At 40.0% G+C, this 102413-nt stretch overlaps 3 protein-coding genes and 1 long non-coding RNA gene across 4 annotated transcripts; 3 read left to right on the top strand and 1 right to left on the bottom strand.

Moving 5' to 3' along the window:
• Window positions 1–14954: 14954 nt before the first annotated feature.
• ACTR10 (actin related protein 10) lies at window positions 14955–28262 on the top strand. The gene is made up of 13 exons (XM_084287098.1): window positions 14955–15102; window positions 17179–17251; window positions 17733–17815; window positions 18774–18882; window positions 20531–20638; window positions 20998–21065; window positions 21372–21451; window positions 21851–21886; window positions 23432–23511; window positions 23600–23673; window positions 24069–24150; window positions 25647–25848; window positions 27013–28262. Exons 1-13 carry the CDS (start codon window positions 15026–15028, stop codon window positions 27192–27194), a joined length of 1254 nt encoding a protein of 417 aa, XP_084143224.1. The 5' UTR covers window positions 14955–15025; the 3' UTR covers window positions 27195–28262.
• Window positions 28263–29667: 1405 nt separating this feature from the next.
• On the top strand, window positions 29668–41158 carry PSMA3 (proteasome 20S subunit alpha 3). The gene is made up of 11 exons (XM_084288183.1): window positions 29668–29779; window positions 30494–30576; window positions 31357–31480; window positions 32493–32594; window positions 32721–32794; window positions 33366–33438; window positions 34384–34449; window positions 37962–38008; window positions 40151–40218; window positions 40359–40423; window positions 40961–41158. Exons 1-11 carry the CDS (start codon window positions 29759–29761, stop codon window positions 41003–41005), a joined length of 768 nt encoding a protein of 255 aa, XP_084144309.1. The 5' UTR covers window positions 29668–29758; the 3' UTR covers window positions 41006–41158.
• Window positions 41159–43805: 2647 nt separating this feature from the next.
• LOC311209830 lies at window positions 43806–52504 on the bottom strand. The gene is made up of 5 exons (XR_014618459.1): window positions 52306–52504; window positions 51821–51875; window positions 51291–51372; window positions 48893–48992; window positions 43806–47705 (listed from the first exon to the last, which is right to left on the bottom strand). It is a non-coding gene; the product is annotated as an uncharacterized lncRNA (long non-coding RNA).
• A 646-nt stretch (window positions 52505–53150) lies between these two features.
• ARID4A (AT-rich interaction domain 4A) lies at window positions 53151–101098 on the top strand. The gene is made up of 24 exons (XM_084286904.1): window positions 53151–53259; window positions 53677–53745; window positions 54897–55007; window positions 57428–57493; window positions 58447–58537; window positions 69113–69192; window positions 69287–69381; window positions 69984–70116; window positions 72057–72136; window positions 74106–74182; window positions 75855–76018; window positions 84173–84245; window positions 86388–86482; window positions 86631–86728; window positions 88221–88449; window positions 89903–90153; window positions 92326–92523; window positions 93798–93882; window positions 94051–94246; window positions 95457–96587; window positions 96773–96877; window positions 97734–97949; window positions 98873–99019; window positions 99393–101098. The coding sequence occupies exons 2-24, from the start codon at window positions 53740–53742 to the stop codon at window positions 99494–99496; spliced, it is 3831 nt and encodes a 1276-aa protein (XP_084143030.1). The 5' UTR covers window positions 53151–53259; window positions 53677–53739; the 3' UTR covers window positions 99497–101098.
• The last annotated feature ends 1315 nt before the right edge of the window (window positions 101099–102413 follow it).

Raw genomic sequence — 102413 nt, 5'->3', positions numbered from 1 at the left:
TCTTCCCTTCAAGCTGCAGGGGGGATAAGGGATACTAGTGAGGAAAAGCTGTGGCTGTCAGAACCACCCTCGGTCCTCATGGAACTAGGCAAAGGTTACCTCTGCTCATGGACACCAGGATGAGTCATCTTCCCCAGCTTGCTATACTCCTCCACACCCAAAATCAGGGTAAATATTACCCAAAATGTAGGTAAATATTATTTACATTTGTACACACAGTGCCGTAGCAAGCTGCCTGGCACTGCTTTGTTACACAAGGGTGCATCATCCCTCCATACCCTGTCACACAACCTGGTGACGCTGTGCAAGAGGCAGCCTCTGCCACAGGGTGAAGGACTTCAGAAATACCACGTTTGTGCTAATGGATCTGACACAAAGACCCTGAGTCCTGCTATTCATGTACATTTGTCTCATCTTCTGGAAGGAGTTATTGTATATATCTAATCAGCTAGACACAGCAAGGATACTAGAAAGCTTATAAGACACTAGAAAGCTTATAATAATAGGTCACTCAGCTCTTCGTGCATTCCCATCAGGAAGCATACCTCTTACTCCACACAGATTCCTCCAGCTGAAGGCCCCCACAAGGGCTATGCAACTTACAATCCATACACCTGGCTGTAGCACATGCAATAACCTCAGCATTACCAGCCAGGACAGCTCATTGGAGTCAACTACTGCATGCTCCATTATCTGATTGAGCCTCCTGGGCAGAGACATTTTTCCCCCCCCCACTCTCCTCACAGCCCTGTTCATCAGGGATTGGAGCTGCTGGAGTAATTTGCTGTCAGAGGCCACACACATGCACCAGGTGCTCAGGCTCCAAGCAGAAGTCACCAAGAAGCTGTCCCACCAGCAACAGCACAGATGCCTCCTGCTTTTTCAGCAGCTCTTTTCCCCAGAGGATGGGTGGCCACCCGTCTATCTCCTCCACCCTGAGGGGAATATAGTTGAAAACTGATAGTATTCAGCAATTCTTCCATGTTAGTCCTTTACGTGCTTTCATAATTCAAAAGAACTCAGAATATATTCCGCAAATGAGTAGTGCTCAGTAACATGCATCAGCCTCACTGTATGAATTTAAGTGATATTCACCTCACACCCCTTTAGCAAGTGACAGCTGAGATCAGACACTGAAATATCAAGGGGTGTTTTTTTTTACCCACTACATGGATAGCGCTCAGTACAAGCCTGACAGCACAGTTCCTGGGGAACTTCAGACAGCTTCATGCAGCTTCTCCCAGGCTGAAAAGCACGGCATTTGTAGAGGGGAGAGATAGCAGTGGAAAGTTATTTGCTCAGGAAATCCACAACATCTAGATCTAAGCTAACCTAGACCTCTGCACTCAATAAGATCCAGAGACCGTGGCACAGAGCTTGCTGCAGGATAATGGCACAAGTTCATGCTTCAAAGAAGATTAGTCAGAGCTTAAGATCTACTTAACTTTAGGAAGAGGTTGGATTACAGTGTATGAACAGTAGTGACCTAGCTATCTACTTAAACAGAGTTTAACACCTTGCTGTAGTACTCCCACTTGATACAAGTGATCCAGGATTTAGCAGCTGAACAGAGGTGTTCAGCAGCCTGTTACCCAAGCTGTTGGACTACACATCTCTCCTCCTGTCTGGCTGTACGATCAGCCTGCTCTAACCAAGAGAAAGCAAGCTGGAGCATGCTGCTTTGACCCAGCACCTCTGCTATCGTGGGCTTAAGGTATTTCATTTCTAGCTTGAAGCTGGGGATAACCCAGTATTTCATGCTGCAGGAGCTCTTCATCCCCAGATTTCACCTGGCATTCTCCAAGCTAAAGCCCTGGAGGACAGCTATCAAGCAGTGGTCAGGCTCTGGGGAAAACTAATCTTCACTCCACGTAGGAAGCACACCCAGGGGGCAGGAGACACCAACCAGCTACTTCCCTGCACAAAGCATATCCCAGGAGATGCCATCCCCCTGTCTGCAGAGGCAGCACAGCTGCAGAGAGCCAAGCAGCTTCACCTTTAGCACAGAATTTTTTTTTTTTAACTCCTGGTGAGCTGGAAAGAAGCACAAAGGGCTGCTAGGCTAAAAAAAGCGCTGGAACTGGAGGGCATCTTTCAGAGATGCTCAGACAAAGAACTGCCTGCTATTGTTGGCTAGTCACCAAGCTGGGGGACAATAAATACAAATGCTTCACATGGTGACAAGCCTCACAGACCCAGCTAGATCTTCCTGAAGCAGGCTGCTTCCTTTCTCCATACAATTAGCCTTAGCAGTAGCTATTAAACCATCAACTCCCCTCCATCAAGTTTAGAGACCCATTTGTAGAGTCAGCCCTCAGGAAGCCTGACACAAGTGAGCTCAGGAGGAACCCCAACCTGTTATTATCACTCCAAAAGCAGGCTTGAAGGGGACAAGCAGAGATTCATCTAGTTCAATAGCTGCTCCTGACATAGAGCAGCAATCCATGAATGCACACTGCAATGGATTAAACTTCCCTCTCCACCCAGCTGCATGCAGCCATTCCCTTGGACAGTTTTCCACTGTTTTGTCCAGTTTACTTGATGTAACACCCAAGAAAACCATTTGCTGTTATTTTCTGCTGTCAGGAAAATATAGCCAGAACTTGCCAAATTGTTGAACCAGCAAGAGAAGAGGATCAGCCTTTTAAGTCACTTGAATTAATAACCCTGTTCTAGCAATCCCTCTCCCACACAGAGAGAACACTTGTACTCCAAAGCTGAAGAGGCTGCATACATCACATAGCAGAGCACAGAAGATTAACAGGTCAGCTCCAGACACATCACTGCCCAGCCTGTGCAGAACACAGCCTTTTGCACCTCCAGTACATGCTTGGATATGCCAGCTATGACCAGTTGAACAGTCGTAAACATGCTCTGCCCTGCAATTCTTCCACCAATTGGTATGGGAAATTGGACAGAAACACTGCAAATCTTTTAATGCAAAGATTTAGCCAAAGTGTCCAAGTCAAGTAACCACCAGCAATCGAGTGGTATGTTACTGGAGTGCTAATGTATGCTATCCAAGCCTTACTGCTTGTGCTGAATGCAAAAGCCAGCAGATAAATGATCCAACACCGCAGAGCTCCAACTCCTACTTTTGAGCACAAGCTGAGAAAAATGCCTTCATTTCCTCTTACATTGTCCTCATCCAGTTGAATCAAGTGAATTGCAGACCGGTGCTCTTAGAGCACATACTTCAGATAAACAGACCTCAGCCACCTCCAGCAGCTCACCACAAAACCCCAGCAATAACCACCCCATGCCAGCCGCTAACACAGCCCAAGCTGGGTGAGCAAAAACCACACAGGCACAACTGTGTATCACTCAGAAGGGCACACATCTTCCTCTAGCTTTGAGGACACATTGCTATAAGCAAAGAATTGAGATTATTCAGTACAGCCAGCTTGCTGCCAGCCCTAGCGAGGCACCTTAATACATAATACATTACCTCCACTCAGAGCATTTGTGTTCCAGCGGCAGCTCTTTGAGAAGTGAGAGACATGGTTCAGGCATTATTCCCCCCGGCCATTAAGCAATGGCTTTGTTCAGAAGGGCACAGACCACCTATGTCAGTCCCTGCTTGGATTTGAGAGCAAAAGCTGTGCACTTCTTCAGTGCTTCTGACCCGCGCCAGGTCCCCAGCACCGCACAAGTCAGAGGTGTGCGGAATTGCTGAGCGATTAAAAGGACCTGAAGGAGGGCTGTTTTAAGGGGAAGCCCAAAGGGTGGAACAGTTTTCAAACAGCAAAGGCACAGAGATGTCATTCTCCGGATTCACCGGGCACAGGGAGGTAGCACTGGGGTTCCAACAAGCAAGAAACACTCGGAGATTTCAGTGCCCAGCGAGCCCACACAATAGACCGCAACTCTCTGCAGGTGAGGATTTTAAACACCAAGTAAACCTCATCAGGCCATTTTTAGGGCTGATCTGGCTTTTCGGTGAGGGAACAGGGTTCAGGGTGGCTCAAGCCCCGATGCCACCCAGCACGGCCGCTCGCTGCGGCCCCGTCCCATTGTCCCCGCCCGCAGCCGCAGGGCAGCGCAGAGCCCCCCCGCCCCAGCTGCCCCCCACCGGGGCTCCTTGGAGACCCCCCGAGCAGCCCCATGAGCACAGCAGGGGGGTACACACCCCCCCACAACGACGACTGAACCACCCCCGAGCCCCAATTCGGGTTTTCCATAGAGGGGTGCTGCTGCCCTCCCCCCTACAAAACGGGTGCAAGACAACGCCAATCAATTAAAATAATTAAAATGAATGAACACAGTGAACCTCCCACCCCCTCCCCTAGAACAAAGGGGGTTTTGTTTATTTTTTTTAGCCACCCTCCATCACCCTCCCACCCCAAAAATCACAGCCCCCTCCCCTCCACAATGTCCCGGGGCTCACCGGAGCAGCTCCGCCCGGCCCCCCGGCTCCTGGCCGCGCTCCCCCGCAGCATCCCGGGGCCGCACGGGGCCGGGGCGGGGCGGCCGCGACACCGCCCCCGCTTGGGGAGGAGGAGGAGGATGGAAGGAGGGATGGATGGAGGCAGGGAGGGAGGGATGGATGGATGCAGGCAGGCCCGACCCTGCCAGCACCGAGCCGCGCAGCCGTCGTGCTGAAGCCCGGGGGGGTCCCCAGCCCCTTCCCCAAAGGGCAGCTGCACCCCGCCCGGAGTGAGGGCTGGAGGAAATAAAGGGAAAAAATAGGAAATTTTTCGCTCAGAGAATGGGGAGGTACTGGGAGAGGCTGCCCAGAGAGGTTGGGGATGCTCCAGCCCTAGGTAGCATCCCTTCCCCCTGGTTGGAACTAGGTATTTTTGATTTTTAAGGTCCCTTCCAGCTTAAGGCATTCTATGACTGCTTTGGGAAATCAAAATTTTAGGGTCAAAATTAAAAATTATTTAGGGCTTGCAACACAAGACCATGTCTTAGGGCTGCCTGCACCCCTTAAGGCTGCTTGAGGGAGGTCACCCACTGCCCACCTGCTATTCACTCCTTGCTGAAGGGAGTTCACATCCAGCCCAGTGCTCAACACCATACACAAACCAAGCACTGGCTTGATTTCTAACTCCTCTACAAGAGCCAGGGTCCAAACCCAACCAGGCAGGCACCCTCCCTTTGCAGGAGGCTTGCAAGAAAACCTAAAAGCAAGGCCTGCAGTGCTGTTAGCAGTTTTCCACCCATTAGAGATGCTCCTCCACTATCTTCAGCTTCAGAGGTCACCTTCCCCTAACACTCTCTCTGCAGAGTGTTTTTTTTTTTTTTTTTTTAAAGAAAACGATACCTCACCTATACACATATTAGAAAGGGCTTGTTTCATTTTTTGTTGTTGTTTTGAACACCTATTTGGCTAGGGAGGAAAAACAAAACAAAACAATTTTACTCCTGCTTTCTTCTTCCCAGATGTTTTTTCCACAGGGATCCCTGCAGCCGAACCATCATCAGAAATAGAAAACCTTTACACCACCAGCTCCCAAGGTACACACCCTCTCTTCATCAAATAGCAGAGAATTACTGCAACTAACAATTTCATACCTTGTCTCCAAAAAAATGAAGAAAGCAGCTTCTCCCCTTCCCCTCAGCTAAGCATCAGGGGCACCACAAGGACCCAGCTGCACTCCCAGGATTTTATATGCTCCTGGGCAATGAGTCATTGGAAGCGGTGCTGCAGCAGGTGCAAACCCTTCTCGTTGGGCAGGGACAGGTGAGGAGAGAGGAAAAATAATCTTCCATAGGAGGAAAGGGCTGGGGCAGAGAGGCTGGGGGGGGGGGGATAGCTAGGAGGGAATAAAGAAATAATTCAGGAGATGACAAGGAAAGTCAAAATCTTGACTTTGCTATGAACATGAAGCAAATGAGCAAATTCTTCTGTGCTTCCACTCATAATAATCTATAAAATGAGGCTTCATTTTTCAGGTGGGAGTGAGATTTCACCTGCGTGCACCTGCCAAACACTTGGCTCTCCAAATAAATAACTGATGAAGGAAAACTGAGCTATTCCTCATCAATAAATGCTCTGTTTTTGTTTGTTTGTCAGTTGTTTTTTCCTCTTTGTTGTGCTCCTGGAAATACCATTTATATCAGTGGTTTCTTCTCTTTGCTACACTCCCCCAGTGCTTTACCTATCTAATTTTACACAGTGTTTTCTACTGGAATTCAACCAAACTGGAAGCAACCCAATTCATTTTGCTAAGCGTTCTGCATCCAGTATTTAAACTTTAAGAGACAGATTTGTTGTAGGTCAGGGCAATTTCTTTCAGAGTAATATTGCTAACCTCTGCATAAGTTGAAAATAAAGTGTAAAAATGCCTGGATCAGCAGTAAAGGCAGCCGTTGCAAAAAGGCATCAAAAGGAACTCCAGAGCTCAGTTTGGTGGAGTAAACGGTCACACAAAGTGATTGGAACAGTCACTTCTGGCTTTCCAGCTATGAATCGTAAAATCTGGAAAGCTATTCATGAATTAATATTTCTAGTGCTGCAAAATCTTTCATTAAAAAAAAAAAAAAAAAAAAAAAAAGGATAAGTTTTGCATTCTTGTGGCCATTTTAAACACCATTCAACACCAGATTAGGGACCCAAAACTTTCTGCAGGTTTATCTTCATTCTCCTCATCTCGTTTTGGCTGAGGGCTCTGCTTCAGCATAGGGGATGGCTCAGACACAGAGGGGGCACCAGCTCTGGAGTTACCCGTGTAGCAAGACCTTACAGCAAGCTGAAATCAATGAGGGCTTCTTTTAAAACGCAGCAGTGCACGTTGTGGTGGTTCAGGGATTGATCACAGGCAGCTCAGTCACCCGTGTACGGGGAGGGGGAGATGCCCCTCACAGACAGCAGAGCTGCTGGCTAGGAGGCCACCAGGCTGTAGCCAGAGACTTGGCTTCAGTAGGTACAAAATTCACCCTCGGTGTGAACCTGTAAGTGTAAATGAGGGGTTTATATTCAACCAGTTCCACTTTTCTTCTAACCTTTAAAGTTATGGGGGCAATTTTAAAATTGTAAAGCATGTGTAGCTGATGCTCTGCTGTTCTCTAAAGTTCTTACCAGACTGGAGAGGTTTTTGCTTTCCCCTTGTCATTTCTCTGGGTAACCAACTCTGCACCCAGACCGTCACTGTGTACTGCCAAGGTTAAATATCTCACTGATAAACACTGTAACCAAAATAGCTGTTTTTCCCCCATCTGAAATTGCAAATTCCCCATACACTGCAAGTTTCTCTACCCCGCATAACCTGCCAAAATCATGTGTTTCTGCATGATCAACAAAAATTCTGCAGACTGAAACGTGATGGAAGGATGCACGATGGAACAGGCAGAATTCAGCTCAGAAATCAACGAAGAGCACTGCTTTGTTATTCATTTCTATGGTTTATTAATTGAAAATGCTGTTTTTTAACTCAGCTCAGTATGCTGCAGAGCATATATGCAACCAAGCAAAACCCACCCAACTTCACAGCAAGTTAAGAAATTTCCATTCCTTCCCCTTCTTACCAGTGCTCTGGTTAGAGACACTTCAGTTCCAGCCTCTATTTATTGGTCTCACCCTTGAACGATTTCCCACAGGCTCAGGTGAAATTCAGAGGGATGTAAGCTGTTTTGTTCTTCCATGCGGGTAGCACAGCTATAAAAATAGCACAGGACTCCTGTCCCATCCCTGGCTCTGAATTGTTAGATGACTTTCAAAACTCACCTTTGTTGCTCTCTGCCTTCATTTCTCCTTCTGTAAAATGGAAATGGCAATACGTAGTTTTTGTCAGAGTCCCCTGTAAGATCTGCATGGTATTATAATAGCAACCCCTGCTGTAGGAAGCAATAACACAATGCAGCAGATTTCTTCAGAAGATGACATCCCTGTTGCAGCCTTATTGCTCAGCCCCAGAAGTACAAATAACATGTCCTAGTTAACAGACTGGGTCACCTCAAAATTTACATGAAGGCACATTTTGTATGCGTATGTACAACATGAACCGAAACATCATTTGTCCTGACAGCAGCTTACCGCATCTTACAACGCAGCTCCTGACATCTGTGGTGAGACTCTGTCAGGTATCCTAAGTATGTCAGGACATGCCACAGAAGGTAAAGGCAATTTTAAAATAGTTAACACTAATTTCTCTGCTGAACAATGTTCCCAAATTGAATATTGGGGACATTCAGCACACAAAGCAGCGCACACCTCCGTCTGTATTTCTACTTCACCATCCACCTTTATATCAGCTGGCAGCACCTGTTTAAGGGGACCTACTCTGCCCATTAAACAGGAGTCACTGGAACAGCGCAACAGTGAGTCTAAATCAGGCTGGTGTGAAAGTGAGAACAGTATCCACATCTTACAGGCAGGGAGCTATGTGTAAAACAAGCCCACTTTGAAAAACATGAGGAAGTTTATGTCCAATTGATGGTTCTATTTGAAATGTGACCATCTTACAGATGAACAGATTTTATTTTATTTTATTTTATTTTATTTTATTTTATTTTATTTTATTTTATTTTATTTTATTTTATTTTATTTTATTTTATTTTATTTTATTTTATTTTACCTCAAACTGCAAACCCAGTAAATGTGATCTGCAATTAGAACTGAATTAACAGGATCCCCTTGGATCTCTTTCTTCCATGTTCATCACCACTGGCACTAACAAAAGCTGTGCAAGGCCAAGCGATGCCAGAGCAGCCCCACTGCTGACTGTATTTTTTAGCAATCCATCCTACAGGAAGGCTCAGGATCCAGCTTCTGCTTTCCCAGCTCTTGCGATTCTGCAGTGCTCAGAGAGCAGGAAAGCCATAAAAAAACTTATTTTTGTCACTAAAGTCAGCAGATGTGACTTGGAGCACACACAGCGATCAGATCTGCTGAGTAGGAGAGTGCCATTTTTACCCAGTCACTTTTAAGGGCAGAACCACGATTTTGCTGACTTGTCCAAGGTCGCTGGAATCAGTCTCAGTTGCTCTGGGAATACAGCCCAGGAGGACCAGTGCTCGTGGCCATAACTGAATGTTGTACAACCCTCACTCTTCTCCATACCCTTTAACAAAATCAATGCAGTTAGTGCACTGCCTGTTACAATTTTCCCAGAAATAAAGTGCTGAAGAAGCCGTCCCCATGCATATTGGAGCCTCAGCTAAAACGTGAACCATCTGTCAATTCCCTGTAGCACTTGGATATTTTTTTCCCCCGTCCTACATACTCCACTATGAAATTAGGCTGATAATAAAAAAAGCAATTGACACGCCACCCCAAAGCAAGCTAACCCTAAGCAGTGTTCTGACATTAAACTCCCTGCTTCTTGATAATCTTAAACGGAGTCACTTTGAAAACTTCAGCTTTGTTTTGCTTCCCAGAACTTGAGGTTAAACCGAGCACCTGGATCCCCAGGATCCTGCAGCCCACGTTTCAGCCCTGCCACCCCATCCCTTGGGGTACAGCCCTTACTAAAATAACTCAGAAGGGCTGGAGTGGGCAACCCCAAGGAGGAACAGGGGCTTTGCCATGGGCAGGCTGATGGTGTCAGGGTGCCTGGGTGGGAGGCTGGCTGCTTTTTATTGAGAAACAACAGTTTCAATCCAGACACCATCAGTGTTTTCATTATTCCTCCACTGGGGGGATTTTTAGAGCAATGCAGACAACTTTTTGGGTGGTTATGAGCAAAATATATATTTATATTTTTATTGGAAATTAATATTCAAAACAATTAAAATGAAATCCTACAGCAGGAACCAGTTCCAGCTGTTCACAAAGCACCAAGCGGTAGAAAGACTGTGGGATTTCTTCCTCTTTTCCTCTTTGGAAAACAGATATGTGGATTTCCATGAGTTGTGCTGGGAGAAGGTGAGGAACTGTGAGCTCCAGGAACTAGACTATATCTCTGAGCAATTGCTTTTATACTGTGCTTAAAGCTGACCCTAAGTATGCAACTATGTGATTCTTTGAGAAAAAAATGGGTACGTGACTCAGTTAGCTGGTATATAAGGATTAAGAAGGCTTAAAGGCAAGCACACAGACAAAGCCATCCAACGTGGGGACACAAAGGACTGTTTATTTTGTGCCCAAGAAAAAATTATGCTTTGCCAATGAAACATGCATAGGGGTTTACTGAAATCTGAGTCTCTGCAGGGGTCCAGATAGGCATTTCTGCACTAAAGGCAGCAGAATATTAGTTGGGCAAGGTGCCTCCGTGCTCTACCCATTTGGGCCTGCAGTGTTTATGCTGGAGGACACGTTCCTTTATGCCTGCAATGTTTGCAAGGGCACTGTGGGGATTAATTCATCCAAGAGCTGCCGTGTTTCAGGACTCATACAGAAAAGTCATTTTCTTTATGAAAACTGCTCCCGTTTAATCCTCCAGGGCAGTTCTTGAGCTGCCACCTCGAGGCACCAGCTTCGCTTTCACCACCGCTCCCCGCAGACGAGCGCCCAGTGCTGCTTGTGACAATAACTTGTCTGCAAGATATTCAAAAAGATTATTTCTGCCAATGGCTTGAATACTAACAGTCTTAAAAAACTGAAAAGCACTCCACTAGCCAAAAGAAGTGTCTTATATACTTGATATGAACTGGAGAATTTTCACTGATTTCAATAGGCTACAATTCATTCCTTGTATTTTTATATATTTATGCAAGCTCTTCCCTGCATGCCAGAGAATACCACTACTTAACAAGAGTTATAGGAGCCGGCTGCATTCAGGGAACATCATCTTACTGCGTTAAGGAGATCCTGTGTTTTCCTCCCCTCAACCTCCTGCTTAGCAGCAGGCTTAATTGTCCTACCATCTCCTTAGATTGTGAATAATTATCTTCATTTATATTGTTATCTTGAATGTATTTATAGCCTGATTCTTATGGGCTAGCATCACCATCTGTTTCTTCAACAGTTACATATTCGGGATAGCGAGCGTGCTTTCCACATTATTATGCAAGCAGCTTCCTTGATTAAACCAGCACGATGTGGATAGATTTTGTTATGAAACACTGGCACACTTCTAGGCTCTCTGGCTTCTATTATCAATAACTGCTAGGCTCTGGGAAGACCATCCATTAAATTAAGCCACTTCTAAGCTGCAGCTTGCATTTCAGAGCTCGTGTTAACTGTGATTGATTAATGTAATTTAAGGAAAGATTTCCAATGGGCTATAAAGGCAGTGATGTGATTAGCAGCAAGCTCTGATCTTTCCTAACCCAGCGATAATGTGTTTAGGAGAAAGCAATGGGCTATATATTTCAAGTAGAGCCTGTGACCTCTAAAACATATCTAAGTAATATTTTTTTTTTACATAAAACATTGAATATAGAACATAGACATGTTGTAGGCATAATTATGACACAGTAATACACCATAAACAGGTGAGATATGGGGCTAAAAATGGTCATGAAAACATCATGCTCAGATTGGACATCAGTCCAATTAAATTAACCACATATTATTTAATTTTTTTAGTCCCAGTTTTAGACTTCAAGTATTTCAAGAGCCTCAACATTAAGTATTTTAGGTTACATCTTTAGAAGATCCCTGTCACAGAGATATTCAGGAGCATTATACGGAATTTAAAAGAATGAAAATTCACACATCAACTTGAGCGCATTCTCAACAGGCCCAGCAACCTCGCGGGCTTCCTCCCACTGTCCTCAGAAGAACCCGGGGCAGCAGGCAGCACTCAGTACATGAGCTTGGGAATTCCAGGATCATTTTCCTGACAGGAAACCCGAAGAGAGAAAAGCATCTGGCATAAAATGCCCAGTTCAGTCAGGGATAATTCTAACTGAACGTGGCTTCTTGGTACACTGGGGTATTGCTCAGACACGGTAGAGCTAAGGCTCTGTTGTGAGAACGACATTTAAACATATTTGCAGGCAAGGCTGTTTGCATATGCTTTAAAGGTCAGCTGCATTTCCATATTTTGGAAGGGCATATAATGTAACTATAAAATATAATAAGAAGAATGTTAATAACATAAAAACACACAAAATCAGAAGGCAATTTGAATCGGGTCTTGGAGCATTTAATTGCTACAGGGTTTTGTTTGTTTATTTTTTAATGTGTTGGCATCCTCTTCTGCTGCCTTGGCAGTGCTTCCTCCTACTCCAAGAGCCCACTGGTTGTGTGCTGGTCCCTTTGCTGTTCCTGCATCCCACATCACCACTGCAAGCTTGTTCCTTTTCCTCAGTTTTCCTTGCCAAGAAGAAGCAGCCGACAGGATATCAAAATGGTCGTATGAAGAGTGCAGGGGCTTATACTGAATTATGGGACAGAGTTTGAACAAAAGATATACAGACTTTATGAGGAATATACAGGCTTTGCGAGGAGTTTCCCCTGGGTTTGTCACTGTAGAGTTCCCCTTCTTTACACCTTTCTTGCACTCCCTCTGCAGTGCCTGTATTCCTTGTGTTTCCTCGAAATATACAGAACCCTTCCAGGACGCTCCAAGTACTTCAGCTCCTTAAGTTTCCAGTCCTTCTCCACACACATGGACCTTCTCTTCTCAGCTCCATATTTCCGACTCCACTTTGTGACCCAGTTACATTTAGGGCAGCCAGAAGGGGGGCAGGTGCCAGGGCTGTGACAGGAGCAGAAGAGCTCAGGGATTTGCAGAGCTGCTAGTCAAACAACGGGCCAGTGCTGAGGTTTGCTCAGGCGATAGAGCAGATGGTGGCAGCATCTTTTGCTGACACATCTTTTGGTGTCTCACATCATTCCCGTTTATCGTCCAACTCTACCACACAGCTCCACCTTCACAGATCTTAAATAGAAAGGGTGGATGTGGGACAAACAGCACTCCGGCAAAGTACATGAAAAGCATCTAGAAACTAACAGCAGCTCACAGCTCACATAGCTTGTGTTTGGGGCTACAGAGCACACCAGTACGAGCCCTTGAGTTCACTGTGACAACAGCCTACGCTGAAATCTCACTTCATTGAGTGCCCTTGCTGCATATACACACTTCAGGCTCTTTTGCTTGCCTATCTGGCATGAGCAAAACCACAACCCACCAGTTCATAGTTTTTCACTATTTAAAAAAAAATATTTATTTCATTTTCCTGAAAAATGAAATGGGTCCCACACATTCATTTGGTACAAATACCCTATGACAGATCTTTTGGGGTTGTGATCATGCCGACGCTCCTGGGCATGTATAAAAATGCCTGAAGAGCGGCTGATTTTACAAATCTGGTTATTGTGGGGAAAGGAGCTAATGGGTAGGGGAAAGGAGGTTGTTGATGGTAGTGGGATAAACGTTACCTTAGGAATCTCTTTCTCAAGTGATCCCAGATTTGCATCACACTAGCCAACATCTGTTATAAATTCCCTTTTCCCAGAAAAGGAATCAAGTCACAGGAAGTCATATATCACAACCAATATTCATTAGAACACCTTTTATTAATTAAGCTCTATTTATAGTGCCAAGCTGTTATGACTATTAGTAGTTAACTAATGACAAACTTCACTCACTTGCACACTTGCTCTCATTGGTTTCCAGCTGGATCAACAGTTGCAAGGCCCAGCTGTTTATCCAGAAAATGACAGCTTGTCAAAGGACACCTTCTTTCTTTGGGTATACAGATAATCCTGCTGTCTCTCTCAGCACAGAGCAGCCTTTGTGGATGCTGGTGGATTTACACAAGCTGCTGCTGATGTCGGTGTGTGCTGGGAGCTTTGGGCAGATGCAGCAAACTCTTGGTGTCCTGTATTACTTCTTGCAGACTCACATATTGCTTTTCAGCGTGTATCTTTCCTCTCTTTGGTCTGTTTCTGGGTAACAGCTCCTCCATCCACACCGGTAGGTACCTACAGAACCCATTCACACAAACTCACACTAAGAGGCTTTCATGACACGGCTGTTACCAACCAGAAATGCCAAGACCATCAAAGCAAGGCTGCGTATTTCAGAGACGTCAAGTAACTTGTAAACAGAAAGTGGTGACCAAGCTTACCTACTGCAGAGCTGGCATCTACCTACAACACAAAGATTTAGGATTATTTAGAACAACTTAACATTTCCTAACCTTGATGGAGTTAAAGCCTCGGTACTGGGTCAAAGTATTTTATTAAATACAGTCATATACAAACTTGCACACATACAAAATACACATTTTTATTTTCTCCAAAACTGAGTAAGATCTTGGTTTCAGTGGCTTGTTATTTTGTGAGGACTTGAGGCGACACAGTGTTTTCACAAACTCTGCAAAATGCTGATGTGACTCTACGATTGAGTCTGAACAGTAATTCACCCCTTCAAAAAAAAAAAAAAAGGCTGATGAAGGCAAACCCCAACTGCACTGGCACAATAAACTTTCATGAAAAAGTAACTAAAATAGAAGTAAATCAAATTACACTTTTAGCACTTGGGTCCTTGGGTCTTATCAGTCATCTCCCACCAGGGCTCACCACCTGTGGCCACCAGGCAGAGGCAACCCAGTCCTGGATGCATGGGGTAGCATGGGCAGGTTTGGTATTTCTACCTTTGGTATATTTGCAAGTTTTTATCTTCACTTCCTAATTGCCATTCTCTTGGAGTAAAGAGGTGTAGTTTATGTTTTTGCTTGTTTGGTTGTGGTTTGTTTTTTTGTTTGTTTGTTTGTTTTCCATGACAGTTCTGTTATTTCTGTTGGAGAGCAAGGCTTATTGTATCCTAAAGGGTTACACCTAGCACTTCGGTACATTTACATGCCATCCTAATAGCCTCCTAAGTGATAGCTTCCTATAATTTCCTTCATTTATCCCTGCCCATGGCAGGAGGGATGCATCTAGGTATCCTTAAGATCCCTTCCACCCCAAACAACTCCGTGATCCTCAGCTTTCTCCTGCCCTCCTCCTGCCCCTCCGCTCCCCGTGAGGGAGCCGCCATAAGGCGCCCCCCTCCGCCTCCTCTACCCGGGGCTGACACCCCCATGGCCGGCCGGGCAGGGCTGCGGGGCGGAGCGGCGGGGAGAAGGACGGCCCCGGTGTGGAGAGGGAGGGAGAAAGGAAGGAAGGAGGCAGGGAGGAGACAGGGAGGCAGGAAGGAAGGCGGCTCCGCCATTGCGAGGCTGTGGGAGGCGAGGGGAAGCCGCCATGCCGCTCTACGAGGGGCTGGGCAGCGGCGGGGAGAAGACCGCCGTGGTGATAGACCTGGGCGAGGCTTTCACCAAGTGAGTGTCCCCCCTCCCCGCTTCTGTCGCGACTCGCCGGGGAGGCCATGTCGCGATAGCAGGGCGGTCCTGGCGCCGGGCGGTTGCTTCCGGTGCCTGCTGTCGGGAGAAATAATTAGTAAATAATGAGCTTGGTGGTTGTTTTTTTTTCTCCCACCCCCTTCCTATGGCGGTTTGCTTTGTGTAAAGCCGACCACAGCATTGCTTTCCGATCTCGTGTTTTGGGTTAAAAAAATTAAAAAAGCGACGTCGCACACGGGTGTTGCAGAGCCACCCCCCGTGTCCCGGGCCAGAAGAGGCTGCAAGTGGCCCTGAGGTTTCAGGAGTCTTGCACAAAAGGAAGAAAAAACAACACACAAACAAACAAAAAACATTACATTGCAACAAAACCATCTCTTAATAGACCCTTGTCTTTGTTCTTTTGGGGCATTTACCTGCTCAAAATCCTGGTGCTGTCTCACCCCCCCCGATGAGGTACACTTGTAGGAGCAGGGTTTCATCCCCAGACGTGTTTTTGTATTACGTTGTACTTGCTTTTTTTTTTTGAAATGGTTGTATAATTACATGCTTGAGGCCTGGCTTTGTTACCTGGAGGTCACTGGTTGTGGAAAGGATTTAATAAAACCCAGCCCAGGTGGAGACAAGTAACTCCCTGAGTGGCCTCCTGTGGCTTTGTCGTGTCACTGATCACGGCTTTTCCCAAATTTGGGGTGCTTTTGTACTTTTATCCCATATTCTCGTACAAAAGTATTTCCCTTGAATAGCATGTTCTTAGGGGCTGTTTCCATCCTTTGTTCTTACAGAAGTGGTGGTAATTTCATTACCTGTGAGTTACCTGTCGTTTTTAAGTATGACTGAAATTAACAGAAAGTTCAGAAGTTACTAGGGTGACAGGTAAATGCAACCCTATGCACACACTGGGACTTTTGTATTAAAAGTACTTGAATTCCAGCGGTTTCTAGCTTTCTACTAGTGTTTTCTACTATTGTTTCTTCTGACGTTTGTACTTAATCAAATCTTGATTTTCTTTTGTTTTTTATATGGTTTCTACAATCCATGCTGCCTATGTATTTTAAGGTGTAATCCATTTATGAAAACCAAATAGGTTTCCAAGAATTTCATTTGGGAGTTGTTACTATTTGTATTGTTGTGTTGTATCTAAATTGGATGCTGAGTTCTTGTGTTTTGTCAGGAGTCCTGTAGTGGTGACCAGCCATCAGGAGGTGGTAGTGCCTAAAATTGCCCAGGGTACTTGTAAAGGGTACTTGTAAAGGGAGGGTACTTGTAAAGGGAGCACATTACAAAGTATAAAACAAGCTGGAAAAAAGAGTCCATGGGCCAGTGCTGGTCAGCAGTGAAATGGGCTGCAGGACCCTTATGATTGCGGTCATCAAGTCTGTCTTCTGTTTCTGCCAAATGTGCATCCAGCAGGGCGAGGGAGGGGATTGTGGATTAGCTATTTGGAAGAAATTCTTTACTTTGAGGGCAGTGGGGCCCTGGTGCAGGCTGCCCGGAGGAGCTGTGGCTGCCCCATCCCTGGCAGTGCCCAAGGCCAGGCTGGATGGGGCTGGGGGCAGCCTGGGCTGGCAGGAGGGGTCCCTGCCCATGGCAGGGGACTGTAAGGTCCTTTACAACCCAAACCATCCTGCGATTCAATTAACATCACAAAAAGTGAGGATTTAAAGAGGACATGATGACTTGGTGCTGCCAGTGTTTACTGAGAGCTTCAGTGAAAACTGGGCTGATATGGAGGACACAGGAAGGTACTCTGGAAATTTAATAGGTGGCAAGGAAGGTTGTAGGGGATTGTTGTCAACAAAAAGTTATATTCAGTGGAAATTAGGAGGCACATCAAAGTTGAGCTTTACAGTCCTTACAGGTATTTCACTTAATGCAGCTGAGAGGGAGTCAATAAAGAGGTATACAATTATTCTCGTTCAAAATAACTAGATAGAAAAGTCATATGTAAAACCTCCTTGCAGTTACAAAACTTCTCCTAATTAATTACTCTTTGGTGCATAGGCTTGTCTGCTAATAGTGACTTCCAATGATAAAGTTTTCCATGTTTTCTTTTAGGTGCGGTTTTGCAGGAGAAACAGGACCAAGATGCATTATTCCTAGTGAAATAAAGAAACCTGATGTCCCTAAGGTAAACTATTTTAGTTTTGCAATGTTTAGTATGCTATAATTTTCAGGGGGAATTTTCAGATATGTCTTCTGTTCATCATCAAATATTTTTCATTATAACAGCTGCTATTAAATATTGTAACTAGATACAAGTAAGTGTGATACCAATATGTGTAAGTTGGTACTCATTGCTCATGTGTCTTATTTTGGGCATTTATTGAGACATTTCTTTGCCTGTGCTCTTTTTTAGTAGAGAATGGCAGCTTTGGAAAACTAATGTTGAGATAAGTTACCAGTAAGAAAAATTAGTTTGAATAAACTCCAGAGTTTAGTTATAGGGTGAATTGTGAGGTGCATTAAGTACATATAGCAAAACAGGCAAGAGTGAGTATTTCTTTATATGTATCAGTTTATATATATTCAGATGTATGATTGATCATATCAAAAGAAATATATCTATGTCTAATATTTATGCTGACGATGGATATTTCTTTTCTTCGCAGCCTATCAAAGTTGTCCAGTATAATATTAATACAGAAGAGCTATATTCATATCTGAAGGAATTTATTCATATGTTGTATTTCAGGTAAGGGAAACGTGGATGTTAATTATTCATGCCTTCTGCAGCTTTTTTCTGAGTGCATCTAGAGGTATTCAGGTGTCACTGGAGACTTCTGTCTAGTTGAGTAGGAAAATAAAAGATTTCGCAGGTTGCTGCCTGGCTGTGTTCTTGCCAGAGAAATTTAGTGGTGCTGAGATTTGGGTTATATTACAAAGAGTTAGGGGTCTGCAGCATCAGCTTCTCTCTAGAAATAAAATATGTTTAGTAATTTGCCTTTTAACTTTGGCACTCATAAAGGAGTAGATGGGGAAGTCATTACCTGAGGAGTTGTACTGATTTTGGTAGGGCCGAAGCTCATCCTACATCAATGCAGAACTCATTGCTGCATGACCATGGTTTTAAGGAGAAATCTTAACATATAGGACACTCGTGCCTGATTAATACATGTTTTTGTTGTTTTTTTAGTATCAGTGAATAATGAAATTGGAGCTGGTAATTTTCTCTTTATTTCCAGTCTGTACTTTTATGCAGCTCATGCAGCAAATGAGTACTTAATGTCTGTGCCTCAGATCTCCAGTGTTGGGTACTTTTTTGTGTCCCTTATCATTGATTTGTAGTTGAAATCAGGACATTTGTATCCTCTCTTTTATGGCTATACTGTATGACACTGGACAAGCCATTAATGACTACTGTGCATGCCTATTTTTGCATTTCTTTATGTTGCTTTAGAAATGCATAACCTTTGCAGCTACAGGCTGCTGGCAGAGAGCTCTATTACATGCTTTCTATAACTTGATTTCCTAACTTTCTATTGGGAATTTTTTTTTTATACTTCAAATTTGGGAACAAGACTTTGAGATTTGCCATGGAAAATGCTATCTAAATGCAAATTATGATTTTCAGCAGAATGGAATATTAAGGTAGGGCTTGTAGTATGCGCATAAACTTGCCAGTTTTGTTTTATACATCTTGCTTTTTTCAGACATCTGCTGGTGAATCCCAGAGACCGTCGTGTTGTGATCATAGAATCTGTCCTCTGCCCTTCACACTTCAGAGACACACTCACAAGAGTCCTTTTCAAGCATTTTGAGGTATGTGTTTCACTAAACTACTGTATGTGCTAAGCATAGCACTTGGCAGTAGAAATCTTACAGATGATCACGACAGTATGTGGACAAAGACATAGAAATAACGCCAGAAGAATGAGAGAGATATAAAGAAGATGAAAAAAATCTGATGATCATCTGGGGAGGTGAAGCTTGGAGATCAAACTAAAGCACCTTAAAAAGGCTGCAAAAACCAGCAGCTATTAAGAATATGAAAGGTTTCTCTGGCTTGTATGAAAATACAGCTCACATCATGCTGTTCCAGACAGATCCAATAATTTCTATTGAGCCCTGCCGGAAGCCAGAATTTATATTTAAACACTTCTTAGTGCTCTGTCATCAAATCCCATGACTTTTATCAGAGTCAATATCTTTGTCTAGCACATGATCTTTGGCTGTACTCATTTAGAAATGAGAGCTTACCTGAAATTCATTATCTCCTCAGCTTAATGAGTCTTTTTGATAGAGTCAAGAAAAATCCGAACCTAACCCTTGTTTAGTTCTAAAGTAAAATGTATTGGAAGGTGGTTCCATAACTTTTCCAATTCAGATAGAACAAAAGTTGAAATTCTTCTATAAAAAGCAGTAAAAGTAGTTTGTCTGCAGTGCTCCTCCACGACGATTCCACAACACAATTTAATAGCTGAAGTTGAAATTCTGCATCATTCTTTCCCATGATGGATACAATTTTCTGACTTGAATTCACTGAAATACTTGTATGTGTTTTTGTCCCAGTCCTTCTGTCTCAAATCCCTTTCTGGGGAAAAAAAAATGTCCCCAATAAAGCAAATGCACGCAGACTTGGTTGTCTAAAGTGACTCATGACTTGGAGAATTATATTTTGATGGAGAGGCTTTGTAGCATGTTAAGAAGCCAGTTAATACTGAAGTGAGGTTAATTCTCTCTGGCTAATACTTCCATCTGGTGCAACGCATAAGAGTGGCATTTTAATACACGGTCAATATTATAACTTGTCTCTGGGCCAAGCACCAGTAACGTTGCCCTTTAATGCAGGCTTTATTGAAATTGCTTCTTTAATTCACGCTTCAAGGCATGATATTCAGTAAAGGAACAGTCACAGTCTAGGAAATTTGTTTTGTAGAATTCTAGGGGAAGAAAGTAATTCTTATGTAATCATGACTTGAGTTTCCATGTTGCTTTGGGAAATACATTTTAAATCACTTCTTCTGGGAGATTGTGTGCACAGAATGTTGTAGGGCACGCTTTCATGGTTTTTCTGTCGCCTTTAATCACATCTTCAAATGTTTATGCAGCATTTCAAGTAGTCATGTTTGTTTCTCTAGTTTCTTTTCAAATGACAATAGGAAATCTGAACTATGACTTAAGATTAATTCCATAATTAACACTTTCCTTATGAGTCCATTCCAAGATAAAATATTACTGAAGTGCCTTGTATGTACCATGAACTAGATGAATATAGATCTTACTACCCTGTTGTATTTTATTAATTACTACATGACTTTAAAAACTAAACTAAAAATTTATATCTCAAGATACAATTACTTGATTTTGATTTTAATATAACATTTAGGGAAAGCATCATTGCTTTAGGTGTTTCATGTTGTTTGTATTTTTCCCTCTCCTGTCAATTGCCCTCTTGGTTTCCATGTAGGTACCTTCTGTATTGTTTGCTCCAAGTCATCTGATGTCTCTCCTGACACTTGGGATCAATTCTGCCATGGTGCTGGACTGCGGATATAAAGAAAGCTTGGTGCTGCCTGTATCCTTTAATAATACAGAACGAAAATTTTCAGCAGTAAAGCTATTATGACAAGCTGCTATTTTATAGGCTTTCAAGTGTTATAAAAAATTATACAAACAGATTGGCCAATGCAGCTTTTAGTTATAAGATATCATGACTTGGGGAATCTTTTCACAGCTGACGTGTTAAGTCTGTGTTCCACTGAAGTTTGGGAAAGCTGGTATGGGATTCTTAGGTGGTTTATGACTCTATTTTTATATATTAGTATTTAGTTTTGGAGAAAGGTAGCTAATGTAAGAAAATGTTGGGGAGAAGCAGCAGTTCCAGCAGACTGAAAACTTGTGCCAAAAAAGGAGAATTTCCTGATCTTCGTGTAGATATATGAGGGAATCCCGATTCTGAGCTGCTGGGGTTCTCTGCCGTTGGGAGGAAAGGCTATCCACAAGTAAGTTCACCGTTACACGTCCCAGGCTACTTTTGATTGATATGTGGAAGTTACCCTTTGATCAATGACCAAAGATTCCTACTGAACATTACTTAAATCATAGCTGTTGCTCTGCCAGTATTCCATGTTTAAGTTACCACTTTGTGGCTTTTGTTGATGTAGTAAAAGTTGTGGAAACCTGATCTACTTCAGCCTGTATTTAAAAGAATCTAGCTGAAGGGAGTAAATAGTGTCCCTTAAGCATAATACAGAGAATTGTCCCGAGTTAATAGCTGCCTTTACCTAACTTAATTTGCAATGTTCTAGGGAGCTGGAATATCAGTTGTTGGAACAGTGCACAGTTGATACAGGATTAGCCAAAGGACAAAGCCTTCCGTCTGTGATGGGTAAGGTCTGTTTGCTGCAGTGTAAGTGCTGTGAGCTTGCACTGGGGAAAGGGGATTAATACTGACAGTGAATTAAAAGATATGCATATAGTATTCATTGTATCTTACATGATCTTTTCTTATGATTTCTTTCCATATTAAATGAGTATATTACTTCTCTAGTAAGCTACTCATAACACTAAGTTTAAATGAAAGCCCAGATAAAAGGTCTGTAGTGTTTTTTCAGTCTCTTTTGAGAGTAGGCTAACTTTTTCTGTTCGTTATATTCTTCTACTTAGACATCTTTAAAGGCTGCTGTCCAAGTGGAACTGTCATAAACGTAACTCAAAGTTAGTTTGTTAAATTCTCTTTCTACTTGAAAAATTTTTGTTCTAACTGATTTTGTTGTTCTTGCTGCAGGCTCAGTTCCAGAAGACATAGTAGAAGATATAAAAGGTAAAACTTTCTATTTTGTGAAGCTCTAGTTTATTAAATTGTGCAGTAGAGGAGAGAATGGTAATAACAAGCACGCAGAACTTTGTATTCAGGTACTTATTTTGGCTTCTCTGTTTATTGTATTTCTTACCTACCAAAAGGACTTGCCTTGTTCTCCCTCTTTGAAAGCGAACAGAAAATCATGTTGAAATCCTCTTTCAGGTTTAGCCTTTGTGTTGTCCAGAGAGCTCATATTTTGGTAGAGTAGTGCAGTAGGAGTGTTAACACAATTATATATCCTATGATCAGCAGTTCAGGTTAACTTGGTGTTGCTTTTTTTTTTTTTTTTTTTAACTACCAACACTTTGTGTATGAATGTGTACAGCCTGCACTGCACATGGTACAAAGTTAGCAGATCTAATTTCAAAAATTCCCATCGTAGAAATGTTTTGCTTGTAAATGCAACATTTAAGTAATTTTAATATCATGAAATATGAGTATTTTAAACTGATTTTGTGTAGAAATTAACAAAGGGTCTATTTGCCTCAAGATTAACTTTGCAAAAAAAATAAATCAAGTGTGTATAAAAGACATCTTGATATGTTAATAAGTAGGCAGGAGGAGTTGAGGACTACATTTACATCAAAAGAAAATAAGATATCTCTTTAGGCAGAACTTAAATGGGCTCCTATGTAATGTTTCATGTGATATAAAAATAGTTATAATTGCAGAAGGTGATAACTAATATCTATCTTCTGGACCAAATTAGGAAGAAATCCATCAGTGAAATGTAAAATAACTGAAATACAGCTGGTGCTTTGTCAAATGGAAGCTCCTTTTCTAATTCCTGGACTTGGAACACAGTTTCCTGATTGGTTCTGGTTTTGATGGAATCTCTTGGAATCAGATAATAATGTGTTAGGGTTGAAATTAGGATTGCTTGTGTATTAAGGGTTGTTTCTTTGTGTCAACCATTTATGAAGAAGATTCTTATTATATGCATATTATTATTATTATATGCATTGTATTCTTTTAATATAGCACAAATTAATAGTAGTAGGCATACAAATAAAATCGTGGTCTGTCAGTGCTGCTTAGAGAAAAAAAAAACTTCTGGATTTCGTAGGAAGCTGAACAGTTGCATTAGGAAAAATACATGATCAATGATTGTTTAAAACAAAAAAAACTATGTCATATTTGAAGCCATAGTGCAAGACCAGGAATGGTGTGTTTGACAGTGGAATTCAATCTCTGCCACCTTGTGGTAACCGAAAACATGATTAATAGCATCTTTTGTCTTCAAATCTTATGTAGCTTGTTTGAGAAAGAAATCTTGCCTGTTCTTACATAGTTCTGGTGTCAGTTTCATTCAAATTTATGATCTAGATACATCTGAATTCAGATGGAAGTGTAGAGGTTTGTGTTGTGCTTTTTGTTTGTTTGCTTTTTTTTTTTTTTTTTTCTGCCAGCAGGGCCTAAAATGTGTTCTCTAAGCAGAATTGTCTGTTTTATTGATGAAAGCTTCCAACAAAGTCTCTCTTCTGCCCCTTGTTTTCTTTTACAAAGTTCGCACTTGTTTTGTGAGTGATCTCCAGCGTGGGCTGAAGATCCAAGCAGCCAAGTTCAACATTGATGGCAGTGCTGAGGTGGGTGGAGAATGAAACTTACCCTGGTCTTTTGAAGTGGACGTAGCCATTTTGGCCTTTAAAACAATGCTCGTGTTTTTATTTCTAGCGTCCTCCGCCACCTCCAGATGTGGACTATCCTTTAGACGGAGAAAAGATTCTCCATGTAGTTGGCCCCATCAGGTGAGAAATACGGTAGTGAAGCGTTTGTCTTTAGGAGGACATTGTTTTAACTCTGAGAGCACTTAAATCTTTATAAAACTGAATTGTAATGAAGCACTTGCATTTGGGAAGCACTTTCTGCTTCCCAAAGAGCTCACAACTGAAGATGAGCCAGCAGATGAGAGGGGTGGGGGAAAACAGAAATGGAGCATGAATGCATGATGGCGAGACAGGTTTAAGTGGAGTGAATGAGACTGTTGCCTCCCCTTTGGCACTGCCTGGTGCATGCGCTGCATGACAGAAGAAGCTGTGATGTTGTGCTGTCGGCAGGAAGTCTGTAGTTATTTCCAGCCCTGCTGTTAGCTCACGGGGTAGCATTGCTTCTCATTAACACTCATTTCCTGTCCTTTCAACAGAGATTCAGTTGTGGAAATACTGTTTGAACAGGATAATGAAGAGACATCTGTTGCCACTTTGATCTTAGATTCGCTCATTCAGGTATCTTTATCTTCTGAACAATTGCTTGAGCATCTCCAGAGTTAGGGAAGCTGCTCTTAGAAATGTTTCTTTTTAGTGTGATGCCCCCCTGACTGCAGGTTAGTTGGTTTCAAAATCTCAGCACAGCGTGACTCCTCAGGTTCTGCCACATGATGAATTACTGTGGGGCAGCAAGGCACCGTGTGTCATCTGCTCTGTGATTGTTTTCGTACTCCTGGGTGTACAGCAATTTATTTAGAACAGCTTTCAGTTGAGAAAAGCAGCAATGCAGTGCTTGTTCCTCAGCAAAAGGGAGAACCTAGCTTGCGTTTATTTTGGTGGTGAAGCTCCGTACATACCTATATGCATACAGACAAAGGAGTAGCTAATGCCTTGTTGGTACAAGAATTACACTGCTTGAACCAAAGTAACAGGTATTCTATTTCTTCGTTTTTCAAGGTGTTTTGCTCACAGTTAGACTTCCTGCAGACTGCTTATTTACCTGGATAGAATAAAGTGAATTTGGGCATCTCTGTCACAGGCAGTATTTTAGAAATATTATGGAAAGTTTTCTCAGCATATACAAACACTTCATTTCTAACTAGATTTAAGAAAAAAATGATTAGAAAACCAAAATAAATGGAAATTTTCATTATGATGCGTTGTAAATTTCATTTCCTTCCTGTAGTTACTAATGTCATTTAAATTAGTTCGCTGAGACTTATTTTACTGGAGAGTGACAGACTTTGATGGCATGACAACTATTTCAGTTACAGCTCCTGATGTTTAACAAGATCCGTTCCTGGATCTGTTCCCTCCCCTCTCTACCTCCAGGCCTTTACCTTGCATCGTTCTTTGGCTTTCAAAGACAAATGTTAAATTTTAAAAATGTCAAAGAGTGTCCAGTTTCTACTGCTGGACAAGAGGAGCACAGAGCTCTGGCAATGGATTTTTTTCAAAGGGACTGTACAAATCTGCTTGTTGAAGGGCAGAACTGACAAAGCTTGGTTTTCTCGTGCCTTTGTGTCTTCGTGTTGGATTAACTGATACAAAGGCAAGCTCTAGCTTTTCTACCACGGAGGCTTCTGTAGCATCTTTTTCCTGTATGAAGCTAAAAAGAGTCAAGCTCACGTTTAACGCTTTTCTCTCCAAGAGCACTGGTTGAGGTTTTGTGTGTCTCTTCTGGCACATCTTCTCCCAGAACTCAGGGGAATCAGTCACCGATACCTCTGTCCTCTCTTGTCCTGGCCCGTCTCAGCTACAGGGCTTTACAGTGACTCACGGCACGCTCATGCAAGCCTCAGCTGGGCAGGTCCTTGAGCCTGTTTTTTTTTTGGAAAGTCTGGGTAGAAAATGAAGTAGATTGTTTTTCAGAGAAGTAACAGAAAACAGTGATTGAAATGCATAGGAAAACTAGCTGAATTTCTAAGACACCTTTGAATGCTTATACATGCAATTTCAATGAGTGTTGTGGGTTTTTTTAATGTGTTTTTTGTTTTAATTCTCTTTTGCTTTAGTGTCCAATAGACACCAGGAAGCAGCTGGCAGAGAACTTGGTTGTTATCGGCGGCACTGCCATGTTGCCAGGATTCCTGCACAGACTCATGGCTGAAATCAGGTACCTGGTAGAGAAACCAAAATACAAAGAAGCGCTCGCCACTAAAACCTTCAGAATTCACACTCCGCCTGCCAAACCCAACTGCGTGGCGTGGCTGGGAGGTAAGAACGAAACTGACTGTTAAGCACAGGTACAAAATGGATAAACAAACCTCCAGGGTGGGATTTGTCATGAATAAAGGGCAGTAAAATTTAGGTGAACTATTGAAAGTGAGCTGCACCTGAGCTCTGTGGAATTGTTCTGCCCTCCTGGAAGAAATCGTGCAGACTGCAGCTCCCTCGGGGACACTTGGAGGGCAGAATGGCACTGAGGTTTGCGGGAGCTTTAAGCAGGTGACGGTGCAATTTGAACCAGCGCTGAGTTGAGTTGACTCGAGTGCAGTGCATGGCTACTGCCATGGGGTGGCACCAGTGAAGAAATTAGGGAGAGCAGAGAGAGACCTGCAGCCTGCAGGAAGATCTCGTTTGAAAAACGAGGAGCTGCCAGCTGTAGCAGGGCTCTTAACCTGCCTCTGAAGCTCCAGGGTGCCAATAACAAGTGCTTCAACTGTGCAGTGGAGTTTGGATGCAATACAGACAGGACAGGGAAAAAAGCATGGTCAAGAAGGGCTTTGCATTGCTAGCAACTCTTTCCAGGAGGATTTTCAGACTGGAAGGAATTCTCGCTTCTCTAAACTTCTGGTTAGTAAGCTGAGACCATCCGTTATGTATGAGGAACTCATTTTGGTTTTATTTCCGTATACTTTTGGTACGTGTTTATCATATTTTAGTTTTAAAACTTTTTGAGTCTCATTTTAGGATTAGCAAACAGGAATGATTTATATGCACCAAGTTCTCTGACACTTTCACTGGCAGTGCTAATCAGCCGCTGTGCTCTAAATCTTCTCACAGCTTGGGGGAATTTCTTGTGCTGCATCCTTTTTTGGGAGAGGAAATCTCCTTAAACGCATGAGGGTTTGTTTGAAGGGCTTAACATCAAAACTTGTAGAAGGCTTATCATAAGAAGGGGGTCAACTGGGCCAGTTTGTTCTCAGCAGAAACTATTTTTTTTTTTGTTGTTTTCACTTAGTTTCAAAGGACTTTATTGGAAGCAATTTGAGACTAGCTGGGCTACTAAAAAGGAAAGTGACTAGAGCCTTTCATTCCTTTCTTTTTTTCAGCTTTGTCCAAAATAAACAAATAAGATTTGTGATGAGAAGTAGGAAAAGAAATTCAGTACAACAAATAAATGCTTTTTTTTTTTTTTTTTTTTTTTTCTCAATGTAGGGGCCATTTTTGGAGCACTTCAGGACATCCTTGGGAGCCGCTCTGTGTCCAAAGAGTATTACAGCCAGACGGGCCGCATACCTGACTGGTGCTGCCTCAATAATCCTCCACTGGAAATGATGTTTGATGTTGGAAAAGCTCCCCCACCGCTGATGAAGAGGGCTTTCTCCACTGAGAAATAAGCACCTAAGTGCTGCGCAAGGATTCTCCTCATCTATTTCAAGTACACACACGCACACACACATTGGGAACTCTTTTTTTTTTGTATTAAGTAATTTATGTAACACTTCAGTATGACCAATGTGGATGGTTTTGGGTAGTAGCATGCTACGTACTAACGCTGTATTTAATACCATGTCCAGTTGTTGTTCAGAAAATTAACTTTGGCAACTACGACGCTATCCTGTCCTCTTCTGAAAAGATGTGTAGTGATGAGGTGTAGCTTACTGAGTTCTGTTTGTACAGTAAATGACATGGTTGAGATTCGTTTTAAGATATTTTGATTTAAAGTATGCTCAGAAGAATAACGGACAGGCTCCTTTGGGAAACACCTGTCAAAGCTTTTCTGCCACATTCTGTATGAAGTATTCCACCCTTGAATCACCTGTGAGGACTGTTAGGAAATGGTTTGGGGCTGCTTAGTAAAGGTGCTGGAACAATATTTCCCCTGCACAGAGAGTCCTGCTTGCAGAGTTTTAGCAGAGAACTCTTCTGCCTGTAATTCTCAGCTAACAGCTCCCCCAGTGCCTCTCCTCCAAGGAAGGATTGAACCGTGTAAGAATTATGAACGGGCGTATGAGGAAATCTTGAACCTGTTACTGAAATGCCCAGTTCAGGAGTCACTCCTTTGCCCTCCTTCCCCCCATCAGAAATATTAAAACCTCATTGTACTGCAACAATAAGTATTAAATGAAAATACACTACAGAGAGTTAATTGCTCCAGGAAATGATGTACATTTTGACATGAACACCGTATTTGGGAAAGATGCTTGTTGTAGCTGATTTCCCCATGATGTTTGCTAACTACCTGCTGGGGTTCTCATAGCACATCTCTAATATTTAAGCATATGTTAAAAGAAACATTCTGGTGGTGAACCTGAACAAGAGGCAGCATTTAAATAAGCTTCTGCATGACTTTGCCGTTCTGTTTCAGATGTTTTATTTTAGCATGTGGGGTTATTTGACACACGGTAGTTAAGATAAAAAGAAACATCTCCTGTTTTTGAAATTAAAGAAAAAAAAAAAAGGAATCACTGCTTAAAGTGTTACAATCTGTCACGGGGGAGATTTTACTGGTTGGTAACAGTCCGATAAGCATTAGAACAAAGGATTTCTTTCCAGTGGTGTTGGCGGCTGTATCTTTAAATCTCCTTCTTCCTACTTCAGATGAGCTGCTTGGCTGTCGTACAGGAAACAGGAAAATAAACAGACGTCGCCGTGAGCAGTTCTCAGTGCTTGTTTTACATTCCTGGGACGAAGCTGTTTTTTAGCGGTGATTTCTCAGCCCTCAGAGCACGATGGGGCCTGGCCGGTGCCTCTTTGAACTGACATGAGAGCCTCCAGTCCAAGCACTGGGTTCCCAGGTGAAGCAGGTTGTGATCACCATGCACACGAGTTTTTTCCGTGGCAACTTGTGGACAGTAAGAGTCTGCTGTGACAGAAATGGGTTCTTCAAAATGCACTGTGGGGTTTTACCTCTCAGGCCACAGCCTGGACTCAGACCAACGGGTTAAACACTATCGATAGCTGCCTGCATTCCCATACTGTGAGGTATTTGCAGTCTTTTATTTCTCAGAGTTCTTTTCTTGCTTGCTTCTGTAAACCTCCAGTGGTTTAATGGTTTAATATCCTTGGGGCTGCTTGTTGCTGAGCAGATTCTTGAAATACCAGCGTTTCCCCTCATTTTGTTACGAGTTCAGAACCTTTGCTCTAACTGCTCTTGTTCCAGCTTACCCACTCCTTTCTCTCTCTCCTGCATCAACACCAAGCACCTGCTGGGTTGAGGCACTGCTGTGCGGTGTGCGGCTCTGCCCTAACCCTGCTCCCAAGGCTGATGCCTGCAGGGCTGGCTGGGAGACTCCAGGATTTTCAGCTTCTGGCACAGAAACTCAGGGGTGAGAGCTTTGTGAGGGAAGAACTATGGAGTATGTGAATTTGCTCCACCTGCACCTAGCTTTCGGCAAGTATTTGGGATGCCAGCAGTTTTGCTGAGTTCATAAAGCTTGTCTGACTGCAGCGGTTATGCTTAAAAAATCCAGAGGTTCTCAGAGCTTTACTTGATGCCATTCTTGAGGCTTTCCTTTAGCCAAGCCGGGCGCTGTTGGCAGGGCACTGCCGGGTGCTGCACCTGCAGGAGCAACTGGTTGCTGGAGCAGGGGCCTGAGCAGCTTCCCATCGTCTCCCTTTTGCTGTAACGCAGCACTCACTGCGATAATTAACATAATTACACACACCCTGACCTTGATGAAGGGGAGGCAAAAAGCCGCCGCCCAACGTGGGGCTCGAACCCACGACCCTGGGATTAAGAGTCCCATGCTCTACCGACTGAGCTAGCCGGGCGCTGGGGGAGCACCTCCCACCGCCTGCCCTTCACCGCCGCACAGGCGCATGCGCGCTGCCTCGGAATGACGTCGCCGCGCCGCCCCTCCCGCCCAGCCTTCCTCCAGGCCGTAGTTTTGGCCAATGGGAGCGCGGCTTGTTGGGCGGTGGGGAGCGTGAGGGGGCTCGGTCGGGCTGCGGTGCCGCCATGAGCTCCATCGGCACCGGGGTGAGGGGAGGGGGGGACGGGGACCGGGACCGGGAGGGGGCGGCGGGAGGAGGCTGCGCGGCCCCGGGGAGGCTGCGAGGGGAGCGGGGAGCGAGGGGATGGGGCTGTGCTGAGTCACGGCTGGGCCCGCGGCTCCCACAGTGGCTGTGGGGCCGGGCCCGGGTTTGGGGCCCGCGGGGACGGGGAGAGCAAGGCCTGGGGGGTGGGGGGGGGGAAGAGGGGGCTCAGGGCAGAGCTCGGTGCTCTCTGCAGGTACCTGGAAGGGGTGGGGAGCTGGGGGTTGGCCTCTGCTCACAGGTAACCGGTGATGGGACCAGGGAATGGCCTCGAGTTGTGCCAGGGGAGGTTGAGGTGGGAAATGAGGAGACATTTCTGCTCAGAGAGCAGGCAGGCGTTGGGACGGGTTGCCCAGGGAGGTGGGGGAGTCACCGTCCCTGGGGGTGTTCAAGGGAAGGTTGGGCCTGGTGCTTGGGGACAGGGTTTAGGAGGTGACATTGGTGGTAGGGGGATGGACCAGATGATCCTGAATGTCCCTTTCAACCCTATTGATTCTGTGATTCCTGCACTGCACTGTATGGAGCAGCCTCCTGATAATACTTAATCCCCACAAATGTCCCACAAGTGTCAGTCTTACGTTTTTAAATAGACCTGCTCTGAAAATAACGGGATGCTGTAGTAACACCCTTTTGCTGAGTACCGCATTTTCTTCCTCAGTATGACCTGTCAGCTTCGACGTTTTCTCCCGATGGCAGAGTGTTTCAGGTTGAATATGCGATGAAAGCTGTGGAGAACAGTAGGTAAGATACCAGTGCCTGCATTGCTGCTTGTTGGATGGCCGTTATTAAAGCGATGTAATTGGATTAGGCAAGCGTGATGGCATTGCAGATGGAACTAATTTTAATGTCATTTTAAGCAACAATGTCCCTAGCTTCATTTTACAAGGCATCAAATTAGGCATAAAAGTAGAATAACAGCTTCTGCTTGCTTTGCAGTTTGGTAGGAGTGGGTATCTTGTGGAGAATGCAAAGGAAGACAGTAAAATTGCTCATCTGTGTTAAGGCAATAAAATCCTATGCTTTGGGGCAAAATCTGGATGCAAACTGAGTCACTGAAAGCCTGACGTGCTCAAAGCCTCATTAATTTTTGATGCCGCCTTTGCATTCATCAAGAACTTGAGGACATACAAGTTCTCTGAAAGCTACTTCAGCTTCTCTGGGAGCGTCTGTCTTCCTTCAAGTACATGCAAGGGAAAGCTGTGAGGCAAAAACTCCAACTGCGAGGTAGCAACAAGAAGCTGATGGATTAGCGAGGCATGGGCTGGATCACCCGAGTGCCAAATAAGGATCAGTGAAACGTTTGAGTGGGGACTTGTCAGCCAGCTCTACCTTCCTTTGAGGAAATATTGATGTGCTTAGTCTGCTGTTTTCCCCCTCCTCCGCCTTGTTGTCTTCAGTCGTGGGGTTGTAACAGATCTGCTTCTGTGGAAATTATGTTGTAGTTGTAGTATTTTGTGAATTCTTCACTAGTTACACTACGGTTTGGTTCTGTGTGAGACTTCCATTTCTCTTGTCTTTCAGTACAGCAATTGGGATAAGATGCAAGGATGGCGTCGTTTTTGGAGTAGAGAAACTGGTTCTGTCCAAGCTGTACGAGGAGGGTTCCAATAAACGTCTCTTCAATGTTGACCGACACGTTGGAATGGTGAGTTACAATTTAATTTCTCATAATCGGAAAGGGACTTCCTGCTCAAAAGGAGAAATACACACCTGAGAATCACTAATGAAGATATTAAGTTATGCTAAGATTTGTGTCTACATAAAAATGCTATAGAGTTTTTGACTATTTTCCTGTAATTTATTCTTGATTGCACACACACAAAGTTCTAAATGTAAAATAGAAAACTTGTACATGTTTTGAGGCTGTTAAAAATTCCTTGGAAGTTTTTTTCAGCAGTCCAGTTGCTCAAACTCGAATATGAACATAAATCTGTTTCTTTTATGTAGTAAAGAAAAGAGGTGTGTTAAGAGGGAAAATGCTGCAATAGCACTTGAGTGCAAGATTCTTTTCCTTCTTAATGTCTGAGAGTCAGCTGAATTTTGTCAAGGCTGACACCAATTACTGGCTAATCCGTACCAGTGATGTGAGGATGACACCAGGTAGTGGCAGCTGGGTGACAAAAATACACGAAGCTGTATTTACTGGTGATGTAGCTGTATTTACTGGTGATGTCACCGGTATCGGGGAGAGAACTGGATTTTTTTCTAATCTAGGCTGTCATACAAAACAGGGACAAAGAAAGGACATTGCTATGGATGTCTTGTGAAGTGTTATATGAAGTATTACACCAAACTATATGTCATGTATAATACATGACATGTTGGCAGTTAATACTCACATTATGAATACTTCGTATGAAATATGAATATCAATGTCAATACTTCATATGAAATATGAAATATTGCTTGGATTAATATAGTCCTGGCAAATCAGAAGACACGACTTAAAATGAAGATAATTTTAGTTATTAATTTTTCCTAGAGAAAAATTCTATACTGTGTTAATATCTAATCATCTTGATGTGTCTTGATTGAACTCACCTGTAATAACTAATACGTAGAATTCAGTAAAGATCTTAGTTAAGTCACGTGATTAGACTTCTCAAAAGTTTTCTGTAAGAAATGTTTGGACTAGCTGTTGGGCATTCTCATTTCAGGCAGTAGCAGGACTTCTGGCCGATGCTCGCTCTTTGGCAGACATAGCCAGAGAAGAGGCTTCCAACTTTAGATCTAACTACGGCTATGATATCCCACTGAAGGTAAGAAATGGGCACAGCTTCTGTAGGGTTCTTTGTTTTCTTAGTCTTGACTCTGAGAATTAAATTCTACTACTTGAGGCTTACTTACTCCTTCAAATAAAGACGTTAATTTTTGTTTCCACTTAGCATCTTGCAGACAGAGTGGCCATGTACGTGCACGCATACACTCTGTACAGCGCCGTCAGACCTTTCGGTTGCAGGTAAGTCTTTTGAAAATGCTTGTTTGTAAGGATCTTGTTTCACGCCTGCTGGAACTAGTTAGACCAGCTGAAGTCTTTTTCAAACTTGGTGTTAGTAACCTAGGAGTCATTTTGTAAACAGATCCCTCCTTTTTTGTATGTGTGGAAAAATTTATGGGATAAAATTCATGTTCGTATGAGGGAACACCAAGCTTCTAGGTGGATCACTTGCCCGTCCCTCAGTTTTAAAGCTGAGGCAGTTTAAAGAGTTAAATCTGGGGCAGTCCTGAAAGCAGAACTTTCCTCTGTGATCATCCTGCTTACCCTCAGAGATAAAGAAGAGGTTAGAGCTGCCATGCAGCTACAGCACAAAAGGACTAATAGGCTGAGATCTAGTTACAGATCGAGTAAAATGTTCCTTGCAAGTTGCACATGCTTTGGTGTCGTGATCACACTAAGCCGTTCACTTAATAGAATGGAGCAGAACAGAAGGAGTTAGGCACCAAGAAGAATGTAGGAAACCTGGTTTAGTCTTCATAGTTGTGTGCGTTGGTAGAAGAAATGTCTCTAATTTCCCTTTTTTCTCAATCAGTTTCATGTTGGGGTCCTATGATAATGATGATGGTGCACAGCTGTACATGATTGATCCATCCGGAGTTTCATACGTGAGTGTGTCAGAAATATTTCCATCTTAGTGTAAGTTCCCCCTTTAAAAGCTCCTAATTTGGAAACCAGTAAGTGCCATTCCAGAAGTGCTCTTAATTGTTGCTCTCTTCCCCTGGGAAGATCTCCAGTGGATCGCTGCCTAAGATGAACAGAGCTGTTGTTTTTTTTTTCTTTTGCATGCCTTTGTTAAACAGACATTGTCTATTTATTGGAAGTAGCGCAGTCTCCATGAAACTCATTTTTTAAAGCTTGTCTCTCAGAAATTTGGTAGCTCATTCTACCTGGTTATATCCAATGAAAATCCCCACACGTTACCCCCAAAAAAATGAGTATTGTAGTGATGCCCCGTTCACAAAATACTTTGTGTATGAGAGAGGTTTAGATAAACAAGGGCTGCTGCTCTGATGCTGGCTGCTAACAGCAAGTCAAATCAAAATGGGTACTTCTCTTTGTCTCTTCAGCTTTGTGTTACACACAGGATGGTACTTTTTTTTTTTTTTTTTTAATTTCAATATGTCTAATAGTGTAACTCGTGAGAGGAACAAAAGTGCTCAATTTTACGTGCTTACACTTCAATGTATTTTCATGGTAGGTGGGGTTTTTGTGTTTGATTTTTCCCCCCACACACACACACCGTGGAACTTCTCTAATTTGCTTTTCTTTTTAATTACAGTAGATGATCTGTTGCAACAAATTGAACAGACATGTTTCTGCCCAGAGCAACTACTGAGCACTTTTCTGTCCATGGTGGCAGTATTTAATCTAGTAATTGGATTCTGTTCTCCAGTTTAGGAATCTTACTTGAAACAGAATACCAAGGCTTACTGTGTATTTGCCTTATTATTATGGGAGTGGGGTTGGGGGGTACATATGTAATGGTAATAACTGTAGAGGACATAGTATTTAACTAAACTTTTTTTTTTTTTTTTTTTTTTTTTCTATAGGGTTATTGGGGGTGTGCCATTGGTAAAGCCAGGCAGGCTGCAAAAACAGAAATTGAAAAACTTCAGGTACGATGTTCTAGTTCTATTCTGTCATTTCAAGGCAAATATTCCTACCTTATTACTTTTTTGGATGCCTAACATATGCAGGATACAAGAGAAGCAGAAGAAATATCTTGTAGATTGTTTTGGCCTCAATTATAATATTTCTGAAGTCTTGCCCCTGGGCAACGGGTAGTCCATAGGGAGTCCACATTTTTTAAATAGGAAGCATGACCATACACTGCCATGCATGCCAGCAAACACTCATTGAATTCATATAAAAACACAATAAAGTTTTCTAGTTGTGAATGAAAGCCTTAGGGCAGCATTGTACAGGGTGGTGTATCTATTTTTTTCCAAAGGTTTTAGATGATCCTTTTCTTTAAAAAGTTGAAAAAACTGGTCTTGTTAAGGACAGTGAGTGAAACTGCAGAATACTGAGCAACCCCTGGAATATTATGACTTGAAAATGTTAATGGAGAAAAAGAAAATCCTTGCCAGCTAAGACAGTGTTTCCCAGCTAGCTGATCTTGAGGTACTGTCTCTTATCCCTTTCTGTTTTTTCTCCTTTTCTTCCTTTTTCTTCTCCTTTCCTCTAGCTGCTTGTTGTTGCTGACTGTAATACACTCCCCAAAACATCTGTTATATCTGATGAAGAGGACTTTAGTGCTGTGAATGCTAGAGGGAATAAACTATGTGGCATGCTGTCACGGACAACAAAAAGAGCAATTTCTGTTCAGCATTTCTTGCTTGTGCAATACTGTAATTAATTTTGTGAAGTGCTACAAGAAAGTTCTGTGGATGCACACTGAGAAGCTGTTTCATAGCCTTCTGAATGAGCGTGTAGACAGTTAGCTATGTGAAACTGGTCCATGGAGAGAAGCTGACCGAAATGTATCAGTGTGCCTTAAGATGACTTAAAGTTAGGTTGGAACCCTGGAAGACTTCTGTCCTCCTCTTGGGTTGTAGTATTTGAATCGCTTGGAAGCAGAGACAGCATGGGGCAGTTCTGCTCTTGGCCTGTTTGTTGTAATTCTTATTAATTCTTGAGTGTTATTTATAGTTTTGATCTACAAAAGTACATCACAGCTGTTCATTGAAAAATTTAAGTTCATCTGGTTGTTACACTCTTAAGAATAGTCCATTTCTGGTGGTGCAGCATTATATCTGAAAAATTACAGGAAATTACAGGAAAATTGAAAATATTCTTAGACACAATTCATTCAGTCTTGGATGTGGACAGGTGCTTGAACACCAAATTAAAGGTTGGAGTCCTATAGGATGATCTGATCTTGATACTGGAATCATGGCATCTGAGAAATCATTCTTTCAATTTCCACATGTGCAAACTGACATAAAGATAATATGCTGAGTAATAGATAATTTACCAAAAAAATTTCTCTGCAGTGCTGGGATTTTCAAAACCTTTATTGCTTGATATTCGTGCAGCTAATTAGTGTTTCCTATGAAGTGTAGCACAAGGAAGAGTGGTGTGCCACACAGCACAACTGCGTTGATTTATTCAATGGCTTGTTTGCAGAATGCCTTCAGTAAGGCGTGTGATCCTGTCAGAGCAGTGTGAACCAAGCGCAGTCTTGCATGCTGATGCTTTTTGTTAACTGTAAACTGGGCAGGTTCCCAGGGCAGAGTTAATTTTGCTAAGATGAATTTCTGATCGAGTGACAAAACTGAAGTGGGAAGACAGATGCGCACGAGCTTTTGTGGGGTGATTTGCCTATTGACTAAGACTCTCACCCATGGAAGAAGTGACTAGGGGTGGGAAGTTAGAGGCATGCATGTAGGCATAACCTTAAAACCTGCCTTACAGGTACTGTGGAGCAAAGGCTGTATCTGGGAGGGGACGTAGCATGCGAAACCCTCGTGTGCAGCTTACACTGCAAGTGAAAAACACTGCAGGGATCACACCTATTGCGTGTTACGCAAACACTTCCTAATCTTCAGCTGCAGGAAAACTTGTGATCACATGGAGAGGATTTGAATCTTTTCATCTCTTCTACAGTGCTTCTCACATATCTCCGGATACTATTTAAAATCATTTAGTATATAGACATAATTGTAATTAACCCCTGTGATAAACCATTATGGTGTTTCCTATTATTGTCTGTAGAGTTAATGTTATCTAGGATGGGAAAAGGATCATGGCAAAAGATTAACTGAACCTCCAAGTTTTGACTTGTAAATGTGCATGATGGTAACAGACCTTTGGGTTTTCCTGGTTCACTGCCAAGTTCATACGCATAAACACACGTGGTCATTTAAATGTTCGTGTAACGCAAATTGTACTTGTAAATAGCAGAGTGTCAGCGACTGCGTTACAGATTGAGTGTCACAAGCGTAAGGGCTGGCACAATGGATGTCTGTTTAGGAAACTTCTTGGAATGCAAATATGATGGCACGTCCGTCTGACCAGGCATGTTCCTTTTTCCCTGCCCGTTGCTTACTCAGGCGTGTGCTTTACCCCTAGAAAGTGCAGTGAGCCTCAATGTGAACAAAGGACTGTTGTCGTCTTAGGTCCTTCACCCATGTCTCAAAACTAACTTCTGTACAGGAGCTTTGAAAACTTTTTGAAAGTCTGACAGAGATGGTAAACTACATAAGTAGTGCATTTTACTCTGAGCTCAGTGTAAATAATGGGAAAAGACAGAAATAACTTTGAACTTGAAAATCACTTTATGCTAGGGAAAGTGTCAGTAAAATGTGTAACGAATTGGTCTGTATCCTGTGTCTGAGGGCCCATTGGTTTCAATTAAAAACACCAGGGGCGTTTTTGTGAGTGATTGATCAACAGCTGATGTTTATTTGGTTGGTGCAAATGAAACATTGAGAAAGGAAATAACTTTGAAACAAACTTGCATTAATGAAATACAGTGGTCCAAAAGAGTTGACTGGTAAGAGATTTGATCTGCAGAATATGAATTTGTCACAGAAATTGGGATGAGACTATTCTGATTAACTATGAAGCTGTCAGAAGACTGAGAGGTAGCAGTGAAAAAATACAAAATGAGTTGCTGATAGCTTGCTCAGCCATGCAGTTGGTTGTTAACACCCTACCAGTATTCCCCTCCTTGGGCATCACTTACAAGTCAGACTTGCTTGCAACAGTATGTTGGTAAGAGCTAAAGTATTAGTATGCTACCTAGAAAGAGTGTGGATGTTGTATGTGAAAATACAGTGCCTCCTCCATACTGTATGTGTGGGGATTTTACAGTAGTTTATCAGAAAGCATCTAAGAATGAGACAAGCTTTGATGTTACAGGTAGCTGTTCAGTTTCTAAGCTCCCCGATGGTAAGTACTTTAAAGTGAGGAGTCTTTCACACTCACATTTTATTTAAGGAACATTCAAGTATAAAATTATTCACTGGAAGAATGGCTTGCATGTAATAGGTTGAACAAAAGTGAAAGATGCACTTGTAGAGAATAACAGCAAGCTCATTAGGTATGTGCGCACTCATTTTCTGGCCTTGTGGAAATGAAAAACTGGACGTTCTCTTAAGCTGTGTATTTTTTTTGCCCACAGATGAAGGAAATGACCTGCCGTGATGTTGTTAAAGAGGTTGCGAAAATGTAAGTCTCCAACCTGTTTTTCCAAGTTGACAAAAATTGGTACTGCTGAACTTGCTACGGTTTCACACTGAGACTGTTCCTTTTAAATGTAGTACCAGGTTTCACTTCTCTTAGATGCGTGCTCACGTTGACTCTAGTATATTACTATTTTTCCTCTTGTGAAGTGGGACATGCTACCCAAATACTGCAAAATGACAAAGGATGCAAAAAATATGCTTATCTCCTCTGCTACTCGTTATAGGTGCAGTTTTGTAGCAGCAGTGGGTTAAAGCTTAAACTGTCTGAACATAGTCACTGGTTTTAAAATATATAAACTAAGTGACAGCTGGGAGAAACTCAGTGTCCTGGTCCTGAAGAGGTGCATACTGTGTTGTGCAGATTGTTCAATCACCTGGGGCTTCAGACATGAAGTAGCAGGCCAAAAATGAAGCTGAGGTCTCTGACGTAGCCTTCTTATTTTCCTAAAAGATTCAAGCGCTTGAAAAAGAAACACGGTAAACTCCTTGTTTAAAGAGGTTTACGGGGTATAGCTGTTCTCATTTCACTGATTAGGTTCATACCACATGAAGATGTGGGAAATACTGAACTTGCTAACCTACTGGGCAGTTTGTTTACTGATGCAATTTAAGATGATGCATCAGTGACCTCATCACCCGAACTTGCTAATGCCATTCCACGAACTCAGAGTATAGCATGCTGAGTGGCATGGTGCAAATCACATACTAGTAAGGGGAGAAAAGAGACCAGGAAGACTTGTGCTAGGTAGTGCACGAATTGGCCAGTAGTAATCTTGAAAATACTTTGTGAATTATCATTTTCAAACAAATACAACAGCTACCTACAACGCTTAATGTTTTCCAGAGACATGTCTGTGCTTGTCACATCTGATACTGATCTCAGGCGTTTTATGGCTATTACTTAGAAGGTTATAAGGAAGGAACAAATGTTTCCATCGTTTGTGTTGCAGCCTGTGAGTTTATTGCAGTTTATGTCAGAGGCCATCGTGGTAGCAGCGAAAGGAAAGAATGTGTGGACTCTTCTTGAAACCTAACAAGGACTGATTCTAAAACTGTACAAAAGAGGCACAGATTTTCAAGTGCTCAGAAGCCTTCTGTTCTTTAATTCAGCCTCAGCTCAAAACTTAACAGCAATTCTAGGTACAGTTCAGTTTTCTTCTAGCTTAAAGCTAGTCCCTAGTAGCATTTAGCAAGATACCAAAAATTTTAATCATTTTTTTAAATCCCGAAGTACTTGCCAGAGTCCAAAGTAATGATTTCTTCAAGAGCTCATGGTAGTACACTTTATTGCATAAAGCTTGTAAGCAGTGTAACACCTAAGAAAGGGTGTAGGTGAATCATGTAGGTTATCATTAAGTGCAGTCTGACAGCGACACAGGGGTGTCAAGAAGGTAAGCGTATAGTATTTCCTTGGACACCCACGTTAACTTTGTTCTCCTATATATTTGTTTCACAATACTTTTATCAAACTTTACTTAGAAGTAGTTATTGTGTCACTGGAGGCATCCTTACTTCTTCCCTTGTCTCCCAGCTTTCTGTGATGATGGAAATAGCTGGTATCATTCAGCTTTTGGCTTCATGCTCTCTGAAACAAGCTAAGGAGCACTGCTTTCTCAATAAACAAAGCCTGAAGTTAGCATTTGCTGTAAGCATGGCAGTCAGGATGGAGAGCTCAATGTACAGGTTGCTAATTAGATACAAGATATGATGATGTTCAGATTTAGTCTTAAGTGTAAACTAAAGTAAGATTTACAGGAGAAATATATGATGCTGCTGGGACTGATCCAGCAGGAACAAACAATGCTGCCATGGTTCTGCAGTATCTGAATTCTAAATATCGCTTTCTATAAAGGGCCCGCTGTCCTGTTTAAGATAACTTAAGCATCTCAACTAGATTAATACAGCTAAAATGCAAGTTATTTAACATCCTATTATACTAACAACCCTAGAATACTCTGATGTGCTCTTGTTTTTGTGGGGGATGCACATAAGGGAAGGGTGAGGGAGAAAGCAGAGCGTGTATTAACTGTAAGAACAGTTATTTCAACAGAACAAGAAATCTGTGAAATGAGGAGGGTATATTTAACCTGTTGACAAATCTGTTCTAATATATACTTCTTTACAGAATCTACATAGTTCACGATGAAGTTAAAGATAAAGCTTTTGAATTGGAACTCAGCTGGGTTGGAGAAGGTAATGGATTTCTAAATTTCTATAAACACCAAAAATCTAAGTTCCTGTAACCGAAGTAAAATATTTGCTTTTTAACTTCTTTCTGTACATCAAGGTTTCTATATGAATTCTGCTTCAACTGCACCTCTTTTTATTTGCAGTAACCGGTGGAAAACATGAAATTGTTCCCAAAGACATAAGGGAAGAAGCAGAAAAGTACGCCAAGGTAAGATCCAACATCGTTGTTATCATCTCAGGGTTCCACTAGCCAAAGCTGGAATGGAATCAATCCACAGTAGGATTCCAGCATTGTGATGGCTGGAAAATGTAGAGTCATGCATCACTTATGTAGTAGCTGATATTCTGAAGAGAGAATTGAGACTCTTGCAGTGTAATCTAGAGAACTCTTTTAAAAACTATACTTCAGGAGGTTTGCACAGTTATTTCTCTTTCAGAAGTAAATATATTCCTCTTCAATAATGGCATGAGTAGGAAAGGTAAAGTTATTGCAGTCAACATGACTTATTAAAAGACAAGCAGCTGGAGATAGCTAGCCCTCCAGCATTTAACAGCTTTATATTTGTTCTAGAAGTGGTAATGGTGCTCAGTGTTAAACTCCTAAAAACAGGAACTAGCCTGCTGAATACCAACCTTTGTACAGATTGAGAGGATTGTAATGCGACAGCACAACTCCCTTTGCTTATTCCAGGCAAGCTGTAGAACAGCCATTAAACTATTCTTTTCATCAATTTGTTTTAAATAGGAATCTTTGAAAGAGGAAGATGAATCAGATGATGACAATATGTAACACATTGTTACTTCAGGACAAGTTCAACTTTTTTTTTTTTAAACTTAGTACAAGTTTGTTTATAATGTATTAAGCATGGGATGCTACTATGTACTCGCTGGAAAAAACTGAGTGACCAACTTGCACTAATAATAAATTTTCCATTTTACTGTCTGCTAGCTGTTATTTCAATATAGTGTAGGTCAGCGTTATCAAGAGGCAACTGTATTCCAAACTGTACAGTACTTCAAAACAGCCACTAGAAGGAAAGATGTTATCAGGTTGGTGTTGCTTCCTCTTACTTCAAAGTTTTGAGCTAGGCTAGGTACTGAAAAAGTCATCTGCTTAGAAATCTGATGAGTCTCCTGCTTACATTACCTAGTTTAGCAAACAGCAGAACTTGGTTAATCCTGCAAGTCATGATCTTGGTTAATCAAGTTCATCTGTCACCATAGTCCCTGATTCTGCTTGGCAGGAGACAACATACCTAGCTGTAAAAAAAAAAAAAAAAGCAGCTGGCAGTTTTAGTGATATACCCAGCTGACAACTTCAAACAGCCTGTGTAACAAACAGAAACGCAGGGGGAGAAAAAGCTTTAATCTGAAGTGTTAAGACCACACTAGGAAAAATAAACAATGTGAAGCACTTGAACACCAGTGCTTGTGTTAAGTTGTAAGGCTGAGATCTACTAAGCTGTGTAACTGGAATAAAAAAAAAAAAGTTCAAGTTTTCACAGCTTTATTCAGCTGTGGTTACTTAAATCAGTTCTGAAGCAATAGTTAACTTTCCCGGGAACTGAAAACAAGCTTTCCTGCCCATTTCCCACACCCCTCCTCTTTCCTAGGAAAAGAGGCAGTATCTAGTCTAGTCACTTCAAAGTTTTGAAAGACAAGGCCTATTCACCACTTTAAAACTCTAAATGCAAGTCTTATACATTAAATTAAAATTCAGAGGTCATGTTTAATCCAAAAATGCACACTTTGCTAACAAATCAAATGCCTCAGCTTCAGTACTACATATTACTAATGACAAGCCTATTAAAATGTTTCCTCCTAGTTTTTATCTTTCTGTGCTTCTGCTTTCTCTTTTCTAAAGGAATTATAGGATACAGCTAGTTGTTGTTGTTTTTTTTTTTGGCAAGGGAAAGAAAAGGGAGATAGATGGGTCTGCATCAGTGCAGAATGACCATCTCAGCTTATGTTTGCTGCAGTCAAGCTGCATGAACTTTTGCTTCTGCCAGGCACAGCTTTCAAACTCTGCTAGAACTGTCAGGCCTCCCTGCATGGACATGAATGATGAGCATGATGGATAGCTTCAGTCAGCATTGTCTCCTGAGGCAACAGTGCAGTTGTTACACTGAGTCAGGGCTTAGTTCTGTATTGCATTCAGCTGGAATTTACTACTGAAGCTTGCTGCTGATTCAGCTCTTTGAGTCAGTGAGAGCCAGTTAGGGAACTAATCAGCAGTCTAAAGCATTTGCTGAGGGCTGAGCTTCCACTCACCATATGTAACAGGACTCCTTGATTCTCTTCAGGCTGTCTTTATTCTGCACCTCAAGTATTGCTGAATGGAAATTAAAAGCCATCCTTACATGGCTACAGGTGTCCCTCTAATCCTTTTAGTAAGAGCCATTCAGAACTAGGCCGAGGAAGTACAGCAGCCATACAAGTTCAGTTTCTGTTTTAAGTGAGAAGAACAATATCAGTCCTGCATGAAAAAAATATTTCACCATGTTAAGATACAGGCAGGAACACAGCCACTTTCCTACTCAAGTTTCAGAGTGGATACTTATCAGAGAACAGAAGTTCCTTTGACAAAGCATGCTCTGGTTTGTTGCTTGTTGTGTAGAAAAGCCCAATGAGAAGCAATTTAAGAGCTTACATGTTTCCAGTGAACTTACCTGTCATGGCAACGTTCAGTTAAACAATTCCAAGCTGAGTGTTACTGTCAGGTTTTAAGTTATCACAGAGAACTGACCTTCAGCTCTAGCAAGGAAAAAAGCCACTCCTCGTATTTTTATTGGCCCCAGATGGGGAAAGATAAAAAAGGCAAGAATTAGAAGGATCTTTTTTGGGGAAGTATATTAGCATTTATTCAGAAGCAGTAAAAATCAGAAGAAGTAATTACTGAACACACTGTTTTAGTAATACAATTTTCCTTAACATTTAAAAGGAAAACAGGAGAAACCTAGCAGGCTTCCAATGCATTAAGAATTGCTACCTTTGAGCAATAAGGCTTGTGGAACTTCAGAACTCATTTCTAGGCTAGAAGGATCCTCATTTCAGCAGAAAAACTATTGCAAACTCATTACAGCTACTGCTGTAGCCTTCACCTAGCTGCAGAAGTGCCTGCTGGGATAGCCAGTGAGACAACACTGCACTTTAATACTTAAGTAACATGCTTCAAATTAATAAAGAACACAGTTATATACATTTGTGCAGTATCACTTTTCACTAGTTTAGTTTACAGCTGATAGGCTAAATGCCAGCCTTTGTGGATTCTGCTGCTAAGAATTAGTGTTGTTGCTGTGTCAAACAGTAAGTTGAGCAGAGGAAGAAGTCTTCCAAGAGAAGAAAATGGCAACACCAACTACATAAAAACTTGCAAATGCTGTAGGACAGCACAGCATTGTTAAACTTTGCTTAAATGAAGACCAGGTCTTATTTCTAAACATACAGAGCTGAGGCAAATCATTTGGTTGGAGCTAAGCTTGAGAAGGGATAAAACTAGATGCAATATCATCACATACACAAGGATTTGTTACAGAAATAAATTCGTTACAGTAAAAAAATCTGTAACAAATTTGTTACAGAAAAAGAGAGAGTATAAAAATCTCAACAGAAAAAAAAACTTCCCTTTAGTAGGGGCCATTTCTTAAATACAGGCCTGGAAAAAACAAATATCTGGCTGTGTTATAGACACTCCGTGAGAGGCCTGGAAATGGTTGATTTTGAGTTTAACATTGCAATGCAGAAGTACACTGCAAGGCTAAAAAATGCGTCCATGGTAAGGTAAATTTCTGAATCACAGGCTTAAATAAGCAAGAGGTGATTCTTAGCACTCATTTTGAATGTTTCTGCCAGGAGTACTGGGAAGTTTCAGTTCTGAATTTAGCAGAAGAGCCTAATTAGCCCACACCATGGCAGCATTTCTTGCTGTGGGCTTAACAAGTAACCTTCTTGGTCTGGGCTCTGGCCATTTATGGGAATACATAATAGAGCAGAAAGTCAGATCCGCACTTGGAATGCATAACTGTAGTTCTTGCCATGCTGGAACACAACTTCAGAGTATTCATGGCAAATACTGTTGCTCGAGACCCAAAGCACATGCCCTAACAGCACAACAGAAAAGAGACTGTACAGAGCAACTCATCTCTTAGCTTAAAGTCATCCTTCCACCACGGGAAGGTTTAAGAAATACATAGATCTAGCAATGAACAAGAACGGATGTGCAGTATAATCCTGCCTCTCACGTCTCACACACCCACTGATAGTTATTCAGCACCTGATGAATCACTGCTCTGATATTTAGTACAACTGGGTACGTCACATTCCCTGTTACAATCGGTTAGTCAGCGAGTCCACGTACAGAGGCCTTGCTTGAGGAAATGAAGGGGACTGCAGGTGACAAGTTTGAAAGTAATCCATCCAGTTTACATTTATCTCCATGACTGCACCAAAACAGATTTTAGATAGGCAAATTCACTTGCAGTGTTCAAAAATCAGATCTAAACTGTACCATCAGGGTAATGAAATTCCAGTTTTGTACTGATTTACGTGGCCATAAAAAGTGTTTTGGGTAATATCTTCATTAAAGGTGACTGATATTACTGATTAAAGCAAGGTAAGATTGAGCTGTTTGAACATCTCAGACATAACCCATCCATAAAATCCAGGTTGGCAGATAGATATACATAAGGATATCTCCCTAATACCTCTTACTACGCCATAGTTGGTGTTGACTCAGAAGAAAAGCACTTGAAACAATTAATTCCATGCGGATCAGGAGCGTGCCAAGCATCAGGTCGCTTGTTACTTCTCATAACCAAAAATAGCATGCTGGCCTAAGGTTAAAAGTCCCCCACACTGCAAGTTACTGACACAGTAACACTTGAGATGCTATTTGGCTCTGCAGTCCAAGTCACCCTTAAGGAAGGAGCTTTGGTCTAACTACACAGGTGATACTGCAAGTCTCCTCCTTAAGACAGAACTGTAACAACATGACAGAACACAAAACAATGATTTCCACAACATAGCTTAAGCATTTATCAGCAGGAAAGCAAAATAACGTACATTATTTTGCAGTCACCCAAATGATGCAGAACTTCAAGATACTGAAGAGAAAAATAGGTGTAGTTGTCATGACAATTTTGAGGCTGTACCACCACCAAAAATTCAGTAAGGAGTGTTCGCTCCCCCTTGCTTCCTTCTTTCAGTTGTCTCTAAGACAAGGACTAGTTTTTCCTCCACCCACCAGTTTTTCAAGTTACGTACAGCAAGGAAGTTACTTTTACCTACAAATTGGGAGCTATTTTGAGACATTAACTGCTCCTAACTTTCCATATTAGATGATCATCTACTTATGCCCAATTACAGAGCTGCAGAAACCACGCTGCAGAAGAGGTAGGGGTGTAGCCTTGCTGTCTATCCAATAAATACATGTTAGTATTTGAGAACACCAGACCTACAACCGAGTTCAGACCAAGTCTCCCATTTCCAGGAGGAGAAAACCACCATGCAGTGCTCTTCATCTTCAGTACGCTGCTATTAAAGGACTCTGAAACAGTTGTTTAAAAACGGTTCTTACAAATTGCTGTGCCAACCAAAAGTGGACAACTAGAATAAAGCAGGCAGCAGCCAGGCATAGTTTATAGTCCAAACATGTGCATATAATCAGATACAGAAGAAAAAGAGGAATCCCCTGAAGTTTCCCCTAAAGACAATATAAGAACTACCCACCAAAAAAAAACAAAAAACAAAAACACAACACATTTTGGTTGCCACAAGACAAGACAAGTAAAAATTTAGAAAGAAGTTTTGTTTATTGTGTAAAGTTAGACATCATTTGATAGGACGTGTATAGCCTGCAAGCCCCAGATGCATGCATTCAGAGTCACTTTCGCTTTCAGCAACAGATCGCTAATGTCCCCATGGGAGGGTGGAATCAGCTCACATTTAAGATCCCTTCCAACCCAAACCATTCTATTACCTAAGGGTAGGTTAACTTAACAGTGAATTCACCCAGAAGCTGATACATTCTGAACACACACACACACCAAAAGCAATGGTTAAATTAACTCCAGGAAGCTTTTTAAAGTTTTGTTCGCAGAGCTTTCAAAAAAGCAGGAATCTGCTGCGTTCATTGTTTGGGGGTAGGAAGGAGACTACGTTAACAGGTTCCAACAGCAACAGAGGAAGTGCGAGGTGACTTTAACAGCATGCTTACATAAAGCTCAGTCTCAGCTCTCATTCCATGCATTTCCACACTAAAAAGATCACCACTTTAGGAAGCGTTTTTTCCCCCATGCCCATTTCTCAATGCATCAGGAATAGAAGAAATCTGAAATACTGACTCAGGAAGCTGGATGAAAGCATAGCTTGATTTGTTTCCAGTAGGAAAGTTCCAGTTTAACAAGCAACCATTCCACCCAGCCCAAATGTTCCTTTCTATTCTCACACCAGTTTGTACCCATTTTGCTGCTCACAAGGAGGAGACCACTACCACACTAATAAGACACATTTTATTGACCCAAAGTAATTAAACTCACAAGAAGTCACAAATTCTGTTCCTTGACAGTTCTGTAACTCAACACAACACAGCTCATTTCAGCGATTCTGTTTACACTGTGCTGGTTTTAACTAATGGGGTGGCAGCGTGCACAGCAGAACTGCAGCTCCTGACAGGAGAAAGCTTACCCCTGCAGGTACCAGCCTCCTGCAAACAGTGTGATCTTGCAATTAATTCACAGCTTAACTGTGCTAACACAGTGCTGGCTGGTCAGCTAATTCCCTCACCACTTGGAAATTAACTACCACTAATAATATCCTTCAAGCAAAATACACAAAGGGAAAGAGTAGCTTTGGAAAAAAGGCCTAAGCAGGAGGAAAATCAGAAGGTAATCACTGGCCAAAGCGATTCTCACTAACAGCAGCTACTTACAGCTAATAACATTTAATTCAAAAGACTGAGGGCATTAATGCTTTTAGAAAAGAATCAATACTGACGAACTGCACTCTTGTTAGCTGAGGCTGAAAAGTAAATTAACCAGAAGTGATTAAACTAATTTGGACAAGTAAAAGCCCTAGAAGAAAGGGCATAACTACTGCCCTCACAGGCTTTCTTTTGCTGAATATCCCTGCTTGCACAAGTAGTTTTGCTTCTTTCTGCTGGGCTGCATACTAATAGTGGCATACACATTGCTTTCTGGAACAGTGACAAGGAGAGAGCGTGCAGCCCTAGCCCTGAGCCAGCTGGGTGATGGTGCTCGACACCCTGCATCTGAAAATCCCCCCATTTTAGTCAACAGGCTTGGAGGGGGCACCTGTGCGGGTGGGTAGACCATGTCTGAGGACTCACCTTCAGTATTAGAACAGTATTTTCTTCCTCTGCAAGTATGGAAACATGTCTTAGTAAAAATCCAAACAGAGCAAGAAGAAGCCTGTGCATGTGAAAACACAGCTTTTAAGTTTTATTTCCTCTCATGCTTCTTAAACGAGTCCTTCTGCAGAAGGAAAAAAAAGCCTGTCAGGATATAAACTGGCAACAGGTAGCATGAGCAAGGAGGACTCCTACTTCAGATTGGCTGTGACAAATCACTCTGAAAATTACTTTGAGAACAAAAAACCAACACTGTCCTCAATATTCTAACACAGGTATTGAGAAAAATAATTCAGCTGGAGTTACTTCTCTTTACCGAAAGAAAAAGAACTGATTTTAGCTCTCCAACTTCAGCATCAGTCAACATCTTAGATACAAACAATATAAGCAACAGACACCCATTCAGTGTATGTTTGCTCCCAATTTGGTTTCACCAAAAGCTGAAGAAGTGAATCTGTAGTTGCTCCCAAGCAGGTACCAGAAGTTCAGTATTTGAGGAGGAGTATAATCTACCAGAAATTTAACTTATTTGGAAGATTGCAGTAAGATTATTGAAACACAGCACGCAACCTCATTTAAATGTTAAAGTTTATATTATGTAACTACAACTCCCCAAAGCAGTTTCTGCATTCAAGTTTCACCCCAGATGTTTGATTTAGATAGGAAGCTACTCAAGCACTACTATTTATAAACAAGATTTGACTCTGTTAGGAAGAATTATAGTTAGGAGTATTTTGAGTTTCACATGCAACTTTAAAAGTTTTCAACTTGAGTTTATTTCAGGAACACTAAAACCATATTTGCTCTGTAGACTAGTGACTGACTATATTTACAGAGAACAACTCTTCCAATCCCATAGAAAACGTCTCTTCTCACTTTGAAAGATCAAAAATTGCACAGGTAAACTGTTTAGACCAACAATAGAGCCTACACATTGGAGCCCAGGCAAAGAAAAAGCTGCATGCAGTAGAGATGCTTTGGTAATCAATTAGTTTTATTTTAACTCTGTGTTCATTCGGTTTACTGTGCTAAAATGGTTGATGCACTGGCACAGGCCATGTGGATATACACACAGGATACATTTCTAGTACCTAGCTGTGTCTGTTGCAAACAAGTTATATGGAAGGCTGAAACAAAGTTTGATTACACATGACTGACAGCTAGATCTAATCTTTCACCTTTACTCCTGGCATTTAAATTACCAGTTAGCCTGTGAAAATGTATGTAGGAACATTCTCCTTCAGCAGCCACGTGAAGTAACGTTACCACCCAGAGCAGTAACTGAACCCATGCTTGATCTCAAGCACTTACTTCAAGTTTTGGAGGACAGACTGATCACTGGGATCCAGGTGATGGCAACCAAAACTTTCCGCCACACTGAAACGGCAGCTGCTGCACAAGTCTTCAGCTTCTAGGATGAAAGCAGCAGTTCCATCAGTTGAAAACTCAAACTTCTTCTCTTGGTACTACGCTGCTAATAACAGACCAGCCGATGTGTCACTAGTTTCTGCACACATCTTATAGCACACAGGGCTGTAGTTACGAAGTGCAGCCACAAGCACAACAGAGTCTGGATGTAGTTTATTCAGGAAGAGCGGGGCCACTTCTCCCTGGAGATCCCTGAAGCCACTAACAAGATACACTCTGACAAGCTGAGCACGTAGCAGCATTTTACTCCTGTTACTGGAAGGAGAAACTGCAAAGCGAGTACTACAGCTGGGTCAGAGCTAACAGGAAAGCTGACTCAGATTTTTTTTCCCTCTCCCCTCATACAAAACGCTACGTTAGAAGTATTTTCATGATTATTCACATCCAGAACTTACTGTACTGGTGCAAAACACACCTCCAACAGGTTCAAGAACCCACCAGTCAGATTTGGGGAATGTAATGCACTAATTCAGGTTGAAGGGTTGCTACGCTTTCTCCAACAACACTCACAACTAAGCATTCAAAGACAGCATGCACATTTCTGTTTGGATCACTGCATACCCATTTTTTTGGGTATGAGAACAAGAAAGTGCCAGTGCTGGGGTAGCAAAGCAGTTGGTAATAGTTTGATTTATTTTTTTTAATATAATATACACTTTTTAATCTACCTATCTCTATTTATATCTATAAACACGAAGGAACTTGCTGCTGAGAGCAGTAAAGCACAACTTCTTCCATGAGTAGGAAAGGTTTGACCTTTCATTTTTATGGTGCAGCTATTAAGAACTGATCTTTCTGGTGTCATCGCTTTTCTGTGGGGTTTGTTCCTCTCCCTCCCCCCTTTTTTTTCCCCTTATAAAAATATACTAAGTACTCCGGAACTCCTTGACACACTCTTTTGAGCCAGTTCCAGAGTCAGAGCACACATTTGACCTTCATTTGTGCAGAAATTCAGCAGTTCCACACAGACAGGTTCTGAACCACAAGGCAGATGCTTGCTCAACCACTGCTGGAAAAACATCGCCTATTTACTGGCAGCACAGAAACACCAAGGGGAAGGGCATCTAAAAAAGGAGAACTAAACACTAGAAACAAAAAGTAAAAGAAGCTGGCAGTCCCTGAACATCTGTGAAGTTGAACAAAGTAACATAGTGTTTCATTATATACAGAGAAGCTCAATTTAGAACAAGAATCAGTATTTTTAATACTCTTTGAATGTTTTGGCCGTGATTGTATACATATTGAGTTTCTAATTATATGTAAATGCAGTACATCGAGAGCAGTGTCTGACTACTGAAGAGAATTAAAACACCTTACTTATCCCAGAAATCTCTTCTCATTATACTCTCTTTTCCTAAGGAATCTACACTCAAAAAAAATATATTAAGATGCTACTCATAGTACTAAGGAAATTGCAAGACACAAATTACTGTATTTACTTTTTCCTATTGAATGCCACATATATGCAAGGCTGAACAACTTCCCTGTGAATTCTGCAACTATGACACCAAGGAAATTTGAAGTACATTAACTTTTCTAATTTACTTATAGGACTGAGCCATCAAGACCATTCATTAGAGTATCATTCATTCATTTAGAGTATCTTGATGCCTTGGTGTTGTTTTGCACAAACTAAGCACAAAACACACACCCACAAGGTGATTATTCTGTCCCACAAGGCCTTTGGTACTAACAAAGCACACATCATACAAGTGCCCCTGCTTTGAACAATGGTGTTAAATATTTTTATTTCTTTTATCGCGTCTATTTACAGAGAGATTAGATAAAAACTCCTACTGATTGTTTCATACTATAACTCAAAAGCAAGTGTTAGCTTTGTAAAGTTAAAGTGGCTCGCACCAGAAAACTGCTGCTCATTTTTTCCACTCCTGTCAACTGTTTCCCTGTAAGAGATCACATGGTGGGGGGAAGGGGCACAACTGCAAGGATACAGTATAGCCAGGCTATATTTAATTCTCAAGGGCTAGCTCACACTGACATCCTTTTAGATGCAAAACCTCAATATCATAGTCCTGCTCCGAGTTCGGAAGTTCACGTTTCAATGAAAAGTTACTTTAAACCAAAAATAGGAGTTGTCTCCAGCGTGCCAAAAGCGCAGCTTTTTCATTCCATTATACCAGACATCATCCCCAAGCTGCGTGTGAATGTTTATGCTCTCTGGTGTGCTGCCTAGCTAGACATTCTTAGGTGCTTTAAATGCCATAAAAGAACAAGTCACCTCCTCTGATGACTAACTACATAGAAAAAAAAGCTTGCTCACAGTAGTTAGATGGATGATGTGCCAAGAGCTTCCTAGGCACGCCAGCTGCAACAGATACACCCAGGTGAACAGAGTTTTTCTGCTAGAAATCAGAAACAAGACTGATTAGTTTTGTCACAAGTTTATTTATTGAGTGGTACTGTACTTAATACAGATATAAACTGTTGCTCCAAAGTCTGAAGTCATGATTCAGCTAATACAATCCAGAGATACTGTACATATACATTCAAAATAAAGTCTCAAAGTTTTTCTACCAGCAGAGTTAAGTTTAATGTATTCTAAACAACTGTCGGCTCTTCAGATTATTCACTGCATCAGCTGGAACCACACCACAAAAATCAAAATTCCCTCAGCATTAAAAGAAACGCCCCAAGCCTTCCTCTAACTTGTGCATGTCTTCAAGCATCTTTACAACCAGGATCCACACACCAGAAATCCAGAGCTATGCTTCTAATGTGTTAGACACGACCCGTAGTCAATTCTAAGCATTCTTTGCATGCATTAACCCTTACTAGAGATTTAGGGCTTACCTGTATTAAGTGCCACTTAAGCTCAGTAGAGAACTGTCTCTTTGCCTGCTGCTTCCTAGAATACCAAATTTAGTTTAAAAATAAAATAATCTTTAAATCAGATCTCACACGGAAGACACAGATAAGCTAACAATCCATTTATTGCAGCATTGGCAAAACAGGCTTTGTAATTACGATAGATGATACTGATAGATGCTATCACGGCTGCTTTAAATAACCCTAAGGTACGGATGTAGCTGAAAAAGCTACTGAAATCGAATAGATTTTCGTTAATCTGAGGAAAAATAACGGATCTGCGCTAAACCTGAGCGCAGAGCGGGCTTCACACACAGGGCCAAGACCATTAAAACACGAGCACGGCCGCGTGGAGCTGGTTCCTGTCAGTAACCGGCACCGGGAGCCGCCAGCCTGTGGCGGTGCAGACCCCGGTAACGACCAATTAACCCCACACCGCCCCCTTCCCCCCCCCCCCAACCGCCCCCTACCTGCAGCCGCCTCACAGCCCGGCGGCCGCCACCAGAGGCAGCACCACCGCCACCACCGCCGCTTCCCTTCCCCAGCAGCCTCCCTGCTTCACCGCCAACCGCCGAGGAGACGCCGAAACCGCTCCGTGACGAGGCCCCGGGACGCTGAGGGGGCCCCGCGGCCGCCATGTGAGGGCCGAGCCGGGCCCGTCCCCGCGGCGCCGCCGCCTCCCCCCCGCCCCGCGGCCGCCTAAAATGGGCAGGAGCCGCGCACAAAATGGCGCCGGCAGCCCCGGCGCCGCTGCGCATGCGCGCCGCGCCGCGCCCGCCGCAGCCTCCCCCCCTCCTCCTTCTTCCCGCCCCGCCCTTCTCCTCGTCCCCCCGCCCCTGCGCGGCTCGCGGAGGCGGCTCCAGCCAATCGCGTCGCGCCGCCGCTGTTCCTCGCCTCCCGGTCTCGGCCAATCGCCGCGCTCGGAGGCGCATCCGGCTCCGCTTCCCGCCAATCAGCCGCGGGGGGTTCGGTGACTTCACTTTAACCGCCACCAATCGCGTCGCTCTCTGTCGGAGAGCCAATCAAAAGTCCGCGTGGCTCTACCTGCGTCGACGCTTGACCAATACCCTTCGCCGTCCTCACTGCGACCAATCGGAGCGCCGTCCGCGGCGCCCAATCCGGGCGGGGCAGAGCCCCGGGGGGCGTGAGGAAGGGACCAATGGGAGCTCGAGCAGGCCGGATTCTGCTCAACAGCTTGTTATTGGGCTCGGCGCTGCCCGGCCGCTGCCAGTCCGGGCGGGCGGGCCGGGGGGGGCGGAGCGGGGCCGCGCTCAGCGCCGCCGCTCACGGGTAGGGGGGGCGGGGGGGGGGCGGTGTCGGCGTCGTCGCGGCGGGGCCGAGCCGAGCCGGGCAGAGCCGAGCCGAGCCAAACCGAGCCGAGCCGAGCTGAGGCGGGCGCTGCCCACTTCGCTCCCACTTTCCAGGTACGGAGCGAAACCGGGGCGGGCGGGCGGGCACAACTCCACCGCTCCGTCCCCATAGAGAGAGAGAGGGAGGGAGGGAGGGAGGGGGGGGCTCGGAGGTGGGGGCCGCCCGTTGCTGCCCCCCCCCCCCACAAGGATCCCGAAGCTTGGAGGCGGCGGCGGCGGCGCCCAAACTTGGGAGGGGCGGGGAAGGCGGCGGCGGGGCCCCGGGTCCCCCCCGGTTCCCCCTCGGTCCCCCCCGGTTCCCCCCCCACACAGCCTCCCCGTGCGGTTCCGGGAGCGGGAGCAATGGCGCCGTGACACACCGAGCGGCCCCGGGACGCTTTTTTCCCCCTTTTTTTCCCCTTTTTTTTTTTTCCCCCGCCGCCCCCTCACGGGCAGCCCCCCCGCCCCTCAGCCGCTCTCGTTGTCTTGCAGCCCTTCCCCTGGCCGCGGCCGAGAGGAGTCCCGGAGCTGGAAGCCCTCACGTAACGGCCGAAGATGAAGGTGAGCTGCCTCACGGGCTCCCTCCTCCTCCTCCTCCTCCTCCTCTGGAGGTTTTCGCTTCGCTTCTGCCTCTCTCGCCGAGCTGAGGAGGGAGCCCCGAGCTGAGGGTCCGCACCGTGCCTCAGAGTTGTTGTCCTTCGGGCTCCTGCCTCGAAACGCTTCCTGTAGCAGCAGCCGCTGCTGTTGCAAGTTCGCAAAACCACAGCTTTTGTCCTCTCTTCTGCTGTTGCCGGTGGTTTTTTTTTCTCATCGTACGTAGCCTTAACTTAACAGGATAACTCGCAAAAAGAGGGAAAAAAACTTTTCCTGGCTTCCGAGTTTCGGAAATAATAGCAATTAGACAACAACAACAAAGCAGCGTCTTAATATTCCACGCTGATTTCCTGTCTCGGTGGACGTGTTCAGCACGGGGGTTTTGTCCTTGCCGATCTGTTGCTACAAGCACCGTAAAGCGAAACGTTAAGTAATAAACCCAGATTAAGACAAAAAAAAAACAAACACATTGACAAATATTCCTCTCAAAACGCAGAAGCGGCTGAACTTTCATAAAGGCGTCTAAAAGGAAAAAGAATAACAGCTAACAACTGTTTGAAAGAGCAGAGCGAATTTCTCTAGAGGCCTCCTTTTAGTCCGCAGGAGGAAAAAAAAGTCCTATATATAGAATGGTACAGACTTAATTGTAGGTATTGGGATGATAACAGTCTCAAATGCTTTAAATAATCTGTGTCGTTGAATTGCTTATAGCTGAGAAAAGTGCAGCTATCTTTTGTACTGCAGGTCTGCAGCTGAATTATTTTCCTTTTGTATGTTGTACGAGAGTAACTTGAATTAATTGTCATTCTTACACATTATTACCCTTTTTTTTAAGAAGATGTTTGAAATACCAATTTAAAAGTCTCAAAGATATTTTTAGGAGAGTTATTAGGCTGACAGATTCACGGGTCGGCGACACTATGTGAAACAAAACTTCCTGTAACTTGTTTGTTTGTTGTTTTTTAATTATTATGGGAAGAGCAGCCTGATTGCTGACGTTGTTTATCACTTAAGGATCAATAAGTCTCAAAGTTGAGATGAAAAATCAAATATATGGTGCTATAGCTGTAAAAATAATTAAGAGCTAAACTTTCTTCCTATTTTTTGTTTCTTAATAGGCAGCGGATGAGCCTGCCTACCTGACAGTGGGAACTGATGTCAGTGCCAAGTACCGTGGTGCCTTCTGTGAGGCAAAGATTAAGACAGTGAAAAGGCTTGTGAAAGTCAAGGTAGTATGCTGTGCTTCTTGGTGGTGTAATTAAAACACTGTGTTGAAAGGGTTATTAGAAAAGATCAAAATCCTGAAGATTAGGAAATGTTCATCAATTTAGTATATGAATTTTAAGAACACTTAAATGTTGGTGCAGTTATGATTTTCATGTGTTTTTTTTTCCTTTCGTTTTTTTTTTTTTTTTGTTTGTTTGTTTGTTTCCAAATTTTTGAGCTCACTCCTGTTTCAGCAGGAACGGGCTTAGAAATTACCTATTTGTGCTACTTACTTCCTGATCACGGTTGTCTTCTGTTTTGAATGCATCAGTTTCACAGCAATCAGTTTTGATGTTACGAATAGAGGCTTATGGCTTTACATGTGTAATGAGAGACAGAGCAGACTCTTCAGAAGCAAAAATTACATTTCCTTCCAGCTGACATTGTCAGTTTTACTTAAGAGACAATGCCAAAATAAATCAAGGTTAGAATGAAAAATATGGCAATGGTTAGTGTTTTAGGTCAGGTTTTAGAAGTGTTCAGGATGATACTTTGTTAGTTTTGAGCACCTTGCTACCGCCTTTAAAGTAGTTTCCTTTAGCTGTAGCTGAGCTCCTATGCCAGTCTAGAACTGGCGCTTAGTACTCATTTACATTTACAGGTCTTATGCCAAAACAACCAAAACAGAAAGTCATTATTTTGATGTTGTAGTACTATTGTTAATGCTAATGTGGGAAAACAGGGATAAAACCTAGTTAAATAGAAGTTAAGGATGCAAAGTAAATATAGAAGTTGTGCTTGTACTTTGTTCTCTCAAATTCTTCCCACTTCGTACTTTCTAGTCTACTGTCCAGGATATGTAAATAAGGCACTAGCGACCCAATAAAACTTACCAAATAGAGTTGAAAGCTTTTTAGAACACATCTAAGTTTTCACGTGCTTTAATGCTTAGATCAAGTAGAACAAGCTATCAGTCTCTTCAGTTACATATATAGATCGTATCATTTTTTCTTTTTAAATCATGAAAAGAAGTCTGATTTTAAAAAAAACTATTCAGATATTTCAGTCTTTTCCCCTGTTCTTAATGAGTACTTCTAGAAATTTGCAATGTTCTTTGAAATCTGTGTTAACGAGATGCTCTGTAGGAAGCAATGTGTTCCCCTTCCTTGTGTGATATCCTTGATTTTTGTATCTATTTCTTTGGTCTGAGCATTTAGACTGTTCATGGGTGTGAGTTTATTTTACTCTATAGCTTTTAAAGCATTTAATATGCTTTATTGCTCCATGGAAAGACTTGTAAGTATAGGACTTGGTGGAAATTCTTGTCACTGTATCTCAGTTGTAAAATAACAATTGAAGTTTTAGCAAGCTAAGCCTGATATTGTAATTAAGAGTGTGTGGGCACACCCCGGCGTACTTCCCAAGTCCAAACAGTCCAGCAGTCTCTTCCTGAGTAGCAGAACTACCTGTATTTATCTCAATGCTGATAAAAAAAAAAAAAAAAAAAAGTAAAAACGGCATGAGCTGTGTTATTGTTTGGAATTCATATTACTACAAACTGCATGTTAGTATGCAGCTGCCATGTAGCCTGTGGTTGAATGATGAGGGAGCTATAAAACTGGGCATCTTTATAGGTAGAAAGGAAGTTCCTTGAATTTTTGGATCCTGAAAAGAAGTAGGAATTTTTGATTAAAACATGTTTGACACTTAAGTAGCTCTTTTTGCTGCAGAAAAGTGCAGAGAAGCAGTTAATAACCATTACCATTAAATATTTGTCTTTAATGTTTCTAAATCCAAGTCTCTGCAAACTTAGGGATTCAAATTGCATAGGCTTATGCTCATTCTGTGTCATCAGTGTTACTCTCTCAAAACACAGGATTTTAAATCAAAAAACATGCCTTACTTGCAGTGTAGCTGATCCTTATTTTAATTATACTTTTACTGGTTCACATCTTTACCATAGAAACTTTCTCTTGTTTGAGATAGCAGAGGTGGTGGTATTGTGGTCAGTTCAAAGATTTTTTTTTATTTTTGATATGTTTTAATATAGAGAGCTTTGTATTTTGGTTGCAGTTCAGTACTCAAACGATGTGTTGTTAATGAAGTGCTACAATTAGAGAGAGAGAAAAAGCCCATTAATCTTGTGGTCTGCAGACCCGGTTCCAGGTATACCCTGGATTGCATTGATATTCAAACTTGCATCAAAAACTTGATAAACCTGGTGTTTGATTTTCTTGAATTATGATGTTTCAGGTTGAGTGTTAAGTGTGATACTTGGGGCTTCCTGTGAGTAAAATCAGCCACGCCAAAGGTTTTGCGTTCAATAATGTTTGAGTACGTTTGATAAAGATCTTATTTTCCTAATTATTATTACCCTTTCATTTGCTTCTTATCTACCATTAAAAATAAGATACGTATTAAAAAGTTTATGGATATCTTTCAGGTGGTTCTGAAGGGGGATAACTCAACTCAGTTAGTGCAAGATGATCAAGTGAAAGGACCTCTAAGAGTATGTATACTGCATGCCTTTTTTTTTTTTCTTAATCAACGAAGTTGATTCGTAAAATTGAAAGTTTTGATGGTGTTTATCTGGGTACCTGATCTACAGAATTGAAATCAACAGGAGGTGGCCCACTACTTTCAATCAGATTGATTCTGAACTGTTAGCATCAACTCTGATAATGTTTGGAGGCTGTTAACGCTTCTTTGTAGAATATTTCATACGCAAACAGTATCACACAGGCTGTTTTTTCTAAACTTCTGGTAAGTAATGGAGATCTTGATTCCATGAGGCTGAATTCAAGCCTGCTAGATAATAGTAAATAGGATTGTTCTAAAAGTGTTTTTAAAGTAGTTAATGTATTTTATATAAAAAATACATGTTGATGTGTATTCTTATGATACCAAACAGTTTTCTACCAGAACAGCTACATTATAGAGCAGTGACTGCATGTAGAGCTCCTTATAGATCACCTTTTTTGTATTTTTCTTTGTAGCTAATGCAAGAACACTAACACATGTTGTAGGCTGATCCTTAGATTCTGATCTAGCTGATGGTACAACAGTGAATAAACATGTTTGAATTTAGAGAGAACGGTATAAGTGTTTTACACTATAAAAATAAGTGATGATTGTATGCACATCAATAATAAAGTACCAGTTACTTTGATTGAGTAGTTGAATATTTATTTCCAATTAGCTTTCTATTATATCTTGAAAGTCACGCTGAAAGTAGATGTTCCAAGTTCCTTACTGCTTTACTGTCTACTTAGAGTTCAGCTTTTATGCCTAGGAACCTTTGTTCCTACCAGCCATATGACTACATTTCACAGAGTAACATACAGCTAAAATGCATCTTAAACAAACAAACCAGCTTAGTGGAAGAATTCATGCTTACATGAGTTTTACCTCCATTATTTGAGTTAGAGATTATACGTAACCTTGAGATACTCCTTTCTGCAGGTCGGTGCAATGGTTGAAACAAAAATGCCTGACGGATCCTTTCAAGAAGCTGTTATCAGCAAGTTGACAGATGCGAGTTGGTATACTGTAGGTGAGTAGCCACATGTTTTCATTTATGGCCTCTAATCTTTGAACAATGTATTTCTAATTATAGATAATAATGTAAGTAATTACATCTTGTGTCGTAAAAGCTGAGATTTTGGAAGGGACTTTGTCTTCCAGGTCTTGTTGTGCTTTTCCTTTTAAAATAGAATAGTAATTATTTGATGGGGAAGGAGGCTGTTGCAGAGATAATTGCAGAGCTCAGCAGTCAAGTGCTATTTGGCACAATGTCTGTATACTGAAGCTGGTTTCACTCACTAGAATTTGAGAGAGTTTTTGCAGATTTTAAGACATAAATATAAAAAATCCAGTTCTAGCTGAAAACTCGTGACATGTAATAGATGACTGACATGCAAGAATTCTTTCACTGGATGCAATCTCATAAACGTGAAAAACATTAGTACTACCAGTAGCTTCTATGTGTTCTGAAGGGATTTCTCCATTTTGTGTAGAGTTGAGGGTCACGTTTTGTACGAAAAAACAGAAGAAAGGATTTTTATTTTCTTTTAAGGAATTGCCTTTAATGGAAAAGAGACGACATTCTTTTTTAACTTGAAATTAACCATTGGTTTAAATCATTAACAAGTAATGAGTATATCTAAAGTAAAATAGAAAACAGCTTTGCCTTTTGTGCTGAATGCTCATGCGTTTCTCAGTTATGGAAACAAACCTCCAGAATGCCTGGTCCGTGAAATTTCAAAATTGAATGTGGATTTATTGCAAGAGAAACTTCATTATTTTCCATAATTAGAATTGTTCGTTACGATATCTAGATTTTTCTGCAATAACTTTAAAAGTAGAAAGACAACAGCCAGCAGCACTCAAGTAATAATCCCAGATAAGCAAGTATTTAAAACCCCAGTAATTGAATCAAATAGTTTTGGAAGTACCCGGCTGAGAGGAAACACTGTACATTCTAATTTTGTCCACAGCTTTTGAGATAGGTACTTGTAAATTTAAATTGATATTTGTTTCTTCTTACTAGCTGCGTTATATATAGAATGTATTCAGGTTTTACTTTATATTCTTCAGTACCCTGCTGAGGCATCCCATACAGCATGACGTGTTGATTATTTTGATTCAGTAGCCTTTTTTTTTTTCCTTAAGTTAGAAGGAAGATATTTTCAGTAATCCAACCTTTCCATTGCAGTGGGTGAGACTATGTAGTCTTTGATGGGATCAGGATAAGACTCACAATCTCAATAGAAGTAATTCGGAAGGATTTATCGCGACGTGATTATTATTGCACACTTTAAATGTAAGCCAGTCCACTTATCAGTTGACAAAACCCCACTGCTCTTTGCATATTCATATCATCATATGTCATTATCTCAAATATCAGGAAGCACTTCTTTACTGTGCAGGTGACAGAGCACTGGCACAGGTTGCTTAGAGAGGTTGTGGAATCTCCTCCTTGGAGATCTTCAAAAGCCTCCTGGATGTGGGGTCCTGGGAACCCATTCTTTGGGTGGCCCTGTTTGAGCACAGGGTGGGACCAGAAGACCTCCAGAGGTCCCAGCCAACCTCAACCATGCTGTGATTCTGTAAATTTCCTTTAACTATATACCACTGCTATAAAATTCTAGATTTAGCTTTAAAATGGTAGTGTGTGTCAGGTGAGGGGGAAAAGGCAGGCTTATTTTGGAGTGCAGTTTTTAAACCTGCTTGGCCTTGCACTATGATGTAACACACTTTGTGAAGAACGTTGGACCTTTTCTGTGCAAGTCTGAGACTTTTGCCATGCAGGTGCAGAAGAGATAAGAAACACCTTTCTTGCACTAATACTTCTATGGTTAATGAATTAGCATTTCCGTTTTGAAAACTTTCCTTATTTTAGTTTTAGATAGTTGTTTTTTTTCCTAAATCTGAATTTGACCTGGAAAATTTAAATCAGTAAACCAACCACATTCCCACTTCAGTGATTAAAAATTCTTTTTTAATTGATTTAAGAAGTCAGATAAATTTAATTATTTTTCATTTGACAGGTGAATTTCAAATCCCCTGTTTCGGGGGATGGGTTTTTGTCTGTTTTCTTTTTCTTTTGAGCAGAACACTTCTGTCAAAAATCTTTACTTGATGAGTGGATAATTTGAAGTGTGAATACATATTTTGCCTTGTTTTAGTGGATTGTTGTTTAGATTTAACAAGTTTTTGAACACTCTACAATAACAGATAAATCATGCATGTCGTGATTTTTACCTTATACATTTATTAACTGCAGTTCCTTGGAAACTCAGAGGCATGGCTTGATTTATTATCCTTTTTTTTTCCCCTGAAGAAATATCTTTTGACAGCTAGAATAGAAAAAATAAGGTCTTATGTTCTCCATATGCAAATGTGTTAAGACTGCTAGGACTTTGTCAACATTTGGAACTGTTAGGAGTGGAAGGGGATTTAAGTAATTCTATGGTAAGTTAACATGCAGTACTGTAATATGGCACATAGAGCACATATACCTTTGACTATAAAAATACAATTGTAACACACTGGAATTGTATTTAGATGTTAAGAACATTTTTATGAGCAGTATGTGGTTGCAGGTTTATAGGTATTAAAAGCTGAGGTAATGTCCAGATGAAGCAGTTTATGAAGTTTGTATCTTAATAACGTGATTACTTGAACTTTTAAAGTTGGGGAAATGCTCTAGCTTGAGTACGGAAACATTGAGGTGTGAAAAATGAGCCTTATTTTTAGGCTGTTTCTCCCATTGTATCCTTGTAGAAAGCTTTGGATAGATATTGAGTGTGTGTTTATGTTGCTGTCAAGTAAACAGAGTTGAATTGGTTCCTTCTTAATAGATGGTGGCCATACTACTTGGCAGTCTTATTGACTGATTCAGTCAAAGCTAAAAGCTGAAAGGAAGTGGATTAAACAGCTTTTCCAGTTCGAGAATGTTTTCTTGAATGTGGTCAGGCTTGAGTTGGAAAGCACAAGGGAAAGCTTGCTTTTAAGTAGCGCTTTTCCTGTGCTATTTATTTTCTGTTTTATGTAGCATCTTGTTCGCAGTGATTTAAAAGTAGTCTGATGAGGATAGAGAAATCAGTAATAAATACTCGTTAATAAATAAATAAATAATTTGCTGTGGTCGGCTACTTTGTCACCAACATAACAACAGAGACACAGTGTCGATAAGTCTGTTTTAACTATAGATCTCCTGTCTGTTACTAGTGTTCTGCCCAAAATACATCAAGGTTTTCTTTCCTTGCTAGCTGCTTTGGAATTATTTCACCTATTATTGCATAGTAATGGTGTTTCTGTAGCCATTTAGTCACTGAAGTTTTCAACTGTGATGTGGAAATACCTTCAAAAGTCAGCTCTTTAAGAGCTTAAGCAGGTAAAGAAGTATAAGCAGGTAGAGGAACAAAAGCTTTTTGGAGTGAAAGTTTAGCAATGTCTGGAGAACTCCATCACACATCTCTGCCCTCTCGTCTGCTCAACAGAATGTAAAGAGGGATGACAGTAATAGCAGTTTAAGTTCTGTGAGCAACAAATGGCTCGGTTGGATGTTTTAATCTTTTCAAACTTAATTATTTTAAATGAACTTACTTAAAAAATTTGAAGTGCTGCCTTGATGCTTTTGAAGTGCTGAATATTTTACTAGGTGATAATTATACAGCATTAGAACAGTCCATCAGATCTGTTTTCAGTGGAGCCATGTTAGATTGTACGCTCAGCAAGCAGTAATTCAACCAGATTCTCTGTTAAATTGTAAAATGCTGCAGGTAAATACTGCAATAATGTCTGAAATAACTTAAAAAAAAAAAAAAAAAAAAAAAAAAAGGAAAGAAAATGGGCCACACCTAACATAGTACATGGTTATATTTTCTGTCCGTAACCTTCTCTGGAATCTTAGAATTGTTACCATAATTTCAGAAAACAGAAACCCCCGTGTATATGTTCTTTAAGGAAGTACTTTTATAAAACTTTTCAGAGGGGAAAGCAATGTGGTTTTTATATAAAAGTACAAAACAGTATTTTCAGGAAGCATCTGAAGAGCTGCTGTTAAATCAACCCTTTTTTTCTTGTCTCATCAAAACAAGTATCATCTTTCTTTTGACAAGGCTAAGGCCAGCAACGTGCGTGTGCTTAGATCTGTTGTTGAGGATGTGTAATTTAACCATACCTGCAACTTTAAATGGAAGTAAAAAAAACAGACCAAATACATTGTATACATACAAGCCTTGTGCCTTGTCTTTTGAGAGACAAAGGCATGGAAAAGTTCTTCTGCAGAAAGAGAAAAGGTGTAGCTAACTATTATTTTTCCCTTGAAATTAAAGGGAAATAGGAAATTAAAAATATTGAGGGGTATTTGCAGTTTCTAGCAGACCTTGCTGTCCACAGTAGGGCTTATATACTGGTCAGAGTGCAAGAGAACATGATTTTTTATTTCTTTGAGTACTATGGTTTTCAGGCTTTCATGTATGATGTCTGTTTTCGTTTTAAAATTAACCTGAAATGACAGAATATTTTATTATAAATAGTAAATCATTTCTCTCGTTCTTTTCAATGCCCCATGAGAGGAAAAGCCAAAAGGGTTTTCCTCTTTGGCTTTGGTTCTGTATTGTACATCACCACAACCCAGCTTTGGCTGTGCTGTGGGCTGGGCACCGCTTCTGAGACCTCCACGAGCCCTCAGCTCCTCCTGCTGCCGCTCTCCAGGCTCCTGTGGTGGTGGTGGTGGCTTCCTCCTGGCCTGCGGTCGCTGCAGGGTTCGCAGGGAATGCTGTCGGCTGAGTGAGTGTGCTGGGAGGAGTTGGGCACCTGATGCTCGTCCTTGTGCAAGCGAGGTGTGGGGTGGCACGAGTTGCTGGGGAAATGAAGCACAGCGTGAGCCACAGGCTGTGTCACCCAGGGGTATCACACTTAGGAGGGCAGGTGACGGAGATGACAGGTGCTAAATATGTTCTGTGGGTTTTTAAAATTCCAGTTGACAGATCTGAAAACGTTTTTCATAAAATGAACTGTGATGTCCCAGGACTTGCAGTAGCAGGAGTAACAGGAGCTGTCTGTTGTATTTTCCTCACCTGTTCCTGAGTGGGGATATTTCTGCTTACGTTAAAAATTTCACTTGGTCCTGTCTCCACTACAACTTGAAGCTCCTAACTTCCCTAATTCCTTTATGAAGGATCAGCAAAGCTCTCAGAGCCACGACAGACAGTTGATTTTATCCCTGCCAGTTTGTCTTTTTGTAACATCAACAGCACAGCACGCTTCTCGTAGTATGTGCGCGGCGCTGGTCGTGTTTGTGTGGCTGGTTCGACCAGTTCGCCTTCCCTGCATCCTGTTGAGTACTACATCCCAGAAGCATCACTTCATCCTCTGGCTGTGTGTGTGTCATCCCGGAATCCTAAATGACGAGTGTGGCAGGGGAACTGTCCGGTTGTCCCCACCTAGCCAGTGCTCCGGACTTCCCTCACCTCCCGTGAGTTTACTCTTTTTATCTCCAAAATGTTGCTTGGGTGGATTTGGAAGAAATCCCATATTTACCTGGATATGGGGCATATCATGGATTATGGGCACATAGAAAACTGCGTTCATTGCTTTCTGAAGAAGCTGAAAGAAGAATAGCAGCACCACGTTTTGTACTCAGGCATGTTCAGGAGGTAGATTTTTTTTTAAATCTCTTTCTATGTTACAATAGTAAGATTACTGTAACATCTCAGGAAATAAGAAACAGTTTCAGGCAGTAGGCTTTTGTGAGGACATAGTTTTATATGAGTGCTCTCCAAGTTCGTTCTTCGGTGCGTTCAGTCATATTTCTATACATTTCTGCAAACAAACTGAAGCTCATTTAAAATAGTTTTCTTCAAAAAAAACAAACAAAACACTGAATTCTGTAGTCTCTACGGTAGCACAACACTCTGCAGTGTCTTGTTACAAAGATGAATCATTGATTAGTGTAATCCCTGGCTCCAAGGTCATTCAACAAGTATTGCCTGAATCCTGGTACTTCCGATATTGTTTCCACAGTTGAAAAACAAAAACTACAAAGCTTTCACAGGTTTATGGATGCATTCATGGATAGCATCTCTGGTAGCTCACAAAGTATTATTTTGTCATTGTTAAAAATAACCAAGTGTGCACAGCGACACAGGAACGATTTCCACTTGTTGGTGTGCATCTTTGTTGTCTTGGGAGGCTTAAAGATTTTTCAATGGGAGGGGGGAACGAGATAAAAGTACTTGCTATGCTGTATAGAACCTCTCCTCCTTTGGGTAACAACAGTACCAGAACTTGTTGGATTTGAAGTCAGCAAGCAGATGCAGCCTTGAGGGTTGTTCTCCATATTCTCTCGTCTATTACAAGACTGCCTTGTTCTGGTAAGAGTGATCACTCTATGTACGAGTAATATTGTAACTCTTATGAGGATGTTATCGCTAGTCTCCTGCTTTGTTCTGCTTTTTCTCTCTCTTTAAGTAAATGAGAACAGATGTTGAGACAGTATCTTTGTGAGAAAAAGATTAATATTATTTTTGTTAATGGCATATGTAGGCACATACAGGCCTTCTGCAGAGCTCGTCCAGAGGGTGTGGAAAGTTGCACTTTAAAGCATTTTGGAGGTACTCAGTTTTTAATCAACTGAGAAATATTCATCCTGGTACTTCCCATATTGTTTGCACGCTTGAAAAACAAAAAGCCACAAAGCTTTCACGGGGTTGTGGATGCCTTCATGGGTAGCATCTCAGATAGCTCACAAATTACTAGCACTTTGGAAGTATTGCATTGATTCTCAGTGGAGAGTTTCGTTACTCTGTCACAGCTTTGGCTTGCCTAGGCTTCCACAAGTAGAAAAAAAAAAAAAGATTGCTGTTCATTTCTTGTTGTTATTGACAAGGATGCAGTGAAAGTTTGCATTTTCCATTTTGTTTCCCTGTTTACATGTTCTATATGGAGCATATTCAACTCCACATAGGGCATCTTGGGAATGGAACTAGAACAAACGTTATAACAGAGACAGTTCCTCCAGGCCGTGCTGCTTAGTCATCTTTTTTTTTCCTTCTGTCAGAGCTCTTCATTAAATAACACATATTGGAAGAAAGGCCTCTATCCAGCTTCACCTCCTGTCATTTCTACTTTGTTAGACTGACTCTTCAGTAGCAGGTTTAGGTTCCTGCTCGTGCTTGTCGTTCTCTCTCCAGACGTATCTGCTGCTGCACCCCATCACCACAAGTACGTGCCCACTGAGGTTAGGCAACAGTGGTACGTAAAGGGCTTCTGCTTTTTCTGACTTGCTTCTTTGGAAGGACAGGACTGTAAGTTCCTCTTCTACGATAAATATGGCCCTGTAAACACGTCCTCTGATGACTACATGACATGTGTATGGAGAGATACCTCCCTGTCTTCCATCCCCATTTCTTTCCTTCCTTTACACAACTGATTCTGTTCAGTAAAGTCTTTCTTAGGGAGTACAACTTGTAGAATTTCAGAGAATTTGGAGTTACAACAACAACTTGTTTGGGAAATGAAAAAGCATTAATACTAATACAATTAATTGTATTATTATACAATATACATATTGTATAATAGATTATATATATTGTACAATATATATAATTATACAATTAATACAGGTTGTTCAACATTAATTTATCAATTTTATAATTTGTCTTTGTTAGTACTAAGCATTTTAACTAGAGTTAAGCACTTTTACTTCTGGGTGTGGTTAACAGTGGAAGGAATTTGCAGCTTATACCATATCCTGAGTGCATTAAGTTCTACCATGACTGCTGTCAGACTGTCAACGTACTGAATAGCCAAAACCACTCTGCTGTCTCACCTACTGCTCCTATTCATGAAATTCCTAATATACCATCCTGTATGTTGAAAAGACAAGCCCCTCGGACTTGGTTTAAAATGCTGTGCAAAGGGTGGCAGCAATATGAGCAGCACTTCTTGTGAAGTAGAGTTTTCATAAATAGCAAATGAGATGGAAACCACAAGGCCTTTACTTAGTTTTGGAAAGGTGTGTATATATTAAAGGTGCTAACGACATCGATGCGTGGTTCTGGTTACCTTTTAAGTAAGACTTAAATACTTTTCACTGAAAGGGAGTGAAGTTTAAAGTAGCTACAATTACAAAATATTTTGTTTATCGCAGTTAATTTGTGAGACTTGTTTTGCCTCACTTTAGAAATGCAACTAAATGATATTTTGATATTTTTGTACGGAAAAATCGTCCCATCCTTCCTCTGCTTACATCATATAAAACACGATCACTAATTTCGCTAAGGAAATTTTTGCCTCTTTATGCTTTTCTGTAATGTATGTTGTTCTGCAAGGATATTGCCTTCCTCTGAGTTGTCCAACTATGCTATCAGCTGCAAGTGCTGTTGCATATGTCCACAACAGAAATTGCTGTAGAAATTTCTTAGGTATCAAAGAAAATCTTGTCTGGTCAAAGACAGTTTCCTTTTGTCCTTGAAGCAATTAAATAAGCATGGCTTTGAAACGTGAAAAATATTAGTGCCCTCTCATGCCTTTTCCTCATTTTGAAAATTGTTCCAGTTTATGAGTGGTTTGCTTGATTTCTTCGTATACTATACTAGTTTTAATTAAATAGAGCTTCTGGAAGTGGGGAGAAACTAGACGGATTTTTTTTTCTTTGCTGTCACGTATCAGACTCTGTTTGCGGTTTCCAATAAAGTAACTTGTTTCTAATCCCCAGACTTTTGTCCCCTAAAATTTCTGAAAATTTATGAGTCCTTTGACTGAAGTTCAGAATGTGTTTGGTAAAGGATAATGATAATCTGCTTTTCAACCTCTTTAGACCAATGAGAAATGCCAAGCACTGCAGGGTCCATAAAATAGTTTTGAGGGGAAGGCCTCATTTTGTTTTCCCTTTTAGTGCAAAGTGTATCGGCGGTGGTTTCCTGAAGCTCTAAACCAAACTAGAGGATTTTGAGAGTAGTGTATTGACATTGGGGTTGACAGGTCTTCCTAGTTGCTTAATTTTAAAGTTTTTGAAAAGATTATTGACTAGTATAGCTAATTAGGCTTATAGCTATCTGTTGTTGTTTTTTTTTTTAATATTAGCGTTTTGGAGGGGGAAAAGTTAATTGCTTCATGTTTACTATTTTATGGTTGAAGCCATTAAGATTATTTGGTAGTGGAACATGGCACAGCAGTATCTCTACTCCGAAGAGGTAGGAACCTTAAAGCTAAGATAAGCTGTAAGTGTAACCGAATCTGTACTCACACCTTTTTCTATAATTATTACTGTATCATTATTCCAGTGTAAGGGTTTAATCTAAGATTATGAGAAAGTGGCTATTCTATTAATTTTTTTGACAAATTGTTTTTCTTGCTGTAACCAAACTGTTCCTGCTAACAATACCTGTGTATTCCATATTCCTGCTAGACCATGGTTTTTCTTTTTTTTCTTTTTTTTTTTTTTTTTTTTTAGTGGAAGTAAGTCAAAGTTATTGTATTGATAAGCACAACAATCTTTAAAACTTTACTTTTTTTCAAAAAAAGGTTCACTACTGAACAAAGCATGTTTCGAGTAGTTTAAATATAGAATTGTATTCTGCACTTTGACCCGGACAAATAAACTTTTACCTTACTGAAATGCCAGACTGCAGCCACCTGGTCTCAGCTCTCCTTGTGTGTGTGGCTCAGACAGAGGGGTCTGAACCAGAACCGAGGGATGTAGGACTGCCAAAATACCATGTGCATCTTAAAACACAAACTCTTTCTGTGACTTACTTTAGTTAGAAGGAATATTATTGCTGACTACAGATTGCAGGTACCAAACCATTTAAAAATCTTTAAAATAATATTTTGGGATAGAGGTGGAGGGAATGGGGGGACTATTATATTTTCTTCTCTTAAAGGAAATCTTTCTGAAAATGTTTTATTTAAACCTAGTAAAGAGTAGACATTTCTTGGCCAAAGCTTGTAATAAACTCATTGTATCCTAGACTTCTTCAGCTGAACATTATAAATTGATGGAACTTCCTTTTGACTTATCCTGTTCTGTTAAAACTCATGTTTGTCTGACTTTTCTTTCTGTATTCCTTCTAAATCGGTCAGACCTGCAGTTGCAAGTTTCTCGTACTCTCAGGCTGTTGGTAGCACGGTACTGACAGTGTAGCAAAAACTGTCACACTTGTAATTCTTCTCATTGATTTGTCTTTTTGATGAGTTGTTTGTAGGAAGATAGATAATTCAAATGAAGAAGGTATGAAATAAATGGATAGATTAAGGAAGATTGTTAGATAATAGTAACTGTTGTGCAGCCAGTGGCTATAGTATGAAGAGGTGCAACGTATTGATAAGTAGGACATCTAAATTAGACTGAGACTGTTGCCTCCAGAAGCCTTATTTGAACTGACTTTGTGAAAATTGAACTTCTTTGTGAAAATGTTATCTGTTCTGAGACTGAATCTTGAATACCACCCTTCCTTTTGATTGTGAACCAAAGAAACATTAAAATGAAGGTCTTTGAAATCATGTTTTAGAGAATATTCTAAATTGTGACATAAATAGTAGCTGACTTGTTTTGTCAGCTTGGGAAAGAGATCTGATCATCATCTGCCATTGTGTTTCCTTGACTTCATTCTAGTTTTTGATGATGGTGATGAAAGGACCTTGAGACGAACTTCATTATGCTTGAAGGGAGAAAGGCACTTTGCAGAAAGTGAGGTAAGGCGATGAACATACATTGAAAGCTAAGTAGTACAAGCTTGCTTTTTGATATAATAAGAAATGCCAAATTATTTTTTCTTTTTCCATGTAGACACTTGACCAGCTACCACTAACCAACCCAGAGCACTTTGGAACTCCAGTTATTGGGAAGAAATCCAATAGAGGAAGGAGATCTTCTATTCCTGTGTGAGTTTTGATAGTGCTCTGTTGCTTTCCTTTCTTTTGGAGTCCTTTGCTAAAACTGTAGTGGTACCATTGAAGCTGTAATGGTCTGAAAGCTGTATCGTGCAATCTGCATGCACAGGTTATGGACTTAATTCAGTTCATTTAGATGTGTTCATATCTTAGCAGTAACAGAGAATTGATGTTTTTTTCCTTGTAGTAGCCTTCAGAATGTTTATACTTCTTTCATATAATAGGAATTTTTTGTCAAGATACATAGGATTTTTTAACCTTCTTTATACTGCACAAAGTAGGAAAAAAGATGCTTTTAAATTTTAATGGTAGAGACTATTTCTCTTTGTTTCATATCTATACACAATCAAACCTGATTCATGCCTCCAATTCCAACATCTGCTCTTGCAAAATGCTACTACTTGGAAAGATTTTCTACCAAATTCCTCTAAGATCACTTAATATTCAAGAATATTTCAGGCAATTTCAGCTCTTAAAATTCTGTTTGTGAAGCTTTGCAGAAGAGCAAGAAAGATCTGGCTGTAAGCTGTATTTGCTCTCAAATGTGAACTTCAGTTGAAAACTTTAAAATACTGTGTGTTTTAATAATTCAGTACTGAAGATGAAAAGGAAGAAGAAAGTAGTGAAGAAGAGGATGAAGATAAAAGGCGTCTCAATGATGAATTGCTTGGCAAAGTTGTGACTGTGACTTGTAATTCTGAGAAGTCAGACTGGTATCCAGCATTGGTAAGTGATTTAAAGCATTGACATCTCTGATGTCATACTACTTAATTTATTTTATTTTTACAAGAATGACATCTGACTTGTTGCGTTGTTCTTATAGTGCTTTTCCTGGATAGGAAAGTTTGCAGAATTCACAACTTTCGTAGCAAAGTTGTGAATGCAGTCAGGCTAAGCTCTGCTGCTCGTATTCTCTAAAAATCTGAATATTCTGCAGTATCTGTGAACAGTAGGAGAGTAAAGATGATCATCCGTGTATAACTTACAGTTTAGTGGCTCTTAAGTCTTTCAAAACTGAACATAAAATGATTGGTATGCAAAGATATTTTTCTACTAAAAATAGAGTAACTTAGGACTTGCGCTCCCAGGCAGTTAAAGAGCAACTAGTTTTATGAGTTTTAAGTGCAGTGGAATTTTTATCTTTTTGTGTTTAATGATTGCCTTTTTCCTTAGACTTTCAGTTTAAGCATTAGTTCCTTTCATGCTTAAATTTATGTGAATCTCCAGTTTTTCTAGCTCTAGAGATTGACAGTCAAATAAAAATAGTAGTCAATGTAGGATACAGCTGTTCATTGCTATTACTAATATTAAATATATTTTGAATAATTTTGAGAGACTAGGCTTGTACTGTAAAGACAGACACTTTGCAGATTGTTTACAAGCACAAAAAAGTTTATAGATGTATATTAAAAGTTGATTTCTTTAGTAAACTTTTATTAGACAGCTTTAGTGTTCAGTTTATTAGACAAGCTGAATATGCATCTTCTGTCATCCATCAGGGATGTGTTTATTTTAAATAAAAAGGTACTTGGAATATTAAACAGATAGGCAGGTTTTGTTCACTAGCTTTTATAGACTTCATTTACTTAATTGAGTAAACCATAGTCCTTTATTTTGAATCTTGTTTTCCTTAGCTGGAAAGGGCTTGGCTTATAGCCATCTTCCAACTTAGTTTAACATTTTAATCCCTACGTAAATCTAAGATCAAAAGGTAATGAACTAATCACTGGCTAGTTGTCTTCTTTTCCTTTAAAGAACATTACAGTGTAATGGAGGGTGAGTAGCTGACACTGCCTCAGCCAACTATACCACAGTTAAAAATGTGAAATGTGGTGGTGTTATAAGTGTTCTGGTTGCTGTATATCCCTTCACTAATGGCAGATTTTAACTTCACATGGTTCCAGCTAGGGATTAAGTTACTTAGAAGCTGTGTACCTGCTGTGTTCTTTGCTTGCTGAGAACCAGTAATGTCTTTTTGTGGTTTGGGGATGAATTTCTGCCGCGTTGGAATGAGGTGGCACAGCTTCCACGGAATCCTGGTAGATCAATCTGCATTTCATGGTTTTTGTCCATACATGGCCTAGAATAGAATGTAAACGTGTTTGTGGTAATACAAATACTGCAAATGCATTTTTATCACATTTTTAGACATCTGGAGGTGATACTGCTGTGAAACAATGAAATCTGTACTGGTTAACATTATTCACACCTGAAAAAATAAAAAAAAGATACTTAGCTCTCAGTTTGAGTGCTCAAGATCAGACGCTGGTATAAAATACGTGGGTTTGTGACTTTCCATTTTAAATAGATGCTTTAAACAGCTTTTATACGAACAAGAGAAAAAAGCTGAGTGCATGAACAGGATTCCATGATGTCACCCCTGTAGAGTACTTTTTGAGTTTACAACTGAAATAGTAAACTATTCTAGCTTGTACATGACAAGCAGAGTAAATAAATAGTTTGAGATAAACTGCTTCTTGAAATTTGTTATTGTTGGCTTTAGTAATGCATATTGAAGTATGTTTCTTTCTCAGATATGGGAACTATGATAGAAGAAACAGGAAAACAGCTATTTTCCTGCTGTCATTCTTTTCAAGATAAGGTTTTTTGGTGTTTTTTTTTTTTTTTTTTTTTGCTTAAAAAAAGTGTTTTATTTGAAACTTCAGGTTGTATCTCCCAGCTGTAATGATGACGTCACTGTGAAAAAGGACCAGTGTTTAGTTCGATCCTTTGCAGATTCCAAATTGTAAGTAATAGCTAACTTTTATTAGACTTACCAATTTTTTACTTTTTTTTTTTATAAGACATTCCTTTTGAAGATGTTAACGTTTTTCCAAAATTTCCAAAAGGGTGCAATTTTATATGTTGTTGCTTGTAGACTGTTGCTGTTTCTTACTGAAAAGTGCAAGCAAATGGCTTACCACTTAAGGGCTAGAAGTATTGCATGTTTTGAGAAACATACCTGGTTAATGACTGATTTCAATTTAAGAGAATTGAAATACATGTTTTGAGAAACATACCTGGTTAATGACTGATTTCAATTTAAGAGAATTGAAATACATTTTTTTTGTTAACCCTTGTCATTCATAGTCATTTCCAACTCATTTCTTCTATGTTCCCCATCTTACCCTTTACATTGCATTTGTATTACAGATTGGTACAGTTTTGGTATCTTTAAAATCAACAAATTCAAAAGAACAGTTGTTAAAATTAAGTGTTTCCCATTCTATAACGTATTTGCAAAGTGTGTGCTTTGGTTCTAACAATTAGTTATTACAACTTTACAGGCCCCTATTGTAGTAGTTTCAATATCTGATTGTCCTATTACCTTGAATGCCCAGATACACATTGCTATTTAAATGGAAAAAATCAAAAAGTGGTTAATCCATGATTTTTTTTTTTAAAGAAGGGAATGTAAAGTAACTGTTTAATTAAAATGTTTATAGAATCTGGACCAAAAGTTTAGGGAAAAGAAAGAAAGGTCCTTTTAATCTTACCTTTCACGTTCCCTCTCCATCCACCCACCCCACCCTCCAAAAAAAAGGTGGGTGGAAGGAGGAGAGAAAGAGAGGGATGCATGTTACTTAAGGAATAACATATTCAAAAGAATACCAAATCTGTTTTTCAAAGCTGTTTCCCCTTATTTGTTGTCATCTTTTTAAAGCGTTTCTAATGCATCTGTCTCAACATATTGTAACTAACATCCTTGGTGAAGGCCACCTGTCCCCCTCTTTCTCTTTTTCAAAGTGAACAGGTTGTGATTTTTAGTAGTCTTGATGTTGACTAGAATGTGAATTTTTGGTTAGTGAAACATGTTGCAGGTAGCTGAAGGCTTTCTTCAGTCTTGTCTCTTAATGTAGACTTACATCATCAGCCTTCTAGATTCGTATGGTTCCTTAAATGCCAAAGGTAGAGTGTTACTGGAAAAATAAGCAGCCTTGCTCTGTTTTACTCTTTTCCCCATAGTATTATGGCTTTAACTTCAGAAAATGGCGGCCTCCAATTCCTGAGGTTTTACTCCAGTTTTTCTGAATATAATGAAAGAAGAAAAAAAATGTTATTATAATAACTCACTTGTAAGGCTTTCCATGCAGGTTGGTTAGCATTTCTATAGTAATTCAGTAACTGAATATTTATTATAACTTTGGAACAGAGCAGCTCCCATATCTTTTGCTATGGAAGCACTTCTGTAATTTAAAAACAAACGTCAACCATGTATCAGTGCAGATTCATGAGTTTGGCTTCACTGTGAGTTTGGCTTCACTGTTCTTTTGTGCTATTAGAAATGCATTTTGAAAATTGAGGGTTTGTTGCCTTTTAACTCAATTGCTATTTTGGGTAGCAACAGTTGAATGGTGTGAGTATTTTAAATTTGGAAAGTGTTTTCAGCCTGTGTCGGGTATTTTAACTGCAAATTTGTGCTTCTTTCTTTTTTCTTTAGATACAGAAACTTTATGAACTTTTCTTAATTTTAATTATGAGAGTTCTTTTAGCCTCTGAATTTCAGAGGAATGCTGGAAACTGTCCTGGTTTTGAGTCTTATATTTTGGCTTGCAATGACAAATGCCCTACGCATTTAGTTGTTAGAAAGGAGCTTGAAAGCAAATAATAAATTTTAATAATTTTTAGAAATTGTTGTTTCTCTAAGTCAAACACTTGCTTTACTGTGTTTGCTTTACTGTTATGAAAATAACTGAACCTTCTTCTTTTTTCAGTTACTCAGTAGCAAGAAAAGACATCAAAGAATTAGATGCTCTAAACTTACCAAAATCTGAGTCCTCCCCTAAAAAAGGTAAATTAGAATAAATTCTAGATTATAAAAAAAAACAAAAACAACAACAACAACAACAAAAACTCATACAATAGTAATTTACCTTTTGCAAATTAGTAAACGTGTGTTGTTTTGAGATGAATGCTCTTGGATATTTCGTAAACAATTTTAAATGTGACAAATTAGAGAAACTGTGGATACAGCTGCCCTATTAATAGAGCAACTAGTAAAAGTGTTACTTGATTTGACTTTCTTCTTTTGTTCTGCTGCAAATTCATGCAAATTGAAGAGAATATTTTGAAGGTACAGTATTTGAAATGTCATTAAACAATGGAATATTTAGTTACCTCTCCTAAAACCACAGTTTTGTGCTATAGCTCAAAACACTTTGTCTTTCTGTGAAAAATACCCAGGCATCAACTTTATTAGAATAGCCTCTGTGAATAGCCTGTGATTAATGTTTAAGAGTATAATTACAGAGGTTGATTTTTCTGAATGCTTGGATGATGTGACTACAATATTCATGTTTTTAGTGAGCTTGTAAAAGGCCAGATTCTCACCTTAATATACATCATTCTAAAAATTGTAGAGCTATTCATTCCAGTTGCACCTCAAAATGTAACATTTTTTTAAGGAAAAAAACTTAAAACATGTATTTAAAAAAAAAAAAAAAAACTGCCACCAACAGTTCCTCCATTTTGGGTCAAGGTGTGGAACAGCTCCTTTACAAGTAATGATTTAACATAATTCAAGGAGGACAGTGTGAGGTGGTTTGATTAACATTTCCTATATATCTTAATAACTATTTCAGAGTACAGGAACTTCAGAGCAGCCAGAAGTTTAAGGTAAATTGGAGAAAGGATTGTGTTGTTTTGTTTTTGTTTTTTTTTAATGCAGAACATAGTTGGCTGTGAGGGACATTGAAGAATGAAATGTAAAAATGGTTTCGAGAAGGGTGCCGACAAGTTTGTGAAGGCTACTATTTATCAGCAGCTGTTAAAATACATTGTTAAATATTTTCTTCTCCAGAAATATTGTGAATGGCTCATTGCAGTATGTCACTCTTTTGGACGCTCTTCTGATTCTTCTTCATTAAATAATTTGGGGTATTCCCATTGTACAAGTTCGACCTTTCCTCATATCATCACTTCCTTACTATTTTTTTTCTCTGTTCCAACACAGTTCTCTTAAACAAAATATGTTTATATCTAAACTTTATGACATGAATAACTTCTGAAAACAACAAAGAAATTTATGGTACTTTAGCTGTGATTTTTGTGTTGTTTTTTTTTTTTCTTTTTTTTTTTTTCCATAGCTTTATTCCAGTATTTGTTACTTTCATACAGAAATAGAACAGCTTCACAGTTGCACAGAACATATGTGAATAAGTATAGGTGATTGTCTTTGCTGTGTAAATAAACAGGTGTAAATCTTACTAGTGTTCGTGAGGACATATGCCTTGAAAATACAGATGGATATTCTCAATCTAAGCTCCTTGATTTACTGGCACTTGATTTTTAAAATTTGACTGTCTTGAAATATAAAGCATGTAGACTGATTGTTTAAAACTGAAGTACCTACTTCATCATTTGGTTTAAGTTAACATTGAAATGTACAAGAACATGAAACTTAAAAATGCTTTGTGACTATGAATACTTCAGATGAGGTAAAAACAGGGCCCTTTCTTCTGTAGGGCTACAGGAAGCAAGCACGTTTCTCAACACAAAGACTGTTCCTCGGAACTGGAAAATGGACATAAGTGAAATTATGGAATCCTCTAGCAGCGATGAAGAAGGAGCTACGGCAGAAACTGATGAGGAGGAAATAAAAAGAGAAGAGAAAAATGAAGAAGTAACGGTAAGTCTGGACAATTTCAGTCATTCCTCAAAGATAATAGAGTCATGTGTGCGTCCAACATTTTACCCTCAGACTTACTCACTTCAACATGTTTTTAGACCTGTTCATCTTCCCTTTGCTCCCATCCTCTTTGTTGGTACTTGTGAACAGTGGTAGATTTCCTGCTATTATCTGGTAGGTAAAGAAGTACGTAAAGGAAAGAAATAAAAAGTTAAAGGCGGAGAAGACTGGTAGAAAGAATCTGGGTGAAAGAGAAACGTGAACAAGAAATTGACACTGAGCCAAATAGTAGTAATCTTAGCATTAAATAAAAGTCGCTTTGTATTTTTTTCTTCTGTAGTTCATATGTAGTTTACATAAAAAGTAGCTTGTTTCTGAAAATTAGTTTGATAAAAGGTTGAATTAAACTACTGAAGCAAAAATAGAAGCTTGACAAAGAGTGAGGGAGTGCGTAATGGCTGGTAAAGCTATTTGCTTTCTAAGACACTGAAAGCAGTGCAGTACTTACCTTAGTGAGTGAGTCACAGTGGGTTTTCTCCTCGACATTACAGGTTATATTACAGGTTAGGAATGGGACAAAGTGGATGAATATTCTGGTTAATGTTCAATTGAAACTTATGGTAAAATGTTTTTCTGTGTTGGAATATTTTGAGTTGCTCCTTTCTGATGACGGTTTCATGTCAACAAAATGTATTTGCATATTTTCCTTTTATTTCTGCTACCTGTTTTTAACCTCAATGTTAAATTTAGAAATAAAGCGTGTGGTGAGGGGGCAGGGCATCCTCGGTTGCGTTTGGGTGCGTTTTTTCGTGGTGGTTTGTTTTTTTGGTAATTTCCACAGCGCGCTTGGCAACGTTTGGTCCTTTTCTCGCAAAAAACACGGCGAAGTTTGTCTTCCGAGGAAGGTCAGATATCGTTTCCCTTTCACTTCCCCTGTAGTATGCGGTTTGTCACAGCGAAAACAGAATGGCTGTTCATACTTGGAGGCTGCCTACGGTGTTGCCTCAGCAACACTCTGTTGGTTTCCAGTGAGCATGCTCGCCCGGAGAGGGAAGATTTAGCCGAGGCTTGGCCGCCTGCCAGGGGAGGCTTGCCAGATGCTTTGAAATGGGCTGTCTCTTTCTTTTTTTTTTCTTTTTTTTTTTTTCCCTTTCATGTAATGTCTGATTTTTTTCTTTTTTTTTTTTTTTTTTATATGGAAGAGAATGTAAGTAATGCCGTGTAACTGCGGATGCCGTGCAGTGCGAGAGAAAGCAAGGAAATATTTGGAAGGCAGGCTGAAATTATGTCCAGGCACTGGGCAGATTAGATAGAAAGGAAATAAAAGCATTTTTACATTTGAAAGAATGCAGCTCATAGGTAAGGACGTTGTGTTTTAATCGGTGATGTTAACATTTTCATTAAGAATGGGGGTTTGAGGTAGATTTTACAGCTTTCTGATCTGTGAACTGTCTGGTGGAGCATGCAACCAGGGTAGATCTTTCCACATTAAAAAAAAAAAAGACAATAAGAATCTATTTTTGGTGTTAATTTTATGCCTTAATAACAGTGTTCTGTGGATGTCTATATGAAAATGCTGGTCTGGTTAGATAAATGTAAGGCTAAATGTGTGTAGAATGTAAAAGAAACCTTTGGGTTTTTTCCTCTGTTTGCAGTGAAAAGGACTGAATAGGCCACATTTTGCAGGGTGTGAACTGTTGCAGTCTGTACTGGTCTGTTTGTATTAACGTTGGCTAAAATTGCAGAATATCAGGCACTAAAAATCAGGGATTGCTATACTGGTTTTCTAGTACTTGTTTTTAAAATCATTTTTCATGGCTATTGCATAAAAGTGCTGTGTGTTTCAAACAAAGAAGGGGGAGGGGAAGCTTGGTGGCTTTTCTTAAAAAAAAAAAAAAAAAAAAAGGCATTTCTATAAAAGAAATAAGGATATTTTTAAGGAATAATCTAAACGTAAAGTAGTGAAGCAAAGGATTCCAGGCAGGTAGGTGTGCTGATAGGAAAAGCTGTGGAATCCATTAATTCCAGGTGACAGGCAGAGATAGAAAAATAAGGTGAGCATCTTCATGCTGAAGCTATGTAGCAGGGGATAGATATTAATCTTTATAGATTGTCAGAGCAGAACTGTCATTCTGCCCTGTTCAATCAAATTCCTGATTCAACTGTTACCATACATAATCTTATTTTAATCGTGGGCCAAGCTAGATACTGCAGTTAAAGATCATTTCAAGAATTTGTCATAATTTCCTTTTTTCTTTTCCCTTAGAAGGGCAGTGATATCGGTTGCAAAGAATGATACTGCCTTGCCTGTATTTCACAGAAAATGCTGAATTACTCACATTTTGCATTTACCTTCTGTAAAGTTTCTCCTTTATTATCAAGGTCAAAACAGCTTCTGTCCATCCTCTGCCAGAACACTCTCAGCAAACCTTTTGTTTTAAAACTGCAAGGTGCTATGTAGCTGAAGATGTGACGGAGATTTTCAAAAATGCTCCTTTTTCCTCCACGCCCTGCGCTCCCACTGTCTGAAATACACAGCAGCTTTGCTGTCAAGGCTTGGCCTGCTGCTGACCAGCCATGATAGGCCTTCATCACATCAATCAAACGGACCCAGGCCTACTTAATATATAATGAGAGCATAAAGTCAGGCAGAAGAGCCTAATTGTGAGAATGGAAGGGATCCTGCTTTTCTGGAGTAGAATCTTTTATAATGGTAATGGAGCAGAGACCTGCTGTAGCTGGTGATAATAGATCCTACTATTTTTCCAGTAGCTGGGTTAAAATCTGTAACTTTGTTTTGACAGAGACTGTCTTTCTAATTATGCTGCCTTCCACGAAATATGCAGAGTATGGTAGAATTAGCACGATTAGAATTATTATTTTCAGGGTTTACGTGGTTTTCTGTGATGTCTTTCTTATTCTGAGGAATGGGAACAATATGGTGATGGTGGTGAGATGCCAATCCTCATTGCTAGTAACTGACTTGGGTGGCCCAGAGTTGACTGTGACGGAGGAAAATGTGGAAATTGCTCATCATTGGCTTTAACAAGGGTTGTATTACAGTGAGTTGCTCAGCATGTTCAAATGGCTGGATTTTTGGCAATAATTGCAACATATGATGCAACTCAGGATTGCTTTTGATTCACAATGTGAGGTTTGAGTAACAGAACAGATGTTGCTTTTGTCACAAAAGATGAAAAATGAGGAGGTACTGTAGGAAAAAAAACTTCATCAAACAAAAGTTTTAAAAAAATCACTCTATTGGGTTGACTCCAGATAAGAATCTGGGTATATCTTGGTTTTTATCCAGTTTTCAACATGGCAGAATAAGAGGGATCGCTGTGTTTTCAGGGCACATTTGGCAGTCAAATAATACACTGCAGTTAGAAGGAAGGAAAAAATCTGAATTCCAATATCTCCACATGGAAATAGAAGCTTTTGGAGTATTACTTGATTTTTATTATAAGTCCTATTACATATATTACTGTATTTGTTTCTACTTAAGTTGTTCTGTCAGGGAAGAAATTACACCTATTTGTTTCTGGGGATTAAGTAATTAAATACTAGCTAGCCATTTTACAAGGTAATATGTAGGCAACATTTGGTCCTCTCAGTCTTCCTGTTGTAGGCCTTTCCGTTTCTGAAGGAATCAAGGTTTCAGCCTACAGTTATTTGAAATACATTTTCAGTACTAGTTCTTAATAGACGTATTTACATAAGATCAGAATGAAAGTAAGGAGGAATTTGTTCTTCAGAGTTTGAATTTTGCAAGTTTCAAAACTGTATCTCATAACAACACAAGCTGGGAAAGGGGATTTCTGTCTTACTGGTAGAACTGGTTCCTTCCTGGAAAGGCTCTTCCAACTTGTCACTTCAGTAGCAGTTTTTTCTTCTTTCACTTTATCCCCTCCTAATTGAACATCCCGAACATCGTCAGAAAAAAAATAATCTAGCTAGTTTATCTCCAGGCTTCTCTTGCCATTGAAAAAAAAAAAGAGTTGTATCACCTCCGTGTGTGTGGTTAGGGGAATTTTCGTTCATTCTTCATTTTGACTGTCACCTGACAGACACGTGCGTAGTAGGTTTAATAGTGTGCATTAACGTAAAGCATTTAGGGTTCTTCTATCACGACAGCAGTCAGAATTGCTTTACGTTTTTGAGCAAGGAAAATGCCTTGCTATACCTTCCAGTGTAGCCATTCTGCAAATAAATAAGCAAGGATCTGACTTCTCACGATAATCGTTAACATATATTTCATTAGCACTAAGTTCGTAAAAGAAGGATGAGTGTATGAAATCCATGGTGTGTTTTAGGGGTCTTGAGATTCCTCCAAATTTCCTTTCTGTTAGTTAAAATACTTACACTTCTTAAGTAGTTATTTTTTTCCCATGTAGTCTTTTCTCTTCAGTGACTTTGAGAGATCAGGTAACGCCTTACCTGACCTGTGCATTTCTGCTGCAACCTATGTGTGTGTAAGAAAATCTTCAAAGTTAACAAAGTCTGGCCTTTGGAAAGAAGTGGTCCATGCATTTAAAAAAATAAAAATTGAAACGGGCACGTGTAGGAGTTTGGCTACCGTGAAGCATGGCCTGTGTTATACCATGAGCAAACGTTCTTAAAAAAGAATTTCTCGCTCCCAGTTTTGTGCTCACAGCCATTCTCAGAATATTCTTCAAAGGGGAGTGAAGAGGTTACGAGCTGAGGTGCAGCTCCAAGAAAAGCTGCTGCTGAGGATGGTTGGATTCTTGGTTCTTCCTGGTAGAAATGAACGCTTTAAGACTTCTCTCATCATCTCATGGTATAAAGCTGTTAACTTGTTGCAGTCAGTTTAATTCTTTTCATTTCCTTAATTAGCGTTCCAACTCAAGTGTTAGAAAGCAAATATGCAAGTGACAAACGCAATTAAATACTCTGAAACAACACAATTACGCTAATTCTGACACCTCATCTTGGTGGTGTATTCTTCTGAACTCCAGATCCTGCACACATTGTTCTCCCTCTTCGATTGCATTTCTTTCAGACGAGTTTATGGCATTGTCAGCCATTAATAACATAAAAGAAAGATCTGTCCCTGGTACCTCGGCTCAGTGGTGATTGAGCATATCATGTAGGTAGGGATTTGTTCTTTGTTTTGTAAAACAAACTGGTTCTTCCTTTCTGCTCCCACTCAGCTCCACAGGTTAGCATCCACAGAAGATTTAACAGCTTCCTGGAGAGTAAATGATGAGTCAGGGTAATAGAGCTATATTCTTTTTTAAAATGACACTAAAAATAGAGGGAAAGCTCCTGGTAAATAAAGGGGCTTGAAAGCAAACGAAGCAAAACCAATTAGAAGTTTTCTGCAAGTTTCAGTGGGTTTTATGTAGTGCTTACTTTGATAACAAGAACCACCAAATACTTTTACAAGATACTTACGAATGCTGTTAGTATTACTTGGAAGGTCATATGAAATGGAAATGGGAAATCCATTATACAGAGATTCTGTTTTTATTGCTGCTCTCATTTTTCAGTGTTTACAGTATTCTCTAACTGATGCGATCTGCTAGTGAGAAAGGAAGATCAACATCTCAAGCACCCTAAAAATAGTTTGTTTTTTTTGTAATTATTACGGAAAAAGGTCATTCTGATTTATTTTTAATGAAATTCAAATGTGCCTTGCCCCGAAACAAAACAAATTTTTTCACATTGCATTTAGTTACAGATACTGGATGAACAACAAAAAGGTCTCGTTTTGAACTCCTGCCACTTAAAAATTTCATACTGTTTTTGCCTCACTTGCACTTACCTTTGGGTAGTGTCTCCCTTTTTTGCAACATCTATATAGGGAAAAAATAAAATGGAGAGTCAGAATGCTCTAAAGAAAACTGATTTTGAAGAATCGTCACTGTGAACTTATGCCCAACCTAAAATGGGGATAAGTGCCTGGATACAAGAGTGAGTTTGGGAGGGGAGCAGTGTCACCCCAGTGCTTGCTGGAAAGACATTTGTGGAATTTTAGCTCTCCGGTCCCTCACTGATGGTAATGGCAGATTGTGGCATCAGTGTTTCTCAGGGGTTTTCTTCACTTCAGGTGCAGCTTTAGAGAATGCTGATTCACCATCTTGGATGATGGCTTGTATAGTTAGAGTAAGGAAGAGCAGACACCCCTGGGAGGTCCTGTGTCCAGGTACAAATAGGAAATAGATGACCTTGATGAAAAAATGATCTCTTTTTAAAAAAAATAAAATCCGTGGGTCTCAATGTTGCAATAATAATGTATGTGAAGGGTTGATCTCTCTGGTGAGTTTCTCATCTCTTTCTCTTTTTCTTAAATATCAAATTTTGGTCACTAGGGAAAAAAGTATGATTTATTCCTCTGGAGATAGCATTCAGGTTATATTCAAGTCACCTCTCAGGAGGAGTCGGTGTCTTCCCTGGCGTGGGCACCAGGCACGAGTCAGACTCTCCCTGTCGAGGGGTGCCAGCCTCGCTCATGCTGTCACCGGAGAGAAGGAGGTGCAGCAGTCAGGATATCTCACGTAGGTGAATGAATACTGCAGGCAAGTTTGCTGTTGCTTCTATAAGGATGCAAAAGCTTTTCATCTTTCCCTTTTTGTTCTTCTTCAGGTGAAAATTCATGGTGTCAGTGAAATGGTTAACGCTCTGTCTGCAAGAATGCTATTCCTAACCTCCATTTCTGCTGTTCTGACCTACAGCTCTGGTTTGGCATTATGCCCGCGTAAAAGAAATGGTTCGAGTACAAGTATTCAGAAATATTTCTGAATGTTTACTGTTATTTAGATAGATTGAGTTAGTGTAGTGTGAGTTGTATTGACTTCAGTCAGTAAACATTACAGTAGCTGTTAGAAATTTCTCGATCGTGAAGTTGGTTCACAGTCTAGATTGTTAAGAGGAAAAAAAAAGCTGTGGTTTCTATAGCAATAATTCATTGCTTAACCTGGAAGAACATAATTCTTGAGATAACTGTTTCTCTTTATGTAATTTGTATAATACACAGCATGAGTAAATGGGAGACGATCCTGTACAATGTTCTGATTCTTCATTTAATTTCCTCAAATTATTTCACAAGAAGAAATGGGAAAATGAGAAACAGATACTGTCTCTGCCTGACTACAGGTGATCCCTGTTGGGCTTTGAAGCTTAGAATTCGCTGAAGCAGAGAGGGCTGAAATTCATGATGCTTGGCAGATCGCTTTCTGGTTAACAAGGCAGTAGCATATACATTTACATTTCACTGCATATCTTCCTGCCTCGAAGCTTCAAGTTTATTGAATGCAGAGAAAGCTGAAACTGAAGTTACTGTTCTGGTTTCCTTCTGGAACTGCGTGTGACTTTGCTGTTATTTTTAATAATGTAATGGTAAGATTTTTGACACGTACTGTATGTCTTTCCTTTCAGACAGCTGCAGTCTTCCCTGAGCAAACTGCCTCACCAGCAATCCCTGTGATTGCCAGGCTGGCAGGAAGAATGTGGCATGCGTAAAGTGTTGCAGGGAAAAGATTTTTTTTTTTTTGGCCTCTGCTAGAATTTCAGAATGCTGTTAAGTTTATATAGATAAGTAGAAATTATTTCCTCTTGCCTTCTGTCTTCCCCCCTTCCCTCCCATCCCCAAATTTACTTTATTTTCACCTGCCAAGAATAAAAACTCTATTACACAGTTTAGGTTACTTCCCATAAAGTTTGTAAGAGTTTCTCTCTTTGAGGATTTATGTTTTAAAGATAAGATTCAGGTGTTTATAATACTAAATTATAGAAGATACATGGTCAGGAAATTGTGGAAGTGACTGTAAATGTGTTTCCAAATATGAGCTTGAAAAAAAAAAGTAGCATTCCTGTGAACTGCTCCAGTCCTGTAAATAAGAGATCTTGTCTGTATTAGAATCAGATATTAGCTATATTTTCATTTTGAGGATCACACTTGTGCTCTTTCTGTCATGGATTGAGGCTTTCTCTGACCTGCACTTCCTTTTTCTCCTCTTGAGGTACGTGCTTCAGTCTCCTGAGGAGATTTTGTCTTCTGGATGTTTCGCCATTGCATCGGTATAGGGCCAAGTGGAAAGTGGTTTTGATTTAGTTTTTGCCATTTTGCTTTTGTACAAATAAATTGTTACTTTGCATGCTTTGTTTTCATTATGACTGCATTTGTTTTCACAGCCCGAGGAAGAGCTTGATCCTGAAGAGAGGGACAACTTCCTCCAACAGCTTTATAAGTTTATGGAAGACAGAGGTAATAGCAAATTAATTATTTAAAACAAACAAACAACAACCTTTAGTCCATTTTTTCTGATAGCTTTAAAAGTATCTTGAAATGTAATGGATGTTGTTATAAGCATATTCTTATATCAGTGAACCAAGAGTAAGAGGCAGTCTGGTCAAGGAAAAACACTTTTCCCCATTTTCACATGTGGCAGATCTACTTCAAATACTTTGAAGCACAGTGCACAAAGGAAACAGAAATCCTCCCTGAGGTGTTCTGGTTTTGTTTTGCTTTTACAAAACCTTTTTTGTGTTAACAATCGCTGTTAAATAAGCTCTTGGTTGATTTCTTGTTGTGACAGCCACGGCTGGGAACTCTGCTGCTGTTAATCTCAGGCTGGAACCTGAGGCAGCTATTCACGGATGATGAAATTCAACCAGCAGATAATAGGAGATGTGCCATCTTCAGCTCCTTGCAGAACTGTCTTAATCATGATCCTCACCTGAAGAAACAAAACTCTGCTTTGTCCAGTAACTAGAACAAGAAAACAGTGTATTTTAAATGCTTTTCTTTACAGAATTAGGTGAGACTGTTATAAATTGGAGCAGTTAAAGTCGTGGGGTAAGACATCCATTGGTAGTACACATGCAGTGTATAGGCAGAGAGCAGGATGTACCTGCTGACTTGGGAGAACTGTTACATAAGCTGTTCATATCTGAAGCTGTGATGGGACTGACACTACAGTGGGATGCAGGTAGTGTCAGAATATTTCTCCTTTATTTCCTTTTAAAGTACAACATTTTCTTGGGTTTTAAAGTGAAAATAAAACATCAAGTTAACTTTGTTAAAGAGGCTCTGCATCCCTATGGATGAGGTCTCTTCTCGACCACTCAATAGCAAAAGAAGAGTTCCAATGTTGCCAGGTGCTTGTCATAGATCATGTATTATAGCAGAGTATACTGCAGTACAGCATTGTGAGGCCATTTGTGTAGAACCAGTGTTTTTAGAGACAGCCTGTTATTCTTCCAAGACAGGTTATTTCAGGAAAAATAATAATAATAAGAAGAAAACTGTTGGTGGTGTAAAATCTATACTTCTGGTAGACTGGTTCTTCCCCCTTTTCTGTTTTCTTTCTTCCCTGCTCCCTTTCTTAAACACTTACCAAACCTACTACAAACCAAGTAGAGAGATGATGCCAGTGATCTACAGAGGAGAAAGAAGAAAGCGTTTGTGCACTGAATTTGAAGTTCCAGTGTAGAAACTGTTCTTTAAGCTAGCATGTTGATTGAGCAATATGCACGTCTTCTTCAGGACAGGGTCTTTCTCCCTGACCTTTTTCCCTCCTGCTCTTATAGCAACATGTGTTCCCACCAGATTTGTTCTACGTTCTCTTCTCTCATTAAGAATATTTTGATTCATATAACCATGCCAGTATTCCCAAATGAAGTTATTTTCAAGATTCCAAATACAATTGCATGAAGATGAAGGAAAATGACAGGCAGCAGGAAAGAGGTTTGATGTTCCTCCTTGCTGGGATGAATACTATCTACATAGGCAGCTGCTTTCCCCAGTCACTTGGTTTCTCCTTTTGAAATTATTATTTTTTATATAATTCCCACTCATCTGAGAAAAGGAAAGAATTTGACTCAGAATTGTCCCAAATGTTCGTGTCCTGTTAGGACTGTGCTGTTTCACGTTCTGCCTGAGTCTCTTTTCGTAGTTCAGCATTTCTGCTTCTTTCCCATTCCTTTCAGACCACAGTGTTTTGAGTTACTGTCTTCATACGTTGCTGTATTCCAGCATTTATCAGGCACTCTGCAGAGCTTGCTGCAATTCTGCCTGCCCCCACCCTCAGGAGAGGAACAGTGGGATGCAGCCAGTTGGATAGGGATTATTGCACAGAACTGGAAAGGAGATCAAGAAATCGTAGTTATCAAGCAGCTGGTGGCAATATGCTAATACAACAGCCAGAAATATGTAATGTATCCAAAAGAGAGGTTAGAAACTACTGAACTGCAACATACAGAACTATTAAAGAGAGATGTTAAAATGTAGAGAGGTGTCAAGCGTGAACAGTGTGTATCCAGGTAATCAAGTAGGTGCTATAGGAATGGAAAAAGCAGTTTTGTGTTCTGTGTGATAACATTTTATTTCTATCTTTGTTTTATTTAGGTACTCCTATCAACAAACCACCTGTTCTGGGCTACAAGGACCTTAATCTCTTCAAACTTTTTAGACTGGTATATCAGCAGGGTGGGTGTGACAATGTAAGTGTCGGATGTTTCCTAAACTAAACATGTCTCATCCTTCTTAAAGATCGTGAACTGTGTCTTTGTTAAGTGTCATTCCTTAATGTTCTTGGTAAACAAAACCTGAAAACTTACCTTTTTTTTTTTCTTTTTCCCCCCACCAAAGATTGAGAGCGGTGCTGTATGGAAGCAAATTTATATGGACCTTGGCATTCCTATTTTGAACTCGGCTGCTTCCTACAATGTAAAAACTGCTTATAGAAAGTAAGTTCTCCTATTGTATAATGGTGAAAACATTCTTAGTTGTTGTTTTTTTAATAACTTGTACAATATTAAAGCAATTTTTGCTAGTTTAATGAAACAGTAGTTGACATTCTTCAGTTAATGAGGAGTTTTGAGCGTTTTCCAGTGCCAAGGATTGAAATGACAGAGAAAAGGAGGAGTGGTCAGGACTGGATAAGTTCTTGTTGCTGTAATACAGTAGAATCCTGCTCGTTTTCTTATCAAGAAGCGTTTATTTTCGGCAGGTGATGCTGCCATTTCAGAATATAATAGTCATTTAGGAGCAAAAAGGTTTTGGCAAACTCAGCTTTGCAATTTGTGGTTATTGATCTCAGTCGCATGCTCTTTGAAGAAGCCTGTAGATTCTGCATGCTGTGAGCAGAATTTTATACCAGTTTCTTTAACTTCCTCACAAATGTTGGTAGAGGAAGATGTGTTTCAGGCAGCATGTTTAAATGTCATCTTTGTGTGGCGTCTGTGGAATAATAGCTTTAGAGCATAACCGATGTACATTGCTATGGTGATGTGACGGTATTGAGTAGCAAAATTACTACTGTGATTGAAAATGCATAACACTTTTTATTCTGACCTCTAGTTTTCAGTAAGGTTATAACTGTTGAAACGGAAACCTTTTAGGAATTACATTTTTCAGTCTCGTTTTCTAAATAAAGGTTACTTTAATTATTTATTCTCCTGAAAGTTTGAGCAAGAAATGATTGGGCTTTTTGAGTAAAAGGGAAGAATGAGGTTCTCTTGACTCGAACCTAGGGAAATTTGGCTGATAGAATAGGGATGGCTAATGACTGAACTCACGTTAATGTTGATGAAAATATTTAGACTGTCTTCAGTGGGATTTGAACCGGGCACATATATAAGGTCTGAATTTACAGAGAAGAGTATGTATGATAAAAAAAAAAATAGAAATGTTGCACATATTTATTTATTACAGTGGAGGTAATGATGTTGTATGAACACATGATGGTGTGTTGTGATTTACATACTTATTCTTTGAGGGATAAGCTAGTTCATACTTCTCTCACCTGTAGCTGGATTAGAGTGTGTACACAGGCAGTTACCAGAGGACAAGCTGATGCACGACAATTTGTTACCATGTGGTAACTTGTTTGTATGCCCGTATTATAATACTGGGCTGATCTTAGCTGTCAGTGTATGTACATATTCGTAAGCTTTGCTGTCATGAGTTCTTAATTGGACAGAGATGAAGTTAAATGTGTGAGAAGCACCTGTGTGTACATGCAGAGTTTTCCTTTTTGCTGCTTGACTTGTGTGCAGAACTGTTTCATTTCAGAACCTCCTCTGGCATTTTTGTTTCCTGAAGTTACTACTCCTGCTTTTCCCTACAAGCAGAAAAAGAGCTTTTTTATTTTTTTTTATTATTATTATTTTTTTTCACTTCAATGAATTAAAAAACACAAGGTGAAATGTATAAATGAAACTTTCTTTCTACCTATAGGTATCTTTATGGTTTTGAAGAGTACTGCCGTTCGGCAAACATTCAGTTCAGGACCATCCATCACAATGAACCAAAAGTCGTAGAAGACATACAGAAACACGAGGAACCAATGGAGGAAAGTGTGAAAGAGGAGCAAAAAATGCCTCCAACAGAAGTAAAAAAAGAAGCAGAAGAAAATTATTCCAGCAGTGAGAGTGAAAAAGAAGAAATAGAACTAAGATCCCCAAGGGTAAGTAGTTCGAACTGATTTCTATTTAGTACTTAACAAAACCCCTTTGTATACTGAACAGTTTACATAATGAGTTTTCCCTTGTGGAGCAACTGTACATTTGAATTAATGTGCTTGTATGAGAGCGTAGGACAGTGTTCAGTGAACGAAGAGTTGGTGTTCAGTTGTTAATTACATTCTACCTGTGAATAGAATCGTTTTTCATTATTTCTTTGTGTTCTAAGCCATCCATGGGATTTGCTAAGGCCGTGTTGATGTCAGCCGTGTTTCTATTCGGGGATAGTTTGAGAGCTACTGAGAGCTGTATATCATCAGAACAGAGAAACCCAGCAGGACAATCCTGGTTGTGGGTGGGAATTTCCCCAGGCACATGGAATTCAGAGCTGTGCATCAGGAAGCAAGGATATTGAGGGACTGCTACAGCCTAAAGAATCAAAGGAAGTCCCGTTTCTTTGAGTTGATTTTTATCACGATATCTCTTTTAATTGAAGAAAACATGCAATTTTACAGTACAGAGACAAAAGAGGAGAGGGAAGATTTAGTTGTTTTTTGTCTTCCTCTGTCTTTGAATGCTGTATAGGTGAGAGTTGTGTTAGTAGTTACATAGATAAGAGCTGTGACCCATCAGCTGGTAGAAACTGGACCTGATCAAGAATACAAGAGTACTTTAAAGGTATTTGAATATGACTGAATTAGGGTGCTGTAGCACTCCCGTTGGTTCTTTTAAAAAGTCATTATGTGCTCTTTAGAAGAGAACTGTGACTGAAGGACAAGAAAATGCAACTTTTAAAATTGTTAAAGTTGTAAGCATCCTGTTAACTAAAATGTAATCCTACTGAAGTACCTCTTGTAAATCAATTTTTCAAACAAGGATATGGCCTTTAAATCACTAGTTGAAAGACATTCTGTAAACATAAGTTTAGATTTACATTCTATATTCTATCTAAAGTGTTTTTTCCAAACCGTATCAGCCTTGATGAAGTTCCTGGCATGACACTAGCTTTGTTTTTTTGTTTTACCTTGACAAACTTTTTGGAGAAAATTGGTTCTTGAGATGATAAAGGAATCAAAGTTATTTTTTTTAATTGTTTGTTGTTGATGTTAATTTGTTAATAACTAAATATTACTTGATCATATATTTTATTACTTTATTAATCCAGTCAACAACTGTCTGTTTATGAATGATTTCAAAGTATTTACCATTTTACTGTGAATCATAATTATAGTGCCTTCATTACTGTTGTCTTTGGATAGCCTCCAAATAACTAACCTTGCATTCATAACGTATTTTAAATGTTCTGGTTACTATGCAATGTCTTTATCAAAGATAGTTCTAGTAGTAAAATTGTTAATCTGTACTAGACCCCCCCAAGAACCTGTCACAGTGCCAGACAGCAGTTGTCCAACTACTCAAAGTACCTTTTAAGAACTTCTAATTTTGTTTCTGTTCTAGGGACGAAGAAGACTTGCCCGTGATGCAACGCCTGCTAAAAGAGAGAGTGAAGAGGATAAAACACAAGATAAATTAAAAGACAGTAACAAGGAAAACAAAGATATAGAGGAAACACTTGAGAATGCAGAAAAGAAAGAAAATGAAACTCCACTAGGGAGAAAAACTACACCAAAGCAAAAAGAGAAAAAAATTAAAAAACAGGAAGAGTCTGATAAAGAGTCAGATGAAGAGGAAGAGAGGCAGAGGGAGAGGTAAGAATTAATTTGTAGCACCTCCTTAGGAGTATATCTGTGTCCTGATAGAGCCATATTCCAAGCAAGAGTATCGACAGAGCTGGAGATCTGACCAGTTTCTAAGATGTGGAAATCAGAGACCTTAATTCGCTCAGCCAGACAGGAAAAAGAAAATACTATTTCAAGCTCGGAGAGGTTACTATACTTGAAGGAGTGACCTTTTTTCTGGGAGACGGCTGGCAGTATTTTTCACTTCCATTTCCTTGAAAGTCCTGCCAAGGTTGTCTTTGTGCTTTATCACACTAGTACGTGTAGGTGCCAAGTAGAGCAGGCAGCTATACGGGTGGTGAGCAGCTGGGCAGTTAAAATACAGATGGAAAAAAGCCCCTCTTCTGTGCTTAATGCTGACCACTGAACCTACAGCTTGCATAGTTTTGTTGTTACTTAAATGTATTGTAGGTAGGAGAGGATCTGCCAAGAAGGCAGAGGAAAAAAGAGTTTGAATGAAACCTAAAGGTAGGTTGAAAAGAACAGGATGGAGATACGTGGCAGGCAGCGACTGAGTGACTGAGTAGTGGATGGGTGAGGAGACAGCAGAGGAAACAAACCATGTGCTGAGGGCTACCGGGTCTGGCTGGGGTGGAGTTAACATTCCCTGCAGCAGCCCCTGCAGTGCTGTGCTCTGCACCTGTAGCTAGAACAGCACTGGGATCACACCAGGGTTGTGTCTGCTGCTGAGTAGTACTGGCACCGCATCAGGGCTCCCTCCAACCCGGGGTGGGCAAGAGGTGGGGAGGGAACATCACCAGGACAGCTCACCGAAACCAACCGAAGGGATATTCCATGCCACGTGATGTCACACAGCAGCAGAAGGTGGGAAAGGGGAAGGAGAGGAGAGGCTCTCATTACGAAGACTTCTGTCCTCCCAAACAACCACTACGCCTGTTGAGTCCCTGTGTCCCAGGACATGGCCAAATATCACTTATTCTGGGAAGTAGAGAATTATTTTTTTCCTCTCTCTGTGCTTCTTCATGGCCTTTGCTAGGTTTTTTTTTCCCCTCTTCCTTTACCCTTTAATCAAATTCTTCCCCTCTTCTGAGGGGGAGTGAGAGAGCAGCTGTAGTGGAGTTTGGCTGCCCAGCAGGGTAAAACCACCACCCAAGGGAAAATTGCACCTGGAGACCAAGTTTGACAGCTTGAATTGGATTTACATTCCTGGTTAAAAACAAGCTATGACCGGGTGTCTGAGTTTTTACCAGAGTAGATGTCTTCTATCTAACAGCTTCTGGCTGTGGTCAAGGGTAGGATTTTAATTGTTTGAGCTGTTTTTCCTGCTTTGTTTTGCTGATCCATGTGGCCAAGCTGTGTGGGACACAGTTGCTAATTAATAGGATTTGTTGAGTTACGAGTAGGGATATTGCATCTTTTCTCCTAAAGAGGTTTGAGGAGTGGAAGCAACAGTTATTTTAAATAAAATGTTACTGTGCAGCCCAAAGAAAAATATTGGAGTAGAGCACAGCATGCAAAAATGCCTCAAATGTGCAGGCACAGTGTGGGTGTGTAGCAGGTTGTAGGGGTATGTCAAATGACTAAGACATCAAAAATAGTTTTCTTTTAAGTGATACGGGTGGTGCTTGTCAGCTTTGTTTTTCTTTCAACTGTTTGCCCCAACAGGATAGTTCATCTTTCACTGAGGGCCAGCAAAAATATTGTATTAAAAGAAATCCGTAGTCTTTCAGTGTTTTCCTTCCTGGGGACTTTTTTTTAGTTTAACTTTTACATTATTCTAAGTTTACCCTAAAAATGGGTTAGACTGATTGTTGGAACAATGTTTTGATACTGTGTTTAAATATTGGATATAACTATTAAGATGTAGATGTAGCTAATAAAAGCTGTGTAGACACCTAAATTTGGTTAAAAACTGCTGTAATCGAGATTTGTTGCAGTAGAATGGTGTTCATATCCATGAGAGGACATCATGTTTGGCCATCCAAACTTCCATATGCTGTTAGTAAGCTATAATCTATTAATCAAAGTGTAGATGAAAACGAAATTTTTACAAAGTAGTGTGTCAAAAGCAAGTATGTTTTAAAAGTAGAGCAGGATGCAAAAAAGCTTGGCTCTGCTAGTTAAATGTTAAAATTTTGATTGTGACTAATTAGTGGGTATTTTGAATATACTTTACTGCAGGGAGGAAATGGAGAACAAAGGAGAATCAGAAGGTGAAGAGGATGAGGAGGACGCAGAACCCTGCCTGACTGGAACCAAAGTAAAAGTAAAATACGGACGTGGAAAGACTCAAAAAATTTATGAAGCCAGTATTAAAAGCACTGAAATTGACGATGGAGAAGTTTTATATTTAGTTCATTACTACGGTTGGAATGTAAGGTGAGAACACATTGCATTTCATTTCTTGATTCGTTAAAAAGATTATTACTTCCAAAACAGTGCTTGTTTTGGAGAAGATAGTTGGTGACTTGCCTCTGAGTTGAATTATCAACATGGTAACAGGATCTGACTCTTCTATTTTTCAATGGTAGTAATTTTGTTCATGGTATGACGCTGTTGCATTGAAATCTCAGAATAGACTTGTATGTTTCCAAGTTTCCATCCTGCTTGAAGTGAGTAATCCTCTTTCCTCACAGGAGTATCCCTGTAATTTATTGTGTCAGCTAGCGTTAGCAGCATCAGACTTTTAAATAAGAGTCACTGGGAACAGTGAAAATGTCTGCAATTAGAAGATTATCAAGCACTGAGATTTTGGCAACAAAATTTATTCTTGCGTTCAGTGTTAACTGTGATTATAAAGAACGGTTGTTACATGTAGAGAGGGTAGGAGAGAGCTAAGCAACAGAGAACTACAGGAAAAAAATCATCAAAAGCTTCTCTTGGCAGCCACACTGATACTGCTGTAGAAACTGCTGTTTTGTTTTGTTTTTTTTTTTTTAAGAGCATTGTGATTATACAGGCAAACATATCACAAGTGATATTTAAAAAAATAAAAATAAAACACTTCTGTTGTATAACTTGAGAATTGATAAAATCCGTAAGTTTTTAAGTAAATCAAGCAAATATATTTTTGAGGCAACGTTAAGTTTGGGTGAGAGAAGAGAGTGGTATTCCCCCAGATACGTACATGTTTCTCTTTGCCTTGATAATAACTCAGGAAATTTTGATAAGCACTAGCAGTATATTTTACGCTTTTCAGAATCTTTCTGTTTGTTGCTATAATTTAAAAACTCAGTGAAAAAAGGTACATTTTATCTGTTTTCACCAAATCATGCCTCGACAACATCTGGTATATCATGTGACATTATTCAGAAATTGTGTAGCTGTCTCATTTTCCTGACTTGTAGTGCTTTGCAAGCAAGAGATGTGGAGCTTTGTACCAACATTCCCCCATGCCTCTGTTCACAAATTTTCTTAAAATCTTAGAAGCCAAATTAGAAATTATTATTAGAAGAAAAAAATAGAATATTAATAATCAAATTTAGTAGAAACTTAATCTTTCTAATGCCAAAATACTGCTTGTATTTGTAAATATATGCTCTACTTTTCTACCTCTCCTTAATAAATATTTTCTGTAATTCAGTCTTTTAAATATCATATTGCAAACAAGTTTTTATATGCCGTAGTAAAAGTATGTTGTTTTGTTTTTTCAGGTATGATGAATGGGTGAAAGCTGATCGGATTATCTGGCCTGTGGACAAAGGAGGACCAAAGAGAAAACAGAAGAAAAGAACAAAAGTAATATTGATTATTTCAATAAGTTTCTTATAGTACCATACTTTATGATTATGATTGTTCTTGATTTTAAAAAAAGATTATTTAGTCCGTAGTCTAGCTTTTTAACTGATGTATAGGGTTAAATAAGAAAAGGTTTCACGTTAATAAATACCCAATTCTCTCCCTCAGAATAAAGAAGACAGTGAAAAGGATGAGAAGAAAGAGGAGGAGAAACAAAAATCAAAGCGAGGGCGGCCGCCTCTGAAATCTACTCTTCCATCAAACACATCTTTATCCAAAACACCTAATAGCGAAGGTAAATCAGGAGCCAGAAGTGCACGGAACAACTTGTCAGATTCCTCACCATTGCCAAATGGAACAGAAGGTACATCTGATGCACTCTTGTTCTGGCATGGAAGTGCATGTAAACAGTGATGTAATGCAGTGCATTAACATGACAACTTCAGGGAACAGAGTGCTTTCAGCAGCTTTGAAGTCCTACTTAACCAGTCAGCGTGCAAGCAGTAAAACAACAACAAAAAAATTCGGTGCAGATTTTACTCTATAAAAATTAATATTTTTGATTTTGATTTTAGCAACACCTCGCAGGCAGACGAGACGTAGCTCAGGAATGTTTGATTCTCATAGAGGATCAAACGGTGAGTGATCTCAGTCCTGTGTATGTTTTACAGGTTTTTTAGTACCTTTTTTGAAAAGAGGTTTCTATTTATTTATTTATTTTTGGTTTCCCTCATGAATTTTACTGAGGAAGTAGTTGAACTGAAACTGCTGAAGAGCACAATTCGCTCACAGGCAAGCTATGGCATAGGAATGACAGTGCAAGTCACCCTATCTTCTTTAGCCACAGCCTTTCAGTCTTAATCCTGAACAGACCAAATCTAGTGGTATAATATTAGTTTTTATAATGGTAATTAAGTCCTCAGCCTCAGTAGTGCATCATCCAGTAGAGTTAAATATATACAAATTACAACGATATTTTTGATATTTCTAAGCCTCTGTGAGAAAGATCTGAAGTGAAATCAACACCTTTTAGTACAGGTCCCTTGAAAAATCTGGTAACATAATAGTGTTTGCATTTTAAATGGTGTATGATTGGTACAACAGTTTAGCAATGGACTGTCCATATTGTGGTGTGGGAGAGGTGTTTTGTTTTGTTTTTTTTTTCCCCTGATTGGAGGGGTGAACGTGAAAAAAAGTTTTGGTTTGGTTGTTGGTTGCTTGGTTTTGCTGATGTCAGATTGGGTGATGATATCTACAGGTAGATAAACAGGTCGTTGGAATATGTAAAATCATTTTTGCTAAACTGATTTGTTCATACTGGATAATTTGGGGAATAGGACTGCTGCTGTTACAGTAGTTAATAGGGGTTTTTAGTAACAATAAGAACTGTAGTAAGTGTATTCATTAATACACATTTTGTTTGTTATTGAAATTTGGAACTGTTTATTGTAAATCGATTTTAGTAGCATGGAATTCTTGTAAACGTTTTTGTGTAGTTGACTAAAGTAATGGTAATTGATGATTTAGGGTGATTTTCCCTTCTGTTTTTTTTTTTTTTATTTTTATTTTTGCAGACTCTGGCTCATCTGACAGTGAAGCAGATGAGTCATCTGAGAAGAATTTGAATGAAGAATTTTCTCCAGAAACTTCAGAACTGGAAAAAAATGAAAAACTAAATGATGAGAAGCTAGATGAGGAAAGCCCAAAGATCCCTCATGCACTGAGAGAAAATGACAGGAGTCAAGTGCAGCCATTGGAAACACTGAAACTGGAAGTTGAAGAAAGTGAACAAATTGTTCAGATTTTTGGAAATAAATCAGAACAAATGGAAGAAATCAAGAGAGAAGCTGAAAAATCACCTAAAGGAAAAGGGAGAAGGAGCAAGACAAAAGATCCCTGTTTAGAGAATGCAAAGATTTCACCAGGAAGTCAGGAAGATGTGGCAAATGAATCTCTTACAGAAAGTGAAAGATTAGACATGTCTTCCTTGGACTGTAAAGAGATTTCCAGCACTACTGAAAGTGAAATGGAACCTTCTACAAAAGATAAGAAGCTTTTGAAAAGGAAAACTTCAGAGCAGGCATCACCTGAGAAAAGGAATCGACGGGAGAGTGAGATGGAAGTCCCAAATATTGTATCTGATGAGAGGACCAATGAATGTACCGGGGCAGAGGAATGTAGAGGGCTGAACGCTGAAGAGTCTCTCAGAACTGAGAATGAAGAAATGCCATCCCTGGTGGCAGAATCGGTTCAGCATGGTCAAGAGATGAGGAATGAGAACTTTGAATGTCCATCTGAGGAAAACGATAACGTTCCCTTAAAAGATGAGGATGATGCAATGCCTCAGATTGGTCCGGAAACTTTGCTCTGTCACGAAGTAGACTTGGATGACTTGGATGAAAAGGAGAAGAGCAGTAGCGAAGACACAATATCAGAAAAGCCAGACCCAAATACTTCAAATTCAAATCCGTCTGCCTTACCCCCTGCTGCCCAGTCAAGCTTTTCAGTGGCCTCGCCTCTTACTCTCAGTCAGGATGAGTCCCGCAGCATCAAGAGTGAGAGTGACATGACTATTGAAGTCGACAGCGTGGCAGAGGAATCTCAAGAGGGGCTCTGCGAAAGCGAGTCTGCTAACGGGTTTGAGGCCAGTACCACGTCAAGCAATTGTAGCATAGCGGTGCAAGAAAGAGACATCGGAGAGAAGGGTGAGCATTGCCCCTGGAAAGGCAGCTTAATGGTTTCTGAAGTCATCTTAAGTCTGGTATTGCTTTGCTAAAATTGACTGCTTTGTTTTGTCTTCTAGCTTTACATTTCTTTCTTGCTTATAAAAAGAGTTCGTTTGTAGCAGAAATATTTGAGGTACATTTTTATTCCTTTTCCCCTCACGTAGGTCAGAAAAGACCCAGTGACAGCAGTAGTGGAACACTGGCAAAAAAACAAAAGCGTACTCCAAAGCGATCAAGTGCTGCAGCCAAAAATGAAAAGAATGGAACAGGTACATTCCTGAGGGGGGTGGTGGGGAAGGGTGTGCTGTCATACAAACATATATAGGGCCCCCTGCTTTCGTTGTTACAGATGATTTCTGTTAGCTGGAACTTACGTTTCCATACCTCAGTTTTGGTAATCATTGTTACCTTGATCAAAATTTGAAGAAGCCGAATAGAATGAGTCAATCTATTTGGGCCTTGTGAAAGCTTTTTTTCTTTTCTTTTCTTTTTTTTTTTTGAATATCAAACTAAAATGGGTAATTATCTGACATTGAATATTCAGATGTTTTCCAGCTAATAGCAATTATTGTGTGAATCTAAAATGCTTGTATATGCTATAGCTTAAAATTTTCTGTTTCTTGTTAAAGCTTTTATGCTATTAGTCATTTTTCACAAGTATTCTTTTAAGTATTTAAAGCAATTTAGTAAACATACATGTACAAAGCCATATAGTGTATATATGCAATCATGTGCTATCCATCTGTATTAATACAGTCTTAATCTTTAAAAAAGGAGTTCCAGTGTCTGCTTTATACTAGAACCCCCAAAATATGTGACTTAAGATAGCTTATCATTGTGCTAATTTCCTTATTTTAAATAAGCTTCCTTATTACTTCTGTAGCAAAAAATGATTATTGCTCCTTAACTAAAGGGCCTGGTCAGCCCTTGACTCTCCTGCATTAAAGATCAGTTCACTTGAGAGTTCAGCCCATGTTGTATCTGATGATTCAAATTTTCCTGTGTGTATTTTGGAATTTTCCGAGCAAGGAGGAGCAGTTCTTTCTTAATCCTTTTTGTAATTTATATAACATTTTTAAAATGTCAGTGTTTGTTTTGAAGTCAAGTACATTTCTCTTACTGCAGGACAAAGCAGTGACAGTGAAGACCTTCCTGTCCTGGACAGTTCCAGTAAATGTACTCCTGTAAAACACATGAACTCATCCAAACCACAGAAGATTTCTCGATCACCTGCAAGAGTGATGTCACCTCACATTAAAGATGGAGAGAAGGATAAACACAGAGAGAAGCACCACCACCAGAATGCTTCTCCTAGAGTACACAAATGGAGTTTTCAACTCAGTAAGTTGTTTTTGTTGTTGTTGTTGTTGGTTGTTTTGTTTTGTTTTTTTTTAGTATTATCTTAAACTGTGAAGCATAAATTTTGAGGTGTAGGATCTTCAATATTTTAGAAAAGCTTCAGCAAAGTCTTCAGAGTGAATGCTTGAATTCCTTAGCTACATTCACTATTATTTCTGTGCTTTCCAGCTTTTTTTTTTAAAGTAGACAGAAATGTGATTTTTACACACGCACATATTCCTCTGCTTGTTGATCCCAGATGATTTTAAGTAATCTTCAGTAAATTTTGGGGTTATGAAGCGTCTGTACGCTGCAGTCCTAACTCTTTCATACTCCCCCAAAAAGTGAATGTAGTCTGAATGTAGTTTTTGGTGCCATGATCAAAATATTAAAGTTCAGGAGTCAATGCTGCTAAAATTGAGATTGTAATCTGAACAGGTGGTGATTGGATGAACAGGATGATAAGAGATTACTTGGTGTATTTTATCATGCGTTTCTTTTCTTTTTCTCACTTGTCATTTTTTTAAAAAGGCCTAAAACTAAGGAAGATAAAGACATTTTTTTGAGTGCCACTCTTCCTTCTTTCACTGATAAGAAGAAGAAAGAAAGATCTTTCATTAAGAGTGCATCTAGGAAGGATAGTTAAATATCTACAGCGTAGCCTTTCCTCATGGGCAGCATGATTCTTATTAGTGTTATCTGCCTGATTTAAGGAGCTTGGGTTAGAGGGAATTTACAAGAATATTTTTTTTTTTCTGAAAGAAGAATATGTGAATTCCCGTATTCTAAATCAGTCACAGGCCTTTTTGGTGTAGTGTTACGGAAGTGTTATCTTTCACACTGCGTCTTGTATACTCTGAAAGCTGCATTCATTTTTCTAAGATCACCTTAATGAAGCTTTTCTTCCTTTTCTTGTCGCTTTTAAGATGAACTGGACAATATGAGCAGCGCTGAAAGGATCTCTTTCTTACAAGAAAAACTACAGGAAATCAGAAAGTACTACATGTCTCTGAAGTCAGAAGTAGCAACCATAGACAGGAGAAGAAAGCGATTAAAAAAGAAAGACAGAGAAGGTAACTTTCAAATTTGCTTTTTGCTTCCCCTAAGATGTTCATTTTCTTGCAAATACAGAATCTGAAGCAAATGAAGTTTGACAGTATTGGTTTTTTTGGGGGAAAAAAAGTGTTATATGCTTTTTCTGTTCATATATATGTATTTAGAAAGAGTATCTGTGGCTTTTCAGAACTTGAACGTAACAAAAACACTGATTTTTTTTTTAATAATTGTCCATTGGGAATTTGGACTTCCTAGTTACAAGTATGGTCTGAGTATATCAGTTTCTGTGATGTGCAAAATCTTTGAGGTCTTTTTAATATAATAACTACAGAAACCTTCATTATGATACGTACTTGGACAGTCTGATGCTGATATGTTCTGTATATTCAGTGTCTCATACAGGAGCGTCCATGTCATCTGCTTCGTCAGACACTGGAATGAGTCCATCGTCGTCTTCTCCTCCCCAAAATGTGCTTGCTGTAGAATGCAGGTGATACACATTTCTCTGCCTTGCCAGCAACTTGCTGCCATGGACTTAAATCCTGAAATTCAACCACAGAAAGCACTCAACTGGTTTGACATTGCCAAGTATATCCTGTACACACTTCCACTGCTGGACTATATCTGTTCTACCCTCCTACCCTCCTTTTTTTTGTTGTTTGTTTGTTTGTTTTTTAATTTACTGTTCAGAGAAATTAAGCTCATTGATAACTGAAGGTTTGTAGGCACAATGTGACATGCTTGTCATTGTGTTTGTTTTTGTTTTGTTTTTTTGTTAATGCAGAGAAAGGGCACTTATCAAATTTGAAAAGTTATGTCCAATGAAGCATTCAGGTGTTCTAGGGAAATCTTAGAAGAGCAAGTGCACCAAGTAGACATCAGAATATTATCAAAATGAACTGAGAAACTGCTGCACTTTCACCGAGCTGTATGTTGACTCTTGGTGAGTAGTTCCTCTTTGTGGAAGCACTTGCTATACAGAACTGCCAAAGTATGTGTTCAGCAATGTGCCCAGTTTTAAAGATGTAAATGGGACAAAATAAATTGTGAAAGGAAGTGTAGTTGACTGAAAACTACAGTTGTAATAAGTCTTCCACTTTTTATAGGATTTTTGAGCACACAATTATGCAAATATTTTAATGTTTATTAATGTTTACAGTGGAATTGTGAATAGGTTTTCAGTGGACTATCTTATCCCTTGACAAAAATATTTTGTCTTTTTTCTATGTAATTTCAGAGTTTTTATTTTGTTACAAAAAGACAAAAAATGAAATATATAACAACGATGAAGTTATTTAACAAGATTTCTAAAGCTGAAATTTTTGTGTAAAATAAGGTATCTTGCAACTTGTTAAATATATTTATTCAGACATTGGATGTTGTATTTTTATGTATTTTTTAAAATATTAATAAAATTGGAAAAAAAAAATCTAGGTTAGTTCACTCTTTCGATAAAACATACCTATCAGTTATGGCTCTTACAGGAGGTTTTATCCAGTGGCCATGCCTGTATTAAAAGTGGGTCCGTCGATGTGTCCTCTACAATATAGATCTGTAAGCGGGCATCTGGATTAAACTATGACTTTATTTGGAAACTTTGGCAGTCCTAGTACTTAACCTTGTTTTGAGGAACAAAATTTTTTGGGTTGCCCTTAAGATACTTTGTCACAAGTTCTTGTGTTTGCTATACTGCCGAATGAATTTATATCTCCCAAAGTTGAGATGCAACAATAAAGTAAAGCAACTGTGTCTGCTTTGTCTGTGGATTGTCCCACAGACAGATACATTTTGTAAATAACTCTTCCAAAACCATGTATTTAAAGCAGTTTGCATATACATTATGTATAAAAGTGATTTTTTATCAATTTTTTTATTCATGTTTGTACATTGGAAGGGGTTCTTAACCCCTTTTTCTGTGTTTAATATGCTGTAGAGTAATAACATAGATGCTCTAGACTGTATATCAGGATATTCTGGTTCACACAGCAGAAAGTCAGAACGAAACACTAGTGATGGAGTAGCATTACTAAAATTGATGTTTCTTGAAATCTCATTTTACAACATTTGTCAACTTGTGATTCCGATTCCTTCCATTTTCGCAGAAAATTAAAGAAAAAGTACTCTTGTAACTGCACTTTTTCTGTCTTTTCTTAAGCAAAGCAGAACTATTTCAATGTAAGATAAATATGGAGCTCACTAGACAGCATTAATAAAGGCTATGTTTTAAACATAGGCTTTAAATTCTATTTTTATTTAAACGATTGTTCTTGTAAATGTCCAGACTTATCTAAATAGGGAAATTATTCTCCATGGATTGTTGTAAAGGCTTTTTTTCAGAGTTAGCTTTCACTGTTAACCTCCTAATAGCTGTGAATAAAATAGCAATACAAAAAATTAAAGGAAATAACAGGGTCACGGTCTATCAGATTATCTTCCATGACTGGTATTTATAGAAGTAAATTTTAAATTCAGCGAAACAAGACTAATTTATGTTTTATGCAGATATCTAACCTCTGTCTACATACTGTATGAAGGTTTAAACAGATATATACACACAGTCAACATGCATAAATGATGGATGAGCTCTCAGCCACCTCCGTTTTGGCATTGATATTCACTGTATGTACACTTACTGCTTCTCCTTATCTCTTAAGAATGTTTAAAATAGCGCATGGAAGATTTCCATGAGACATGGAAATCCAGTCTAACTGATTGCTGCTGCTTCATATAAAGAAAACTCTTCCCCATTCCCTGTTTCCACCTGCTTACCTCACAGTAGTACTAATCAGAGCCCTGGAATAACAATTAACATTATTATCCTGAGAGAAAGTTAACCAGCAAGAAAAGATGGATGAGTTTACCAGCAAAACCTCTCACGTGTCTCTGGTGTCCTAGTTCTGTCTTTTTGGCAAGAAGTGTATCAGTCAGCCATGATTATTCAGTAGATGTTTAAAGTGATATTTTTTAATGTCATAAACTATAGGGAAAAACAGATTAACTATATAATATGGGACTATGCTGCTCTAAAATTGAAATCAACAAGACCCTAACAGGTCTTTTATTTCTAACTGTTATAATCCATTCATTTCTGTTTTGTTGCCATAAAGCAAACTCCAAAGTGCTTTCCAATGCCTTGAGTTAAAGTTCATACTGTTGAGGACACAGTAATTATGATTACACTGAATTGGGATTTTTTTTTAAACAAGAGATTACATATCATGTTTGCAGGAACAATCAAAAATAAAGCACCCTCTTGGCAGTCTTCCCTGTTCTGCCTCCTAATGTGCAGTTTTTGACAAAATGATACACGCTATTTCAGGCTTAGTTAGGAGGTAGCAAAATTGCAAAGGATTAAGGGATCAAACACTTACAACTGCTATAAAGGTCTCTAAGAAAATTCAGACCTTCCCC

This window comes from Netta rufina, assembly GCF_964035555.1.
Source record: "Netta rufina genome assembly, chromosome: 5".
In the NCBI taxonomy this organism is placed as follows: Eukaryota; Metazoa; Chordata; class Aves; order Anseriformes; family Anatidae; genus Netta; species Netta rufina.
This window is presented reverse-complemented; position numbering and strand designations above follow the sequence as displayed.

Excerpts from the sequence above, each read along its gene's own strand:
- ACTR10 (XM_084287098.1), top strand. The coding sequence starts at position 15,026 with ATGCCGCTCTACGAGGGGCTGGGCAGCGGCGGGGAGAAGACCGCCGTG. Across the intron at positions 20,639-20,997 it reads AAGAAAGCTTGGTGCTGCCT|ATATATGAGGGAATCCCGAT; the intron begins GTATCCTTTAAT and ends ATCTTCGTGTAG. Across the intron at positions 25,849-27,012 it reads CTGCGTGGCGTGGCTGGGAG|GGGCCATTTTTGGAGCACTT; the intron begins GTAAGAACGAAA and ends TTCTCAATGTAG.
- PSMA3 (XM_084288183.1), top strand. The coding sequence starts at position 29,759 with ATGAGCTCCATCGGCACCGGG. Across the intron at positions 30,577-31,356 it reads AAAGCTGTGGAGAACAGTAG|TACAGCAATTGGGATAAGAT; the intron begins GTAAGATACCAG and ends CTTGTCTTTCAG. Across the intron at positions 40,219-40,358 it reads ACTCAGCTGGGTTGGAGAAG|TAACCGGTGGAAAACATGAA; the intron begins GTAATGGATTTC and ends TTTTATTTGCAG.
- ARID4A (XM_084286904.1), top strand. Across the intron at positions 86,729-88,220 it reads GTAAAAACTGCTTATAGAAA|GTATCTTTATGGTTTTGAAG; the intron begins GTAAGTTCTCCT and ends TTCTACCTATAG. Across the intron at positions 92,524-93,797 it reads TACTACGGTTGGAATGTAAG|GTATGATGAATGGGTGAAAG; the intron begins GTGAGAACACAT and ends TTGTTTTTTCAG.